At 30.8% G+C, this 115,275-nt stretch overlaps 1 protein-coding gene across 3 annotated transcripts; it reads left to right on the top strand.

The window, feature by feature from the left end:
• Nucleotides 1-16,860: 16,860 nt before the first annotated feature.
• Nucleotides 16,861-101,224, top strand: LOC129916347 (AF4/FMR2 family member lilli). 3 transcript variants are annotated; one of them, XM_055996219.1, is made up of 15 exons: nucleotides 16,861-17,201; nucleotides 82,980-83,791; nucleotides 89,081-89,186; nucleotides 89,640-90,390; nucleotides 90,479-90,509; nucleotides 90,577-90,645; nucleotides 92,153-93,703; nucleotides 93,772-93,967; nucleotides 96,745-98,343; nucleotides 98,413-98,723; nucleotides 98,791-98,982; nucleotides 99,077-99,157; nucleotides 99,223-99,388; nucleotides 99,459-99,609; nucleotides 101,029-101,224. In XM_055996219.1, the coding sequence occupies exons 3-15, from the start codon at nucleotides 89,082-89,084 to the stop codon at nucleotides 101,160-101,162; spliced, it is 5,337 nt and encodes a 1,778-aa protein (XP_055852194.1). In that variant the 5' UTR covers nucleotides 16,861-17,201; nucleotides 82,980-83,791; nucleotide 89,081; the 3' UTR covers nucleotides 101,163-101,224. The 3 variants fall into 3 exon arrangements, with proteins under 3 accessions (XP_055852194.1, XP_055852193.1, XP_055852195.1); XM_055996218.1 differs by lacking the exon at nucleotides 82,980-83,791; XM_055996220.1 differs by lacking the exons at nucleotides 16,861-17,201; nucleotides 82,980-83,791 and adding an exon at nucleotides 87,881-88,455.
• Nucleotides 101,225-115,275: the final 14,051 nt, after the last annotated feature.

Below are 115,275 nucleotides of genomic sequence, written 5' to 3'. Positions count from 1 at the left end.
GAAAATTAAGGAGGGCTTGGAAATCTTGACTAAATTTTTCACAAAAATCAGGATATGGTTTAAAAAAAATTTATTTTGCAATATGTAATTTGAAAAATCATGAAAATAAAATGAACGACTGGGTCGCACGTACTTGCTCTTGCAGTTCAAAGCTCTTATGTAAGTTTACTTGTAGATTTTAAGAGCTGCCTCTATATAAATTTTAAAGAAATTTAGTTGATGTTGGAGATGTTGCAGTTTTATTGCAATTGAATATTACGTCTGCAAAGCTTAATCAAAATCGTTATAGCCGTTTTCGAGTTATGGGAGGTACACTTTCTAAGAAAGATATAAACAAAAAAAAACAACTTTCAGAATTCCATAAAAATCATCAGTACCAAATTTGAAGAAAATCCATCCACCCGTTTAGGCTGTGGAAATGTGTACAGATGGACGCATGGACGGAGTTGCGAGACCCACTTTTATGGAATTCTCCATCATCGCAATGTTGGTTTTGATTAAAACCTTAAATTTTTTTTCGAGACGAAACCATAACTTGCCCTATAGAGCAAGTAAAAAGGGCTTTTGGGATAGTCAGGTGATAAGTTGGAAACACGGAGAAAACCAGTAAAGTTTATTGATTTTTTCAGTTTAATATACGCACAAAAGCTCTAAAAAGTTTCGATTCACCCGAAGGGAATTTAAATTTTCAGCTAAACAAGTTTCTTGTTCAGCACCAATATTTAAGTAAGATAAGAGCTGTCGAACACTTCGCAAATTACCTGAAAAAAAAGTTGAAAATAAAGGAAAATGTCCGAACGTGAACAACTTTTCGCTCGGAACTCACAATAGGGGAAAAGTAAAATTGTATTTTTCCGGGTGGAATCTTGTTCACTTGAAACTCACGATAGGGCTGATTACTATGATAGAGAATGCGAAAAAAGTGGGTCTCGAAAGTCCGTCTGCCAGGATGTCTGTATAAGGAGTTACAGCCTAAACGGATGGGCCGATTTACTTCAAACTTGGTATGTGGCAGTTTTTAGTTCCTTTACAGAGCGGTTTTTGGAATTAACTTTTTTGGACCAAAAATAACGGTACCTGTCATATACCAATTTTGGAAATTTTAATTTTCTCAAAAACGGCTTCTAGGATTTTGATATAAAAATTTAAGTATTGGTTCTTAGACAAGGTCTATCCTTTTATGAAAAAAGGTTTTTTTTTCAAAAATCGTTATATTAAAAGTTAGTACAGTTTTTTTTCTAATCTGATTTTCAAACAAACGAACTTTTATAGTTTTTATATATAGCTGCGTTCCTTTGGAAATATTTATCTACTTTTTAGTACTTAAAACTACTTTGATCTACTTTGCTATACTGAAAAAGTAGTTCAAAGCAGCTTTAAGTACTAAAAAGTAGATAAATATTTCCAAAGGAACGCAGCTTATATTAAAAATTAAATTTTGATAAAAATAATTTTTGGACTAAAAAAAAAATTTTTAGTTTTTTTTTTTTTTTTTTTTGAAAAATCGAATTTTCGAAAACGAGACATTGAATTTTTTGAAATTTTGGTTTTAGGTGTTGATTAATAGTTTTTACTAAATGGCATACCAACTTTATTTCAAAACATTTTTTTCAAAAAATTATTTATAAAAAATTAGTTTAAAAAAAAAACGGCTCTAATGATTTTGAATTTTTTTTCTAAGGCCGTGTGTGAATTGCGTTAAATAGTTAACACCATAAACAAAAAATACCAAGACTGGAAACCATAAACAAAAAATACCAAGACTGGAAACTGAGCGGTCTAATGACATTTGACTACAAGCTGCGAGGTGTGGTAAATGTCGTCAATCTATCGTTGTGTTCGTGTTGGATGTGTGGTGAATGTCGTGAATCTATAAATGCGTGTTAACGTCATTTACCAACGTGGTGGCTTTCACATATATTCACAGACAACAATGTACACAAAAGGGTTTTGAGGGGGTAAGACGTACGAAAGTTTCCAGTCTTGGTATTTTTTGTTTGGAATAAAGCCTACTAGTTAAAGCCTACTAGTTATAACGATTTTCCGAAAGGTTCCCGGAAACTGGAGACGGCCGCAAATAGGCAACTCTACCCTACCTTGTTTTCTGTCTATCATGGGTGTGGTCATTCTATCAAAGTCAAAATAAAAAAAATCCAATTTAATTTAAAATTTAAAAAAAACCTTTTTAAAAAAGAAATAAATGGATTAGAAATGAATAAACTTTCCACATAACTCAGGACAATAAAAAATAAGTAACAAAAGAGAAAAACCTCTCCACATAATCTGAAATTTTTTGTTCAGAGCTGCTGCGTATTGAAAAACGAAAAGCATATCGAAATTCTTCGTTCAAGATTTGGTTGTGCTATTTTTATATGAAAAATTTCGTTTCACTTGGAACAAGAGGAACATACCAGAAATGAATGCGGTAGCGGTACCGGTAATTGTATGAAACTAATTCCTCACCTGAACGTTCATGTTCGGTTTTGAATTTTTTTTCTATCCAGTTTATTTTCTGTCTCATCATCTCCTTTAGTATCCACTTTGTTATTTGTTTTCATCTCTCCTATATACAGAGCAGTTTCATCAATACCCTTAATAATTTAATAAATAATAGGGGTATTCATGCAACGGTGTAAAATCTCTTGGTAAACCTAGTAAAATGGTAAATATGGTAAACAAACAGATCCACACCCCAGGTTTACCAGGTTAACCACCGTTTCATGAACACCCCTTATAAATTGAATTGGAGCAAAGATAAAAGATTTTTCCATGTATTTTGACAGATGAATTAATAGGAGTATTCATGCAACTGTGCAAACTCTTGGTTTACCTGGTAAAACGGTAAATGTGGTTAACAAACTTTCAAATCCATACAAAATTTTGACATATTTACGAAAAGAAAAATTTTGAAGACTCCAAAGTCAACAGCGAATATCGTCGGCACAACGCCAAAACCGCGAATCTGCATTTTTGGACATTTTCACTTTAATGCATCATTTTACTTGTTATCGGTCCCTCTATTCACTGCCTCGATCCCAATCCTACATCTGTTGCATTAGAGCCTAAAATATCAATTTCCGTTGCACGAGTTTCCATAAGAATGCATGAGTTTCCAAAACTTTGAAGCCGTTTTCCTCAAAACTACAATTTTGCAGATTCGTGGTTTTGGCTTTGTGTCCACGATATGTTAACGAAAAAATATCATCGGGTATTATAGCAAAGTAAAAATGATAAAAATACAAGTAAAAAAATTAAAGAAAAAACATCAGAAAAAAAGTTTGAAAGCAAAAACAAAACAAATTTAATTTCGTTCAAGATTGCGTTAACGAATTTTTGTATGCAAAATTTCGTTTCGCTTCAGCTGCATACTAATCTTCAAAGCCATAACTACACTGGCCACTTTTTTTTTCAAAAGTACAGAAGTGGAAATATTGTTTTTTTGCTACCGCAATTTGTCGTTAAGTTGTTTTTAGACCTAAAAATAAGCTTTATCCATCATTTTTGTAATTTCTCCATTCGGGAAATCATCAAAATCTGTGTGAAAATTTTCACTTTTTCAGTTTTTAGGTCAATGTAATTAAAGCTTAAAGCCTGGTACGCTACTCGCGCTAAATTTTAGCTCCCATACAAATTATCGAAAATTTTTAGCCGAGATAAAATTTATTCCATACAAGTTATCGATAACTTGTATGGGAATTTTATCTCAGCTAAAATTTAGCGCGAGCAGCGTACCAGGCTTAAGAATAGTTTTTTTGTTAGACTGGCAATTTTGTATACTAGGGGTATTCATTTAATGGTGTAAACTCTTGGTAAACATGGTAATAGCCTTTTCACACCAAGCCAAAAACGCGGTTTTTGCGAAAAAACCTAAAAACCTATATCAAAAACACAAGTTTTTCCATACATTTTCCATAAACCACAAGTTTTCGTAAAACACAAGTTTTTGATTAAACTCGCCAAAAACCTGAAAATGAAAACATTCAACTCCAAACGAAATAACCAAACAAACCTTTTGAAGAATTCAGCACAAATTCAGCAGACAAAAAAAAAATGAGAGCAGACAAAAAAAAAAAAGAACTGACAGAATCAGCTGTTTTACAAATGCAGTTTGTTGATTTTTGCAACTGGTAAGAAATATTTTTGTATTCATTAACAAAATATTCTGTATAATTAATCAAATTTCTTTTCATTAATTGTAGAAAATGGCAGAGCAGAAAAAAAAACAAAAAAAAAGATGTCCAAACGATCTTCTTCATCAAAAATCTCTTCTCAACTTTACTAATTAAGCTATCTGGATGCTACTTCGAAGTCGTTTTTTTTCCTTGTATTTGGTGTCTCAAAGAGGAAGAAACTTTGCAAAACTTTTATATATTCCTCTGTTTTATGTTAATGAATTAAAATTATTTATTTAAATTGTCAGAGTTCCTTTTATTTGATTAATTTTGTGAGCTCAAGCTGATTTAAGCAATAAAAATTAAATCCCATCGAAAACTTGACATTTGGATGTCAAAATATTTTAAACGTCAAACAAAAACCTGTAAACTTGTAGTGTGAACGCTTTTCAGGTTTTTGAAAACTTTTTGCCATAAACCGCGTTTTTGGGTTTGGTGTGAAAAGGCTATAAAATGGTAAATACAATAAACAAACAGGTCTACACCAATATAAAATTTTGATACATTTTAAATTTTAAAGCAAACTACCCTAGCAAATAGAACACAGAATTACTCTCTATTCCCAAATCAAACAAACCTAAACTTCAAAATAAAATGAAAAAAAAAAAAAAAATCCCAGGCGAAAAACTCCGAATTCCACCATTTGCACATAAAAACAGCAACAAATACATCTCGCACATATATGGCAATGACCGCCAATATATCCACCATATTCCTGGCGAAATCGGAAAAAAAAACAAAATTTCCCTTCTTATACATACACCCTTTATCTCATTCACACTCATTATTAGCTATATACAAAAATATTTGCATCAATTCGCCTCATAAATCTACACATCTCTTTCGCACACTTCGCATCACCACACCAACCATATCGGATTGGGCCAAGGCAAGGCGAGAAATATATGTCAAAAGAAGAAAACCGAAAAAAGAGTAGAAAATGGCGAACTTTGCGTGTTGGGTTGATTTTCATTTTTGGAAACTTTTCTAAAAATTTCTCCCAGAAAATAAAACAATAAAAAACCCGAAAATATCATAAATTGTTCCGTTAACCGATGGTCTATTAGTTTTCGAGTGAATTTCTATCAATTTCCTCTAAATAAAGGTGCAAAACTTGAAACTAAAAAAAAAAATATAAGATATAAAATCAACCAGAGAGAAAAAAAAAGTTCCAATTTTTTTCCCTTCGATATTATTTCTTCTGTTCGACGTCGTTTCTTCTTCGTTTCTCTCGATTCCTTCTCGCCGCGGCGCTGAATTCGGTTCATAGGCCACCAAAGACGAGGTGGAGACATAAGGGAATGAAAAAAGAAAATAAAGTAAAACGCGACTGACGGACGGACGAACGAATGGAATTGAATAAAAAAAAAAATAATGTGAAGAAAAATTAACTCTGCTGTGTGTAAAGTAATTTTTCTTAATTTTTTTTTTCGTTTTTAACGCAGGGAAATTTAATTAACAATTTCGCTAAGATTTTTTCGTCGAATTGAGTTTTTTCTTATGAATTTCTTGAGACCTTCTCTTTACCCCTACCTGCCCCTTAACCACTTAAAAAACCTGCGGTACATCTGACAAAAACAATGTTAATTTGTAATTAATTGCCTTATTTTGTTTTTTTTTTTTTTCTTAAATTTCCCTTTATCAAGTGGATATAAGAGAGATATAACTGGAAGAAGAGTGAAGAAAGGAAAAGGTAATGAAAATAAAAAAAAAACTAGAAAATTTCGTGCGAATTTTTTTTTTTTTTATGTTCAATAAATTTTCTCTTATTTTGTTTTTCTCATCGTGTCGTTGTCGTCGTCGCCTGACGAAAAATGATGCAAAAAGAAATTATACGAAAAAAAAAATAAAAAATGTGTCATAAGAGTGTGAAGATATGAAGTACATAATAAAAAATAAAGTGAAAACAATTTTTTAACTTTTTTGGTTAGAATATTTGTTTTAAAAAGGAATTTCCAATAAATCTTATTCATTGATTAGAATTTCTTTGGAAAAAAAATTTTTTATTTACCGAAATCGAAGTGGAAAAATAATGTGTGTGCAATGGTGAAAAGGAAAAAATCATTAAAAATCATTTGTTGCCAAAATATTGTATGAGTTAGAGCAAGATAGATATTTGGGATATTTTATTTTGTTCCCCATTTGCTGTATTCTTCACACTCTCATCTTCATTGGGGAGTTTTTTTTTTTTTTTGTATTTGTATTTTGTGCAATAAAATGTCAAATTTTTGAAAAAAGTGATGATTTTAATAAAATAAAAAAAATTATTTTAGACAAAATTGTTTTTTTTTTTTTTTTAGTGTTTTTTATTAAAGAAGTGTTAACAAATAAATTACATTTGTTTAAGAGAAAATGTGAAAGAAGTCATGATCATGATGATGTCGATGTGAAGAAAAAAGTTTCCAATAGATAGATGTTTGTGTCTCTTTTACACTTGATAGATTAGATGTGAAATGAAATTTCGCCCAATTGACAGTGAATGATAAAAGTTTTCGGACGTGTTTTAAGTTATTCTTTTTTTCCTCATCAATTTTCATTGAGTGATAAAAAGTAATTCCTTATTTTTTCTATAAACAGGGATTAGCAAGGAAATCGATACAGTTTTTATTTTGCAGTTAAAATATTTAATTGAACTGAACGACATACATATTATGTGATTTTGTGAATTAAAATATTCTTATAAGATTTGAAATGTTTTCATATACAACAACAGTGATAAGGCGCATGACTGGATCATAAATCGAAAATGACTTCAATCTCTGCAACCGATGTGATGAACTACATTTAATATTGTTCATGCGTACACAGTCTAAGTTTTTCAACTTTTTGTAACAGTAAAGTACATATTTAAGTATTTTATTAAACAGCTGACCGCTGTTTTGTTGTTGTTTTTAATTGCAATAGAACATAAAGAAAAAAAGAAATAAATCAGCGTCTTAAAAGTCAAATTCTCTGCTTTTATGAATATGAAATTTGTCTTTATAAACAAGAAATAACTCTCGACTGAAAAGGTAAAGTATCTTATGTCAATTTTGATGATAAGTCAACATAAGATAATTTAAGATTTCACAATAATAAAAAAAGTCTTAACCCAATATAATCTTAAGTCTACTTAAGAATTTGAATATGTGTCTTTTGAACATAAGATGAAATTGTTTTTATGCATAAAAAAGCAAAGGGGTGAGATAGAAAGATGCCGATAAGACAGAAATGTAGGCCTTTAAGATGGCACTGAGGTTCAACAAAAAAAACGCGAAACATCCTAAGTCGACTTAAGATACTTAACCTTTTCAGTCGAGAACTATTGAAAAAAAAAAAAAAAAAAAACAGCAACTGTGTGCATTATTATTTTTGTTTTCTCTCTATGACTTTTTTTATATTTATATTTGCAATTGCGCTTCGTTGCTTTAAGAAACAATAGAACGAGAACAAACAACAACATTCTCGCATTGTAACTTCATTTAATATTAAAATGATCAAAAGAAGAATATAACGTCAACATCTTTTATATAAGTAGCCATTAAAAATTAAAAAAATTGTCAAATTTAATGAGCCTATAATTTTTTACGATAAGTAATTAACAATAATAATGAACCTTTTAACGAGTTTTGGTCAAAGAAATGTTTGCCTCAAATTCTCAACAAGGAAACTGTTTGTTCTTCCTCAAAGCTCTCTCTTTTTTGTAACAAAAAACTACAAAGTTTAACATGAATTTGGTTTAGCCCCAAATTAATTAACTCTCCATTATATTTAAAGTCGTCATTAAAAATGAGAGATACGTCAAATCACATGCAAAACTAAAATTTCCTGTTTTAAATGACGACTTTAAATTTAATGAATAGTAAATAAATTAGGCCTAATTTTTATTATGAACAGTACGCAAACCAACCTAAGATTGACAATTCATTCATCTTAACGTTTGTACTCTTTTCTCGCTCTTTTATATTTTCTTCTAGTCTTATTTTTCTGTTTGTCTCTTATTTGTAAGTCTAGTAAAACATAGATGAACCATATTTAGAGCGCATTGGTCGACTCGGAAGTTTTTTTTTTCTAAATCGCCAACTTAACTGAAGCCACCTGTGCGATAACATGAGACAATTTTCAACTATGTCTCCACCTCTGTGCCACGTAGTTTTGGTTATACCTAGTTCTTCTGTTCTATCTATTCTTTTTCTTTCTCTGATGAATTAATGTCTTGTTTTGTATCAGCCGATGGACCAAGTTAATCAGTATTTAAGCAGAAAACCACAGTTTTTAAGGGAAAAATTGGAGCTAGATGTTACGTTATAATAACCTTTTTACAAAATCACAAAACTGAGTTACGCAGCTTTGGGGAACTTGCCACTAAATTTTAAAGCAAAAACAATAGTTTCATCATGACTCTCAGTAAGCATATGGGGCAGTTCAAATCAGTTAGCAGTGTTTGGAAGAATTTCAAACCCAAAAAAATAAGGTTCATGGAGTAGCGTGAACTTTTCCCGGATTGTAGTGAAAAATCTTTGAAGAAAAATTACAAATTGAGCTCGTTATTAAGCTATTAGAGCTATTTGGTGTTGTTTCTAATTAAAGGTCGAGAAACCATTATTTTCGAGAAGAAAAACTGGGATTCAAGTCCCAGAAAAACACTTTAAAGCTAGTGAAAATATTCGGAAGATGACTCGAAAATGTCTTTGTTTAATTCTACCGTCACGTTCACTCACAGCAATATGCGTCACGTGTATGCAAATCTGCTTTATTACTTTTCATATATTTTCTCACTCTCTCGGTAATAGTACCTTACTCCATTTAAAAACATAAAAAAAGAACAAATTTAGCTGAGCCAAATTATATTCATGAATTTCAGCTGAGTTGTACGCAGTGAAAAAATCATATTTTCCTTTCCAATTGTACATTTTTTATCTGTCACAATTTTGCACACGGAAAAAAGTGAAGAAAAATGGAGACAAAAAATTTCAGTTAAAATTAAGCTCGATTAAAATTCAAAATCTTGGTTCGGTCTGTTTTGCATGCCAGGTTATTTCAAATTTTTTTGTATTTTTTGCTTGTACCTATAATTTTTGTAAAATTTACGTTTACGAACTCACCAAGATTAAATTGTAATTTTAATTACAATGGAATTTAAATTGCGAGTATTGAAGAAGATACTGCGCATGCAAGACCAGCAAAACTCACAATTATTTTTGAAATATTAGCCTTGTACAAGGTGAGAATATTCAAAGCTTCTTTTAATTTCAATGTTCTGTAAAATAAATTGTAAAAATAAATAATACATAACATATATAATGTATATTTGATCAATTCGCTATATCTTACTTAAATACTTTTATGCGTTTTAGGCATCAAAACTTCATTCAAGATTATCGCAGTATCCCGACGGGCATTTTTCATAAAATTTCAGTTTAAGTTTACTACTTGTCAGCTTTGCATTGAAAAATCACTTTTGTTTTCAAATCATATAATTTAAATGGTGCAGGGAAATAATTCCACGGGAATCTGCTCCACATGGGAATTTATTCCACCTTATGTGGGAATCTGTTCCACTTTTTGAAGTGGAATAAATTCCCACCACGACTGAGAATTTATTACACTTTTAATTGGGAAATAACTTCACCTTCAATTTTGGTGATTTATTTCTTGTCATTTTGGAGAATGATTTTACTTTATGTTTGTATTGTATGTGCCATCTGGAAAAAAGCTGCGTTTTTGCGGAAATGGATAGTACCTTCAGTTTATAAACCATTTTCATGGCATACAAAATAGTAGAGTCCTTCCAATTCGATCTGGGAAAATATAATATATTTCTATTGTAAGTTTCAGAAACATAGCTTTGTCTTGGATTGTGTCAACTGGTACATATTAACTACTTACATGCTCTTCATACAAAAACTGATCAAAAACTTTAAAAAACAGCAGTGTCGCTAATAAGTAGGTAGTCTAAAGTCGACTTTGATTTTTTATGTTTTAAATCAAAATAAGACATAGCAAAACAATAATTTACGGAAAAGAGGAAGAAGCAGTCCCAATCTTTGACGTTCCTTTGATATTCGTATCACAATTCACTTTACTTATTTAATTCTTTTGAATTTGTTTTTACCTTCAAAAAACACTAAAAAGTGCCGATACGATAATCATCCGCAAATGACTTCGTACTCGGTGAAAATTGACCCCAGCGCGTGCGGTATCTGGGGGGGGGGGGGGGGGTTTTAGTTCGCGTGATTTGAAAAAAATATCTTACAAACAAAGCGGACAAATAATGATAACGTAATGATCAAAAACATATCAACCCTTCTTGTAATAATTGGTTGAAAGCGAAGCGGAAAAAAATTTGTTGACATGAGAATCTACTCAAATTTCACAACCGAAACGCGAAGCGGAAAATTTTGACCACGGGAGAATCAATTTTGAGGTGTGAAAATAAAAATTCGCGCGAATCTCATAATAATGAAAAGTATGAACAAATCTCATAATAAAAGTAAAATGTCAAATTTATGTGTTCGAAAATGATTTCCAATAAGAACAGACAAAAATTTACTCGTAACCTTGAAAAACAAAATAATAACAGAATGCAGAATTTTTAAATACTTGTCCAAATCATCCAAATTTTGCTTTAAAATTCTTTAGAATGAATTGTATATTGCTTGACCTAAATTGACAGTATCATTTCAAATAACAAAATCTACAACCTGTTTCTTCGACATGAATGTAAATGCAAACTTCCAATTCAGATTGAATCCTCTTTCAGTTTCCATAACTCAAATCATTCACTTCACACAGTCTTAACATTTTTCCACCTAGTCAATCAAACAAAATATCCACCATAAACCCAACTTGTCAAATACAATTCATCTCTTAAGAACCTTCATGATACCTGCAAAAGCTTAACTTTTCACCACAACTGTTTGTTGTTTTTTTTTTTTTTCTTAGGGATATTATATATTCTTTCAACATCTGGCAGACATTCAATTACTACTGACTGGCCAAAAGGCGGAATTAAATGAAAAAAAAAAAATTCATATAAAAAAAAATAAAATCAAACAGATCCAGCGAATGAAATATATTACCAAATGCGATTTGTGTGTTAAATAAAAAAAGATAACCGCAGTATATGCTGCTTATAAAAAAGCAAAGCAACAGCGACAAACGTGTGACCGAGTCAGAACTACTGTACTCTGTGTTTACTTGGGGTTTTTCCTTGAGCTAACTTTGCTCTATTACACCACACGAATACAATCAACAAATACAATATACAGACAGTACACATTTACACATCGCAGCGAATTTCATTGCAAAGTATGAACAAAGAAAAGGAAATTTTATCGTTTGCTAGACTGAATTGGGTGTTTTTTTCTTTTATTTTTTTTATTCATCCCACCTCTTCGTTGAGGTTTTTGTTTTATTTTTTTTTTTTATAATTTTTTGCAAAGTCAGAGAGATGAGATGTTGAGAGAAGAAAAATAGAAAAAAAAACGCAACAAGCAAAAGAGGAGAGTACACGGGACGACAGGCGACAGGATATAGCATAGGCATACAACATAAAACACACAGTGGTGAGGAAGAAAAACTTCCCCTTTCGCTCTGTCATTATGAAAATGTGCCCCTTGTTGCTCCTTTGCACATTGCCTCCTTTCGTCTTTTCCAACTTCTCATGATGCCGATATCATGCCTTGCCTTTTGCCTCTCTCTATGCCCCAGAGTCAGAGACACAGAGAGGAGGATTTAGGAACTTGTTCATCGTCCTCGTTGTTACATTTCATCCCTTTTTATTAAGTAGGATCCTTGGTTCTTATCCCTTATTTAACTACTGTGCTTTATATCTATTCTTTGTTTGTTGTTGGTGGCCTGGCAATGGATGTCTTTTTTTTTTTTTTTTTTTTCTTTTTTTTGGCTCCTTTGGTGCGCGCCAATCGGTGATTGTTGGTTATTCCTCTTTACTTTTTCTATCCGCTGTATCCTGTGTATAAAATATATAAATATGTGTAGGTACCTATAATATATACATTTAGCTGAGTGTCCTTTTTGAAATTGATTTCTTATCCATATTGTTTTTTTTTTTTTCTACTTGTTATTTTTTTTATATTTTATTCATTTTATTTAATGAGCTGTAATGATGATCATGGTTTAAATAATAAAAAAAAAATAAAATTGTAAAAACAAATCCTGCCAACTTTGACAGATTTAAATTACACGAAAATCGAACTCGGTTGAAAAAATAGGTCGAACTGTCATCTATCTAGTTGTGCTTGTCAATTATTATGCTTGATGATGATGATGTTGATGACGATGATGATGAAGATGTCCTTTCTGCGAGAAAAATCCGATATAAATCCGATAAGAGTGTTGGGTGTTTTTTTTTTTTTTTTATCCTACCTACCCAACCTACTCATAACAAAGACGACGAAGGTATTCATGGGAAATTGGAGACGGAATAATGTCAAGTGGTTTTTGTTGAGGTTTTACCTATTATAATTAAGTTGGGTGATGGTTTGGTGGGTTGGGGGAGGATAGGAATCTCTCTATTCCGTACTGCACCTTTGAACTGTGAGAACGATTTTTATAACCACACATGGTTTGAGGATGAAAATAAGTTTTTGTAAAAAAAATCAATTAAAAAAAAAAACAAACAAACCTAATGTAGGTAGAGGAAGGTAGGTGACATTTTATCACTCTCTACCCACTTTACTTACAAAAAGGTCGTGTGAAATCGAATTGCTTGTTGATTGAAGTGAGGGTTTAATTTTTTTTTGAAAATCTTGTAAATGACAATTCAACTGGGAATTAATGTATGGTTTTGGTTAGGGAGGTTTTTATTTGAAGGGTGAAATTTGGTAGGCACATAAATGGCATTTAGGTAGGTAGGTAACCTATGAAATGGATTTTTAATGCTTTAAAGGCTTATTATTAGGTCAATTATTTTAAATCTTATTAAATTGTTTGTCATTGAGGGTTCAATTGGGTGAAAATAATAAATTGGTACCTAAATACCTGTATTGTTATTTATCTAAATTACAAAAAAAAGCTTATGATCTTAGCTTCCTATCTACCTAATTATTCCTTTTTACCGTTAATATTTTGGGAAGGATGAAGTTCTTTAACTTTTATCACTTTTAATAGAGACAAGTTAAAGTGGGTGGAATCTACCAACAAAAAATTCTTTCTTATATCTTTCTATTCCTTCTAACTAGTGCCGTGCAATATGCATTTAAAAAACCTTAGGTCTTACAGGCATATATGTAGTTAAAATTATTATTAGGTATTATTATACCTAATTGGGCGTGGCATTAAGTAAAAAAAACTCGAATGGATAAACAAACAGAATTTATTGAATACTTTAGAAAATTAAAAAAAAAAAACAAACAAACAAACACACCTAATGTCTACGTGTAAAATTAATATGGCCACCCAAATGTCAAGTTTACACGCCAAAAGAATGGTAAAGCACGATAGCTCGAATTCAGAATCAGGAGCAGGTAAAATTCGAAAACGGGAAAAATTAGATTTCGAATGTAAATCAGAACAGCCCTAATAATGTACATAATGAAACCTGGAAAGGAATTTCCAAAAAAAAAACAACTTAACTAATCTTAAGCAAACTTTAGACAACGATCCAACACACAGTCATATTGTCACTTAGCATGAAAGACACATCCTCTCCATCATATCTTCAAATTTTATCAAAGGTCGGGAACTCCCCCCAAAAACTCAAACAGAACATCACCAAACCTTTTTTCAAGTCAAAAATCGTTAGGTTAGATGAATTTTTACTAAAACTTTTACTAAAACTTTAACTATAACCACAAAAAGGAATCAATAACCAATGGGAAAAGTAGATTGGATTGACGAGAACACAGAAGAAATAGAATGCAAATCTAGTTACTATCCAAAACTGGAAAAAACATTTCAGCACTATCAAGTTTATAGAACGGACATAAATTATTATGGACTCAAGAATATTTTCCGGTGTTATCTTGTGGATTGCTAGCTAAATTTGAAAAAATAATGAACAAGCGAACCTATCCTGATATAAAACGAAACAATTTACCACGTTTTTTGGCAAAAGAAGACTCCGTGTTGTCTGATATAATTTTTCAACTAGATGAAGACCCCACCAAAACCTTTAAAATTGTCAAATATTGCTTCGAAAATCAGAAATTTAAGACAGTTGCGTAGTCAGCATAAGGCCCTGACCCATTTTGGCTGAAAATCTGTTGAAATTTTTGAAGAAATCGTAAGCGCAGTAAAAAAACACAAGTCTAAAAGCGATGAGCTTTGAGCTTTCCATTAAGCTGAAATACGACCGAATTTTAAAATTATTTCTTCACAGATTGATAGGTCCTATCTCGAGGCATTGTTAAAAGTGGTTAAAAGTGGTAAAAATTAATTCTAGTACACTCAATATATTGAAACAAAAGCCTTTTTCCAAAACGAGCAGAATTGGTCAAGTCCAAATACCAATATGATACTCTCCATTTTTGGACAATGAAGCATTTTTTAAAATTTTAATCAGGAAAATTAATGGTGGCATAATATAGAAAAATAATAAAATAAAAACGATTTAATTTATGTAAAGAACACTAAGTTTTAAACAACTTTTTCAAAAAAGGCAAAACATTTGACCACTTTTGCTCGTCACTGTATATTTAAAATACTGGACAAAAATGTGATCTGCTCCAAAATATTTTCTAGTTTACTACATTTAAAACCCTATGAGAATTAAAATTCTAAGGATTGGAAATTTCCCTGATATTGAGCACGCTCCTTTAACACTTTTAAAACACTTTTGCGACACACCCTTTTATAGTCAAATTAAATTCAAAAATAGTCAATAAATGTAAAACATTGCTTCAGGGCTTAAGCGATAATATAAAAATCAACTTACAATCGGTATCGGGGCGTTATAAAATTCCACGCTGCTGAACTGGTAAGGAAGGGAGAGTTCTTCCCCTTTCATTTCATAGTAAAAAAAATTCTATGTCCCCTTGAGAGTCATAAAGGATAGAATATGCGAAAGTTACTTATCAAAATCTAATCTTAGATAGAAAAGTATGGGAAACTGGAACATATCAATGAATAATATGGCATAATTATATGATGATTTGTGGTTCAATATTTCCACTATCTCATCAAAATTTCACGCAGATAACCGACTAGGGATTAACTGTGGCTAGCATTTATTTTTTTTTTAATGTTTTGTTGCCATTTAGATTCACTTTAAAAATTTTTATTTTTAATTTATTTACACTAAATAAAAATAATCATTAAAATTAATTGAATCTTTCAACTTGAATTTACATATTCATATATTTTTTGAAGCCTCTTAAGATAAAACAAAAGCATTTTAACAATGTTCAATTTCGTTTAGTGAAAGTGAAATAACTTTAAAATCAAAATCATTTCACTTTCTTCCACAGATTAAACTTAGTTTTTTTCTTTCTTTTTTGGGAACTTTTACTTTTCATAAAGGTGTTGATGATGAGTCTGAACTTTAACATATGTATGTATATATAAATGAAGTTTAAGTCATTTATTTTAAATACCTGATGAAAACAAGTTTACAATTAATTGATATTTTTTTTTAATTTCCTACTCATGGGAAAACTAATATTGATAAAAATCAAATTGTATTCTAGTTGACAAAAATTGAAAACAAAAATAAAATCCCCCAAAACAACAAAAATTAAAAAAAAAAAATCATCTTGCAGATAGACAGTAAGAAAGAGAGAGAGCGTAAGCTAAGAAAGATATGGAGGGCTCGTTTTCATTTTACTTGATTTGGGTTTAGTTTTTCTTATCGTGATATAATATTTTTCTAAGGGAATACTTATCGATGAATAAACTTGCCTAAGGCTTATGAAATAGTTAAAATAGTTTATCATTGATATTTTGTTGTTGGTGTGGTTGTAAGATGAACCTTCTATTTCGTTTAAAAATAAATGAAATCTTTATGTTTTATGAAAGTATCTTATGACATTAGTCACGTTCGCCAATTGTGTATAAGGTTCATTGTACCTAACAAAGATGGCTCCGAAAGAAGGTTCTAAAACATTTGTTGTCGAAGAATCAAAAATGTATAAGTTTACAAAAAAAAAAAAAATTCTATAAACCACAACAAACGATTATGTATTCTGTTTATCCTTAGCATTTATCCTTAGTCGTTTGTTGTAGTTTACAGTGCAAAATTTTAGTGGGCTAAGTACTAATTTATCAATAAAACACGGCTTAAGTATGTACTCATCCAAGATATCGAAAGTACAAAGGTACCAACGTTCGCGATTTCGTTGGGTTAACAACACACATGTTTTTCAGTCAATTTTAGTCCTGGAGTTAGTTCAGCTTCAGAGTAATCTCACTAAATTGACGTGAATTCGAAGACACGTTGAAATAAAATTTATATCAATCTATCTAAGTTGAAGGAAGAACAAAATTTGAAAAAAAAAAAAATATTCATGACTTCTTTCATTTTTTCTCCTGCAAAGTAAAAAAAAATAAAATTAAAAAAAAATATTAAACAAAATTTTCTAATAAATACAAATATTTCTTCAACAGTATCTTAACTTTCTTTCAATCAAATTAATTAAAATTAATTTGATTAATTAAAATTAATTTAATCAATACAAAAAAAAAACAATAGTGAATAAAACTTAAATTAAAAACAAAAAATATTTAAATCAAAAATATAAATAAAAATTCAAATCAAATAAATAAAAAAAAAAAAAAACAAAACAAATAATAAAATTACTTAAAAAAAAAATAATATTTTACAAAAAAAAATATCAAAATAAATAACACCAAATAAAATTGTTTAGTGTTTGTAAACAAACACAAAAACATCAACAACTTCAAAAACAAAACAAACAAAAATTAAAACATTTCTTCAAAAAAAAAAAGCATACAAAAAAAATAATCTTATGATTTCTTCAAAGAAACAACCTTCAACCACAAAAACATCAAGAAATGATTCACAATGAGAGACTTTAGTAAGAAGCTTACTAAACCCAATGAAATGGATATGAAGAAAATACCAAAACCACGGTAAGTTTTTTTTTCCTTAATTTCAAATTAAAAGAAATAACTTTTTTTTTTTTGGTATTTTTTACTTTTATTTTCTTTTTCTATTTAATTATTTTTTTTTTTGTATCTATTTTTTTATATATATATTTTCCTTATGTTTAAACTTCTCCCTCTGCTCTGGAGATTTTTCGCTTTGAGAAATTTGATAGCCAAACCTAAATGGATAATGTCCTACTTTTGAGGACTCTTCACTTCACACAGACGACGGCTTTTAATGTAGGTATATAGAAATGTTTGTAAAGGAATTTTCTTTTCCCTCTTTCCTCTCTGTCTGTGGCATAACATGTCTAATATAGGATTTTCTTTGGCCCTCTCTCTCTCTCTCTCGCTCAGTCACACTCATTCGGCGTTGCTTTGGGTTTGCCTTTGCCTTTACTCTGTGTTTTTCTCGCTTGAAATGAAGGACAAACTTTGATACTAATTTAGTAGTTTGGCTTCATTGCGTTTTTGGAAAATTTAAAAATTTATTATAAAAATCTGAAGAGAAAGAGGGAGATAGAGAGAGAGAGAGTGAGATGGAGAGAATGAATTTTCTTCCTTGACACACAAGAATTGGATATGGTTATAGGGACACATTCAGCCAAAGGACAACTCTACGACGACGACAAACGACAATGTAGAAGAAATTACACAGAGTATAGAAAGGGTATAAGGATTCTCTACTCTACATATAAAGATACCACGCCAACTACTGTGCCTGCCTTGGTTGTGCAAGCATAGAGTGCAAGGCATGAATGATTAAGACTCAATTTATATTGCGGTAGGACGAGAGAGAATTTTACTTCCTTTATTTTTTTTTATTCTTTTCACTCATCCTGACTCTACCTTACCTAACCTATATCTACATTCTACTACAATATGGATGGATGACATGGGATGGGCCAACAATTGAAATTACATGTCACCTAACAGACTTTGTATATAAATATCTACGACAAAGTGTATGTTCTATTTTATAAAGGACACAATATTGGAAATTTTAAGTTTTGCAAAATGAACCGAGAGAGAAAAAGAGAGGGATTCTTTTCTTTTTTTTTTTTTTGAAAAGATTACGAACTTTTAAATTGTCTTTTACGATGAGAACACACAATTTTTGTGGCAAGAATAATTAAAAGCCAACTCCTTTTTATGTTGTCTCGGTTTAATGTGAGAGGCAAAATTATATTTGTTAGCTTATTATTATTATTGTGTGTATACAACACACACTTTTGGCAGAACAATCCAATTATCAAAATTAACACACAAACTATCCTATTTGTCTTGTCTGCTGTACACAAAGTTTGTCTCCTGTATTCAGAAAAAAAAAAACAAAACGAACGAATGTCGTTAGTTATAGAAATGAGAACTAAAGAACTTATTGCAACTTTTAGTGTTTGTTTCAGTTTTTTGTTATAGGTTTTTTTAAGTTTGTTTTTCTTAGAATGTGGGTTTTAATTGGGCGCCACTTTTTCTAGATAATTTATTCATACAAATTGTTTTGAATATGTTTTTGTTGTTTCTGTGCTTTTACACAAGCTTAAAATTTAATAACAGGTTGTACCAAAATTTTTGTGTTTCGTTTAATATTTTTTTTTTTTTTATCGTGTTTGGACTTCAATTGGGCGCCATTTTTAACGGAATTTTTGTAAAATAACTGAATATTTGCAAAAAAAAACATTGCGTTCTTGTAATTATTATTCTAAATTAAAACTGAATACCGAGCATTTAACATTGATAAGCACTCTGTTTGCTTATCTCTTATCATTATCTCATTGTACATATTAAATTCTATTAGAATTCTTATCTCAAATTTAAACCTCAAACAAAATGAAAACAAAACAAAAATAAAATATCAAATATAGATTGATTGAAAAAAAAAAAAAAAAAAATATTCTGGAAATTGAGGACAATTTTATTTTCCTGTAAAAGTATTCTTAAATCTTTGAAGTGAGTCTATTTTATTTGAACTACTTATAAAAGAACTTTCATGCTTATTAAAAATTATTTCCTACAAAACAATAAATTCGCAAAAGACTGCGAATAAAAAAAAAAAACACAATTTAAATAGCGTTTCACGCAATCAACCTTCAAGCTTTTTCGAGTTTTATATTGTACAGTTGACACTCACCAAAAGTTTTTTTCAAGAGTTTCAAAATGTTCTTTATGATTTTTGTTTCTACATAACTCTTATTTGACTAGGATAAATGTCAACCCGCAAAATTTGACCTAACAAAAAGAAAAAAAAAAAAAAAAACATTTCGAAACACAATTAACCTTTTTTTTGTGGAAAAAAAGAGAAACAAAAAAAAAAAAACACAGACAGGTTACTTTAACCTAAAAAACTTACGACCTTGAGTCATTTAATTCTCTCACCACTTAAATGATAATTTTTGTTTGTACCTTTTTAATTTTTTTTTTTCATTTGGTTGGAAACAATTATTATTGAGTTCAACAACAATTACACCAACAAACAAAAAAAGTATTTGGTAACACAGCTTTGGTGGTGCGTTTAATATTTTATTTAATTATTTGTTGATTTGTTTGATAAGGCAAAAAGTGTATTTTATTCCAAACCAACACAAAGTTAAACCGCAACATAATTAAACAAATAAAAAAAAATATTATGTATATTTATTATACGAAGTAGGAAGACAAATTTGCAAGTGAAACCTCAATAATTTGTAAAGTAAAGTTGTTAATGATATTTTTTTAATCTTTCTTATTTCTTTAATTGATTGTTTTTTCTTTTGAATTTGTTCTTTTTGTGTTTAAATAGTTTTATCACTATACAATAAATTCCTCTTAAAAGCCAATGAAAAAACTGTAAATGAAGTTCCTTCTTCATAGAGATTCCATTAGCTCACTTACAGAAGACTTACCGAAGCTTTTAAAAACTTATTTCAACACTTTTGAAGAAAGATTTATAGAAACTTAACATAAACTACAATCTGTGAGGCTTTAAATTAAAAATTTAGATGTTACTGGTCCTTCCAATTTCTATAATCTCGCTTACGAAAGTCTTATAGAAGCTTAGCAAGCCATCTTTACACACTTTAACATAACTTTAAAGATTTGTTTAAGAAGTTATGTAAAATTGATTATAAGGAAATATTCATAGAATTTTTATGGAAACAACAATCTGTTCTACTTCAAATTAAAAAGTTTTAAAGAAATCTTTTCGAAGTTACTGGCCCTTTCTATATCTATAAGCTCGTTCACGAAAGTCTTATAAAAGCTAGTTAAGACTTTTTTACACAACTTTTTTCTTATAAGTTTAAAGAGTAGTTGACGAAGTAATGACTTCCATATGATAGTTGGTTCTGTAGAAAGCTATTTATAGTAGCCTTACGGAAGCTTTAACAAGCGAGATTTCATGTTCATAGTGTAAAAGTGTCCATTGTGAAATTGGCTATAAACATTTGTTTGTTTATCTTACTTATTATTTTCAAAATAAAGCACTTTTTAAAATGCAACAGATTTTCCAGACTATTTGATACTGCAGTTCATTTTTTTTGTTTGTTGTTTCAATTTTTTTTTTTTTAATATCTTCCTTTAATTGAATTTGTTTCCTCACTTGCGCGAATATAACCGAGCAATTTTTATCAAAAGACAGAGTGAAGCAGGAGGTAAGAAATGGGAGCGAAAAAGAAAAACATAACAAAAAAAATAAAGAATAAATAAAAAAATAAAACACATTAAAAAGAGACACTCCAAATAAAAAAAATATAATCAAGGCAAAAAAGAAGAAGGAGGTGTGGTGGTGAACTGCTGGAAGTCGTTGGGTATTAGTTCACCGTTTTAATTCTTTTTTTTTTTTTTCATGATTTGCTGGCGCGTAGATTTGAGAAATTAATTTTGTCCGAGGAAAATTACCCGTTTTATTTTTTTTTTCTTGTTGAGTTTATGTACAAGATATTTGTTCAGAGATGAGGTTGAAAAATGTTTCATTAAGTTTGTTTTGACAGGCTGCCTTGGTAAGATGGGTGGAAGAAGAAAAAAAGAAAATACCAAAAGTAAAAAAAAAAACTAGAAAGAGAAATCTTTATTTATTTCAATATAATAATGATGAAAGGAATAGGTAGTAGGTACCTAATACTTCACTTATGGGTTTTGTACTTTGTACACGAAATAACCTCGGAAGTGGGTCAACACAAAGTTGACTTATTTTTTTAATTCTTTTTTTTTTTTTTTTTATTGTGTCACAATGTCTGAGTGTGTGTGTTGAAGGTCTGTTGAACAAGGAATTTCATTTGATCAAATTTCTTAATTAAAATGTCATGGAGAGTGTATATATACTCAAAAGAACATATTCTAGCTTCAGGATAATTATTATTATATTTATAATAAGTGTTTGTATATACGAGTGTATTTTTTTCTGCACCAAAAGATTTTAATGGAACAGTGTGGATTTATTATGTTCTGTTCTTTCGCATTATCTTTCCATAAATCTGAAAAACACAAAACAATGGTTATATAAAAAAAGCATTTAGAAAACGAAAACATTTTTTATTTTTTTGTCATTTTTAAGAGAAAAAGTGGCGCCCAATTGAAACCCTATTCAAAGAATTCTTGAGACGTTCTTCAAAGAGGTTCTTCGTTTGGTAGGTATACGATGGGCGATTAAGAAAATCCTTAAGAAAATACATGGACATTTATTTACGAACTTTTTTAGCTTCTTTTTAACAGTTGATGTAGCTTTCCAAGTGCTTTGGGTGGTACAGTCGTAGCTTGGTTATAAGCTGGAAGAATTATTAATCCAAAATTGCACAACATTCCGAACATAGCATTTGTCCTCGCGATTCGGCTATTGATGTCTCATTCGATTCCACTTTCGCTAAAGATAAAATTTCTAAACTCCCTGTTGACGCTTTAAAAACCTTCAATCATGATCCTGATCCGATGTGGAATAAATATAGATCAATGGATCAATGGAACTGCTCAACTTTTGTTGACCCAAACGTATACGACCGAAATCGTTAAATATTGAAGTATGTTGCGAATTGAAGACCTTTGAACGTCTTGGCTGATGTTCACATCATGAAACAAATTGTCTGCACGACACGTGTGATATTGTTGAAAGGTCAATAAATATTCATCTAACAGATGTCACTAATCTTTATTATTATTAGTCACGAAAAGATTTTTTACAACTCATTCAAGTTTTTCAGACAACAAAAAAGTTACGTATACGCTACAGTGAACATTTTAAAAACAGCTTCAATTGAATTCTAAACATTGATTGCTACACGATTGTCTGACTTTTTATTTTATTCGTAGAACACCTAATTAGTACCCTGACTTTAAATCAGGGTAGAACATTATTTTTTTTTTTCAAATATAGTGGAGTACTAAATTTTATTTGGGGTAGTTAACTAGCACTTAATGAGCACTGAAACATGTTCTTTACTCTACTTCTTTAAAAAAAAAAAACAATTTGGTCCTTATTGCAACTAAAAACGATTGCAGTTTATTGCTATTCCACATATCGTCGGCCTCATAAGGAAACCTCGTAACTCCCAAACTTCAAAATATTACAGGAGAGACGAAAAAGTAGAGAAACAACAGAGTAGTTATGAGTTAAGTGCTGTGCAAAATTTGAATTTAAGTCTATTTAGAGTTTTCTGAATGACTTCAAATTTTCTGGGTTGCTCCGCTGACATATTTGCTAAAAAATGACATTCAAAAGTCATTTTCGAAAAAAAGGTGGAGTTACAAGGTTTCTTTATGAGGCCGACGATATGCGTTTTTAAGTTTTTCTTTCAATTGTTCAACAAGCTATCCTTTTCTAAAAAAAAATTATACTGCCTTAATTTACAATAACGTTCACACATATTATTGAGATGGACACGAAAAACCAGATGAGAGGTCTCATAGCAGTTAGTAACAATTTTGAAATCACTGCCTTTTAGAAGTGTTTTCGCGAGAAGCAAAAACCAATCTGATTGTTGAACTCTGTTTGTATTAATGTTCCATACAATCAAATAGTTGTAAAGTTTTTATCCTAAACAATGTTTACTTAAAAAAAAAAAAAATATTGGCGAATTAATTCCCAAATATGTATTTTCTCTCAAAAATATCATATCATCGCTCTCACTTGCAAAAAAGCTTCACTTTCCGAACGATATAATTTGGTTGTCATTAAATTAAGAACCTTTGCATATTTTAAACAAAAATGTTATTTTATCAAAATTGTTAAATGTCACATTTTATGTTCTGTCTGTGAGTCTCTTTCTCTCCCTCTTAATCATTTTTTAGAACATCAGTGTTATGCTAACTAAATCGATTCTTCTACACTTATCAAGACTTCAGTTAATTTATTCCATTGCCAAGTTACAAAAAGCTTAACATTGGTAACCTACACACAACTCACTTTATTACTTTATACACAACAGACAGAACAAAAAAAAAAAAAGTATCCCTTTTCTCTCTATTTTATATAATAAAGGACGACATCCTTTGTATCTGCATAGGTAAAATATGTCTTATGTGTGTGTCTACATTGGTACGATATAGCGACGGTGACGACGAACGCCAACAACTTTACTTTCAAACCATAAACTTTTGTGTGAATTCTAACTCTCTTCTCTCGTTGAAAATGGAAATTTTATCATACAACATCCAGAGGTCTAGAGAAGATAGATAAATTGAGAAGAGTGCGAATTCGAGGACGACAACGATGAACGGAACGAAACGAAGAAATTTATATACAACCTCTCTATACCTACATAGTTAGACAGTACACAAATAATTTAATTAAATATTCCACCCATGTCACAAATGCATACAAGTGTTGCTTTGCTGGCTGCTGTGTTTTGCTTCGTTGTGGATGCTTTATTTCTTATTTATATGTATGTTTTTTTTTGCCTTTTTTTTTCTCATTCTGACGTTTTGGCATTTTAGTTTTATAGTTACGTTACGTACGAGAACGAATGTACGTACCTATACAATGCTGGCCACCCCTTAGTGTTGCATCTTAATTTTGTTGTTTTGCATTTGAAATTTAGCAAATTTTAGTTCACTCTTCGCGTCGTCTCGATCTCGACTCCCGACTCGACTCGAGACACGCAGAAAGACAAAACTGAATATGGCCTTTGATTTGGTCGTTGACAGCCGACACACTTCTTTAAGTGGTTCGTTGTTGCGACTTGTGAGTGTTTTTTTTTTTTTGTATATTTAGGAGTCTCTTGAAGACATCTTAAGATCTCAAGTCTTGAAAGGATTGAAAGAGAAAGAACTTGTATTGAAGAAACGTAAATTAGCGTTTCATCGTCTTCATTTTTTTTTTTCCATTTTCTATGAGATGATAATTTTGTGTTTCTCGACACTGTTTTTTTTTTTTTTTACTTTTCATTCCAATGAACGCCACTCAATAACTCAATTAGCAATTCAATAAATATCAACATCCCAACATGAAATATAAGGTTATGTTTTTAACTTTGTTATCGTTTCATTCGTATACAATTTTTATTTTTATTCTCGAATCATGTGTCGCTGCTCGTGCTCATTTGCATTCAGAAAATACATGACACTTGGTGCATAACTGAACGAATATGAATCACGGATACATGGTTTTGTATGAAAAGAATCAAAAAACGAAAAAAAAAAAAAACCTACAGTGAACATGTAGAATATCCTTTTAGATATTGACACTTCTGACGTTTGACATTTATAGTTATGTAAATACAACAACAAAAATTGAAGACCTTTTTTGACGGAATCGTACAGCAGTTACGGTTTTTTTTGTGTGTTTTTTTTTATTAATATACAACATAATGTTTTCTCGTCGAACCTTTTTGATTTCATTTGTTTTTTTTTTTTTTTGTTTTCAAAAAAAAAACTCAAACAGATCTAATATTGACAGCAAGAATAACATTTGTGAATACATCACAAAAGGGTTAAGGGCGGAGAAATCAGAAATTACAATATTCTTCAGAGTTCTTAATTTTAGGAGACTCAAGTTTGTAACGTCAAAATAATCAAAATCGGACAGTTAAAGTGACAGCTGTCAATGAGCAACCATGACATCTTAACTAGGTGTGTTTGATTAAAATTTTCTACAAGACGATGTTCATATTGGCCTAACTCCGCCGTTTCATTTTGACATTTCTGTATTGCTTTTTCACTTGCACTTCATGGTGAGAAGGAAATAGACAAAAAAGCGGCAGGAAATATTAAACTCATTTACAATCTTTGGACTCACATCTGAGTCGGCGGAGTGAGGTCAATCAAAAATTAAAAACATTAATACTCACAATGTCATTTTTACGGTCTGTTTAAGTTCTTTTTGAAAAAAAAAATATGAAATCTTTCAAATCTAAAGAGTGGGAATGAAATCCTTTCAGAGAAAAATTGTGCAAAAGTACCCAAACCAGGACCAAAATGTCTGGTACTTTTTTATGTCAAAAAAATGTAAACATCAAGAAAAAAAGGAACAATCAAAATTTGCCGGAAAGGGCGTGGTACTTTTCATCTAAAACTGTGCACTACCTCATTGTCCCTAAACTTAAATGAATGTTGCAAAGTCAGCGGTTAAGCTTAATGTCGGTAATGTAGTTCAGATGTTTAAATATAAATTGTCTCTATTTTGGGCACTTGAGTATCATTTACTTTCCATTTGAAAATGTGCACTACATTATCTTCCCTTAACTTAAGAGACAGTTTCAATGTCAGCTATTGAGGTTAAAGACGGTAAGGCAGTTCACATGCTTTAATAAAAATTGACCCTTAAGTTTTCTCTCAAGTGTAACGTTCCATTCAATAATTTGCACTACCTCATAGTCCATATATGTACATAATAGAACGTTTAACTGTTAGCGCTTAAGTTTAAGGATGGTAAGGTAGTTCATGTATTGGGAATTAAAGTGTCACTGACCCTTAGTTTTATACGAGAACTAATTTAAAACAAGTAAGTCAAGTACAATAACCTCTATGTGGATAAAAATGACTATGGGAAATTCTTATCCAATTGCCAGTTTTAATTTCGATTACAATCATTTTTTTGTATCCACACTGTAAGGTTCTGTTCACACTTCAGTTTTTTTTTTTTCTATTTTTAACTGCATCAAACTTGAATGCATAAGTCGAAAGTGTCATCGTGGTTAAAGAAAACGATTTATATTCTGTCTAGTTAAATGTAGAAAACGAGTCATGAATGACAGCGCCGCCGTTCATTTTGATCTAATCTACTTTTTGCTCTCTCTAATTGGATGGTTAGTAAAATAAATTTATCGCCACTAAAAATAATTGCAAACAGAGAAAATCTAGTAGATACCAAAGTGAATTTGAGAAAAATAAATTTTGCCTTTTGCATAAAATTAAAACTGATGTTAATTTTTTTTTATTATTTGTTTTATTGATGAGTTGATATCTACATTTCAATATATGCATAGAGAAAGTAACGCTCGTGTTAAATCTTATTGAAAACCACAGCTTAAACTGCTATTTTTTTCCTTTTTACCTCTTCTACCATCCTCCACCATCGCCCGCATGCAAACCACAAACACAGCGCACATCAATTAATGGTAATTAATTCCAGTTCACCGAAAACTGTAAAACATACAAAAACGTTATAAAGATTTAATTACAAAAATCAGATTGTCAATCAGTAAAAACGCATTGAATAGACGCAAAATAATAGTATTGAACAAGAATCGTGTCAGGAATTAACAAAAAAATATTGCTTCAATCTGCTTATTCACGCATATAATAATCTCACATTCATATACATGCATGCATGCATGTTTATATGTTCATATGCGATAGATGATGATTCATTTAGTGTAGATTTAGTTGGTTTCGTTCAAATTTTCTCATTGTTTTTGCTCGTAAATTCAACTTTTTTTCTCTTATTTTTTTTTTTTTTATCAATTCACCTTTTTTTTTATTTATATTTTTCATCATGTGTATGTATACAAGTACGTATGTCATCTGTCTACCTTCACCTGGTTTGTTAAATACCGTCATTCATATCTACCATTGGTATTTCCTTTTATTATGTACGTTTTTTTCACTCTGCACGTGCCTCGCCGTGTGTAATAAAATGTTTTGTCCCAAATAACACCTGATTCGGTCATAACGGTGTATAGTGGTTATTGTGGTTAGTTTGACAGTATGGTTTGGGGGTTAAACGAAGGTGTGGTGAATTATGGGGAGTTAAAAATTATTTTTAGGCAACAAAAATGGGGTATGTTCGTTGAGTGATTACATTTTGCAGACAACACATCAATGTGTTGTGTGTGTGTATATGTGTTTAATCAGCTGGAATATGCCTATACCACTAATTCTGTTTTTTTTTTCCATCATTTTTGCTTTGTGCTCTGCCGGTCCGGTAGGTATGTTCGTTTCAACTACTATATCGTGTGTGGATCATGAGTGAGTTGTTGCCTTGTTGGTTAAATGATTATAATGATGATGAACAAGCTATTCCCAATGGCTGATAATGGCAATTCTACCCTTTCCACATCGTTGGAATGGTTTTTTTTTTTCTTTTTTGACGGGTGAGAGACCTCTATCGATGCTCAATGGTAGTATGGTGTGGTTTAACCTGCACGAATATTCATGTGTGTGGGGTTATTTTGGTGTTGCTATAACGGAAAAAGGTTTGCGAGTTTGATTGTGTTGGGTTTGCTTGGCGGGAGTGATATTTATTTGAAAGCGCACAATGCCAGTGAGAGTGGTATTTATACGTTGTTTTTCCTTCCATTTTTGTTGTTGTTGTTGTTATTATTATTATTAAAAAAAATCTTCTCCTAGGTTATGGGATGTACATGCGATTTTGTTGGTTTTGTTTTACCTCTTCCGTTGCGTTGCGTGTTTCTAAGCTGCGTAACTTCCACCTTGTGTGAATGTAAATCATTGTTTACACCTGTGTTGTTTTTGGATTCAGTTATGAATATATATATTTTTTTTTCTCTCATAGCTAGACACCAACAATATAAACAATAGAAAAAAGAAAGAGGGAGAGAGTGAGTAGTGGGTAAACAATTTAAAAAGTATAATTCGCTGTCTGTAGCTGCTGCTGCTACTGCTACTGCTCCATAAGCATAAGGATTTTCCAGCAGATATGGCTACGGGGTTGATTTGCGCTCTCTCTATAATTACAATATGCTTTAGGTTCATAAATAAATACTTTCGTAAGTCTCACGAGGGGTGGAATAAAATTTTGCGCGCGTGTAGATTTTTATACGTACCTATACAAAAATTGATAGGTTTTATCGTATCAAAATGATTTCACGCGGTAGGTAAACTAATAATTGATTACTTTTTGAATTATAATTTCAAAAGTACATAGAAAATGAGTCTCTTGATAATAAATATTGTGGCTGTAAGAGGCCTACAATGAACTTTTTAATAAGCTTAAGTTTAAATACCTAGCATGAATTGAAATTAAAAAAAAAAGTATTTACAAAAAAAATTGTTTCGGTTAAAAGTTAAAATCAACTAAAAATCTGTCTGTCTGAACATATATTAAAGTAATTTTTGGGTATTTTAGGGGACTTTAAAATTTTCAGTACTAAATTCGTTTTTCGAATATATTTTCTAAACGACGATTTTTGGTATATGTAAAAGACCTCGATGTTGACAAACACCAGAATTTTGAATTTTGGAAAAAAGTAATTTTTGGGGATTTTAGTGGCCTTTAAAATTTTCAGTACAAAATTTGTTTTTTGAATACCTTAATGTAAAATGTAAAGAACTCGAGATTGACAAACGACAGAAACAAAGACCTCGAGGAGGACATTGGGCAACCGGCAAAAGTTGAATTTTTTAAATAAAGTAATTTTTGGAGATTTAGAGGACTTTGAAATTGTCAGTACGTAAACTGTGGCGTATGCGTAACTTTTGTTGGGAATTTTTAAATCTCCTAAATTTTGAATATCTCCTAAACGGAGTGTGGTCAAACGATGAATTAAATATTTGTAAAGAACTCAAGGTGGACAATCAACAGCAGTTTGAAATTTAGAAACAAAATTGATATTTGGAGATTTTAGGGGATTTTCAATTTTTCAGTGCAAATTTTTTTTTTTTTTTGAATTTTACCTAAACAGAGGGTGGAAAAACGATAATATTTGGTATGTATGTAGAACTCGAGGTAGACAATTGCAATCACCTTTATTACGTCTATCTCAAAATTTCAGCATTTTAGACGATTTTTTCAGTATTCAGAATTTCTATAAAAATGGCATTTACTCTAAATTTTCATAAACAAACATTTTGGGTGGACAAACGAATTAGGTAGACAAGTTTGGTTCAACAATTTTGAGGTCGCAGTTCTTGCTTTACGGAACTGCTGTCAAACCCTGCCAAGTGAATAAGATATGTTAAAAAGTGTTTTTTTTTTTCTAAAAATTCTAAAAATATGAAGTTTCATTTAAGTAAATAAGAATTATCTTAACGCTGCGAGTTAATTTTTTGGGATTTGGTCCAGTACAATTGTTCAGAAAATCCTGTTCTCGGAAACGATAATGAACTCCTCAAAACACACTGAACATTTATCTTTTTTATGATTTTTATTTTGCATGTTTAACCTACATACTTGTTTATTTTACACTTTTCTGTCTACTCTCAAAATAGTAGAGTTAACCTACAAAACAGCTTTATGTCAGCTCATAGTCGTTTTATTTTGACAACAAATCACTATCTTCATTCTAAACTAAGCTTTAACCAAATGACGTTTCAAAATGTATGTATTTACAAAGCGACATCTGCCGTCATAATTATAAAATCAAATTCATCTTCATTTGACATGTATAAGTGTATGATTACATCAGAAAATACATATAAAAATCATGATTATGCAAAAAAAAAAATTATAAACAACATGCACTTAAATTGCAAAAACAAAAAAGGGTTTCCCCTGCCCACACTTTGAACTCACATTAATCACACACAACAAACAAACAAATCAACCCACATTGAAATTTATAGCATCATTCTCTCTATGTTCGCCATTGTCGTCGTCGTTCAAAAACAATACAAAAACATAAAAATGAAAACAGCAACAAAACACAAAAAAAAAAAAAAATCTAAAACGAATAAATAAAAATGTGATTACAACTTGTTCTCTATTACTTATTAAAATATATAACAACACAATACAAGATGACAAGAGGTGCTAACCGCGTTGCCGACAAAATGAAAACATACCAAAATATGTATACTATAAGAAACAGTTGTGGGGGGTAATAGGGAGGACAAATCACCCAATAAGACAAAAAAGAATGAAAGACCAGGGGCAAACACAAAGAGAATGAAAACGGGGAGAACCGAATACAGGGAGAATATTAAATTGAAGTTGGTGCGATGTGCCCTAGTAATTTCTATCTAAAGTATACAAATCGATCGATCGACGACGACAACAACAACGACGACTATGAGATGGCTACGACACGAAGTCAGCAGCAACGTCAGATACCTACAAGCAAACCCGTCGTTTTGTAATCTTTTGACAGTCCACCGAAACGACTTTTCAACTGACAGAACGAGAGACGACGATGACGACGGTGACGACCCTCCCCCTTTTTTCCACTTAACCTATCGAATGTCAGAAGAAAGAGAGAGTTCGGTGGTGGACCGAAAAACGTAGAATACAGAATAGAACGAACGAATATCAAGCAAACAAAAAAAAAATAATAAAAATTCACAAACGGCAATGGAAGAAGAAACATGGAACGCCGCCGTTGGAGTGCCTTGTCGTCTCACCGTTGTCGTTTGTCGACAAACTTTATTCAAGTCACGTGCCCTATTGCCGTTGCTACTTGTGATGCTCTTGCTATATCTTGCTCCTACTACTGTCACCGCCGTCGTCGTTACCATCGCGCCCTCTCTACTATCTACTTATTGCTAAATTCTAAGGTGGTTCATGTTAGTGGAGCTGGATTTTTTTCTTTTCTTTTGGATATGTACCTAGTTCTGGTTATGTTATCCATTCTTTAGCTATAGGAGCGTTCTTTGTGTATAAAATATATCTACAAAATTCCTCTCCAAACTCCTCGTCGACTTTTATGTTCTATCATCATCATCTCATAGCTACTTTCACGTCACGCTGATTATCATTGTATTTTGTACTCACTTGAATATAATATGTTTTTATTATTTTCTCTCTTTTTTTTTGTATTCCTACCTACATATATTACGGATATGTCAAAAAAACAAAAGAGATTAAAAACAAAGAAAGAAAAATAAGGGCCAGGCCACACTTCATTTTTCATTTCACTTCTACTTCTTTAGCTTCTATTTTAATTCAAATACTTAGAATATGAAGGTAGAAGGGGAGAACGGGGACCATCAACAACAAATGACAGAAGTAGAAACAGCAAAAATAAAAAAAAAAAAAAAATTTCATTGTTTTCATGCCATCATGATGATAGGGGGTGACAAATAATGGGGCAAAAGTCTCAAGCACAACAACGACGACGACAATATTCAGCAAAACGCTCACTGACTGAGTTGAAATTTATGTAAAATGAAGTTCTAATTTTTGTGCTGGTTGTTTTTTGTTTTGTTTTTTTTTTTTCCCCTGTAAGTTTATTTTTTCTTTGTTTTGTTTTTTTTTTTTTTATTTGTATTATTATTTATTTTTATTGTTAATCGTTTATTGACATTAATTTTCATAGCCATTATCATTTATTGACCTAGCAAAATCGTTTTTTGTGGTGAGTTTCTATATTCACCAGAAATAAATACTTATTTCACCTTTATTTTTTGCCATCTGTCAATTGTCAAGTGAGAAATATTTGTCAAAATCTGGTATTTCGTTGTTTAGAGACAATTTTGTTTCTTTCTTTTTTTCTTTTAATTAAAGAGAATAAAATAATGAGAAATAGAAGCTTTCACTCTTTATATTTTTTGGGGAGAAAACAGAAAAAAAAAACATTTTTGTTTTTACTTTAAGTTTGTATAGGAACTTTGTTGTCTGCGTAGTTTTTTTTAATTTTATTATATCTTTGCGTGTTTATATCTTTTTTTATAGATTTTTTTTGTTGTTGTCTCTTTTTTTTATTTATTTTGTGACTTAATATAAATTGGATTACTAATTGAAAGGACTGATTGAGTGGGATGGGAATATTTTTTGTTTTATATTTTTTTTTAAAGAGGAAAATAAAATGTTCAACACTGAAATTTATAAAACAAACAAAAGAATGATGTGTCAGATGAAATGTAGTTGATATGAATTTTCGAGGACAAGCTATGATGATGATGATGATGCATCATGATTTTTAGGAGGTACCGTTGCTGGGTGAAAATGAAAAGAAAAGAGTGAAATCAAATTTTAAATAACGAATAAACACAAATAGTTTTTTTTAAAAGTTGTTGTCGATGTGAACAAGACTTGGATGTTTGAATCAATATCTAATCGTACCTAATGTAGATAAAATTGGTCGCATAATTTTGCTCTTGTATCCCTGATTACGCAATACCCATTATAGGCGTTTTGCCTTTGTCCAAATAATCGAAAAAAAACGAACCCAAAATCGCGTTTTTTTTCCGCGAAGACGAGGACTTGGGTAACAACTTCAGATTTGTCGTATCCTGTTGTCCTTATCAAGAAACGCTGAAACACTAAACAGACTGGTCCAAAAACATGAACTTTTTCGAGAAGACGAGGGCTTGGGGTAGAGCTGAGGCTTCCATTGCGATAACTGCTTTCAATCACTCTGCTCTTGCACTGAGCAGTGAATAGTTGCGATTGATTTTCAATATAGCTGCTCACTGCTCAGTCCTCAGCCTTACAAAAATTCAAACCATTCTATTTAATTGCGTTCTGTTTTTTCTTTTATTTACAATGATAAACCTGAAGCGATCAAGAAGCTTCTTCAAATCCAAACTAACATTAAAAATGTTTGACACTCTTAGAGATTTCACCACTGGCTTTTATAAGCAAATCTGCTCTCTGTTCTTTGTAACTTCACAGCTCTTTTCAGAAAATGTTCTCAGCTCCTTAAAATTGCATTGTTTTTTTTGTAAGCATTCTGTTCTTCGTATCTAATGATTTGATTAACAGTGAAAAAAGCAAAAATGTAGAGAAAAATTCAACATGATGATGACGAAACAGACAAGTTGTATTTGAATTAACATTGTTTGAGTGCAGGCATTCAAGGAGATATTTTACTGAAAAAATTGAAAATGGTAACTTACTTTTTATTTATTCATCATATTTCAATAAGAAGAAATTAAAAGAGGAATTTGCGACATTAACTGCTATTTAAAGAGTGATTAAATAGCAATCACTACTTTTTATATGCTGCTCTCTGCTATCACTGCTCTTTAAAAATTGCTTGCATTCCAAATTTAAGAATCCCCAATTAGGTACATACCATTTCCCAAAATCTCTTCTTTTCGCCTGAATTATGACGTCTCCTCAATGTATTTTGGGATGAGTGATGCCAAATCAACACATTTTTGTGATATAAAATAACATTTAGGATGAGAAGAATCAAAATCTTTTTCAAATTGGTGTAAATCTTCCGTGAATTTCCATCAAGCTTCAATAATTCTTAAACTCAAAAAAAAAAAAAAAACCTCATGTACCTACTTATGTTTCTTTGCCAATTCACCTATTGTTGTCATTAATTTAATTTGACATTTTCCACAAGTAGGTACCTTCCCAAAAGTCAAAAAGAATAAATACAAAAAAAAAAAAAATACTTTCTCTCTTTACTTTCGCATAATATATTACCCATTCTTCCGTACAGATAATAATAAAAAAAAAAAAAAAAACAAGAAAGGAAAAAAATAACAAAATAAATATTGAAAACATTACCCACTTCCTTTTTTGTACAGACATACGAGTACTACAAGTATATCATTTCATCACATCTCGCACCAAACAGAGGAGCAGCAAAAAAAAAAGCCTTTTTTCCTTGTTAATATCGGAAAATAAAATAAAAAAAAATAAATATATCAATGTTCAATCGAGTGTAAGAACGACAAATCGAGATACAAAGAGTGTGTGCAGAGAAGATGTAGAAGTAGCTTCATAAAAAACAAAAAAAAAAAAACAAAATCGGATTTCCCTCCTTTTCATATCTATAGAGAGCTAGTAGAGGTGTATCATATAGATATTCACCTTCCTCGCTCATACATACATATATGACAAGTGTACAAATCGATTTCTGCAACCATAGTCAGTCAACTGCCAAAACAGTATATCAATACTGACATTGCTACTGTCATTGCCACCATCAACAGAAAGCATCAGCAGCAACAGCAGCAGTAGCAGCAACCTTAGTGACAGATATTGTGCATAGCTAGCATATGCCATCATATAGACTCGTCGCTTTGCGCTGCCATTCCCTCTTCTGTCAACTATAAATAACTGAGTGATTTAAAAAAAATGAGTGAGAGAGAGAGAGAGATGCAATAACAACAACAAAAACAAAAAGTAAAATAAAAAATAATAAAATGTATAAATGTGCAAAGCGTAATTGCCTCCATAACGAGTCAAATATCATTTATTCATGAACGCTTCAACCAAATTCAGATATATCGCAGCGCAGCAGATATTTACCAACGACGCTACTGCTGCCGCTTATATGGTATTGTCACCATCACCTCTCTCGCGCGTAGTACTTTACTTACTCCATATCACAAACGCGCTTCACGTCTGTCAGAATTGTATGCTGCACCATGCACAAGCACATACACCACACATGTCATTTGTCACCACCGAACTCCCGCTATAAGGTACAACAACTACAGTCTGTCCGTCTGTCTGTCTGACAGTTGGTTGTGCTTCGTTTACACATGTAGGTACCATGAATAGGGACAGCGGTGAAGAGTAAACTGTAATAATTAAGTCGTGCCAACAAAATAATACGAAAAAAAAAAAAAAACAACAACACCGATAGTCGTAAATATATGACAGCTGAAGTGTCAATTTTTGCATCTCTTATTTTTGTTTGTTCGGACTTTTACTATACTACCTACCTACTACTGGCATGCAAATTAACCAGAATAAATGCCTTTTTGTCCACTCTCTCTCTATCTCTTCTTTTTGTGGCATACATTTTTTGGTTTTTGGCACTAGCATTTAAATTTAATATTTTCATAATGGGGAATGTTTGTTGTGTGGCTGTGTTCAATAAGTACCTACGTGATTCGTCGAAAGAATGAATTTAATTTAAATTCTTTTAAGTTTAGTGTGTCAGAAAAATTTAAAAAAAAAAAAAAAATACCTACATAAACGAAATAAAAATGTAACAACTCATAGCAAAAGTATTCTTCTTTTTCTATGCTTCTTCGTTTTTCGGCTTCCTCGAATGGTATTTTTTGTTCATCTTTTATTCGACCGCCGAACATCTCACGGGAGCAAAAACATTTTTGCAACTTTGCCAAAAAAATCCGAAAGAATATTTTATACAGACAAAAAAAAAAAAAACAAACAAACAAACAAACCTACTTTTTTTCTTCTCTCGAAATCAAATCACATCAACTTGTTAAGAGGGGGCGAGAAGATAATGACAGACAAATATACAAACAGTTCACAAAAAAAAAAAAAAATGATATAAAATAAAAAAAAAAAATCGTAAAAAATCAAAAAAAAAAAAGAGACAGCAGAACATTCAGGAACGAAAAAGCAGAACGAAGCAACAAAAAAGTAAAAAAAAAAAACTGCAAATATAATAAAAAAAAAGTTCATTTTCCTTTTTATCATCATTTTTATAGGATTTTTGATTTGATTCTTTCGCACAATTGCACACAGAGTCGGATTTTCATTTAGGCAATGTATGCAACTGTGCCTGCCCCCCTTTTAACGAGGACGACCATACTTTGCACACCTCTTGTACGATTTGATTTATAAAAGAAAATAAGTAAATTTCGAATAAAAAGGGATATAATTTCCCCAACACGAGGCACCTGCATGATTTTTATTTTCTGGATATCAATTTTCGTTCTTATGGTGAATATGTATATATGTTAACCTTTTCAATGCTATTTCCGATTGATTCTCTTCTTACTCATATGAACAAAAATGAAATCATTATGAATAATAAAACAATTTTATAATGTGTCTATGATAAACCAATGCATGAAATAAGTTGCGTTGCAGTTTGACAGTAGCCAATTTTTTGGACATCCAAGTCTTCTATAAGTGTATGGCCCAGTTTCACAATTATCACAAAAGTTTAGAGTCCAAACTAACAATTTTGCTTCTATTAAGCTTAAAAGAAGTTATTGCAACACTTAACAGAAGCAAAATAGTTTTTTTTTTAGTTGATAAGGTAGTGCATATTTTCACATGAGAAGACTCTTTGCCACCTCTGTCGGTTAGTACGTTTTAGGTTTAGTTTCGGAAACACTTAAGATTAGGATCCCAACTTACAATTTTACTTCTAAAAAGCTTTACACAAGTTATAGAAACACCTGTAAAACTTAACTAAATTTAATTAATGTTTTGGAGATGATAAAGTAGTGCACATTTTTAAATGAGAAGGCAGCTAAGGCAGTGTGCATTTTCATATAAACTACGTTATTTTGGAGTACTTTGATGTGCTTCGAACTACTTCAAACGTAGAATTGAAGTCCTTGAAAGCAGTAGAGTTAATTTGATGTGCAACTTACGTTAACCACTTAATTGTCCCTTATTCGAAAATGGCCCTAAGTAACATTTCCTTAGTAAAAATGTACACTGCCTTACCACAGTAATACTTAAAGATTAAACTACCCCAATAGCTCTTAAGGTAGACTCTTGAGAAACAGTTTCACAGTGAAGTGATGGTAAGGCATATGAGGTGAAACTTTTGACTACTTAAGTGTCAAGTGGGTCCATACTAGTTTGATCAACACGTTCAACATACGTTCCAAATGAAGTACTAGAATTTTAAGTATTATATTGTAGATAATGGATATAATTTTCGTTTTTTTAAGCTCGTTTTTGAACAATCGGATTTGCTATTTGTTTGCTATCACACTCAAGTACTAAATGAATAAATGCTTAACCGATCAAAGCCCTGTAACAGTCCAACCCATTTTTATTTTCATTCCTAAATCTGCAACCAATTACCAATCCTTCTAATAAAAAGAGTTGGAAGGCATTGTTTATATGCTTTTTTTTTGCTTAATGTTTGGAATCTTTCAAATGAATTTTATTCTGTTCATTAGTTAGTAGTTGTTCTCTAGGAAAGGCCAAGCTAAATATTTGAAAAGATTTATTAAATATTCATGGCATTTTGTTTGTTTTCGCCCTAAGGTAAGGTAAATGTATGCAGATACCTGCTATGCTCATAGATATACAACAACATGACCATCAGTTTTCGTAATGAATATTTTATTTATTTATTTGACAATTAATCCAAGAGTCTGTTGCCCCCAACGGAATTTAATATCAATTTTGGTCGATTTTCTATCCGTCTATGCCAGATAACAAACCATTATATGCATTAAACTAAAAAAAAAAAAATCGTTATAATGTGCAGATAGCAGGCAATGGTAATTATGTCATGGCTTTTGCACATACATATCTATAAATATTATGTAGAGTATAATGTCAGTTGTGTGTATAGATTTTTTTACATCGGTTTGGTGGAGAAATCAACTTGAAAAAAATGTCATGAAAGACACATTTTTATCGTTTTAGTTGACTGTAGATTTTGTTGCGAAGGCAATGCTGCGTTAAGAAATTGCGTGCTATCAACTTATTCGATATAATGAATAAGTATTCATTGTGAAAGAAGACTAATATAATTTATTCTAATAACTAGAAAAGTTATTTTTTTTTTTCGTTATATGAAAAAAAAAAATAAATTGAATAATCATCTAGTACTTTGTTTAATTACTTATATGATCAGATCCTTCAGATTTTTTTGTACTGGCGTGAGAATTATAGTTAAAGGCGCCTATCTGATGACTAAACAAACACTTCGTCGAGAAACGAAGCAAAAAAAAAAAAAAAAATTGAGTCCTCAAGTCGGTAATTAAATTAGAGCTAAGGCTGCTATTGCGATTGCTGTTTTAAATCACTCTCCTCTTTTACTGAGCAGTGAACAGTTGCTATTGCTCTTTAATATAGCTGCTCTCTGCTCAATCCTCAGCCTTATAAAATTCCAAATCATACTAAGTTGCTGGTTTCTTTTTTTTTAAAAAGATTATAAAAAAAAAATTAGCGATCATAATAATTTAGCGAAATAGCAGCTATTAATCGCTGCTTTTTTTATATGCTACTCATTGCTATCACTGCTCTTTAAAAATCGCTCTTTACCACACACACTAAATTAAATAGCTTTTAAACACCTGAAGACCAACTTGTGATTTAAAAGTTTTCGAAATGATATAACATTTCATTAGTTTCGGCTGTAATGTTCCATTTTTGATTGGAAGTAGGTACTAGTTTCGGGTGTGATCTAAAAACTTCAGCTGCGATATAGCAGTTTTTCCTGTGAACTACTAGTTTTATTTTATTTTTATTTTACATATAGGAAGTTTCCAATATTAGACACCTAAGTGCCACTTACCACTATCATCCGCTTAAGTGTCAAGTTTAACGGTAAATTTACTCAAGACAAGACAAGACATGATAAGGTAGTGGTCATTTTGCTTAAGAAGTGTCACCTGGGTCCAGAATAACAAACAACATTTAGGTTAAAGGACCGTAAAGCAACTGAGATTCACTTGTCCAAGTGTCCAATATTGGGCACCTAAGTGCCACTTACTCGACTTTGTTAGTTTCAAATATCAGTCACTAAAGAGGCACTTACCTATATCGTTAACACTAAAGTTTACATATGGTAAGGCAGTTTGAAATTTTGCATATCTACATAGTAAGGGTAAACGAAAACGTTTTCGGTTGTTTGATACTCTTAATTGTGAAATAGGATATTATGCACTACCTTACCATCATTATAAAGGCTGAATTCATAAACGCATTACTGCTTTTGCCTCACAAACTTTTTGTATAGAAAGAAAACACTACCTTACCTACAGAGAATTACGTTTGCACCAACAAATATTTTTGATTAAAATTTTTGATGTGTTATTAAACTCAGCCAAAACTTACCGTCATTGTCATTCTATGTAGTTCCTTAGTGATTTTGTAAACAATTATCCTGGCACATCAATTTCTAGTGCATTCCTTATTCTTATGTAAGAGCTTTAATGTTATAACTTCTTTCTTCTTTAAAAACACTGGCTTAATTTGAATAATTGTTTCCATCCGTAGTAAAAAGATAAGTATGTATCAGTATCAATATTATTATGAAAACTTGGTCCTTCCATAATAATAATAATTATTTCAATAAAATAACAAAATCCAAATTTTCTAACAAGGCCACCAACATTTTCAAAAATTAGCAAACAACACGAAGGAACTTTTTGAATCCTATTACAAAATTCATTGCCATTCATCCTTAATTTATTATATTCTTCTCCTTATACAAAATCCATTCAACCTTCACCCTATATATCCTTTAGCTGGCAAACAATAAAATCAGAGAAGAAGACAAAAAAAAAAAAAACAAACACACACACATACATACACTTCCTATAAACATAACAAGCTATAATATACAATCGATTTTTAATTTGAAAAACCAACCAGAAACACAGCTTACAAAAATAATAAAAAAAAAAAATAAAATAAAATAAAATAAAAAAAAAAATCATCACACACCAGCTTGTTTGTTTCCATATTGAACGTGAACCCTATACTTTGCCTCCCTTTAAGCTGCAAGCTATCACCATCCAGAATCATGCTTGGATGGTTGGTTAAATCTACCCCTTTATTTTTATTATATAGCTTCTCGTTAGAATATACCTACACCTAAAGCTATAAGCCCTTCATATGTAGGTACCTCTACCTACCCTTCAATGCATTTTTCAATTTCAATTTTTTTTTAAATTTTTTATTTTTAATTCTAAATCGAATGTCACGGTGGCATACTACACACTTGGGAAGCATAAAAGCGCGAATAGTTTGCTTTAGAAAATTAACCAACAAAAAAAAAAAAAAATCACAACACAACGAATAAACAAACAAAACAAAAACACAAAAGAAGGTGGTGGTGGTGAAAGAAATAGGGGAGGTAGGGGTGCTTTTCTGAAGAAGAACCGAAAGACCGACAGACATGTAGGAAGGAACAAGCTTAGATAATATATATACAGAAAAAAAAAATTAAATGAGTAGAAATAAAAAAATGCAAAGAAAGAAAGAAAAAAAAACCGTAAGTATAGCGATGGAACTATGTTGGGAAGCTTCGCGGATTGAAAATAGGTTGGATGAATGACCGCATGGCGCGCTACAATAGAGCAAAAAAAAAAACTATAAAAAACTGAAAAAAAAAAGTAGAAACTAGTGGCAGAAATTGTGAAACACCTAGAAGAACGAGAGTACCATAGGACGGAAGGGAGCAATATATGTGCCCAGTCGGGAATGTAGTGAACGAACAACGAACGACTATAATACGAAGTCGGTCGCTGAACAATAGGCACCACACAACATGGCATACAAAACACTGACACTTAAATCACGCTTTTTTAGTACTCCTGTCTCCTCTTCTGTCTTATTAGAAGACAAAGCGCTAGCTACTATAGGCAGAAACAACAACAAAAAACTAAAATTGTATATATATATATATAAAATATCATTTGCATTTTTGTTCTTCTACTCTTCCGCCGGGGGAATATCTTTTCATTGCTATTCACCACGCATTTGGTGATTTAAATGTTCGACCTTTTATTTTCTCCGTGCTTCTTTAATTTTTTTTTTTGTATTTTCGTTTGTTTTTGTTTCTCTACTGTGAACGACTGACTTTTTTCCTTGGGCACTAAACCTACTAGTACTAGTAGCTATGGCTCTGCTGATGTTTTGGCTTGCTGAATATCTGCCTTTTGCTTCTGTCTGTGTTTCAACTATGAAAGCTAGAGATACCTAGGTACTTTATGGCTTTTTCACTTTTCGCTTTCTTTTTTTTTTTCATATTCTCTTTTTTTTATATTTTAATTGTGCAGGCTCTTCTTTTTTTTATTTTTATTATTACTATTCTTTTCGTTTTTTTTTTGCATTAATGCTGTCGAGCGTATGCTAATTAATCTGTGGATAAATGAAGAATTAAAAGTGGACATGGCAAATAGAAGAGAGAGAGGAACGACAAAATACAAAATGCAACAGACACACAAAATAGATGATGAGAATACTGGGGGGTAAATAAGAGAGTTGACTAGAGAGAGAAAGAGAGAGAAGAAGAAGATTGGCTATAAAATTATAATGCCGGAACAAATTTGTAATTTGGGAAGTTTTAGTGATTAAAGATTGTGTGGTTCTTGTTTTTTTTTTTTATGCTTTATTCGTTAAAAGGTTTTTTTGTTGCTTTTTGTTGTTGGTACTTTTAATGGTGACATTAAAATTTGTTAAGATGAAAGAGAGAAGTAACAAAAAAAAAAAAGAGAGTCTAATATCAATTTCTTTTTAATTTTAACACTTTTTTTTTTCAATTTAAGGTTAGTTTGGTTTTTTTTATTTTCATTTTAATTCTTTGGTAGAAAGGATCACATTGCATTGTGTTAGTGAATATATGTCTCATTATACACGTATTAAATTTCGTAGAATATGATGACAGTTGCTGTCATCAAGAAGTTAAAAAACTTGAGACAAAGAATGTTTTCAATGGAATTCGATATACCTAGTTGAACATTTTTATGTTGAGGTTAGTTTAAATGGGAACAAATTTTTGTCTGATTTTTCGTTGGAAATTATTTTCAATTGAGATTTTGTGTTGTTATTTTAAATGACAAACAGGATTTGATAATGGAGACTTTCACAAAAATGTGGGTGCATATGACAGAATGAAATAGAAACAATACAAACAAAAAAAACTCTATTGTGAATTGGTTTTTAATAGAAATAAAATGTGATTGGTAATTGATATTATGTTTGTAGGTACTTAACTAAGGTATTGTGATTGATGATATGACATTTGAATGAATATGAAATGACAATTTGCCAGTTGTGTAAATCTTATATAATAAATCAAACTTGTCAATTTTATGTCAACAAATATTGACATTTGGAGATTAAAAATGAAAAACTTATTAGGTAACAGTTGGTTTCATTTAAATGACATTTTAAGTTCATAAACTGTTTGAATTAGACGGAATTCTCAGTTTCAACTTATCGAACTTTAAATAGTTGGAACAATTCCAAAAAGGTTTTTCCTTGAAAAATTGTTGATAAAGTAAATGACTGGATTAAGTTTCACGGTAAACATTTAAGTTAAAGGATGGTACTGTGAAACTGGTCCTAACTCTTATAGGTGATTTCAAATTTTGTACTAAGAAAGTAAGAGTAGGCCCAGTTTCTCAAGTCAACATTTAAGCTGATTGAATGATAAGTCAGTGCACGGTTTTTGAAAGTACCTATAAGAGTTAGGACCAGTTTTACAGTAAACACTTTATAAATTTAAGGAAAGTAAGTAAGGTAACTCTTTTTTGAAAGATTGTTAGTACAATTCTACTTTGCGCTCTGGCCGGCATCTAAAAAAGGTAGTCCTTTAGGTCCGCTTTTATTTGTTTTTTAGCCGTTAAAGATGTTGATGATGATATCATTTTTTCTCACTGTGACTTAGTAGTGTCAATTTGATTCACATCGGACTTAGTCTTCTGACTTGATTTTAACAAGAAATCCAAATAAGTCGTTTTTTCCCACCATAAAGTGCGTGTGAAAAAACAACAGAAATACTTCAAAATGAGTTGGAGGAGCACTGAGTCAAATGTGAACACCACCTAAAACATTAATATGGGAGAAAAAGAAATGGCAATCGCAAAAATATTATTGTTGAATTCTTCATTAATTTTAGTCTTACGCTTCCTATGAGAAAATCAAATCCAAACCGAAACTATCGTTGCCTTATTTTGAGAAATATCAACGCAAATGACAGCTTAATCGATAAGCAATTTTTCATTTAGTTTTGATATCCCTGTCATTTCTGTTGAAATTTCTCAATACCCGCATTGAACTTCGATTACAGCTACACCTTAAATAAACAAGTATTCACAATAAGCAAAAAGCTTACAAATAACAAGGCACCTGCTACATTAACAAAAGCGACTTACTGTTTTTGAAATATCCTGGTGGTTTAAACAATAAGCGAATAATTAAATACCTCAATAAATCATCAATTCTGAAATAAAAAAAAAAAAAACAAAAAAGTTAAACTCATTCACAATAGCAAATCAGAATAACACAAAAACCAAAGTAACAAAAGCAAAGCGGCGTACCTTATACTAAATGAGTTATAAAGGACACAAAATAAAGTCCATAATTCATGACGTCAAATACAATGAACAGAATTTTTCTTCCAAAAAAAATAAAAAAAAAAATGTAAACAAACAAACCCAAGCGACTGTTGCTTTTTCATTATTATTTAAATAGATCACTTCCTGATGAAAATCCTTTTTATGTTTCCTCTTTTAGGGCTCCTTCATTCATATAAAACGGCTTTTATAAAATTAAACCTCATGGGAAGTCCTTTTCATTTCTTTTATCTTTATAAAACAAGAACCATCTGAACTGAAGTGAATCGAAATTTTGACATTTCTATATAATACAAAAGCATTGAAGCCTTGATAAATTCTCAAAATAGTTTGCATGTTAATCGGGTTGTTTTTTTTTTTTTTTTTCTAGGAGAACCATTATAATATATGTATGAACTCGTCACGGTTTTTATACACAACAAATACTCATAGTTGTTTGGCTCCTCCAATAACAATACAAAACCCTTTTGTTATACCCCCTAAGTGAGTTTCAACTTTCACCCTATCAATAAATTTAGTCTCGTATCTCGTATTCGTATCCTTTCGCGTATATTCATTTATCGCAAACCCGCCCCCATTTTAGCCCTTATAGAATAGCCTTGCAAGACATGTCCTTCGATATTCGTTTAAACTTGAATAAATCACCATCTTGTATATTTTCTACAAAACTTCCCGTCAACCTTCTCTCTTTCTCTGTGTGTGAAACACCTCTTTGGGAACCCCCTATATTCCCTTATTTTGCTTTTCATATTCTTCTTCTGTTCGTTTTGTGTACTCTATAAAACGACGACGATGTACCTAGTGTAAGTAGGGGGTAAGGAGTGAAAATGGGTGGTTTATTTTATAGTTGGAAAAAAGTGGTACTGCTAAAATGTAGGTGGAAGTATAGACAGAAGCAAGAGCACCGAACAACAACAACTATACCAACTGTGTATACGGGGAATGTCGGATAAGTATCGGAAACTGTAAATAAATAAAATGGATATAAAATATTGTTCGAGTGGCCATTGTATGGGGTCGTAAATCGATTGCTAGTGGAGTTTTATTTATCATTTTTCTTTTTTCTTTTTTCTTGCTTCATTTTTTCTTATTTTGTTCAGCTTTTTTTTTTTTCTTTGGAACTTTCCTCCCTTGTTCGTCACATGTGAGTGAGAAATGGAATTTTTTTTATATTATTTGTTCGTCGTTTCTTTTCTATACATATTTTTGCGCGCTACCTACTTAACTAGGATGATGGAAAAAAAAAAGTTTAGCATTGGAAAAAGTATGGGTTTAAATAATGTACCTTGCAAGGATGAAGTAGGGTACCTATATACAGTAAAACCAAGCAAATTAAAACATTAAATTTAGCTTTACACTATATTTTATCTATCTAGACTGTTATCAACTATTGTGATCTTGTCACATGTTCAACTGTCAGTATTGTTTTTGTTAAAACTAAGCTGTTTCCACCTTAAAATAATTCAAATTATAAAATAATGACAATTAAAACGTAGCCTTATGTCAAATCATAAATCTATTACATACGAACCAATTCACCACATTCATCTGTCAAAAATGTGGTGAATAATGTTTCACATGATAGACTAGACACCATTAATATTATTTTTTTTTTTTTTAATGACACTTCTTTTGGAAAGAATATTTTAAGTGGTGTTCCAATCAACAGCTTTTACTGTATTTTAAGGGTGGGCCTAGGTTAGGTACAGGGTGTTTTGTGGTGGGTATAAGAGTGTTGTTGTGTATCCATGAAAATTACAATCTATTCTTTTTTATTTCTTAATGTTTCCTCGTGTGTCTCCTTCCGTATAGTTTCCTTCTTATCAACGTCACTTGACCTGATTTTTTTTTTTTTGTATTTTATTTTGTAGAAAAAAAATTGTATGTACATATATATAAAAAAAACTTTTTTGTCTTGGCAAATGCTAAGATGAGAAGAATAGAATATGAATGGGGATGAAGATGTGCAGATGGAGATGAAGATGGCGAAGGCGGGTGGAGGAAGAAAATGAGTTTGAGTAATGTGTGAATGACACGTTCTTCATAGATGTTGTCATTTTTAGTTCGTTTCCATTTAATTCTTATTATTATTATATTTTAAACAATAGGAATTGTTTGAAGGGGTAGTTGGGAATTGTGTACATATAGTTTTAGCTATCTAAGTGGAAATGGGGGCGGGAGATGCTTCTTTTTTCGTTTTTTTTTTTTTTTTTTTTTTTTGTAAGAAATGTGAGATGTGGGTCTTTTTTTTATGTAGGGTTTTTTGTGTGCCTACATTTTAGAATGGGTAATATGGTAATGATTTAGTGTGGTATATTCTTGTGGTAAGTGTGTCAACATTGCCAGAGTTTAACATTAGATTGTATTTTTTTTTTGTTTTTGAATATGTAAATGAGGTAATAAAATAAATAATCAACTTTTCAAGGACACACACACATTTTTTTGTTTTGGGTAAAGCTAACAAGTTCGTCTGGGTTTGTAGATCTTTTATCATTAAAATGATTGAATGATAAATCAACAGGCTATAACCATTTAAACTATAATAAGTTCAATGTATGCTCAACAAATTGAGAAAGACATGTATATTAAGTGGTAACTAAGTGACTACTAAGAAACTGAAGCTTTTCTAAATGTCTTGTGGTTAAAGTTAAAGGTGATGGCTTTTAAGTTTAAGTGCCCAAACGCGGAGTTAATTCTTTTCAAATTTCCTGCCAAACATTGATTTACATTTTTTGATGTACCTTGAATTAATGAATTTATCTAATAAACTTATTGTTGATCCTTAACTTCCTTTTGAATTCCTTTCCATGATGATCTCTAGTACAAATTATTCGTATCAGGGATTGGTTAAGTTGAAAAGTACTTTCGAAATTGTAGTGACAGTGGGAGAAAACCTGTTGTCCAAGAACAAGCTTACTTATTTCAACAACCAAATCATAAAACAACCAATTTATAAAAAAAAGTAAACCTCAACAAAAATTAAAATTTGTTTACAAAAAAAAAAAAAATTGCAAACACAAAAATAACTTAACACATCCTTAAATACTTATAACATATTATCTACTAAATCACAATTAAAAATAGTTATTCTAAGAATATCTTCAATTTTGCAACATTTTATTTACAACAATTCACAATAATGCGAACTAATGACATTATTCTAACGTCAAAAACACCTGCTTTTACAAATGTTTACACAGAAATCAAGAGAAAACAAAAACAAAACAAAGCAAAAAAAAAAAATTGAAAAACTTTTATCGCCTTGCTAAGCGCTATGCCAATATTGATTGTTATATCTTTAATCATTTTCAAGATAACAAAATAGAATTGAGAATTGAAGAAAAAAAAGTGTACACTTTTAGCAATTTTATAAAACAAAAAAAAAGCTATACATATGTTTGTAATTAAAATTGAGTTAAATTGTCTTAATTGATAAGAGCGATAGAAGCCTAAACTATCAAACGAAAATATCTTGCTTATCAGAGATTACAAAAAAAAATCAAGAAAATTCACAATGAACAACAGATACAATAACGAAGATGTTGTATAGATACTCTGTGTGTATACAGAAGTACCAAACGCGGTGATTTTTTTTTTATATATTTATTATTCAACGAAGAGAATAAATGTGTATTAGAGAGAAATAGAAACCAATTATAATGACGACGAACGACCGATGATGTTGAAGCAAGCTCTCGACTCGGAGTTGATTTATGAAAAAGAAAAAGAAAAAAAAAAAACACAGAAAAACACATTATTTCAAAGCGAAATATGGCGAAATGATAATAATAATAATAAAAAGTATATTATTGGTTTAGCTAACGGTATAATGAGAAAATGATAAGTAGTGTGTTGATGTTCAGACATCACAGATATTTATTATGAAAGATTGAATAGTAATTTTGTTGTATACAAATTATTTCTATTTCTATTTTTTTAAAATTTTTTTTTTTTATTTATTATGTATACACACGATTGTGAAGTATAACAGTTAATCAATCAAGGGTAACACCACGTGATTATAATTTAAAAATGTATTCATGGAGAACGGATTGTAGACATTTGTATGACAAGCTTACTTTGACGGTTATTATCTACATACATGCCTTCACATACACAAACGCGTGTAGTTTTAAGAATATATTTTCAAAAAAGAAGAAAGAAAACAAATATTTTCGTAACCTTTGAACTTTGGTGTGACGTTTGAGATGGTTGAAAAAAAAAAAAAATATTGGAAGATATTTTCTTATAATCGGAAACAAAAGTTTTAATTTCCTCGTGCTTTGGCATTTTCGTTTATCCACGAAGTTAAATCTCCTACTGGGAATCTTTTCCGCATTGATTTTTTTTTTGACAGCAGTAACATTATGAAGTGAGTTGAATGTCAAATGGTTTGGTACATGCAGTAAATAGTATGCTTATCAAAGTAAAATATTGTGAAACACTGACTCTATTTCACATTTAATTTTCATTTATTTCTGATAATGTAACGATACGTAATAGCGTAAGGTAAACTTTTTACTAAGACAAGACATATCAGAACTTGATATAACTTTTCCTATTTGTATTAAACTGTTATTCAGAATTTTGAACAATCTGGAACGCTTTCTATTTATTTGGTTGTTTTCGGAATTAAAATTAATGAATAATAATAGTATTGAGTTAAAACTTAAATAGCAACGATTCGCTTCCCGGAATCTACTCGATACGAATCGAATGTCGATTAAAAAAATCCATCGGATGGACAAGAATATCGTCCAAAACCACTTTGACATATATCGAAAATGCCATTGTTTACATTATTTAGAAATGAGAGGCTGAAATCCCAAAAGCCAATTTCATAGTCGAGTAAGTTTAACTAAAGTTCCTAGTTTTCTAGCTAATAATGTTTGGGTGGTAGTGATTAAACGTTGAATTCATAAACGAATCACTTCTTTTGCATCACAAATTTTTTTTTAATGACATGAAAACACTACCTTATCTGCAAAGCATCAGCTTTTTACATAGATATTGTCACATAAATTTTCAAGAAGTGGGAAATTATCGGCAGTTACTCGATTGTTAAACCGGCCCTAAAAGACAATTTTTTTCTATGTAAAAAACACACTACCTTACCGTCCCATTTTTTTAATTGTTGACTATGAAACTGAGTGATACTTCGTGTATAAAATGTACACTGTATTTAAGTGTTGATTAGGCTAGGGTTATTTACATTAGGTATAGTCCCCTAGCAATCACTTTAAAAGTGAAAAGATTTCATCATTTTTGTTGTTTTCATTGTTTTTTTTTTCCGACAAAAAATGGTAATGGCAACCAAAAATTAAATGAGTCTTACGGTGAAAGAGTGTTTTTTTTATTAAATAAAACAAAAATACCTCCAAATTAAATTTTCATTAAACATTTTTACATTTTCCTTGATCGAAAAAACACCCTGTCATCCAAAGATTCATTTTATATTTGGTTCCGATGACATATCCAACGTTTATTTTTAAGTTCTTAGACGTACTTAGGCTTTTTGCGACTTTGATCCTTATGCCAAAAAAATCCTTCATTCAAAAATCTGATGCAAACAGGTTCCATTTTGCCGGTGAAGTAGTGCTTTGAGTCAGAAAAAAGCAGTGCTTCATTTATGAATTTACTTAGGATTTTTTGCGTGAAAAAGTTCCGCTACTAATTAACTCATTAACTTAACCCCCTAGTGTTTGATAGAAAAATGTGATATCCATATAGTTTTGTACATCGATTTTTGCCAAATGATACACTCAATAAATAAAAAAGACTTGAGTACCTTATATTAGTTCTGTTTAATGAAGAAAAACTGGAACAGAAAAGATCAGAATAGCACACATTCTTGAAAACTGTCACAACAAAAAAGATCAGAAAAGTACACCTTCCTATTTTATAGGGTCGACTTTTGCCGTCAGTTTTGAAACTTAAAATAAAAATAATTTTTTTTGTTATTACTTTTCATTCAAATAAATTATAATTAATCAGAATATTTGTTCACATTTTGAATTTTTCTTCATATTAAGAAGATTCTAAACAAATTTTCATTATTTTGAATTTATTTAAAACATTTTTGTAAGAATAAAACAAATCAGTTGCTGTTTGACACTTCTCACTCGTTTGCTCTACCTCAAAAGTAGGAGCAGAAAAACTTGAACTAATCTGTGCTGGAAAACTTCATGGAACACAAAATGACAGTTTGTAGAACAGTTTAGAGCAAGGTTTTTCTTCATGAAACACACAAACCTGTACTTTTCGGATCTTTTCTGTGCGGATCAGATTCATTAAACAGACCTATTGGAAACTAAAGTGTCATTTCAAATGTTAAAAGCTGACAAACTTTTTAATCTTTAAATTTAAGTGAAAATGGTCCGTTTAAAAAAAAAGTGGTACCAAGCCTTGAAAAATTCTGTGTTGCCACACATTTATTGCATGTACTTTTCATGTTTTGCGATAAAAAAAAAACTCTTAGCAATGGCTAAGTTCAAGTTGAAGAACTGTTTACAAATCATGACATTATTATTATAAATAATAAAAATTCTTTCAAAAATTGCTTCAATTTAATATTTAACAAAACAATTTAAGAAATAAACCAACCACATCATAACTCAATTAAATTACTCATAAAATAAAAAAAAAAAACTTCAAGATCACAAAAAAAAACATCATACTCACTCTTGTGAAACCAAATGAAATGAAAAACAAAAAAAAACAAAATAAGAAAACAAACAAAAATTGCTTAGCGAATGCATACAATTATTAGCTCTAGGTATCTCTCTCCTAAACCATAAAGCAAAAAAAATTATTAACAAAACAAATGAATAAAAAACAAAAAAAAAAAAAAACTTAAAGAAATGCGAAAGAAAAACAACAACAAAAACAAACAATATTAGAAATTTATTGCGATTCTGTCCTTGAGCAACGCAAAAAATTGCCTGCAGTGAAAAAAAAGTTAGTAAATTTACTAAGAAATTTTTTTTTCTTCAATTTTTTTCTATTCGTGTTGTTATTGTGAATGAATAAACATCTATTCAACTTTGAACCGATGAAGGAAAAAAAAATCAACACACAATAAATGATCTTATAAAAATAAATGATAGCAAAATTTCAGTTTCCTTTTCCAATCAAATAAAATCGAAAGTGTCTGAAAAATTGTTCTTTGCCCTCACAAAACACAAACAACACCCAAAAGAAGAAAAAAAAAAAACATGAGTTTGATACTTAAAAGCGTGCGTGTTATTATTAAAACGAATTAGAAATTATTTCATTGAGCATTATATTAACATGATGTAGATAATCATGCCGATAACACAAAAAAGAAAAAAAAAACACCAAAAAAAGAAACACCAACCGAAAACAACATCATCAAAATCGGTGCAAAAGAGAGAGATACAAAAAAAAAAAAAAAGAAAAACAACGATTATAATTTACATAATATATTTAGTCGCCTCGTCGCACTATGGGACCAAACGATGTAAATCATCTCAAAATTCCATAACTTTTTTGTTTCTCAATATTTTTTTTTGAAATTTGGCACAAATATACTACAATGTATATGCTTCAACATGGATTGAAAATCAGAACTAAAAAAATTATGTATGTATTTATTATAACATTTTCAAAAACAGAAATTATGAAAAAAAGCTCAAATTCATCAATTAATGGCTTAATTCATATACAAAATTATATTTTAAGTCGTCGTAATTTGTGTTAAATATAAGTGAAGTTATCATATATATAATATATTGTCAAGAAAGAAAAAATTAAAAGATAATAAATTTTAAAAAAGCATACAAATGAAAGATAATATACAATTCATTGTAGGTAGAATTTATTTTATAAGTAAGAAAAGGAAGAAAAAATGTGAAAGGGATAAGTATCCAAAAACGTAGAGACTAAATTAACCACTTTCGTAATAAAATCAAAATTATTGTGTATTTTATAAAACTCAAACAACAAAAAAGGGTTAAAGAGGAAAATGTATTAAAACGAAATGGAATATGAAAATAATTTATATTTTATAGAGAAGACTTTTTAAATAAAACAAAAGCTTGAGATAAGAATTAAAACAGCGTAAAAAAATAAAAGTTTGAAAAAATGGGATGAAATAAAATAAAATCAAATCTGCAGATTTTGATTTGCGGCATAAAATGGGACTTGAAATCCGTTCAGAATGTCAAGCTTGTTGGGAATTCCCTTTATAGGGGATCCCAAAAGTAATAATTTAAAATACATACATATCTCAAATTCTTACCATTTTCGATTAAATGCACTTCTTGTGAAATTTCGAAAAATTCCTACTTTGAAACAGTATTTTACTTCCCCTGTTCATAACTGATTTTTGTTTTAACAAACGTTCACTAAGACATTGGTAAATAAGAATCAATTACACTGGTCAACAAGGTTTTTGTTACAGAAACCAAGGTATACTTTTCTATAGGATTTTGGTATGCTGAGCTCAAATCCGAAGTCAAAAAAATTCTATCACATCACGTTTTTGAGATAATCCCGTTAGAAAATCGAAAATGCCGCTTTCTTACCAGTTTTCGAGATTATTTCTTAGCTTTTGGTTATTTGTTTTAAATAAATTTGTAACGGTTTCTTATAGAACTAAATGTTGTCTTTCTAAATCCGTTTACATCTTTTAAAAATCTCTTATCTTCTTTGAGAAATCTGAAATTGAAATCAACGTGTTTGGTATATCTCATATTTATTTGCTTTTCATAGTAAATCTCGAAACGTTTTTTGCCAATCGCTTTCAAATTTTGACACAACGTTTCATTTACATTCCAGTAAGTTCTTATCTTGTTTTTAACAAGAAAAAAAAAATTAAATTTTTCTCACAAGTAATTATTTAGTATAAGTATCTGACACGGTCACGCTTTGATGTATCTCACTGCGATTCACCACCTTCGCAAATATAAAAATTTGCAAGATTTTAAATGGAACGTTGTGTCAAAATTTGAAAGCGATTGGCAAAGAACTTTTCGAGATTCGCTATTAAAAGTAAATAAACATGAGATATACCAAACACGTTGATTTCAATTTCAGATTTCTCAAAGAAGATAAGAGATTTTTAAAAGATTTAAACGGACTTAGAAAGACAACATTTAGTTCTATTAGAAATCGTTACAAATTTATTTAAAACAAATAACCAAAAGCTAAGAAATAATCTCGAAAACTGGTAAGAAAGCGGCATTTTCGATTTTCTAACGGGATTATCTCAAAAACGTGATGTGATAGAATTTTTTTGACTTCGGATTTGAGCTCAGCATACCAAAATCCTATAGAAAAGTATACCTTGGTTTCTGTAACAAAAAAAAAGTTTAATTTTGTTGACTAGTGTTATTTAATCAAAACATTATTTATTTTGTTCGTCATATCGCTACAAATTGGTTAGCAGTTTTAATGAAACTCAATTTCTTACTTTTATTTTAGAGCAACACCCTAAAAAATAAATTGTACATTTTGTAACTGGTTTATCATTTTTATAACTTGCCTAGTTATCACAGTTTTCAAAAAAAGTATAAAAAATTCGGAAATTGAAGTTAAGATGAAAGATACTATAATTTGAATTCAACAAAACAAGGTTTTTCGGAGTAAAAAAAAAAACAATAAAAAACATAGTGTAATGTTTTATTCCGGGTTCACAATAAAACTTATCTAATTTCCACTTATATTTCCGTTCAAATAAGAACACACTTTATTTCAACTCAATTTACTTTTATTATTCGCTCAAACAAATATCACTTTATTTACTACTAACAATTCGCAACACTTTATTTCACTTTGTACTGTACTCTTTCACTTTCAAGATTAAACTGTATCCGGTCGGTGTTTACGCTGCCCTTTAATTTCGAGATTCGAGAATGTCTTCGAAGGTTCTCGTCTTTGCTTCTCGAAACTTCCTTTCCAAGAGGGGGCGCTTCATACTTCCAGTCTAGTTGGATATTTTGGGATGTGTTCAGAGAGTAGGTAGTTTCTTGATTATTAAAGGCCCGTTCACATTTCTACCTTTGCAGTAGTAGGTAGTGTGTTCAGACTTTTATCTTAAAAGTAGTTCAGTAATTCATCGTTACAATAGGCTTTTGTTTAAACTAATTTATAGCAAAATAATTTTTTTTTATTTGTCAATTGTTCCTAATTGTCAATTATTGTTTTAGGGACAGATTTGTAAAAAAACAAAAATAAATTATGAACAGGGGAGTCAAAATACTGTTTTAAAGTAGGAATTTTTCGAAATTTCACAAGAAGTGCATTTAATCGAAAACCGTAAATATTTGGGATAGACAAGTTACCAAATTTTAAGAGCCCTTTAAATAGCCTATCAGAATATTTCATTTGAATCATTAATTTTGAGACACCCTGTAGATGACAGAAAAAAAAAGATTTTCAAACATTATTTTAAAATTTTTATTTTATACATTTTTGACCGTAAATCAAAATGGCGCAAATATGCGCAAAATTTTATTTTTATTCCTTAATTTTGAGTAAAATGAGATACTAAATTCATTCATAACTCGACATCGGCAGTCGTCGGCAAAGGAGAAATCTACAATTGAAAATTAAAATTGGCCAAATTACTTCCCATTAATTGTTATTTTTTTTAAACAATCAATTTAAAGTACATTCAAAAACAAATAACGGATTTATAAAGTAGAGATTCTGACCTTTTTATTGATATACAACACTTATAAGGTTTCTTCACAAACTTCTGAGAAAACTAAGTTTAAACTGTTAAATAAAATAGGACGAAAAACAATAAAAATTGAAATGTAAGGTTCGAGACTCATTTTAAGTACTTTTATAAAAAATATATTAAAAACAATGTATGCTATCATAATTGCGCACATTTCTATTATGCTAAACAATCATTACTTTTTTGAAATGATCACATTTGTTAAAACCAATTTTGAGATGGTTTTGGTCGTTTGGTCCCATTGTGCGTCGGATTCGTAATCACAAATAATTGCTTATTGTAATTGCGTCGCAAAATAAAAAAAAAAAAAAAAAAATAACAGTACAGTGTTTAAGTAAATTGTTCACAATAGCAAACGGCTGCTGTGGTGAAACAATATGAATATGGCGGGCTGTATTTTAAATGGAGGAAGACGGTATAACAAACCATAACAACAAAAACCAAATTCAATTTCTTGAAATCTGTTAAAATGAATTATTAGAAAAGTCAGAAAACGAATAAATTTTGAGAATATGCGAGAGAGTAAGAAAAAAAAAGGGTGGGTGGTTTAGAAAAAAAAAAGGAAAACGAAAGCAGATTTTACACAACAACAACAACGACGACGACATTGCCGACGTCTTTAAGACTATACGATGCTTAAGGCGACGACACATTATTACAAATTTGTTTTATAAATTTGGAGAGAATATAAATGAAAATCTCATTTTAAGAACACGTTGGTACACCTGTGCTGTGTTGATGGTGGAGGTGGTGCTGTTGTTGTTGGGGTGTTGATGTTGATATTCTTTTGTGTGATATGTGATAAAAGTTCAAAGACGATAAATTTACATCAACGTAAGGATGTGTGGTGAGATGGAGGTTCACATGGCTGTCATTGGAAATCAGCAGGAAGTTTTTGTAAGGAAATCTTGTGCTTTATATGGTTTTTTTTTTTTTTTGTATATAGAAACCACAGATGTAATTATAGACAAGAGCTATTTATACGGAGGAGTGTGCTATTAATCTGAATAAGTTCAATGTCAAATATTTACGGGATCAAAATTTTGAAAATTTAAAAAATCCGAAATAGCTTTATAAATTTCAATTGAAAAAAAAAAAAAAAAAAAAAAATGTATATGTATGTGGGTGGAAAGGAAACAGAGCTTTGTTCTCTGAATATAATAAATTACCTACAATTTGGAATTACATTGGGTTATTTTTAGGACAATAGATGTTTTAAGATAAGAATATCTTTAAAGGTTAGTTGCGCAGTGTTGTAGGAGTTGGTGGCATTTATGTGGCCAATGTTAGAAGCTCTTTAAAAAACTAAGAGTTGACCGTTGAGTTACTAAGTTCATAAGGTTACAGGTTAAAAAATGGCCCCCCATTTTTGACGGTTTAAATTATTAAGATCAAATGAATTGAAAAAAATGTCTTGTTTTATGGAATTGATGTCGTTGTAAACATTATTTAGAAATTAAAAGCTGAAATCCGAAAAGTCAATTTAGCAGTCCAGTAAGTGCAACTAAAGTGTCCAATTTACTGGGAGATTTTCATAGTCAACAGTGTAGGAATGGTAAGGTAGTGTTTATATTTTTTTTGGAAATTTAACTTAAGTTCTTAATATCCTCTATCAATTAAGTGCCAGTTACTCGACTTTTAAACCGTGACATTTTCTTTCATACATAAATACACCACCTTACCGTCTCGAATGCCAGAGCGTATTACCGCCGCCGCCAAGAACTGAACAGTATCGATTAGGTACAAAATATCGAAATTAGGATATCGGCACAGTAGATTGATGAATATTAGTCCGGCAATAGCATTGACGTAATGTTAACAAATTCAAGACTACCTTACCTACACATCATAAGCTATTTGCCACAGGGCTACACAGATATTTTTTGATTAAAGAAAATGTTGCATTTATGATGCATTGACTGTCCGCATGCTATTGGATATCTTTCAGAAGATTAAGACCAAGTTTCACAGTCAACACTAGAGTTTAGGAATCGTAAGGCTAGTGTTTATTGGTAAGGCAGTGTCACTGAAGTATCCATTAATATCTACTTAAATGTGACACTCCCGACCGTTAAACTGGGCCTTGTCATTTAAAGTATTGCCATAATTTCTTGGCTAGCGTAATCATTGCGGTTAACAAAGTTTGCCAATGGATTAAGGTGAAAAAATCAAACAGTGGAATCACCTCGGATTTCAATAGTTTAAGGAATCCGTACGTTTACATCAGAATTGTTTTGTACAGTTTGGAAATATTCTGCTCTAAGTTACAAACCCTCTCAATAATATTGAATGCATGACATATTCTTACAAAGTATATAAATCTTGACTTGTAATTTATTAACAATAGCTACCTTATCCACTTTTTAAAACTCTCTTTCAAAAGACTAGAAGCTAATAGGTGCATGATGTAATGATTAAAACCCTTACATAATCTTCTTCCCCCAAATTTATTTGATGATACAATTTGCATGCAATAAGGATAACTACACAACAAAACACACACTCACAATCGATCATCATTACAAGCCTACGTGATATAAATATTGATAAAAATGTTGTACTTAAATCCTAAGAACTACCTACAAGGAGATATTTGTATCTAGTAGGCTTAGACTATTTTCTCACAATTAGAATGCTTTTAAAGAACTTTGAATGAATGCAAAAACCCCTTATTTTTGTTTTTGGGAAGTTCACATTTTTTCACATTTCATAAACGAGTTCCCTTTTCTCAACAACAACACTTGTGACACACAGAGAGCATATTTGAAACAGATGTCTTTACTTTATACTGAAAAGTCTATATAATTGCCAACCACAAAAACCACATAACTCAATCGATATACCTGCTCTGAAAGTAAAACAACCTTCATCTACATACCTATGTATATATCGTTTTATATGTATAGAAGATTCTTTGAAACGAAAACCCAACTTTCGTTTGCATCAAAGGGAACTTGAAATAAATGTATGTATTTGTGTATGTGTGTTTGTGTGTGTATGTACCTAAATAAAGTTTGCATTTGTAGGAATGTGTCTATACCCATGAATGAATGGTGAAGGAAGGTGTAATAAAATACCTACAGGGTTTATTTATTTTTAATGATTTTGGGAAAAAGAGGAGGTAAAACTATGCTTTTCAAAACTATGGGGGTTAGTCGGCAAAAGGATAAAACATAAATGATGTACTCGTCCGTCGGTCGTATGGAAAATCAAAGCAAACAAGATGAAAATGAGTAAAGATATTTGGAATAAATTTTTGTATGAGAATGAGTGGTTGTGTGTGAATAAGAATTTAGGGTGGATAAAATTCTTGGATTTTAAGAATGACAAACAAACAAAAATTTAACAATGATTCTGTTGAAATTATAAGCAAAATAACTTTGAATTTAACAAATTAACTTATTTAATTTAATAACAGGAATTTAAAGCTCAAAGTCAATAGCAAAATTTACGAAGGGTAAAGTAGTTCTCATTTTTACATGGGAAGTGTTACTTAAGTTTTCAATTACAGCCACTTGAGTGCCGATTACTCAACTGCAGGCCAGGTACACAATAAAATAAGTGAGATTTGTCAATATTGGATACTAAAGTGTTTCTGTCTATGTTAAAGCATGCACTGCCTTACCATTCCTCAACCATCTATTGACTTTGAAACTGGACCTAACAAATTACCTTATTCAATTTTACTACAGAAGTTCAATGCTTACGGACGGTAAGGCAGTTCTCATTTTTTTGTATGGGAAAACTTAAGTTTCTAATATCAGCCACTGTAATCTCACTCACTCGTCGAGAAAGTGACATTTGAGTGGCCAATATTGGAATATTAAGTAAAACTTTTTATGCTAAAATGTGCACAGCCTAACCATTTCTAAACTTAAGTGCTAACTGTTTTACTTTTTTGTTTTACTAAGTTTGATGAACTTTACCGAAGGTTTTTCGGGTGCTGAACTTGAATACCTACAAAGTCAAAAATTTTCTATCGGCTCGCGTTTTCGAGATATTCTCGTTACAAAATCAAAATAATCAATTTTTTGCTACTTTGTAAGCATTTTCCTAGATAACATTGGATTTGTTTCAGGAACAAATTAATACTTTTCTTAAGGTTTTGCGTGTGTTCAACACGATTCCAAAATCAGAATTTTTCAGTCAGCTCGTATTTTCAAGATATTCCAGTTATAAAATCTCGATAATCGATTTCTTGCTAAGTACTTTTAAAGCATTTTCTTAGCGTACAGTGGTTTGCTTTCAGGAACAAAACAATATTTTTCAAATGTTTTTTTTTGTGGTTTGCTGAACTTGAATCCGAAACCAAAACTGTTCTATCAGCTCGAGTTTTCGAGATATTCCCGTTATAATATCTGAATAATCGAATTGTTTTCTACATTTTAAGTAGGTACCTGTATCACCCAAACTAGAACTGCTAGAAAAAAAAAACTGAGGGCAGATTTGAATTCAGCGATTAAATAAAAAAATATTAAAAATCTGTTATAAATATTCATAAAAAATAAAAAAGTTGCAATTTTGTTGACCAGTGTAAAATGACAGATTTATTCTATAATTCTTTTACAAGAACAAAACAACTGAAAAAGTTGTCGGTAAGGTAGTATAGTGAATCATACAAAACATCAGCAACGCAAGAAAGTACCATAGAATAGTTATAAATACGAGTTTCTATTAAGCGTCATGGGATATGGCAAGCGAATTATCTCACTTCTGATACCATGTAGATGTATGTATCATATTTCAAATGTAGAGTTACAAGGTTTAGATCCAATTAGAAATATATATCTACTAAATTTTGTGAACCTCATTTACAAACAAGTTGCCTTAAATATTTTCCATCAGTTTTTTTATTTCTTTAAACAAAAAAAATATATTATATTAATTCATCTGTATTACAAAGCTTAAGCTTAACGCAGAACAATTCGTTTGAATATTTAACAGCGCAGCCAATCATATTAAACTGCAAATAACCAAAAAACTATGAACCCAAATCTCCCATTAAAAAAAAAACCCTCAATTCCACCGTCATTAAGCGCAACCAAACAAAGGTTTTAAACTTTAAAATACCAAATCAATTCATAAAGAATTTTTTTATTCCAAAACAAATACAAAAAAAAACGCATATTTTTTTCTGTGGCCAATTTTATTGGAGAACAAATCTTTTATGAATAAAATCCATTCCAAAAAAAATACACACACACTTACACACATAAACTATACTACTGACCAAAACGTTTATACCTACAAATTCCATGAAATTAATTAAATAATTCGTGGCTTGTGTTCGGTCACAACAACTGGTACCATTATTTGTATCTGTTTTTACCCATTCCTTTCTACACGCTGCTTGTGCACCCGCCTGGCTTTGGCTATCTATATGGCTGGTATTTGGCCCATATAAAACATCACCCGTATAACCGTTCAATTTTATGTTTACATAAATAAATCATCCTTGGCCTAAAGTATATCAATTTTACACCCACATAGACATAATCCCAATTTTCGTGTCTCTCTACTCTACTCGCTGTTATGAAAAACGACCTCCCGAAATCAATATTCAAAGCTTCTATCGAAAATCACCGATTAAATAAAAATTCCACAGTACATTTAGCCTCCTACTTCACCAGTCTTCAACTATTATTATACTATACCCTCTCTCTACTCAAACACAGCAACTACAGACGCCGCAGAGTTTAGCAAGAGAAACAAGAGTCCTCTTTTCGGTTTTGTTCAAAAATTTTAGCACGACAGTCCTTGGATTTCTACTACTATGTATATTCTCCTTTTGCCGCGAGAATATACACATACATATACCACACAGAAGTATGCAATTTTGTGTGTTGCTCAACTTTGGGTGATTCTCGGGTTTGGGTTTTGAGTGAGTGATGGTGATAATAATTATACCCCACAGTCAATTGTAAATGTGTTACGATAACCTACCCCTGGGAGAAAATGAAAAGATTGGGTCAACTCTCTAACGATACGGCTATGACTATGACACCAAACCGACAATCTAACCGACCGACAACGACACCGACGACATAGGGCGGGATTGGTGATGTACGGTGGAATATTTTCAATATAAAATAAGAAAAAAAAAAGTCTTCTGTTAGGGACATTTTTATAGTGCTAAGTAAAATTAACTTCACTCCAGTTGATTCAAAAAACAGTTTTTCATTAGAGAATGAACTTTAAAAGTGACAGGCTATAAAGAGGTTCTTGCAGTGGCTGATATTGTAAAATTAAATGACAACTCCCATGTAAACACGAGCACTACCTTACCATCTCTAAACTTAAGTCTAGCTAAAAAATCTGACCCTTCATGATTTTCAAATATGTATTTGGTCATGTTTTTTTTTTTTTTTAGTTGGGCCTTAAATATACCTACCCTACCGACAGCTGCAAATAATTAAATACCTTCAAGGTAATTTTTTGTAGATAGTGCTGTAAAAGATAAGTTGTATCGAAAATTGGGGTAACACAATTGACCTCATAGGTCGCAGTACATGTTTCCATTATATAATCATCTCAATATTCATCACATTGTTACAGCTCCTTTATGCCGTCGGTATCGTAGGAACATTATAATAATCATATAAATTAGATACACTTGTTAAAGTCTTCGTCCATTTTTGTTTCGGAGCACATTGTTCTTATAGGGCTAATTTCATAGACGATTTAGTGTGATATCGATAGACGATATCGCTTTTCATGCGAAAACTAACACTACCTTACCGCCCCCTTTACTTAAGTGTTAACTGTTAAAATGGTCCTTAATTGCTCCTCACTTAAATTTATTTCGCAGCTATTTGTAAGTTTAAACTGCACTTGCTGAACTCTAGCTACACTTAAAGCCCTAAGCGTCATTGCGAAGGACTCTACAAAAGATCAGAGCTGAATATGTAGTAATAATTTATACCTACAACTTATTATCGTTTTAAACTTTCATATTTCCAATTATGTATATATTTTGTAAAAAAACATTTGAATTATATTCCGAATCGTTCAGTTCTGTTGCCGCTTGGCGTAATAGATCATGCAGTTTCATATAGTTTAAAATGTTTGCATTGCATTTTTTTCAATAAAGCTCCATTCCCATCCTAAGCAGTTCTGCTAAGTTCGAATTTCTCCTTATTTCTGTAGAAAGAAATATTACTTTCATTTAAACTTTTATTTTAAAAGTGAACTACATAAATATTGGGCATTTAAGCCCGTATGCAACTTTTTTTTTCTTATTTTTAATGCATTAAAAATGCATACAGAGTATTACGACTTGTTTCAAATGAAAAGTTACACTACAGAGTTTACACAAAAAGCCAAAAATGTCAACAAAAAAAAATTCTAAAAGCTTGATAAAAGTCATTGCCATTTTTTTCTGACATTCGTACATTGAAACTTTTTTTTTAAATATTTTAAGCTTGTTTCAACTTTTTTTTTTATAAAAAATGCTTGTATTTTACATTTTTGATTGAATAAGTGACAAATCTGTCACTTTCTTGTGTGTTTGTTCTTTTTCCAATATTACACTTGAGAGGACGCTATGAAAAGTGTTAACTGCCTTACCGTCTCTCAATTATTTTAGTCTGACTTTTTACAAGTGAACTAAATACAAATTTGACATTTCGAAATACATATACGTATTGTTCATTATGTTTCTACCTTTAACACCAAGATTTGAAGATGAGTAAATGGCACTTATTTGGGTGATCTGAAAACTTAACGGTCAGTTTCAATCGTGGTCAATATTAATGTTTTTTTTGTGTTAAAGTGTGAACTGCCTTACCGTCTCTAGATAAAAGTGTGAACTTGAAACTAGGCCCAAGATTTAAGACTACGACTACAATCTGTTTTAAAATTGATCAAGGCAACTTCTGAACGCAGTGGATTTATGGAGACTTTTCATGACACAATCTTATAGAAATCATTGATTTTGCTCCATTTTTTAATGAAAACATATCACTGTTTATTCACACAAGGTGTATTTAAGGGATGACATCAGAAAAAAAAACTCCTAACTCTGTCCTCCCCATCAGGAGGCTACTGGTGTGCGTCCATATCGCCGGTCGTCTTCGTCGTCGGTGATAGTGGTTCTTCGTGTGGTGACAAGTGTTCGAAAAAAAGAAAACTAGGTATAGGATGAAGAAAAAATGATTTATTATTCCGTTTTTTCTCGTTTGTTCATTCTTTCGGGGTTTTCCCGTTTTTTTTTTATGTCCCTTATACAAAACGACAAGCGCGTGCTTTACTCTATCGTCATCGCTACTGCCATTTACACGCACTACTGCTCCTCACGTCCTAGTTCCCTTCTTCTTATTTGCTTTTTTCTGTTGCTCAAAGTTATTAAAAGTTGTTGACCTTTTGCACAAAATGTCTCAGTATAGCTGTCAGACTTATTATTCTTGCAAAAAGATTACTTTACATAAAAGATAGCATACAAATTAAGTTTTTTTTTTTTTTGCTTGCTTGATTCACTCGATTTTCCAGTCCCTTTTTATTTTGTGTATTTCTTAAGCTTTCGTCATTTGTTTTCATATTTCGTTCGCCCTTCACCCATTGAGCCTCTTCTCTCTCTCTCTCTCTCTCTCTCTCGTCATCGTTGTTATCGTCGTCGTTCGTCTTTGACGTTCAACAACGTCAACTTGACAGTTCTAGCTCATTAAACTAATGGCTTTCAATGGTTTAGGTTTTGGATGAAAAGCTATGCTATTCGTATCGTAAGTGTGTAGTATATGAATGTGAAGTTATGCGCTGTTCCCACTTCTGAAGTTTTCTTCTTTTTTCTTCTTGTTTGTGTTGTTGTTGGTGTTTTTTTTTTTTGTGAATATAGTGTGGACTCATTTTGTGTTGTTAGGTTTGTGTACTTCCTGTTCTTGGGGGTATTTACTGCTATTTTATGTATGTTAAATGGGCAGTGAAATGTCACCGCGCGTATAGTTGACATTTGATGACGATACGACGACGACGACTATAGTTACGGCTATGACAACGAAGACGTTACATTCATGTTACGCGTGTATTTCTCGTGCACAGAATGTCTCTTCGGTATTTTGTATTCTGATGAGTTTATTTAATACCGATCAGGTACACGATAAGCATGTGGTAGAGAGGTATTATAGGTATGCATGGATATAATTTTATTGAGTCGTTTAAATTGGTGTCATTAAAATTGCGTATGAATAATTTAGAGTTTGTCATTATAGCGAGTAAGCATACTGGCTTACATGAATTCCTCTCTCTCTCTTTCTCTTTCTAAGATAAAATTCATTCGTATTATAGTGAATGGTATTTTATTGCGAGGCGTAAAAATAGTAAGATGAAACTTTTACAATCATTTATCTTAACTTAGAAACAATGTGCCCATGAAGCGTATAAGCGTAAACAAAGGTTAGTTCTTCAAAAAAATAAAAACAAACAAATATAGCTGCTTTCTAGGGAGTGCGACAAATACCCATTAAGGTCGTGTCGTTTGCCTTTGTATATCTATTTCTGGCAGTCGGCAGTTTGGCACCCATATCATCAGGACTGAACTTTTCCTTTTTTTGCAAAATACCCAAGTGGGGAATATTGATGAATAGTATAGTTTTTACCACAGCTTAACACTTAATGGCTTAAAAGATTTATGCCTTTTATAACACTACTCGTAAAACAAATTGGAGGTTAGTCGATAGTAGATATTGTTTCTATAGAGTTGGTGTATATAGAATGAAATTACCAGCCCTATTCTGCTGTTCCCGTGAATCTCAGATCCGATTCACACATTCAGTTCACTTTAACTCTACCTTGCCATTCTGCTATCCATCGGGTAAACTGCATTATCATCCCTCAATTTGACGTCGAGGTGAACGTCAAATTAAAAAAAAAATGGCGACGAAGTAAATTGAAAGGAAAAAAAAATTTTTTGTTTGTGTTTATTTGCATAGAAAAAATAAAAGCAGCCGATTAAATGTTAAGAAATAATTAAAAATTTATGAAAAGTGGCATTTTGCTTAATTTCAACGATGGTGAATTTATTTTTACAAACAAAAGTGACAGATCCGCAACATTTTTTATGCGGATTGCAAATGTATGGAGCAAGTTCATTCACGTGATTAGTGGAATACTGAACAACATTACCGATATTACCGACGTGAGTTTGGATTCCCCCCCGATGAATAGCAGAATCGTAATTGGTGAATATTTAGCGATTTTTCCCCCCGATGGATAGCAGAATAGGGCTGTACTTCTCGTAAATACAATTTACGACACCAAAATCATAAGCAAGATAAATTTCCGTATAGATATAGATTTTCAAAAAAATGACTTTTAAAAGGTCCTCCGAACCATATGTATTAAAGTCGTATATATTTGTGTATTGATAGAAGTTTACCGAACATGGGGTCTAATGGGATGATGGAGATTTATTTTTAAAGCAAAACAGTGTTTTTGTTACTTAGGGAGGTTGTAGGTAGTCGGTAATGTAGAAATAGGTAATTTTCGATTAGATGAGAATTCGTTTGTTTGTAAGGAAGTTAACCTTTTTTCATTGTATATATATTCTTATAGTACTCTCATGAAGTAGAATTTTCTGTTTTGCGTCGCCACCGCTGGGATCGCTAGTTTATTTTATGTTTGAACCTTATGCAGAAAATTGAAGTGCAGATCTACCAAAAGATGTCGCTAAAGTATTTTCATGGATTGATAGTACCTACTATAGAAATATATATACAATGCTTTTTTTTTATTTAAGTTTCCAATATTGACCACTTAAATGTCACTAACTCAACTGCCAAACTGACCACTACATTTGAATAGCCAATATTGGAAGCTTATGGGACACTTCCAACTTTAAAAATTGAACTGCCTTACCGACCTTTCATTCCCGTCACTGAATCCGTCACGTGCGGTACGTCGAAAATTTTTAACTGACAGCCCGATAAAATACACACCTTCTTATGAAAAAACCGACGGATCTGCCGGAATTCGACGGATTTAGCGGAAAAAGTAGCCCCAATTTCAACTTTTCCATCCGCCAGATTCTCTGACATCAGTTTCAAAAATAGATCAGTTTAATTTTCGTTTTCTGAGTGCATACAATAGAATTTCGAGAAAACATCGAACAAACCTAGAAATTAGAAGTGAGCTGTCATAAAGCAATCCGTCATCCAAGGCTTTCTATGGGTAAACAGACAGAATCACAGTCCCATTTACCGAAACTACTCCATGACTGATTTTCATTTTTGACGCTTATTAAGTCAAACCGTTGCGTATTAAGTATAAACGTGTGGCGCCTCTAGTCCTTAAAGTTAGAATTAAACATCAAGTAGCGGCCTCAGAGCCACCTAGTTTTTAGAATAGTTATAAATACACTTATGTTAGTATTTTCTTGTGTGCAAAAAATAATGGTGGCCATGACCACACAAATAACAAAAACAAATGTTAAATGACGGATCGATTTGGCAGTCATTTGCGTTGAAATTCCTCAAAATTTGTAAAAGGAATAGTTTTTTTTCACTTCTTGACGTTTAATTCAAAATTTGAACACCTATAACGCATTTGAACCGTAATATTGAATGAAAATAAACTATGTTATCGACGATCTTTCACTTCTACACTGTTGGATTCTCTAATTGAAAATCTGGCAGAAAAAATTCTTGCTCCCGCTGAAGATCATTAACGCAATTGGAAATCACGAATTATTATTGCAATGAAATGTTTGCATCAAAAAATAATTCTGATGCAAGGGTGATGATTTGAAGGTAAGGTAGTGTTTTCGTGTCATACAAAAATTGTGATGCAAAAGCATTGAATGAATTCAGCCATTATTCCATTGTTTAAAAAACCTTTTCCGCTTAAGGTGCAAACACAATTTTTTTTTAATGTTTTAACACGTAACAGCATTCATTCTATTTCTTTGATGCATTTGCATATTTGAAGCCCACATTCATTTAACTGTCAAAAACAAAGACATCATAAATCAATAATTATAAAGGCAGATAAAAATCTCCCTTTGAAAAGTATCGATTTCACCCCTTTCAATTGCAATTATCTTTATTGCAATGGCAGGACATTCGTTTATTGTCTCATTGCGTGATAGTTCTACCTATTTTTTTTTAGTTTTTTATTCCGACTTCTTTATAAAAATGTATAAACATATCTAAGCTGTCACATTATATCATTTTTCATGTCAAAAATTTATCTCTGGTTTGCCTTATCACGTCAAAAATAAATTTTTATTACTCTATCATTTAATTCTTGTTTAAGTGAAAACCTTTTTTTTTATAAGTATATATATCACACAACTAAACACTGTACTCAAATGCGCCACTTAACTTTTGCATCACAGTCACTCCACATAAAATTTTAATTACCCCCTTCTCACTGTCCGAAAGTCAAAAAGTCATAAAAAAATAACCCAAACCCAAATAAAAACAAACAAAAAGAAACTTCAGAAACAATTAATAACTTGTGCACTTCACTTTTATAATATTACAAAAAAAAAAGAGCACAAAATTATGTAAAACTCATCGTTCTCCCTAATTATTTCAATTCTCGTTAAAAAAAAAAAACATACAACCTCGAATTCAATTTTTTTTTTGTTAAATAAAAATCGGAGAAAAAAAATTATTTCACATAATCCGCAAATGGAATGGAAAAATGTACGAATATGTGAAATCAGGTAGCATAAATTTGTGTGCGAAAACAAAAAAAAAGATACACTGTGGTCGAAAAAAATTCGAACGTGTTAGAATTTATAATTCTTTATCATTGCTAATTGCCACTTATAACTTGTCAATTGCCACTTATAATTTAGGTACCACTTATCACTTAAAAATTTGTCAAGTTTTCTTGTGCTACAGAATCACCCGGTGAAAAAGTAAAATATTGTCGATAATGCAGTTTTCTTTGTATTTTTTTTTTAAAGAAAAATTCGACTCATTTGAACATATTCATTTGTCATTTTTAAACTGTTATCAGAAATTCAACCAATTTTAAATCAAATACCTTGAATAGGTACGTTCCAGGGTTTTCTTAGAAACATTGACAGTGTTTATATACATACATGGCCCATTGCATGTCAACAATGATACAATCGTCAAGGGTGGTAATTTCAGTGAATTGCTTTGGTGGCTTTGTAAATAGACGCTTTGGGTTGTATTGGAGGATTTTCTTGGAAACAGTTTAATCATCACCAGTTTAATTATTCAAAATGTCCCATTGAATATCAATAAGGGCATAAATCGAAGGTTAGTTCCGGTTAATGTGCAATATGGTTTTGTAATCGGGCAGATTCACTTCTTAAAATTCATGCGAATCAAAATAGAGTAAATTCCGCAATTCATTGCGGCTACGCTTAAAGACAAGTACATAATTTGAAATTTTTGAAAATTTTGGAGATAGCATTTTGTATGACCTTATCAAACAGAGCCTATCAGGAAGTGCTTCTGAAAATTCAAACCAAATGTACGATATTTGATATAAAGATTATTTCAAACTATAGCGGTAAACATTTGGCGCCACAACAAAAGTCAAAGTTAGTTAACATGGAATCGTATTACGGTTTCAGATGAAGCTAACCTATTATAGTGATTATAATAGCGAACCAATTGTTTTTTTTTTTGGGTTCTGTTTGTTTACTTCATTGAAATAAAATTTAATATAGAGAACTAAATTTCAAGTGGTCAGACCAGCTTTGAGATGTTTTTGTTTAACAGTTTCAATCGAAGAGCAGACCCATATAGTGCGCAAATTGTGACCAATCGTTTTTGGTTCTGTTTGTTTACTATATTGAAATAACATTTTAATAAGAGAACTCAATTTCAAGTCTTTAGATAAGCTTTGAGATGATTTTGTTTCACAATTTAAATTGAATTGGAAACATATTGTGAACAAAATAGTGAACTGTTGTTTTTAATTTTTAGTTCTGTTTGCTTACTTCATTGATATAAAATTCATTTCGAGAGTGGTCAAACTAAATTTGAGATATTTTCGTTAAACAGTTTCACATGAAGCCGACTCAGATTTTGAACGAAATAGCTACGTGTTGTTTTTTGGTTCTGTTCGTCTACTCTATTGAAATAAAATTTTATTTATAGCACTCATTTTAAGTTTTGACACCAGGTGTTTTGTATAACAGTTTCATAAGAAGCGGACTCATGTGGTGAAAAAATAGAATAGCAAGTTGGTTCTGTTTGTTTACTTTATTAAAAATGAAAACTTGAAATGATTTAAAATTCAGTTATGTTTTTCAACACACCACTGTATATTTAGTGGAATTTTCAAAGATTGCAAATGAAAAACTGAAAAAAAAAAAAAAAATAAACGTCGAAACACCAATAATTTAGCTTTTTGTTGTATGAACTTCTCTGCGGGCATTGCTTCTCCTCTATCTTGCTGCCGCGACTGCTATTGCACGTTAACATTTCCCATTTGATTATACATATACTCAATAATGTAGCTATACCAGAATGGAGAGACCATCAGAGACCAATGCCACACGCCAACATTGTCATGGCGCATAGGAAAAAGCTATCTGCTGCTGCTGCTCTTTTGCTCTAGCACTCTAGCAGCAGCGTGTCTGCTGGTATCTCGTATATAGCGCGCTCGTCAATTCGGAACTATACGTTTCGTTTCGTCGTATTTTCGGACTTTCCGCTTGAGATGGGATTTATTCTCTATAGCTGAATACCGATTCATAGTCGAAGTTATACGTAGGTACCTTCTCTATATATCCACATCCCTACATACCCTCTCTCATTGCATCTTTATTCTGTGGTGGATATAGGTATAGGATATTCTTCTATACTCTACTGGGCAATTGTGGAAAATTAAAAAAAAAAAAAAAAAAAAAAAATAGAAAAACGAGAAAATAAAAACACGAAACGAATGACGACGACTGGCAACGACGTTGTTGGTTCGTTCGTTTTAGCCATCCATGATTGGCGTTAAACGTGGTAGCTAGTGCTTGTATACATATTGAATTCGCCGCCGAGCCGGGTCTGAAAACGAAGAAGTACTATACTTTGTCTTTTTGGGGGGAAGACTCTTCTACGTTTTCTGGGTTGACTCTGACTTGTGTGTGCTTCGTGTTGTTTTCTATTAATGGTAATGTTTTTTTTTTTTTGCATCTTTTTTTATATAGGAAAACTCTTGTTTGGTTTTTTTTTTTTTTGTTTTTATTACTTTTTTTTCTGTTTTCTTTAATGTTCTCTGAGTAAAATGACGGGACTTACGCGCAAAGAGGGAAATTGTTGAAGGTATAGGTATAAGAATGAGTAAGTGGGGATGATAATATATGTATACAGGAAAATAGGGGATGGTTATGATAAAGGTCTTTTTATGCTTCTTCCGGTTGCGTGTGAATCAAGAGGGTTTATTTGTTTTATTAAGGAAATGTTGATATTTAGTCAGACAGAAGAAGAAGATAACTTTTAAACACGTTTTAATGTGTTATTTTTTTTTGTTGTTGTTTGTTTTTATTGTTGATGGAAATTGATGAATTTTGAAAAGTACAGTGCGCAAATTAATTGCCAACTGCGAGCAAAAGAATTTTTATAGACGTCGTCGTTATGCAAGTTAATGACATATCTATTCTAAGGGGCTCCTTTTAATTAGCCGATCTGAGAAGTTTATAAAACTCAAATGCATAGACATAGGGCTGCAATTGAGTTGTCATAAATTAGACATCATCTATCATTAGATTTTGACATTTGTGAAGCTGTCACTAAGCTTTCAATTCTCATATCTGTGCTATTCAAATTGTACTTTTTTATTTACCTCCTGTCAAACTGACATCACCTGTTTTTTTTTTTTTAAGCAAACTATTAACTTTAAAAGAATATGTGATAGTGTTAAACACTTTATACTCATCCACTTTTAAATAAAAATAAAGCCGTCAATATATTTACCAAAAAAAAACGTAAATTGAATAAAAATTACCAACATCAATTTCTAGTTTTGTTGCGGTTCATAAATTTTCCTATACCACCCTCTGTGCAAAGAATGTATTTTATGTTGTTTCAAACAGCGCAAGATATATTTTTTTTTTGTTGTGAAATTCCAAATATATAATCCTGTGATGTGCAAAAAAAATCTACTCAAATGTCAATTGAAGAACCCTACTGAGATGGCAACAGAAAAATAACATCACAAGCAAGTAACATACATAAGCACTCACAATTTGAAATTATATTTTGAGTGGAAATGTCACCGTCTATGACGCAATCAAAATATTTGCTGACGTTTGGATGAATTTTTTTTTTGTATTCGTTTTACTTTTGTCTAGACCGAGTACAATATGAATGAAATACGTGGAATTATCTCATGTCAATTATATTGGTAAATTACAATTTGTATTCTTTAATGATAAAAAGCTTTGAATTTAAATACGTAGGTAGGTATGTAAAATCAAATATGAATGATTCTTTTGTATACCTCAATGTATACATCAAAGGAATATAAAAGGTAATAACCCTATTCAGGAATTTCCTTTCCATACTTTTATTTTTCACTAATATAGGTGAAAGAGTAGATGTCAAACAAAAGGTCTAGGGTAGGTACTTTATTTTTGACATTTTCAACAAAATTTGATTGAATATTAAATTCGATCTTATTGAATATAATACTGAGGGCTGGAATGAACTAAATAAATCTAAATGCCAAACTCTGTCCAAGGCTAAACTGAGCTAAACTAACTAAGGATTAACTCTGCATTGAAATACTAGCTCTAAGTGATCTTAATTTAAGAATGCGTATCGCCTCATAGTAGCCGATTTAAAGGTGATAAGATCAGTAAATTTTGGACTACTCAGGACGAATAAATGTGCACTACTTTACCTTTCATGTTATCTATTGTTTAATATTCAACACTTAAGTGAAAGTATGATAAGGCAGTTCATAGACAGTTACTTAGACAGTTTCACTAAGTTTTCAATATTGGTCACTTTAGTGTCACTTATTCGACTAAAACTGGATCCCAGGCTCCACAACAAAATCTGTGTTTGTTTCACAAGCATTTGAGGGACTTCTTTCACCTTGATTGTTGACTGATATAATTGACATTTCAGTTATAAGATGATAAGGTAGTTCACATTTTCACACATACAAATCAAAATCGCAGTTAAATGCACAGACGGTAAGGTAGTGTCTGGTTTAATAATGAAATTGTGACTTTTCGGTATTGTCTGCTTAGATTAGTATTCCACTATGAAACTGGCTCTCAATTTCTTGTTAGTACTGCATACTGATTTCCAATTTTTTTAGTTCAAAGGCTCACAAAAGCTATTACTTTTTCAAAGCGTCCATTAAATAATTAACTTCCTTGCTACAACACATTAGCTTAATCAGATTTGTATGTGATACACATTAGTTTTAATAATAAGATTTTAGTCATTTACCTACGCACTTGAAAAAAAAAACTAACGGAAAAAACGTCAACAAAATTAATAAAAATTATTTGCTTGAAGACACGACTAATTCCAAAACAATTTTTTCAACATATCCGTCGATGAAAGCAACAACTAATCATTTTCTATTGGATGTACTTTAGCGCCACCTAGTTCTCAGAGCAATAAAATCGTTGTTTTTTGTTTTCTTTACATTGGGGATTGGTGGAGTTAAAATCGGTGATCAAAATTTATACTGAGTTGCTAAGGCGGAAGAAATTAGCTCCGCGTTATTGTGAGAAATATCAACAGACGAGACGTCAAGCTACCCAACATTTTGTTTTTTTTTTGTTTGTTTGTTTGTCATTTTCAGAAATATAAAAAATTAAACAAAACTATTTTCAAACTTTGATGGGTAGGAGGCACTAGTTTCTTCCTCCTCAGTTCAAATGCTGAACACTACGGTGCCACAAGTAAAGCTAATTGTTTAGTAAAAAAAAATGGCGACCACGCAATTAAAAAATGGCGGATACCTTTGTCATCTCACACTTCTTGACATTTAATTCCCATTTTAACCACCGGAAGCGCATTTTAACTTTACCAATCTCCAAAAGCGGACATTCTTATCATACCGAACTCGCAAAAAAAATTAAAATATCTGAAATATCAAAGTATGAGTGATAATAAAAATGTTATTTAGTATAATCTGACAAGTGACAGCTATCCATATCTGATTGTTTGCAACCTATAAATCTGAAGAAAATCATCCATAATTGTTTAAAAATTTCTATTTGTTTCTAAAATGAGTTAAATACTTCAATTTATTGAATTACCATATACTTCATTCCGAAATTTAGCATAATTTCATGCCTTATTAAGACGTCACATAGTTGTTCTAACATCAACTAATAAACCCTATTAACATTGAACACACCTCTCTCTCGCTCTCTTTCTCTCGCTCTCTATACATTGTATGAATTAATTAATAAAAATCTTCTCATATCATAAAAACACTAATGTGATCTGACTTTATAATTAACTCACCTTCGTTGATGAAGGCTATTATACCTCTATACATAACCTATGCCTCTTCTTTAACCCCTCATAAAAAAAATTCTATTTTTATACTTTTATAATTGAAAAAATTATTTTCGAAAACACTTTCGCGCGCGCTCTCAAAGAAATTCTCAACATTCTCTAACAAAAAAAAAAAAAAAAAAAAAAAAAAAAAAAAAAAAAAAATAAAAAAAGAAACAACAAAAAAATACACCACACCGCCTGTTACTATATTTTTGTTTGTTTGCTTGTACTCGTATTTATCTGTCAAAAAAATTCACCTAATTGATGGGTACACAGAGAGAAAAAGAGAGTGTGTGTTTGTATATAGTTTTATGTTGTGTAGTGTAACGTTAACGTTACAGGTTATTTTAATTCCCTCTATCTCGCCCACTTTACTACTCTTTCTCTTTTGACGAACATAATAATACAAAGCGAGGAAAAATATGCCAACTACTACTACTCAAGTGTGAAAACAGAACTGTAAACTGTAAGGACTGACACTTTTTTTTTTTTTTTTATTTTTGAAATTTATATATAAAAACAAAACAAAACCAAAAACCAAAAAAGCATGCGGAAAAATTGCACTTTGGTGTGAATGGCTTCTTTAAATTCACATTAAATGAAATCTACGCCATCGAGTGAATGATTTATGAGCTACACACAAGAAGTGAACCCAAAGCAGAGAGAGAGAGAGAGAGAGGAAGCGGAAAGAGGCATAGAGGGCGTCAGAGTCGGCAGAAGGCAAAAGATTGATGGTGAATTGCACTAATTATTGTGTTGAAAGTGCACGCAGGTTTTTTTGTTTTGTTTTTGTTGTTGTTGTAGTTTTGGTTGATGTTGAACGGGACGACACAACGAGAAACGAATATGGTTGAATATAAAGTGTGGTGCTCCGAGATGTGATGCCGACAAATATGAGGGAATTTATATTTTTTTTTTCTGAAAAAGTAGTATAGGAAAGGAACACTATGTGGACTATCATGATAATGTTAATGATGATCACCATCATCATGGCAGGCGGACAACAAACGATGCAGACGACCGACGACGACGATGATGATGACGACGACAACAACGTGACTTGCACAAGAGAGTCTCAGAGTCAGAGAAGGATAGGGAACACGAGTGGTTTTCATGTTAATTAATCGTGGAATTTCGAATTATAATGGAAGCAGTTGAACAGGAAATAGGTTTTGGTTTGATATGACAATTTATATAGTGTGTGCGAGATGCAGCAATCTACCCACCTAGTGGCCAGAACTATACAATTTCATGTCAGTTTTTGACTTTTTCGTCATCATTTTGCGAGAGAGAGAGCAATTAAAATTAATTGAATAGGTAGTGCGGATCAAGTATATACACAATGTCCTTCAGTATTATATAGTAATCTGGGAAGGTGATTTCAGATGAACTTTCATTGAAATATCTGTGCGAAAGTTCTGACTTTGAGAGTACTTGAACTACATTTTTAAAAAAAATTTTTTGAGGAATAAAATCAATATAGTTTTCCTTATGAGGAGTTTAGGGGGACTGGACGAAGAGGTGGCTTACTTGGTTTCTTTCGTTTTTTTTTTTTTTTATAATCGGAGAAAGATTGCAGCAAGATGTAAATGAGATAAAAATTTAAATTTATCCTCAAATTTGTTATTTGTTTCCATAAAAGAACAGAACTTGTAATACTGAGATCTCATAACTAGATTAAGCTTAAAGAATCTAAATAAGCCCATTTTCACAGCCAATAATTTAACTTGAGAGACGGCAATGCAGTGTACATTTTACAAAGGTAAATTTACTTGAGTTTCAAATATTGGCTGTTTAAGAGCAAGTTTAGAGATGATAAGGAAGTGCACCTTTTTACATGGGAAGTGGCACTTAAGTTTCCAATTTAAAACTCCTGAGTTTCTTATAAATATAGAACAAACACAATTCAGAAGTTCCGATTACTCGTAATTCTTTTTTCGCAATTCCTTATTTTGAATTTTCGAAATACTCGTATCCGACTTTGGGAGTTTATTTAAAAATACTTTAAAGATATGTGCGTGCTTTAAACATTTCAAAATTTCTTCATCAGTCTAAAGTGTCGGTTATGCAGATTACATTTTTCAAAATGAGTCCCACTTTAGTTTCCAATATTGGGTACTTAAGGGGCAATCAACACTTTAAAGATGATAAGGTAAGGTAGTGCCTTCATAAAAATAGAACAAATCCAATTCAAAAGTTTCCAGTACTTATTCGTAATTTTTTTTTTTGCAATTCACAATTTTGAATTTTCAAAATTTTCACCCCAAAGTCAGACTTATGTTAAAAAAAAACATTCGATGTGTCCGTATTTCGAATATTTGAAATTTGTTCATCAGCTCATCATTAGTTTGGAATGTCGGTTATGTTGCGTAATTTTTTCAAAAGAAGTGCCATTTAAGTTTCGAAAACTGGATGCTTACAAGGACCAGTCAACACTTTAAACGGGCAATTGAGTGAAAATAAAGAATAAATCTAGTTCAAAAGTTTTCGATTTCTCAAACTTCTTATTTTGAATTTCGAAATACTTGTTTTTTTCGGAATTTATCTTACTAAAAATATTTGAAACTCTCTGTTTCGAATTTTCGAAATCCCGCTATTTAAGATTTTCTAAATTTTCGAAAAAAAATGATTATTTTAATACTCGCGAGGTTAACTAATTTAACAGTCCAATTCTCCCCTTCTATTCGCTTTGTAAGAGTCACAAAAAGTCTCAAGTTGTGATGTCCTATCGAACTCGCCACAACTCACAATAATCATAACAATAATAAATTCTTTTTGTGACTCTCATAACTTGTGACTGTGGAGGAGAATCAAGAGGTAAATCCGCTTTATGCCAATTTGTATATTTTTCATACTAAATTTAACACATGAATATTTAAAAAACCATAACATTTTATTTAAAACTAATCTTTTCAAATTAAGCTTTGTTCTTTGAAAAATGTATATTATATGTACATCAATGGGATAATTGTATGTTGAACCTTTTCTGATGCTCGTGTGCCCTTTAAAAACATTTTCCCATCTAATCTTTTACGCCTTCTCTTAACACTTTCGCCACTAAAAAAAAAAACAAAAGATTTTTAAGGCGTTAGCTCCAATATCAATTTAAATTTGTATCCTCTTTAGTTTTCTCACTTCTAAATTTTCAAAGTAAAAAAAAACAAAAAAAAAACTTCACTCCACTCCAGGGACTGTTTGTTTGTTCTTTTTGCAAAACATTGAAAAGGCACAAAAATATAGAAAAAAAAAAAAACAAACAACTCCACCCTTGACCTTATTTATAGGCTCCCGCGAGACTATCTAATGGACATTCAAAGAAAGGTTATATGTATACTATGTTTATAAAAAGGACACAATACTATTGAAATGACCTTTTTATCAAAACATTAACCACCGAGAAATAGAAAGAGAATGTTTTTATAGACATACCTACTTTGCATTGCAAAAGTCTGCAGTTATTTTTATAATGGACACTTTGTTTTTTTTTTTTTTTTTTTGGAAAAATCATATAATATTATGTTGTTAAATATCCTTTGGGATTATGAAAATAAACAAAAAATTATAAAATGTTGTATGCTAATATAAAGGCTTTAACTTTTAGAGAAATATTTAAAAAAAAATCTTGAAAATACTAACCTTCGATTAAGAAAACAAAATAGAATTTAAATAAAAAATCCTTTTAACAATGCACGTTGACAAAATAGAAGCAGTTTTTGAAGTTTTCGAGACCTTTTAACAAAATAAACCATAATAAAGTTTAAAAAAAATTGCTCTTAAGGGCAAAAGCACGATCATTAAGCAACTACATTAAGATAGGCTCGTGTTTCTTGCCGAAATCTTCACTAATTAAGTATTGTCTGGCAGCATGTTGTTCATCTTCTTGTGACTTTTTTTGAATTTCGACCAGCTACATGTCACGGTTTACTGCATTTGTCGCTTAGATATAAATAGCTGTGCACTTTTCTGCAAAGCTTTATGTCGCCCTCCTGAATGTTGCATGTCGATTTTCAGATTCATGTTGCCTGGATCTTTGCCGCCAAGCTACATGACATTAACCTGCGACTAGCTACATGTCATCTTACTGCACCAAGCAAGAAGTCGTCTATCTTCATGTCTACGTACATACATGTCACCTTTTTGCATGTCACCTTTCTGCATGTCACATTTCTTTATGTTGTTTATTTACATGTTGCTAAGGTACAATATCCTATAACTGTAACATACTCAGCTACATGTCATCTTATTATACATATTTCGCCTAGTTGCGAGATTTCGTTTAGTTATATTTCACCTTTCCACATGTTTAATGTTTCTCTGCTGCATGTGAGTCTTTTCCATGTGGAATAGCTGAACATGTAAGCAAATCATATGTTTCCAGCTACATGTAGCTTTGCTGCACGTTGAATCAATATTTATTGTGTAGCTATGCACTTGTATTGTTTTTACATTTAACGATTATCTTTTGCTCTCAACATCTCTTTGCACTACTTTTGCGAAATCTCTCCTTCAAAAAAAAAAAAAATAATACATATAAACAAATTCTATTCATTTGTCAATTTCAAATAACGTAAGCTTGCAGATAAAAACAAAAGCAAAAAACCCTGGCCTACATTTTCATCACTTACGAGCGTATATCTTACAGTTACAAAATCTGTGTAAAATTCATATAAAAAAGAGGATTTAAATACACCCTATAGCAACAATACATCAAAAACAAAAACGTCAACGACAACAACAACAACAACTATTACAAGTTACAACTACAAATAAGTATACACGAAAAGATGACGACAACATAACATAGCTCTCCGATCAGCTCGAAATTCATTGACAATTACACGAGTAATACTCTCAATTTTGTTGGGTTCAAACATCTATATCAATTTGCCCCCATCGGCTAAAAGCTTTTTGACTATCTCTTCTCAAAAATAAAAAACAAAAAAACAACAACAGAGAAACTCCTACCCTAATTGTAGGAAGGTATAGGTAGGAGGTAGATACACTAGTGATTGTGGTGTAAGCTGTATCTTTTTGAAACTCTTTCACTATAAACATCTGTAGATATAAAACAAGACAAGACATTAGACAAAACAAGGAAACACAAAAAAATCAACAACAAAAAAAAAAAAGAAACAAAACGAAACAATGCACAAAAAAACAGGGAAAGTGAATTTGAGATTACATCATTCCCTTCTAGTCCTCACTTTTAAAAACGATTTATATACATTTCACCCGCATCTTTTGGAGCATATCCAATCTGAAACACCACAAGCAACAGCCGCAGGTGGGAAAATATAATAAAAAAAAAAAAAAAAACAAGTAAAAAAAAGAAGACAAAACAAAAAAGAATTTCAACAACAAAAAAATGAAAAACTACTCGAAAACAAAAGAAAGAAACAGCAGCAGCAGTAGAATACAAAACAAAAACAAAAAAATAAACAAAAAAAAAAAGAATATGTATAAAACTAATCTCTTCCCATCATCTCATTTGGACATATAACCTTAATTCTCTTGAAGTTATATTTTTCAAAAATGCAGAAAAACACAAGAACAAAATTCAAATTCACCATATATCAAAAAAAAAAATATCTCAGAAGTGGGATACAAAAAGGGTGAATGCCAAAAGGATTCCGATCCGAGAGGCGAGTCCTGATGACACGCGAGGGAGTGTGAGTGGTACACAGAGTAGGTACACACAAACAAAAAAACACACTAACAACCATCTCTCTCTCAACAAAAAAAAGCACTACGCCAAAACAAAATTTAAAAAAAAAGGCGGTAAAAATAGAAGAAAAAAAAAAAAGAATGGCAAAGGCAAAAGCAACAAAAAAAAAAAAAACAAAAAAAAAAAATAAGCCACCAAAAGAAAATGATGGGTAAAGGAAGAAAAAGAGACTAAAAACAAAGTTTTAATTTTGCGTTTGTCGGTGAAGTGGATCCACCAAATGAGTAAATGTGTGTATCTTCTCTTTTCTCTCTCTGGTTGACGGGTCGGCATAGTAGTTGGGGTGGTAGACAGTGTGCCTGTGCTTGGTATCCTTCGATGAAAGGATGAACCCACTCAAACAAACCACCCACTCTCGCTCACTCACCTACCCACTCACTTACTCACTCACTCACTCACTCGTTCGCTCACCAAAGCCCATATAGACCCTCTCCATCTCCATAGACAATATGAAATAAAATTAAAGGAAAAAAGCAACAAATCTGTTTTAGACTAACAACGAGAAGAGAGAAGGGCATAAAACGGGAGGACGATGACTACAACACATGATAAGGATGATGATGAGAAGAGAACTACCCGCCGACTTCTAGGATTCTTTCGAAGTCCTTCAGTTTTCACAGTCTTTCTCATTTATGTTCTCAACCCCTATTTTATTCTCTCCCACCACCCCACATCCAACAATAACAAAAAAAAAAATTAGAGCTGTGTTATACACTGAATAGAGTTAAAAACATGTGAGAGATACACATAGTCAGAGTCACATGTAGGTGGGTTAAAAAAGGGGATTTTTGTGTTTTTACTATCGAGTTCAGTTTTGTTTTTGCCTTCTTCGTTTGAATAGAAATGGATGGATAGAAAATATGTATAGGAGACGGAAAGATGACAGGCGTCAGGCAGGGCTCCCCTCTAGGGGGCAAATAGTTCAACTTGAAGTAAAGTTTTTAAGTCCTTTTCGGCTTCCTGTGTGTGTTGTTGTTGTATCGCGTTTGGATGTCGTGTAAGCGAATGTGTGTTTTATGGCAAAGCATTTGAGCATTATGAATAGTGAATGAGTATCTTTTTTTTTTCTATTTCTATAGAGGCTAGGATATAGGTTCTTAGGTCTCTTCTATTTTAACCCCTTTATTTTTTTATTTTTTTTTTTTTTTGCATTCCCAGAGGAGAGACCGTGAGTGGTATAGTATTTCCTTTTAAGTTTTTCTTTTTTTCTTCCTAGTTCTATGGGCGTGGAAAAATATTATTTTCCAAGTATATTTTTTTTTATGGCACTTTAAAACAACTTGATTAAATCATAACCGATGTTACAAAAACACACCGTGTGTTTGGTGGTTGTGTATGGTATTATGGAATTTCCTCTAGTTTTTTTTTTCGCCATGTTTTTGTTATAGCACAGGTGAAATGGTATATATGCTTGCTTAGTCGCGTAGGTAGGTTTATTATAGCGAACACTGCGAGCGTGTGTGTTTTAGGAAATGTCAATCCAAATATAGTGGAGGTAATAAATGTTTCATCTTCAGGTGTTTATTAATGTCAGATTATTCACTTAGAGAAGTGGAAAGCAATACTTGTGGGAAACAAAACTCAAATTTTGTCAAAGCTGGTATGAATATTTTGTTATGTGTGTCAGCTTGTTGGATTATTTTTGTTTTTTTGGAGGTAATTTTGATTTTTATCATATTTTCATTATTCCTTGGGGTCACATAACGGATTACAATATGTAAGATGGAGAATTATAAAAATTTATGTGTCTCGGTGGTATTGAAAGGGTAAAATAATTTTGATAATAAACAATTTTGATGTCAGAACCCATGAGTGTCTGCTAGTCTAGTCGTTGTCTTTCTTTAGGTGAGTGTCGGTAAGGTAGGGTGAATGTTTTTACAGGAAATTTCACTTAAGTTTCCAATATTAGCTAAATTCTCGCTAATACGTTAAAAATCATTATTCAAAATCAGTGAGCTAAATTGCAGTTAAAAAAAACTGGGTCTGAGAGGATTTAAAAAAAAGGAAATGAACAAAACAATACAAGAGTAAATGTGGTTCTGATTAATATGTTTTATTTCTAACTTATCTAAAGGAATGTATATGGAAGTGACTTTTAAGTTCCTAACATCTGGCACTTTAGTGACACTTAAGAGTACTTGACTCCAAATCTAGTTCGAAATATGAGTGGTAATGCAGTGCACATATTAATTGAAGTCGTGAGACCTGAGAGCTCAATATTTGTCTTTTAACAGTCAGTTATACAGATGAGTGAGTGGCGCTTACTTACCATTATTGAACATTTAATCACACTTCTTTTGTAAAAAAAAATATACACTGCCTTACCGCCCCTTACAATGGTTGATTACAAGTTACTCCAGCTCAAAACTTCCATTTTTAGATTATTACGTGGCGTTACTAGAAACAGTCTTTAAAAATTTTAACAGAGTATTTTAAAATAGTCAGAAAATCATTCACAAATAATATTAAAGAAAAAGAATAGGACATAAATGGCTTCCTTGAGGAACTCCAGAATTAACCGTAAATCTTGTTGAATCAAAACTTTTAAAACACTATAAAACGCATTAAATCCAATTTTATTTATTTTTTGAAATAAAATTTGGTGGGGGATTTTATCGTTTGCCTTCTTAAAATCAAAAACAACGCAAGATTTTGTTAGTTTCGTTAAGACGGTTAATGATTTATCTTTTATTTTCATAAAAAAAAACTGACCTATCAAAAGTTGTTAGACCAATCGAAAAATTGCACAAAGTACTAATTATCTATTTAATCAATAGAATCAAAACCAAAAGTAATAAACTTTGCCAAGTAATTCTCTTAAGCACGCCATAAACATTTTGCCTTTTTTCTTCTTTCATTTCTTCCTCTATTTAACATGTAACTACTCATCATTTTATATATACCAATTTATTCTTATTCTATTTTTTTCTTTCGTAAATAATGATTCAATTTATTATTTTCCACGTCGCTAATCATATAATTTAAATGTTAATACATCAACCTTTATATTTTATTGCCAGTTACTCTTCATGTTTTTTTTTTTTTTTTTTTGTTCCTTTCTATACCTACCTGAGTAAAATAGGGTAATTTATTATATTATGGGAAATTCCTCAAAATTTAGGTATACCTATTTGTATTTCTAAATCCTTAAAATATATTTCTATTTTGTATAACCTCAAAAATTAAATCTAATGTAATATATTAATTTTTATTGCATTTTTTGTCTACTGTACCATGGAAATAAAGTAAAATCGACTTTAAAGTAACAACAACAACAAAAACAAAAAAAAAACATCCCCCAGGGCAAATAATTCATACATACACATACAGATACACAGATAGGTATTCGTATGTGGGTTTATCTATCTATACACCCTAAGAAGCATTTAGCAAATTACCAAAAACAAGGGTGAACGATGACTTGGAAATGGATTGTCCTTTGTTTTCCCTCACATTTTTTTTTTTACTTTATTTGTTGTAATTTTTATTAGCTTTTCATTTCCTGTGGACCAGACAGAATGTCTTGGTTTATAGAATTATTTTTTTTTGTCGTTCATACATACCCCCCACGAAAATGTTCGCCATTTGTCTTTTATCCTTTTGTTTTAATTTTTCAAAAAATAAAAATAAAAACAGCAAAAAAAAAGAATAAAACTTTTGAGTAAACATACAGTCAAAGCTTATGCAAAGAAAACTTAAACAAACAATTGATTAAGTTTAAGAAAAACCAACTTGCATCTTTACCAAACATATTTATACATATAAAACTATTTCAGTTCCGTATAAACAAACGTAGGGAATACTCTTTCAACAACCCACCAACCAGCCAGCCACCACCTGATACCCAAAACCCTTAACTCCTGTTCTCGCTCTAATTGACCGAAAAGACTTCCGACTTTTTTCTTCGACTTCTTCTCTTCATCCTTTAGAATTTTTCTATTATCCTCCCCATCTTGTAAACTCGTTTCTATCCCATCTCCCTATATCCCCATAAAAAAACCCATTCCTCAATTTTTTTTCTGCTCTTTGAAGTTTTAGTATTTGTTTGTGGTTTTCGTCCCTACTCTACTGCAAGTTTGGTGTTCGTGAGAATCAAGACGCGCGTCCTTGGAATTTGATTACACACAAATAACGGGGAGAAAGAACCTTAAGTTTACACACAGTTTGAAAGTTTGTTTGACTGTTTTTTTTTTTTTAACTCATCGTCCTTTTCTCGATTTGCTTTGACTGTGTTTTTATTTTTTTTTTTTTCGTATTTTCAAATTCCTGCAACAAGAGGTTGAATGTTGTGCTGCCGTTTCTGCTGCTGCTGCGTTTGGTTATCTAATCGTTTTTCTCCTTACTGCATATTCCCCCAAGAGTAAAAACCCATAAACTACCAAAGGATTGCAGTTCTATATAATATCACTATCTACAAAGAAAATTCTTATTTATTTTCTATTTTTTCTTTTTACATTCTGTGAATCCTGAAAATAGAAAAACTTTTATTTAATTAAAAAGGAATGAAAAATCTCCAGGGTGGATTTATTTTTATATTTTTATTTTTATTTTTTTTTTATTATATTTATTATACATTTTTTTTCTCTCTATGTATCTTGAACAAAACTTATCTCTATTTTGTGTATTTCTTATTTTAATTGCAGGTACTACAAACTTTAATTTGAAATAATTAATTGCGAAAAAATAAAACAAATAGAGAGAACAATAACAATGAAACAAGTGCATAATTATCAAACATAAAAAAAAAAAAAATAGTGGCCTAAAAGTGCAACCTTATAGGTAGCACATTAATTTTTTTTTCAATTTTGTTTCTATGTGAATACAAGGGTTTACCTCAAAAACCACTACCATCCCATTACCACAACCGCCCCTTTGTTGTTATGTGGGTGTGGGTTGGCGTGCTTAATTTTGGAAAACAAAAGAAAAAAACAAAAATGATTTTTTGTAAACTCTGACCAAACTTTATTTCTATTCCGAAAGGAAGTTAAACAAAACAACTATAACAACAGAAAAAAAAAAGAAAAAAATCCTTACACATCACAAAAAAATAACAAAAGCAAAAATAAACAAAAAGAAAAAAAAAAATAAAAGAATGGAGAGAAATTTTATATTTTGTTCGTGTATTTCTCCCTTACTTCTTTGAATTCCTAACACACAACCTAAAAACACAAAAACTTCAATAAAATTTGCAAAAAAAAGGATACAAATCAAATTAGTTTCTTTTTCAAGAACAAGGACATTTTTGTTGCACACAAAAAAAATTAATTTTTCAAGAAGCTTATTTAACCGTTATTTGTGTGGTGTGTGTGGTGTTTTGACTGACGACAGAAACACTCCTCCTTCATGCAGCTGGAACTACATATAGATCGTATATTTTTTGTTTTGTTTTTCACGCATAAATGCACACCACAGGTAGTAGGTTGATAGAAAAACAGCAATAATAATCAACAGACAAGTAAGTAAAAACACAGTTTGTTGGGTTGGATTGTGTTTTTGTGTCGTCCTTGTCCTTGTTTGTGCGCTGTTTTTTTTTTTTTGTGTTCTAAATATACCTACATTACACAATGCATATCTATAAATACATATATGTTTATATGTATATTTATATATATTTTTTTAAAAAATGTGTTCTCTGTCTTCTTATCCTCTCCATTTGTATGTATTTATGTTTTTTTTGTTGTTATTCATTTATGCATAATCACCTCTCGTCCTGTTTCGTCATTCATTTTTGCATACATCATAAATATTTTTTTGTGTTGTTTAATATAATTTTTTATTTTTACATCACAGACTTTATGTTACCTTATTTTGGAATCATTCATATATATTTATATGTTTATTATTTTATAGACAAATTTATTAAAGGCAAGGTTATGAGTACCTTACATCTTTCATTCATATTTTGTATTTGTTTACCAACCTTAGATTATTATTAAATGATTTCTCAGTTTGGGGTGATTGTTTGAATAATCCTTAAAAACTTAATCCCTTTTCAACATTATGTTTATATACATATTTAGTTTCAGTTAACCTTGTGGCTTTGCATTGGGCGCCAGTTTGTGTTGACACTAATTATGTTAGAAAGTTTTAGTAAATTACGAAACTTATTGGCCTGTTTGTACTAAGATGCCACTCGATAATTGGCTTCATGCATTTAGTTAATCTAATTTAAAATTTAACTTTGAAAATTGTTCATTAAACCCCTTTGGTCTCTGCTTCGGACTCGGCCGTGAATTCTAGGTTTTTTCCGTTCTTGCAAATTAATTATACACACATAAGAATGGTTGAGATTTGTTAGTCACTAGGCCTTTCTCCTTCATGGGGTTTTTGCGAAGCTTTATTTCTCAAATACGATTTTTCGAAATATCGTTTGATTTTAATCAGTTTTGAAAAATTTTTTTTTTGAAAACATTTTCTTAGTTAAAACGAAGTTCTGTATGCAGAAAAAACTTATTTTGGGAAAGGGTTCAAAATATCGTATGCAAAAAAAAATTTTTGAAAACCAACTTATTATAAATAACAACCACAAAAAAAAAAAATAAAAAGATAATCACAATCATCCTTTAAGCATTCTCAGTATCAGTGAACATTTCTTTACCTAGCTCTTATAGCATCATAAAAACAAAGTAATTAGTCAGCTTTATTTTAGGGAGAGAAAATGATTTCAAATAAGAGAGAAAGAGACGGAAAATGTCTGACTTATAGGTTTCAAGTACACTTTAGTCCTTAGAAGGAAATTAATTCGTGTTTCAAGTTTGACCAGTGCAGAAGTACATATGTACCAGTAATTTTTTTTCTAAAAGAAGCGGATAATAATCTTATAAGTTTTAAGTTCTTTTCAATGTGAAATATAATATTAATAAATACACTCAAATACAATAGTGAACCTTTTTAAACTTTTCAATCGCATTTTATAATAAAAGGTATGTTTTATTATTGATGTGTAGTTGTAAAAGTAAATATTTCCTCCTTCTTCATAAACAATGATTAATGTCAAAAATGAATCATAATGTCCAGCTTGAAGGTTTTAAGTTTTAAATAAGCTCTTTATTCTCTTCAATTTGATCACAAAAACATAAATTTAGAGCAAAACTTTCCTATAGAAAATGGAATAGGGTAACTAGTTTTCACACTTGAACTAAATTTGAGAAGGAAAATATATTCGGTTTCCACTTTTTTCTTCAGTTTAATTTTGCTGATTTTCAAACAAAATTAGATAACATACTACACAAGCATAAAAACCAATTTCTTTTCAATCAAAGCAATTATTAATGCCACATATTAAATTATACACTTGTTAAAATTGTATCCTGATTTTCTAAACTCTATAGAATGAAAGAATTTTATCTCAGTATGAACTAAATAGGGCTTTTAAGCAAATCAAGGATTAGCATTAGGATTAAAAACTGCACTTTTCAATTTTTATAACCCAATTTATATTAGGTACTCCGAAACTGAGAGAGAAACAATTTTCCCTTAATGCAACAAAAATCTGAATCTGAAATCTCAAAACCTTATGCAATCTCTGTTTTTCTTCATTTAGCCCTGTTCCATTGGATGTGGTAGTTTACTCATGAGTAGATCTATTACTACAATCAACACATCGCTCAATTACTTGAATACTGTCATAAATCACAACAACGTATTTTGAGTTATTAATGCAGAAGTTATTAGAATAAAACTGACGAAGAATGAGCACTAGTTTTTTTTTAGAAACTAATTTTTGCATACAAAATTAGATCGATATATACAGGGTGTCCCAAAAGTAATGGATCAAACGAAATATGCTGATAGGCCAACTTAAGGGCTCTCAGAATTTGGTAACTTGTTCATCCCAAATCCTTACGGTTTTCGATTTAATGCAGTTTTTGTGAAATTTCGAAAAATCCCGACTTGGCAACAGTATTTTGCTTCCTCTGCCCATAATTGATTTTTGTTTTTTACAATTCTTTCACTAAAACATTGCCTAATAACAAGAAATAACTAATTAATCAAAATATTTTTTATTTCATACGCCATTTTGTTGCAAATTAATTAACAGTTTCATGTTTTATAAAAACTCAATTTCTTACTTTTATTTCAGAGCAGCATCCCGAAAAAAATTTGTATGGTGTGATACTGGTTTATTATTTTAAAAACTTGCCGTGTTATTGCAGTTTTCAAAAATGTATAAAAATTTCCAAAGTTGAAATTAGAACGAAAGATATTACAATTTAAATGCAAAAAAACAGGGCTTTTCAGAGAAAAATAACAAACAAAAATAAACACATTTCTCGACTGTTGTTTGTTTATTTCTTTTTGAATAAAAGTCTCGATTTTTGTTTGTTATTTTTCTCTGAAAAGCCCTGTTTTGTTGCATTTAAATTGTAATATCTTTCGTTCTAATTTCAACTTTGGAAATTTTTATACATTTTTGAAAACTGCAATAACACGGCAAGTTTTTAAAATAATAAACCAGTATCACACCATACAAATTTTTTTCGGGATGCTGCTCTGAAATAAAAGTAAGAAATTGAGTTTTTATAAAACATGAAACTGTTAATTAATTTGCAACAAAATGGCGTATGAAATAAAAAATATTTTGATTAATTAGTTATTTCTTGTTATTAGGCAATGTTTTAGTGAAAGAATTGTAAAAAACAAAAATCAATTATGGGCAGAGGAAGCAAAATACTGTTGCCAAGTCGGGATTTTTCGAAATTTCACAAAAACTGCATTAAATCGAAAACCGTAAGGATTTGGGATGAACAAGTTACCAAATTCTGAGAGCCCTTAAGTTGGCCTATCAGCATATTTCATTTGATCCATTAGTTTTGGGACACCCTGTATGTACTTATGTCGTTTTCTATTGACTTTTGAGATTTTTGTGTAAAATTCTCAGATTTTCCACTGCAAATAGAATATGAAATCTAGTTTTGTAATTGTGTGCGAAATCTGTGCGTATAAGAAAAATAAAACAACAACAAATGTTCAGACAAATGTCAAACAGAGGAGTGTGTGTGAAAGTGCATGTGTTTGTATGCGTGAATCTTGATAAAAATCCAGAATCAGATTCTTGAATCTCAGATTCATTTTTTTGACATTTTTTTGAATCTCAAGACGCAAATAGATCATGAAATCTGAGATTTGTCCACTATTTCCCCTCTTCACCCCCCCTTTCAGCTGTCAAATTCACAAATCTCATTCTGAGATTCGTCAATAGAAAACGACATTAATTTAAAACTTGTTTCCTGAAAAAAAAAAACACTTTTTTTTTTAGTTATGACAGTGTTCAAGTAAATGAGCAACATGATCTGCTCAAGGAGATGGGAATGTGTAGTTGTTGTACTAGATTTCTACTCATGAGTAGTCTTCCACGTCCAATGGAACATGACTCATATAAACAAAACAAACTACCGCATTGTGAGTGTCATGGCGGTCTGGTTTTGATTTTGTTTTTATTTTTATTTATTGCTCAGAATACATGAAAAAGTGTTTGAAAAACAGTACAAAATGTTATGAAATTTATCCTTTCTTTATTTTTTTCTCAATCGGTTTTGTTGTTTACATTTTTTGACATTAAAAAAGTAGACAAAAATTTTGTCCTAAAAGCGTTTGCGTACTTTTGCACAATTTTTTTTTCTCTGAGAAGATTTCATCCGCACTCTTTAAAATTTGACAGATTTCATACAGGGCTATTGTATACAAATTTATAAACATTTGTGACAAAATCCATATAAAAGGAAGAAACGCTTTTGTCTCATTTCTCATTATACCCTGTATTCTCATTCAAAGTTTTATTCGTTCAAAATTTAAAACTACTGAATAAATTTTTACTGACATCAAAACACACCCTTAAGTTTCTAATTAACCTTAAAACTACCTTACCTGTAAATCTACTTTATCGATAAAATCATTTGACATCTCTGTGACAGCTGACACCTTCAGCTACTGTCGGCCATTATTATTTTTTTCCCGCTCGCAAAACGTAAACAAGTATTTTTTTTATCTCTGTTAACATTTTAGTTTTTTATTCCGAATAAATTGTTTATAGTTCAAAATTTGGTGAAAATTTGTTACAATATAATAAATACAATTGTAACAAATGCAAAAATAGAAATGTCAATGCATTAAATTCTGGTAAATGTTTGTTTACTTGTTTTTTTTTTTTTATGGCGAAAAAAAAAATACTTATTTTAGAAATAGAAAAATAAAACAATAACTGTAAAGTATTCACCATTTATCAAAGACTAATAAAATGTGCAAATTACTAAAATCCTCAATTTTTGTCGGAAAATCTTAAAAAAGAAAAATTAAATCTAAAAGTGATTGTCAAACCTTTCATTTTTCTATTCATTGTCCTGCACTAAGTTAATACAGGCTCTACAATAGTCCATCATGTCAATGTCTCTCTTTTTCATAACAATTCACAAATTGTCATTTGTATATAATACACATCCACTTTCACATTGTTAAAGTCCTGCAATCCTATAATTGCATTATTTATATGTTTTCATTCCAACAATTTTCTTCATACTGCAATTAAATAATTATTTTCTCATTTTTATGTATGCAAAGCTTCTAATGCCACACACCTGCTTTTTTCTATTATCTTCCATTATTTTTGTTTTATTTTTTTTTTTTAATTTCCATTTATTATGAAATTAGCATTTTTATGTTGCATGTTGAAAACAATAATCGCTCTATTCTCTCTCAAAACATTCGTCACTATAAAATTTTGTATTTTTTTATATTTTATTTGCAGAATGGAGGACTACGACCGCCGGGAACGTAGAGAACGAGATAAGTTGGCTCGCCAACAAGTTCAACACTCCGATCGGCAGCAAGGACTCTTTCGGGAACCGATTAGGGTAAGTTTCATTTTTTGTAACTCGGCTATTCCATTTCAATTTTTAGGCGCTTGTTATAGAGTATATCTTGTTGAGGAAGCAATCTTTTTTCTTAAAACTTGTTGGGTCTCAAGGGCTAATGATAAAGTTGATGTTCCAGAAGTTTCAGAAAAAACTAATCAAATGTAGATTAATTATACACAGACAAAGACGGTAACGGAGAAAACGAGTACGCTTCCTCTCCGTTACCGTCTTTATCTGGGAATAATTTGGCTACGTTTTATTGGTTTTTGTTGAAACTTCTAGAACATCATCTTTTTCATGAGCTCTTGAGACCCACAAAGTTTCAAGACAAAATATTGCTTCCTCAACAACATAATACTCGAAACAAGCATCAATATGTCCTCTCCGTTACTTTGGAATTGTCCAACTCTCAAAAGCAATCAAATAAATTTTTTATTTTTGCTTCTCTAGGTTGATCCATCTGAAGGTGATCATATAATCACAAGTAAATTGGGTGATTTTTCAATGGCCAAGCCATTGATTGAACAAAAAGGTTTTATTGGAATAACATCTGGCCGAAGGCCGCCTCCAATGCAACCACCGCCACCTCAACCAATGCCACCACAATCGAGTAGCAGTAATAACAATCGCCTGCCACTACCACCGCCCTCACATAGCTATCAACAGCAGCAACAACAACAACAAACGCATCCACCGCAATCGCGTTTGCCATATATGAAACAAGCTGATAACAAACCACCTTACAATGGTCGTGGTGGCTATCCTGGTCAGCCGGTTAAAAATGATATTCGATCGAGTAGCGGTATGGCCCCACCTAGAGGACCACCACCACAATCTTCATCTTCCTCCTCGTCGTCGTCTTCTTCGTTGTCATCATCTAATCTCTTACCACCACCAGCTACTTCGATAATGCCGAATGGTAGACAAGGTGGTAGTAGTAGTAGTAAAATGGGACATCATTCGTCATCATTACACAATGGCCATTTCTCACAGCCATCGATACCAAATATGCACAAGATAACCCAAGAAAAGGATATCAATTCGATACTTAGCGAAATGATGACTTCGGTGACGCCACACACGGAAATTAGTGCAACGCCGAGAATACAAATTGAAAATTACGATTTGAATGGACCGAATAGGCACAAGTATTCTTTGGCTCCGCCGATGCCTAAACCGCCAAAGGAATCACCGATTAAACGTAAGTTTATTTGAATTTTCATCCTTTTTTGAATTCTTATATATTTTGTTTTCTGTCTCTCTTTTCTCTCATTTTTGAAAATCGATAGCCAAAGAAAAAATTTCGGTGCCAAATTCAACGTAAGTTAGATTTTTTTCTTCTAAACTTGGTACAAATACTTATATCAGTTTTTTTTTTATCTTACAGAATCCTGGACCATGATTTGGAACTTTCAGAGAGTGACGATGAACGTAAAAAACAGACTTCTGTTGACCAGTAAGTTCCTTCCTATCTCTCTTATTAATAGGGATCAAATTTCCATGCAAATGCATATTTTTTTGGGAATACCTTGGAAGCATGGCAATGAATACACAAATAAGGAGATTTCCTTTAAAATGGCATTCAATCATATTTTACTATAAACGCATAATGTACTTAGGGCTCAGTAACTATCAGTAAAATCTTTCCGAAAAATTTTGTTTAGCTATTTTGAAGATTTTAAACTTTTATTGTGAGCAAAATATTGATGAAATAAGTTGAAAGCATATTTTGACTAATTTTTTCAAAACGAAACAATGTACTTGAAGCTAAATTTAATTCATAAATCTATTTTGAAGGTTTTACTGAACAGCGAATTGCCAAATGCCAAAAAAATCCATTTCGTTTTACTGATGGCGTTCCATTTCTTTACTGATCCGGTGGCACAAAAAGTGACTGAACGTCAATTGGAAAAAAGTCAAAAACTTAAGCAAATACTGTGCAAATTTGACGAACCAACGTTGTCCAAACTCATAAAAAAATGAACTCCAACACGATCAAATGATAAATTGGACTATTTAACAGTAAAGGAGGACGGGCATTTTGGACGTTTCGCGGCCATTAATGAAATTGGTATCAAATGAATGAACTGTGAAAATCTTTTTCTATGGGCGTTTCGCTGTATTGCATTAAGAATGTTCGATAATTCGTTATTAGTATTGTTAATGCATCGTGCAATGTGTAAAGGACAAATTAAATTATATTTTTATCATAAAATATGATATTCTGTCATTTTCCCTGAGCCTAAAGACATGAATCTGGAATATCCGACCAATAGAACTCATATAAGCTTTTTAAACCAACAGTATCGAGTCTTATATTGAGAGTTTTCAAATGTTTCAAACTAACAAAAAAACTCACAAAAATGACTCAAAAATGTTGTTTTAGAAAGGCCATGATTTGGTTTCTTGTGGTGGAAATTCAAGATAAGGGTCTTCAAACTCAGGAAAAATGGCAAAGCATCAGCATTCTGCATTTAAAATGCACGTAAAGGTTCCAATATTGACAAAATCTATAAAAAGTATTACATGCAAAAATGCATTTTATTCATTTGTTGGGTACGTCACATTGAAAAAACTTCTGCACGTTTTAACTGCATTCATAAATGACAAAATCATTCTTGGCCGCGCAACGTCCACGTTCTATACAAATTTGCCCATTCTCCTTTTGACCAATTTTATTTATGTTTTTTAAAGCAAAAATTAATAATTCCAAAAAGTTAGATCTTTGAACTCGCAAATGGTTTAGTATATAAATTTAACATAAAAGTAACGTAAAATGTTTTCATAATTTTAAAATAATATTGATATTTTATAAAATTATGTGGTTTCAAATGCATTTTAAGTGCATATTTTCTATTTTTAAAAGCATATTTTTAGCGCATATTTTTCATTTTTAAGTGCATGAAAATAATATTTCTACGTCACTAACAATCCTTTGTTTACATATTTCTTACTTTTTTTAGGACCTCTGCAAATTCTAGTGAAAGCTCTGAAACCAATTCTAGTGAATCGGGTAGCGAAGAATCGAATGGTACCAAAGTTGAACCAGCCCCACCGCCACCGCCTCCTTCGAATCAGTACAATTGGAATTTAAGTCGTTTCTTTAATAAACAACAAGCAGCGACACAGGCACAAAATGATGCATCACCGCATAGTGGTGGCGTTGGAGGTGTTGTTGGAGGTGTAATGCCAACAACGCATCAGATTCCTGAGCCGAGTATCAAAAATGAACCATCAATGCCAGTCGATGATGATCATTTGGGATCGGCATCGATATCACCATTGCGAGAGCCACCGATTTTGGCCCATCATATAGCACAGCAACCATTGTCGCCGATTATGAATCATCATCTGCCTGCCATTGGTGAAATAAAAAAGGAGAGTGATTCATTATTTTCGATGCCAGGTAGTAAATTGCTTCCATCAGCGACGACGACGGCGGCAGTTGTTGATGAATTTGTGACAATCCAACCGGGACAAATAAAGAATGAATCATTCGAAAAGAGTCCCTCATCGAGTCCTATTCAAGATGAGAAGCAGTTATATGCCGTGGAGTCGGATCAATCGTCGGCGATATTTGAAGCTGCCGCTGAATATGAAGGCATCAAACCGTTATCGGGACTGAGTGATAGCAGTAGTTGTGAAACGGTTCCGGAAGCGGAAAAAGTGATGGTGCCGCCTGTTTTGGCTCCTCCATCACCACTGCCGCCTGTTATTCCAGCACCGGTTATTGTTCCGGTGGTGCCAAAGCCCTCACCAAAGTTGAAAAACTCTTCCCCTCCCACTGCCGGTAAAAAGAGGCGGAAAAGACTGCCCAAAGATAAAAAGCAATCTGGCATGGATTGCTCGAGCGATGAAGAAGACGGCGAATACTCAAATATTGTATCGCCAGCCAAATCTGCCGGTGATGGGCCCGAAAAGAAAGGTCGTGGTCGACCGAGAAAAAATACTCCTAGTGGTAATATCAGTTCGGCGTCCTCTACCAAAGGTCCCACGCTGACAGCCAAAAAGGAAGTTGGACAAGGTGCTATCAAAAAGACCACAGCCAGAAGACGAATGTCTCGACAGAATTCTGTACAAAAACTTAATATCAAAAGTCGAGAGACCATCGATACCTCCGATCCAAGTTCGTCAGATGACGAAGATAAGGGCGGTGGTGGTGGTGCAGGTGGTGGTGGCAACAGCAGCTCTGGCATAAGTGGCAAAGGCAGCAGCAGCCGAGGTCGGGTGCTTCCAACAAAAGCAGCGAAAAAGGCAAATGTGATGCCTGTGATGTCAGCGGCAGCAAGTCGACCTGTAGCAATAATACCACCAGTGTTGAAACACGATGTGGTTGTGCCTGTAGCTCCGGTGCTCTCAAATCGAAGAATAGTAAAGCAAATAAATAAACGAGCACCAGTGGAGAAATCATCATCGGACGAAGATGATGATGACAAGAGTGATGGGAAAAGTGACGACGATGATAAGGACTCATCATCGACCACTTCATCATCATCAGATACTTCCATTGATGAGTAAGTTATTGATTTTTGCTTTTTGTTTTATTTTGGAAATGAATTTTTGTTTTTTAAATTAATTGCAGTCGATTATCACCAACACGTATTGCAAATGAAAATACAACACACAGCATGGGTGCTTCTGGACCAGGTGGCAGTAATAGTTCTCACCGGCATCAATACTCACCAATTAAAAAGCCATCCAGCAAGAGTAAAGTTTCATTGTCCTCATGCAGCGATGATCATTCCGACAGCGAAAGTGAAAAATCAAGAAGAGATAAGGTGAGTTTTTTTTTTGTTCTTTTTCTTTTTGTTTGGAGTTTATTTAAATTTTATTTTAAAAAGTATTTCCTGGAAAAAAGAAAAGAATTGTTACGCAAATCCTCTCAGGATATACCTTCTGGGAAGTTTTTTTTTTTTCTTATTTAACGAAAGGCTACTCTTTTCAAATAGTATCGAATTTTTCTTGGAAAACACAAATAAATTGAAAATGGGAATTGGAGTCCATCATAATGGTTTAAATTTAATCCCTTTGATCAGTCAAACATGAGCAAAAAATGTTTTAATTAGTTAACCCTAAAGTAACCTTTGTGTAAATGAATTAATTTTATAATAATGCTTATCCTTTCGATGAATGACTGCGTAGTATTTTATTTTTTTGATTCCTTGGAAATACATCAAAGCATTTTCGAGTTTATTATTTTTTTTTTTAGGCTTTGTTATCTAATTATTACAAAAACACTTCTTTAATTTTTTATGGAAACTAATTTCAAAAGAATTAATTTATCTACAAAAAAAATGAAAAGTTTTTTTTCACTAAATTTATAACAAGAGATAATCCACAGTGTCTTTTTAGTCAACAGTACCTATTTTTTTTATGGATTTTCAAAAAGGCTTATCAAGTTGTTGTTTTTTCACCAAAGTTAATGTCACAGAGTCACTATTTCAATTTAACACGCTGATTCTTGTTATTAGATTTGCAGTATTGTTTAGTCGGTGAGATACATTTGAAAGTTTTCTTCTCCAATCGCCATCGTCAAAGTAAAAGTGGGATGATAAATTTCTTGTATAGGGACAATTAAGTTGCTCGAGCGAAGGCTTTGCTGTTCAATTGAGCGTTTGGCAAGAGTATTTCTTCGTTTGATTTGAGCACTACTGTTGTTGTCTGTGTTTATAGAAGAGTCTAGACGAAGTTCTCTTCTACCTCAAGGTTATGGCGGTCCGTGGTGACATTTTGTCGAATAAGTCGATGTTGAGTGTCCTTTTTTGAGGACTACATATACATTCTTGTTTTTGATATCACGCTTTGTTCTTCGGATTATGTCAACATCGTTGGCTAACGCAAGCAATTGGACGGAATTTTGAAAGTGTTGGCGCTAGAGTTAGAGTTCGGCCTTGAAATCGATAAACAGGTGATAGGAAACAATAATTTGGAAGAGAGTCTATGCTACGGCACCAATAAACAATAGTGGGATAGTTATGAAGCGTTTCACTTGTTTTCTGCTGTAAGACCTTATTTTTCAATTACTTTCTCTTATCATAGAAAGCGTGTTTTTTTGGCAAAGCTATCCGTAGCAGGATTACCCAAATATCAACACTGAACAAAAATTTATATGCACGCACCAGAGAAAGGAAACATAAACTTATACACTTCATCAAAATTCTATGCGCAGCTTGGTTTAACTTCTATTCCTATCAGGAGCTGCGTATTGTTTTTGTAATGCATATAAACGCCAACTGCGGATAGCAAGCAAAAAAAAGGAACGCAGCTAGAAACAGCAATTACTAGGAGTTATCCTATACTAATTTCATCGAAAGTTTCATATTTTCTTTTAGAGGCACAATCTATGGACTTCCATTTTATATTGATTTTACATTCCGATTCGAACCTTTCCGTTTTCTACATTATTCCCTCTCTGCCTCAAAGTTAATACATTTGAAAAATTATTCACTTATGAAGTACTTCTAGATATACAGTGCTGTGCAAAACATATGCAACTGTTTTTGTATGGAAGGAGGTGTTGTATGGCCTGTAATTTTTTTACATGATTGTCAAATGAATGACTTCAAATTGTCGTTGTATCCTTATTAAGTTTTAATAACTTAACACTTTCGTTTGAACTAAATAATGGTTGTTTTCCTATAAAGGTGCTACTTTGTCCGTTGGTCCAACATGTTTTTTGACATACAAAGTTGCATATTTATGTTTTGCACAGACAAATTTAATGATTTTTTGTTATTTTATTTTTAAAACCCATTGAAGAATTATTTTTTTTTTTTTTTATAAAAAGTTGAGAGATACAAAGTATACCCCTACAGCGTTCTCCCTCATAAATTGCATATTTGTTTTATGAGCAGAAACATGCAGAAAATAAATACGAAATAGTAAGTTAAAACAGTTGCATATGTTTTGCACAGCACTGTAGTAGTAGCGGTATGAAGTCGTAATAACGTTGAACCGGTGTGCTTTTACATGCTTCATATTATATGATGTGCTTTCCTACTCCGAAGAATGATTCGAAACCCATAAGAGATACTGAGGTTCCTTCCTTTCTCAGGCCTTAGTCTGTATTTCGTTCCGAAAGTCAATTCTTTTCGAAGGTGCTTTCCGTTCCGCTTTTGAATTGGTACTCAGTAAAATTTATGAAATGGAAAAAAAGTACCTAAGAGTAAGGGGCCAGTTATAGCTATCATTGGTTTTCATCATGGAAACCAATCATTGGAATTTTCATGACAGGTCGTTTATAGCAATTATTGAAAATTTCTGTCATTGAAAATTTCAGTTTTCCTGGTTGAAATCCACCCGATAAATTTTATCTGACAGAAATGTATCAGTGAAACTGTGTGAAATTGAAATACAAATCGGTGGAACGATTCGTTTCATTTTTGATGTTATGAATCAGCTGTTCAGGGAAATGAATTTCCGTCCGTGAAAAAGAAAAACACATTTATAGCAAAAAATAACTATTCAATTTAACTTTTTTTTCTCAAAAAAATTCTGTGTGTGATTCCCATTGGGAAATATTCTTATAATAATAAAATTTCTTTTTTTATTTTAGAAAATCCGTGATAAAACAAAAAGTGATAAAAACAAAAGTGATACCTTAAGAAAACTCTTCAATTTGAAAGATGGCGGAGCCAAAAACAAAGGCCAAGTCCTCATTGTTGATCAATCGGAAGAATTACAAAATCAAGCCAAGGAACAACAGCTCCACCATCACCAACAACAACAACAACAGCAGCAACAACAACCAATGTTGCATACAGCAACAACACCAAATGCAGCAATAATACCATCAGCAGCTGCTGCACAAGCAATTACACCAATAACACCAACAGCAAATACAACAACTACAACTCATCATCATGAGAAACTCTTATCACCAATAGCCTTTAAAAGTAATATTAGTAATAGTACTGAAAACCTTATACAGCAGCAATCAATTCTAAATTATAACACAAATAATAATAACAATAATGGAAGCAACAACAACAACAACAGCAGCAACAGTCATATTCTTAATAATTCTAGTTCTTTATTAAATAATAATAATAATTCTAATCACAGTAACAATAGCAATACAATACCATCATCATCGCAGATGGTAGAACAACCGCGTTTAAAATCACCCAGGATAATGACCCCCACTCAAGCAATGACACCGGGATCAGGGGGATCAGGAATCCTAGCAAAGACACCTGATCGCAGTTCGGTAGAGAGAAAAATGAGCACGAGAATCACAACACCAACACGAACGCCCACGCGAACACCAACTCGAACGCCGACACGCACTCCAACGCCTACAACGCAACTCGCCACTATCACCTCGCCGCATTTATCTCCAGCAGGTGTTGTATATGGTCCTCCAGTAATTCCACATCACACGCTGATATGCAAAATTGATTTGGCTCGTTTGCCGCGCTACAATCCCGAATGGAAGAAGAACCCCTACCGATTGTATGGACTGAGTCCTCGCATTAGTAGTCCTGTAGCAGGCGATGCTATACTAGCCGCTGACCTGGCAGCCAGCAATCGACAAAAGTCAGCATCGAGAAGTGGTTCCTCAACGCCGACGGCTCTATTGGGTTCAGGAGCAACAGTAACAGGAGTTCTTTCGGGATCAAAAAGCGCCTCAAATGGTGGACTATTTGAAAATGAGAAGCCTATTGATGTATCTGCAGATCGCGGTGGTGGTGGAACACCACCAAAGCCTGGTGACTACTCTGAAAAACTTCTGCATCATCCAAATAACGGTTATGTTGTAGGACGGGTGCCTCCAACGACAACCGCAACTACAACAACTGGTGACATCAAGCACGAAAACATCAAGTACGAGCAGGACGAGTACAATGCAAAGTACAATCTAAAGCTTGCCGGTGTCAAGCAGGAGCAACAAATCAAAAATGAATTTAAGCCTGGCAATGGGAGTGTCCTTGCCACTGGAAATGGTGCTGACGATGCATTGATGATTGGTGCCTCGGCCAATTCGGCAATGGAAGAGAAACAACGACCGATATCGCCTTCTTCATTGAGCAATAGCAGTAGCAAAGATGAGTATATTTCTGGTGCCAGTAAACCACGCAGGAAACGTAGTTCCAGTTCGAGTTCTAGTCCCTTTAAGGAAAAGAAACGAAAGAAGGATAAAGATATGGCACAGGTAAGTTTCTTATTTACGTAAAAAATCTTTCTTTTAGTAAATTGTGTTTTTTTTTTTTTTATTTTGTAGAAGGATATGCTCGAACAACTTCCACCAACCAATCACGATCGGTTAATGGAAAAACCTGCATCCGCATCTGCACCTTCTTCATACAGCTTACCTCCCTTACAACAACAACAATTATTACTACCACCAGCAGTGACGTCACCAACGACGACATCAACAGTGGCACCTCCACCTGCCCTATTTCCGCCTCTCCAAAATAACACAAATGTCCCGCCATTATTACCACCCCAACAGCCAACAGCAACGGCAGGTGCGGTCAAGGTTTATCGATCATACTTTGAGCGCAATGATGATGTTATGGGAGAAGGTCATTGGTAAGGACAACAAAAACACTGTTTCAAATTATTTTTTTCAAACAAAAATCTTTTGTCCTCTTTGTAGTGATGCCAAACTTCTTGATGAAGCTGTCCGGAGGAAACATGCCGCCGACAGGGAAACCAACTCTTTCGATCAAGTTACATTGTATCTTGAAGCGGCGTTATACTTTCTCTTATCCGGTGCCGAAATGGAACAGGATAAACGTACAGAGAAGGCTGCCTGGACCATGTACAAGGATACTCTAGCCTTAATTAAGTGAGTATGAACTAAAAGAAAGAGAAAACAACCAACGGAAAAAATCGCTTTAGAAGTACTATAACCCAATTTTTTGTCTTTCTTTTTATTTTAGATTTATTTCGACTAAAATTCGAAGTCAGCAAACTGCGCCTAATGGTCAAGCTGACAACCATAATAAAGTTGCAATATTAAGGTAAGAAGAGACATTTTCTCAAAAATTCTTTCTCTTCAATTATTTTTTTTTTTATTTTAACTTAGCCTTCGATGCCAATCTTTGATCTCGCTAAAGCTTTACAAAATGAAACGTATCGATTGTTGTGAAGTGCTTAAAATAAGCAATGATTTCTTTGCCAAAGGTAGTACGGAAATTGTTAATGGAAATACACCATCATCAATATCACCTACAAATTCAGTGTGCTCACAGGTAATTCAACAAAAATTAATACGAATTTTTTCTCATAATGTTAATTTGTGTTTTTTCTTTGTTTATATAGGGTTCTGGATCAAATACACCACCAGCTCAAATGGTACCATTGAATGTGCATATCGCTCTTCAAAAGCAAACACAATTTTTCAACTATTTCATAAGCTGTCACGATTTATGGGACCAGGCAGATATGTTGGTTAAAAAAGGAAATCATACTGGTAAGTGTTAAAATTTATTTATCTTATTTAATATTTGTCAGTTTTAAACTTATCGAAAAAGCTCAAAACGAATTATTTCTCCTTTTGTAAAATTCCAACAATTTTTTCCTTCAAACACATACACTGAAAATTTCTTGAAAGTTGTTCATACTGGTTCTGAAAACAGCTTGTGTTAGGTTGCTGTCCAGAACTTGTCTATTTTGTCAATATTCTCTACGAACTAGTTGAACACGTTTTTTTAACAGTAGCTTGGCGCCTCTTTAGTAAAATTTAAACTAATCTCTAGCATCTATTTTATGGAGTAGAATACCACTTTTTTTTATCTTTTGAAATAAACAAAAATTTTTTTTTGCTGAATCTTAACCTTGCGTTATTCAATAAATGTTCGAGGTGCTACCTGGCTTCAATATAAAAACTCGTTCTACTGATGCACATTAGGTCTGGTTTTTGTTGATTCTCAATTTTGAAAGTCAGCTTCAATTTTTGAGACGGATTCAAGCTCACAAAATGTATTTTATGGATTAGCAGCAACTAGTTGTCGTATCTGTGTTTTTTTGGAAACTTCTCTTGCGATTTCAAGTTTATAGAATTTTTTGATTTTTCTTTAATCATCTGGTATCGCAAGTTAAAAATTTACTCTTAAATGTTGGGTAGGAAAGTTTTGCAATTATAGCGTGTTGGTTTTTAGGTGTAAACAAGAAGTCTTCGTAACTACTTTCAGTATTTTGTCTGTTCCCCGCTGTTCACACAGCAATGGAAAGTTATTACGGCCTCATAATAAATGAATGTTTAGACTTACAGTATTATCTCTAAAACCACTTTGGATTATCCCTGTTGCCTTGGGACGACCAGCTAAATTTTACCTCACGTTATATTTTTCTCTATGATGTTATGATGTATTGCTTATAATGATGTTTTGATATCTTCGATTACTTTATGTCGTAGCACATAAATTACAAGCCGAAGTCACCTGAATCAATTTCTAGATCTTCTTCTCCACCCGATCCATCTTCTTCTAAAAACGATAAACCAAATTCTTTTGAATTCTTTGAGAAAGTTAGAACCATTATATTTATATTGATAATTTATCTGTCACTCTAATTTTTAGATCCCTATTGCCTTAGCTTTTTTTATCTCCTCACATTTTCACACAGTTGCAAATGAAAAGTAATGTGCTTTATTTTAAATATTTATTGTTCAGAAAATGGTAGTCAATAAATATTCCCGAATAGATTATTCGGGGATGATTTATAGATAACAATTGATTTATTTATTTTTAAAGTTAGCTTAATCCTTTTTAAAAAAATCATTCCTCATCTAATGATCTGAACTTTTAAATATTGAGTAATATAACTTATTTATTACATTATGAATAAGACAATAAAATAGTCAAAACTAACATGTTTTTTTAATTTTCAGATTTCTTTATTGCTCTCGACCACGATTATGGTCCCTTAACTTTACACAGCACAATTTATGACGTTTTTAAGTACGTCCAAGCTGGACTGAAAAAACTTAAAGAGATGAAGGTTGAACCCGTCAAATATAATTAGTTAAAAACTATATAACAACAAAATGAAACAAAAAAATTAATAAACAATTAGTTTAGCTGTGTAGTTTTTAGTTTCACAATCCACCAACATCATCATCAGAATTATTATAATATTGTTAATAAAATTTAAAAAAAAATTGATTCGATTTTTTTTCTATAAATATATATAAATATTTAAATAAGTTTTTTTTTATATAGATATACATTCATATACATATATTATATAAAAAATCTTATTGTTTATGTTTTAAAAAGAGATTTTTTTTAAATGAAAATAGTTTTAATATGTTTTTTATTCAAACCAACCTATTAAAAAAAAAAAAAAGGAAAACGAAACTGCTGAACATAGAAGTCGTGTTCAGTTAAAATATTATGTAAAAATAAAACAAAATTATTTAAATTAAAAAAATTGAAACTAAATGTTTTCACAAATCTATAAAAAACTTGTAATCACAATTTTAGTTTTTATTTTAAGTAGCTAAATATTAAAACAAAACAAAAAAATAAAAAACAACACAAAACTATAACGTAAACAGAAATTAAATTAAAACAAAACAAAAAAAAAAAAATCATTTTAGTGGGTAAAATATATTATTATTAATAATTATTATAATTATTCATTACTGTGTATAGCTCTATGGTTAAAAACAAAATAAAAACAATTACAAAATTTTATCCAACGATACGGAAAAATAAAATCAAATTAAATTAAAAAAGAAAAACAAAATAAATTAAACAATTTAAGATAATAAAATAAATTTAAAATAAATTAAAACAAAAAAATATATTACTTATTAATTTAAATCAAAAAAATCAAACAAAATTATTATTAATTATTTAGTTATACAAAGATAAAAAGAAACAAACAAACACACACACATACACCTTTAGGGAAAATAAGATAACAGAAAAAAAATATTGTTTTTTATTTAAAAAAAAAAAAAGAAAGATGATGATATAGAACAACATTTTTGTATAATTGAGATTTTTTAAAATACTATTTGTATAAATTTTTTGATTATTGTTTAGTTTGAATTATTATTTTTTATATACGTATGATAATACGTATAAAAAATTGTATATTATTGTAATTGTATAACTCATTACTTATTGATTAAGTTTAGAATTTAAATTTAAAAATAAAAGAAAAAATTTTTTAAAATAAGACGAAAAACAAAAAGATTAAAAGAGAAACAACAACACACAGAACTTGTAGATGAAAACCAAAAAAGGAAAACATTTTTTTTTATTTAAATAAAAAAAAAAAAAAACTAAAACAAGAAATCACAAAAAAACAAAATAATATAAATTTTATCAGAAAGCATACACATTTACTAAAAACTAAAAACAAACAAACAAAGCAAAAAACAAAATAATAAAACTCCGGCAATATTATTATTAAAACAAAATAGAATTAACTACTAAAATACAGTCTTAATATTAAGTGCGCTTTAATGAGAGCATTTGGGGGAGAGAGCATGGAATTTTTTTTATATACATACATATATATCTTGTTAACTTAAATGGTGTACATAACTTTGAATGGAAATATCGGATGGATTTTTAACTACTTTTTTTTTTTTAGATATTTTTAAAGCAAATGAAAAAAACTATTAATCAAAAAAGAAATACATAATTCAAAATAGATAAAATATTTTTTTTAAAACGAACACACAAAGTCTTTTTTGTTTTCATCAAAATTCACTTCCAGTAAATGACATAATATTAAATGTAAAAATTCAGCAAGATTAGAAATTTTACTTACCATTTTTGTAGCGAAATACTTTCGGTTCGACGATTTTTAGAATATTTATTGGCGTTTGCTTTTTACAATAATATCAATTTTACCATTTTTCTCTGTAATCATATAGGAGTAACCCGTAGCGTAATGGTTAGTGCGAATGAGTGTTAAGCCGGAGGTTCTGTGCAAAAAAATCTAGTCTTTTGCACCATGACTTTAAGTGAGGAGTTGACGAAGTCTCTAAGTGTATCACGTTTGTTTGGACTCGTTCAGGTAACATTATGAACTCGATTTTGAGTCAACGTCATTTTAAGACGAGTACAATGCAGATGATGAACACGAGGAAGAGTGTTCAAGGTCGCACAAGAATTTTCCTCGATTTATTTTTTCCTTCGGAGTTTACCAAATTAACTTCTATAGAATAAAAATCCTATGAAATCAAAACTCCCCCGAAAAATTAATTGAAGATACCTGTTTTGAGTATCATATGAAGGGCCCAGAGGAAAAACAGCATAAGTCCATTCCAACTCATTTCGAGAAAAACGCATTTAAAAATTTTGTTCTCCATACAACTTGGTACTAAAAGCACAAATTTAATTTATTTTTTCAGCAATTTAAATTTGTTTTATAAAAGTAAGGATCCCATTAGATAGTGCTCAGTACATACTACAAGACCTCATCATTAGTTTATTTTTGACAAAAAGTGGACATGTGCCGTTTTTCCCTGGACCCTTCATATATTATCGCAAGTTAAAAAGAAGGTAAACATTTTTTGAGGAAATGCGAAATAACAAATGTTTTGCACGTCCACATAAAGAATCACGAATCGTTAAAAACTCGGCGTTATGGTTAAATTGCGATAACATACGATAATACTTTTTGAAAATCCATTCTTGTTTACAATGACGACTGGGGCCCCATTTTGTAAAACGATTATGGTTGAACCTACTTCGTTCTTGTTTAAATGCGATTACGTATTACGATAATCATTTTATTTCAACGATACTTGTTAATCTTTACGACTTCCATTTCCCTATCATTTTCGTTTAACTGTAGTAATATTGTTACGTCTGCTGTGAGAATGCATGTCTCTCAAAAAAATACTTTTTTCGGTTTAGTTTGACCAAACGACTTTCTCGTTTTACATAATCGCCACTATCTTTTACTTGCCGCACGTTACGTATTACGTAATAGATCCTCTGTTTTTTTATGGTCGTAGGAGTACAACTATTTATAGTTTTGGGTAAGATGTAATTTGTGTTAGTTCTTGGGTTAGTTTTGTTGTTTAAAAAAGAAATATTAATTCATTTTCGTAATTCACAATCAATTATGTCGCAACTACGAGTATCATTTTTTTTAGCTGTCGTTTTTTTCAGTTTTTCAATTCGGAGATGAATAAGAAATCAGTTTACCAATTTTTGGAACTGGAATAGCGTTTCATATTCCGCTTTATTATTTTGGGTAAGTAGCTAAATTCTTTGATTTGTTGTCTTTCATTTTTTGCGCCTGGCATTGGTGCAGCGAATTTAGTGCTTGACTGTTAACCCAGAGGTGTGGTTTCGAGCCCCACCTTGGGAAGCAGTCTTTAATTTATTCCCCAGATACTGCTGGACGCCACCCGCATGCGATAATAACCATCTTGTTTTCAATTCACTGCACCAACAAAAAATCCTTTCTATCCTTCTAACTAGTCTTACAGGCATATTTTTAAAATTATTATTATTATAACATTTATGATACTTTTTCATTACCATCGGAACTGCCTGGTTCGGAATTTGTGGTAAAAAAAAATCAAAGATGACCAAACAGGTTAATTTTATTAAAAAATTAATTCAAACGTGAAGAGTTAAGTAAAGTTTCCAAAAGAAATAAATATCACATAAATGAAATTAAAATACTCGCTTTGAATTCCAGTTAAATTTTCAAGATTTTTTTAAATGCATCAGAATAATTTTCGTATTTTAATGTAAAATAATCTATTGTGAATATAAGCAGTGTTTTCCCGAGAATTATGTAAAGTAAAGATATTTACGAAAATGTTTCAAAGCCATTCTGATTTCAGCCCCGTGTCTTTAGGGGTGGTGTGGTAGTTTACTCATATGTAGATGATCTTGTAGATTTACTACTAGAACTACTCATGCTCTTCTGCCTTAGTAGATGGGAATCGCATTGATTTTGTTGAAAGTGCGTTCCATTGAAAATCGCTAGTAAACTACTAGTAGTACTTTGCTCTTTTTGTATGGATGTTCCAAAGTTTCAAATTGTTCCAAATCATTTTGCTAACTCATGTTTACTGAAAGAAAAAAAAAAAAGAAGTTATCCGAGTAAGTTTTTGTTGTTGGAAACACGGCTGTTGTCTTTGTAGAAAAAACGGATTTTTTGTCAACTGAAAAATAAGAATTGAATTCATATTCTTGCTCTGATTTAAAGGAATGTTTCGAACATGAACTTTTAAATAAGACTTGATATTTTATTTGAAAATGATGTGAGCTTATACAAGCAGATAATATATATAATGATAGTTATGTGAATCCTGACCCCCTGCGAGGTATAATTTGGTGCAATTTTCATTTTTTCGTTGAAAGAGAACCAACTTCGAAAGGGACGCAGAGCAAGTGAATTTGTAGAGAATATTTCTCCCGATGGATAGCAGAAAAGGGCTGATACTTCTAGAATTTGACTGAGTCCAATGATTTGTTGTACTTATAATCACTTAGGCACTAGAACTAAATAGCATTTATTTCTCATTCTTCCAAAAGTGTGTTTTGCTTCAATTTACTCACCATTTTTTTTTTTTTATTAAATCATAGACTGATTCAAACATTTGCATAAATTTATTAATTTGTTATTGGCTTTTAAGTTAAAATAAATTTCAATCGACCAAAAAAGCTTGAGAAGAAATTTTTATAAGAAAAAAAAAACTCAAATTCCTTCCCCATCCCTCATAACGTACCATTGTTAACATTAAACAAAAAATAATTACAAAAAACAACAATATTTATTTTAATCAAAGTGAAATTTTAAAATTTACACGAAAAATAAACAATTACTGAAAATCAACAAAATAAATGTAAAAAAAAAATAGAAAATAACCAAGAAACTATTTTGTAAATATTAATTAAAAAAAAACAACAAAAACATATTCTATATATAAACATAATATATAAGTAAACAAAACAACAAAAAACATAGAAAATAACTTAAACACAAAATTACAAAAAAAAAAAATAAAACCAAGAAAAAAAAAATATTTTAATACTACAACAATATTATAAACTTAAGGTACTAAGAGAACAAACAAAACATTAAAAAAATAAACAACAAAAAACTTATAGCAAAACTAAAATGAAATAAAGTAAATTAATAAGAAAAAAAGAAATACATGAAAACAAAAGAAAAAGTTGTTAAATTAAGTAAAAAAAAAACAAAAGTATATATCTATATATACATATAAATGATTATTCTATTATACAATTTTATATTATACATAAATTATACATAAAAGATAAAAAAATTAAAAACTTAAGAAACGAAAGGAAACCAACAAAGATTAAACAAAAAACAAAAATGAAATAAAAATCCAATCAAATCCTGTTTTTTTTTATATTAAACACAATTTGTTTTCTTAAATAAAAATTATAATTAAATTATGTTGATTTTTTTTTAGTTTTAATTTTGTTGTTTCTCTAGGTTTATAAACTTTATTTAATTTTTTTATATACATTTTAAAATATAAAAAAAAATAAAAAAAAAAAAAACATAAACAAACATATGCCTTTAATTTTAGTCAAACAAAAAAATAAATAAAATTTGTTATATATTGTATGATTAGTTAATGTTATTATTCCTCTTTTTTTATTATACTATTATTATTATTATCTCTATTGTTAATAAAAGAAAATTGTTTTTAATTTTGTTTATATATTTTTTCTTTTCTTTCCTTTTGTATACATTAACTAAATAGATAAAGAAGAAAGAAAACAAAAATTCTGTTTCACAATACTTTTTGTTTTTAATTTTAAATACAAAAAACAACAAAAATAAAATTCTTTCTTTCTGGTAAGGAAAAAATAACTAAAAAAAATATTTATAATAATTATCCTACTATTTTTTATGTAAAGCTATTCTATTTGTTTATAAACATACAACTTATATACATATACGTAAAATATTTTGTTCGTATCTACTACTATCTAATTGCACTACAATTTTCATTTAGAATAATTTTAAAATTTGTTTTCTTTTTTTTTTTTTTTTGTTTTCTTAACTATTTTCTCTTTTTGTAATATTTTTATTTTTTGTTTTTATAAATTTATTTTATTTTTAAGTAAGTTAAATGTTTGAGAAAAAAAATGAAATATATCTTATCATTATTAATGAGAAAAAATTGAACAAAATGAGTTTTAATTGAAAAAAAAAAAATGATAAATAAAATACACAAAGTATCATTTTGAATTTAATTTGTTTCGGTGATTTGTTACGAGTGCCGAAAAAAACTGTCACGAAATCTATCGTAATGGAAAATTTCATTGATCTTTCGTGGCAAATGGATATATTGCCAATTTATTTTATTTTCATTCGTAACTGTGTGTCAGCAAGTTTTCCATATAGAAAAACCCACTGATTAAGAATTTACAAAAAAAAAAAATTGTTCACATAATTGCCAAACACACGCACACGGTGTGTGTAAAAGTGCGTGTGTAAATAGGTGTAAATCTCGTTAAAAATCGAGATTTAGGAAATTTGATCCCAGATCAAAAATTAATGATCTCTTTTGGCAAATAGAATATGAAATGCCAGTATTTCCCGGTATTTTTTGACAGAAGATCAAAAATAATTGATTTTTTGTGGTAAATGGAAATCACACTAGTTTTATATTCTAATCTGATGTGTATCGGATCATGTTGACAATGAAAATTGCTAGTAAAGTATTCATGAATAATTCAATACCTCTAATGGAACACGGCTAATGAGTTCTCGAATCGTATTTGAAACGAATGTGAAGTGAGAAAATGAAACAAAAGTACAGGGGCCCTATTTTGTATTACGAAACGAAAGGAAAAACAACGATACCCAGGACAACGATAGTCACGACTCACGACATAGAGCGATTAAATAAAACGATAATGCATGGTTGAAAATATTGCCAGATAAAAATGAAAAAAACAATTTTTTTTCAAGCGCATCCAACTTCACGCCTATTCATAGCTGTCAAAAAATTGATAAAAAACAACATCTTGAGTGGGAAAATAAAATTGGCTTTGAAGTTTGGCATATTTTTTTTCTAAGCAAGCCAAACAAGAACGAAAGTCAAACGATAGGCAAATGACAGTCGTAAGCATTAACGAGTATCGTTGAAATAAAACGATTATCGTAATACCTAATCGCATTTTAACGAGAACGAAGTAGTTTCAACGATAATCGTTTTACAAAATAGGGCCCCAGAGGGAAAATACTTTTTTCTCACTAACGCAATTTGTTTGTAAAAAGGAGCATACAAATTGTTTTATAGAACAAAAAAAAAAAATCATGTGTGCAATTCACACGCGGTAGAAGTGAAACCTTAAAAAATATTTTTTCTTAAAAAAAAAAAAAAAAAATACAATATCTAATTTTTTTTTGTTTTATCACCTTTAAATCCATTTTTATGACAACTTAAAATATGTAAATTTTATAACATCCGATAACAATAAGCTCGAAATATTTACATATATCGACCATGTCTATACAACATCTACAAAAAGAACTAGAATTGTTTGAACCCAATCAGTTTTCTCAAAAAAAGCAAAAAAAAAAATCATTTTTTTTTCTCTTCTAACACCATTAAATCCATTTTTTTAAATGACAACCTATAATAAATTTTATATCATCAATTTTATTATTTCATCTTTTAAATGACGCTTGAATCATATTTCCATGATGCCTAAAAAAGAAGTAAGAATTTTTTAAAGTCAACCATGTCGAAATTTCATACTGTGATTACGGTACTTCCTACACTGGTGACTGGTCATCGGCAACAGATCTCCACAGGTGTTTTGATGAATTTTTTCAAGTTTTTCAATTTAAGATTGTGTAACTTGTAGACCACGTACCGTTATGTGTGATATATCAAATGAAAGGTAATATTAATATTATCGGCATGCGCATTAACGTTAAATCAAATTTGTATGTGCTCTTGATTAAAAGATATAACGTGTTTAGAAAAAGATTCTATTTTCACGGTTATCTTAGGATTTTGAATATGAAGTTGATTGAAATTTTGTCCAATTATAGTTTATTGTATTACCTATCTACAGTATAAATTTCATTCATCTATCTATTAAAACAAAAGAGTTATAATCAATTGATTCTTCGTGTCGCTTTTTCGTTTCATCTTGTTTCAAATCACTACGATACTAAAGAAGTTTTCACTTCAAAAATAAGCTTTTTGCATCGTTTTTGTAACTTATTCATTTGGGGAAATCATCAAGTTATAACTGCAACGGCCACATTTTGCAAAAAGTGGGAAATTTACGAGAGTAAATTTTTTTTCTTTCAAAATTTATTTTGGAACCAAAAAATAAGCTTTCTGCATCATTGTTTTTCATTTTGGGATCGGAAAACTCTCACAAAATGAATTTGAAAGAAAGAAAGAAGGTGTAAGATTGTTAAAAATCGATATTTAAATTATTTATTTATTTATTTATACAGACTAACATAGGAATCTTAAATTGCTAAGTACTAATTTTAGAGAGCACAGGCTGCAAGGGCTTTCGGCTCGTTATTATTAACAAATTTATAATAATTTAAAATCAAGACTTGTTATTGTTCTTTGAATAGTATCTAAATTTTGAACGTTAATGTTTTTGAGAATTTCGTAAACATTGTCATCATTGTTGGGTAGGGAGCGGTTGATGTGGGCTAGGAGGTGGTTGATATCTAATGTTTCCGTACATCTGGGGCATGTTGATAGAGTAAAATTAATTTGAAGTTTTTTATTCACAAAACGAGAATGGCATTTTCCAACCAAATTGGATCGAAGTAGTGAAATCAATATGAAAACTGTTTATTCAGTTCATTCGAAAAACAAAGTCAGCCAAAGTTGTAAAATTGTTTACCCTTATTTGTCAAAAATAGAAAATAAAATCTTGAAAAGGCTTAAAACAGCTAAGCACAATAGACATCTTTGTATATATATAAATGATTTTTTCAATTAGTGGAGTAACTAAAGCTCAAAAATTAGCAATATTAGGGAACCCGGCCGAACAGCTTAGATTTTGATGATCTTTTTTTTCAAACGTCGGTAATTAAAAATACTTTAAAGTCTATAGATTAAAAATTGCCGGTGTTGCCGTTTTGATTTTTTAAATTTAATTGAAGATTTTTGTGAACAAAAACAAATTTTTTTCAAAAATTTTTCTTAAATTTCATAAATTAATTGATGCCAAAAGATTGTCTAGGAAATTCAAGGAAAAAAAAATATATGGGAGTGAGGGACAATCTTCCATAGTTCAAGCGATAGATGCAATTTTCTTATTTATTGACTTCAAACACAAAAAAAAATATTTGAACACAACGGCAACACCTACAATATTCAAATATACATTTTTTAAAAGCTTGAATCTTAGTCATATATGTAAAATTAAAATTAAGTTAATTGAATGAACGGCTTTTGAAAGAGTGGTAATTGAACTCAGATTTTTGAAAAAAAAAAATTAGGTATATAATAAAAAAAAATTATTGAAAAAATTTTAACATGTCGTTTCTTAAACTTGGTCGTAATACAAAATGCATTTATTTTCAAATTTTTTTGGCCGCATTTATTATGATTTCAAATTATAAAAGGAAATGTCAATATGTATTACGGTTTATGAAAAAAATTAAAAAGTATTTCATTTTCGAAGAACTTTTTTTAATAAAAGTTTTGAAAAAAAATGTAACTTATTTATTTTTAAAGTTCAACATCTAAACATAAAATAATTTTTTATTCATTTAATAACCCCTTACTGTTGAAAGTTAAATAGCAAAAGTTTAAAGTTCCTATTTACCACGCAGTCTTTGAGAAAATTAATTATTCAATGCAAAAATTCAGTTTTAATAGAAAAAAAAACCATTGAAATTGAAGTAATTTTTAATTTTTTTTTTTTCAAAAGTGTGAAATATTTTACCTTTTTTGCTTCGAAATTCAACTGATAATATTTATTTCCAAAATTTTTTTTTAAATAAATTCATATTTTATTAGAAAAAGTTTGGAAAAAAGTCATTTTAAATTTTTCTAATAACATTTTTTTTTTTAAATTCTGAGTTTGAGAACCATTTTTTCAAAAAGCCTTGATTAAATTAAGTGGATTTAAATTTAAGAGATAAGAATGAGCTTCTGGCTTTTAAAAATGTATATTAAAATATTGTAGGTGTTGCCGTTGTTTTCAAAATATTTTTTTTTGTGTTTGAGGTCAGAATGTTAGAAAATTGCATCTATCGCTTAAACGATTAAAGATTGTCCCTTACTGCCTTTTATATGTATATTTTCCTTAAATTACCTAGAGAATCTTTTGCTATCATTTGTTTTATGAAATTTAAGCAAAAAAAATGGCTTTGTTAAAAAAAAATAATTTTAATTTAAAAAAACAATACGGCAACACCGGCAATTTTTAATCTATAGACTTTAAAGTATTTTTAATTATTACCTACGTTTGAAAAAAAAAATCACCAAAATCAGAGCTGTTCGGCCGGGTTCCCTTATAATTTGCTTTAGTTACTCTACTATAAATATGTTTTAAAAAGAAATTAATAAACTTTTTATCTGGCAGTGCCTTAAAAAAACAAAACTGACATCTACAACATGTTGCATATTTCTAGGAGCACATCAATAAAAACCACTCAATCAAGATCAACCCTTGTATATAAATTTTCATAGTACTCTCACGAACGCAAAATTTACTAGCGCCATCCCAATGTCTGGGAAGGAATCATTTTTCTAGCAGTTTTGCTGAAATCTGCACAGAGAGAAGGAAAGGAAAAAGAAGGAAAAATAAAGAAAGAAAAAAAGAGGGAGTGGCTTATAATTTTTTGGTGGAGAAAATAAGGAATAAGAAAATAATGATTAAGAAAATAGAGAATAAGAAAATAAAGAATAAGAAAATAAAGAATAAGAAAATAAAAAATAAAACGTCAGCTGTTTTTTGTTATGAAAAGTAGATGGAAAAAAATAACCAACTGTTTGTTGGTATTGCTAAGGTAAGTGTGTATACTGGAGGTATAGGAATATTTTTTTTTGTCGTTTCGTAAGGTAAGTCTGGGAATATTTTTTTTTGTCGTGCCATATGAGGCAGGGGATGCAAAAATATAAACTTGCTGTCATTGTTGCCGCTGATGATAAAATAATGTTTTCATTATTGGAATGTGACATTATTATGCCAAAATTGTTGGACATTGTAATGACGAATTGGTTTGTATTTAAGTTATCTGGTAGTGAAAAAATGAAACTAAAATATCATTTTATATATAAAAATACATATTATAGTAACTATTTTAAAAGTAATTTTGCATGTTCAAAAAAATATTCAATTATGATTTTAATAAGATTTTTCGAAATAAAGATTTTAAAAACATGTTGTATTTGTTTTAATTTTACACAAGAAGAAATATGGTTATATTTCAAAAGTAATAAAAGGTTTTACTCCTTAATATTACAGTATATTTTCGTTTTTCAGAAGGACATAATTTATAAATTATGCATTATTATGCATAAAAACATTCAATGTTAATTCTGTTTTATAAGTTTAGATATATATTTCGTTTCAATATGTATATTTTTTGCTTATTGAACAAAATTTATCACAAATTTAAAATTTCTTCAAAACTTTTTGAAAAGAAAACCTAAAATAAAATTAACAATGTGGTAATCATATGCGAAAAAGTGCAATTTTAACGGTATTTTCCGTTGAAATAAGGAGAATTTTTCTATTTATTTACGTTCCTACGTAGGCTTATACATTGACACATAAGAAAAAAAGTTTTGGCGGCTTTTTTTGAGGATAAGGGCAGAAGAGATTTTAGAATCAGAAAATCTTTGATTTTTAACTGATTCAGTTGTGCTGTGGTGTGTTGTAATTGTTGATTTTGTTGTTGTAATTGTAATAGTGACAGTGACTAGTGCAACGATTGGCAATTAGTTTTTTTCAAAACTAAAGGCATACCTAACAACTATTTTGGGCTATTGATTGGAGCATTTTTTGATTTAATTGGAAAATTCCAGTGAGTTATTGCTAGACAGATTTTATTAGTTTTTTTCAAAACTGTAGAATCATTAGGGTGTTTCTTTTTATTTTTTATATTTTTATTGCTATATTTTTTTTAAATTGCTTGCTTATTTATAGGTACTTCCTATTTTTGCTTTTTTATCTAATTTTATCTTATTTTTAAACTATATTATTGAATTCTATTAGGTACTAACTTATAAATTTATATTACTAATTACTTACTTATTTAATAACTTACTTGCTTATTTTTACTTACTAACTATTACTTACTTTTATTATTAACTAACTTATAACTAAATAAACAAATATTTTAAGCATCACATAAACACCTACTTTTTTATTCACTATAATACTTACTTATTCATATACTTACTTATCATATACATAATAACCACATTATAATCACATAATAACTTACTTTTTATCTTACTTACTTACTTACTTATTTATATATATCTTAACAACTATCAAATAATAACCTACTTTTTTAATTACTAACTTGCTTGCTTACTTACTTATTTATATATATCTTAACAACTATTCAACTATTTTAATAACCACATAATAATCACAAAATAACCTATTTTTTTCTTACTTACTTACTTAATTATTCATATAAATCTTAACAAGTATTTTAATCACATAATCAAATAATAACCTACTTTTTTACTTACTTACTCACTTGCTTACTAACTTACTTATTTATACATATCTTAACTATTTTAATAACCACATACTAATAAAAAAATAACCTATTTTTTTCTAACTTACTTACTTATTCATATAAATCTTAACAACTATTTTAATCACATAATAATCACTTACTAACATAATACTCACTTACTTGCTTACTTACTTACTTATTTATATAAATCTTAATAACTATTTTAATCACATTATAATCAAATAATAACCTACTTTTTTACTTACTTACTCACTTACTTGCTTGCTTACTTACTTATTTATATAAATCTTAATAACTATTTTAATCACATAATAATCACTTACTAACATAATACTCACTTACTTGCTTACTTACTTACTTATTTATATAAATCTTAATAACTATTTTAATCACATTATAATCAAATAATAACCTACTTTTTTACTTACTTACTCACTTACTTGCTTGCTTACTTACTTATTTATATAAATCTTAATAACTATTTTAATCACATAATAATCACTTACTAACATAATACTCACTTACTTGCTTACTTACTTACTTATTTATATAAATCTTAATAACTATTTTAATCACATTATAATCAAATAATAACCTACTTTTTTACTTACTTACTCACTTACTTGCTTGCTTACTTACTTATTTATATAAATCTTAATAACTATTTTAATCACATAATAATCACTTACTAACATAATACTCACTTACTTGCTTACTTACTTACTTATTTATATAAATCTTAATAACTATTTTAATCACATTATAATCAAATAATAACCTACTTTTTTACTTACTTACTCACTTACTTGCTTGCTTACTTACTTATTTATATAAATCTTAATAACTATTTTAATCACATAATAATCACTTACTAACATAATACTCACTTACTTGCTTACTTACTTACTTATTTATATAAATCTTAATAACTATTTTAATCACATTATAATCAAATAATAACCTACTTTTTTACTTACTTACTCACTTACTTGCTTGCTTACTTACTTATTTATATAAATCTTAATAACTATTTTAATCACATAATAATCACTTACTAACATAATACTCACTTACTTGCTTGCTTACTTACTTATTTATATAAATCTTAATAACTATTTTAATCACATAATAATAACCTTCTATTTTACTTACTCACTTGCTTGCTTACTTACTTATTTATATATATCTTATATATTATATTTACTAACTTACGTAAACATGGTTCGTTGCTGTTACGTAAGGTGCCCCGAAATCAAGAGGCATGATAAGAACATTTCTTTCTTCAAAGTGCCTACTGATGAAAGAAGGCTAATTTGGCTAAGGCATGGGGGGGTTTCTAACACACAGGAACCTCCATATGAATATTTTATGTGTGATCTGCACTTCCTTCCGGAAGATATAAATGATCTTGTGTCGCGAAAACTACCTAAGAGGTATGCCGTGCCAC

The sequence above is a fragment of the Episyrphus balteatus genome, chromosome 3 (assembly GCF_945859705.1).
Source record: "Episyrphus balteatus chromosome 3, idEpiBalt1.1, whole genome shotgun sequence".
Classification (NCBI taxonomy): Eukaryota; Metazoa; Arthropoda; class Insecta; order Diptera; family Syrphidae; genus Episyrphus; species Episyrphus balteatus.
The sequence above is the reverse complement of the archived record's forward strand: the minus strand, read 5'-3'. Positions and strand labels throughout refer to the sequence as shown.

Coding starts and splice junctions, on each gene's coding strand:
- LOC129916347 (XM_055996218.1), top strand. CDS start 17,134: ATGAGAGACTTTAGTAAGAAGCTTACTAAACCCAATGAAATGGATATG. Junction 17,202..89,080: donor AAGAAAATACCAAAACCACG/GTAAGTTTTTTT, acceptor TTTTATTTGCAG/AATGGAGGACTACGACCGCC. Junction 99,389..99,458: donor CAAATTCAGTGTGCTCACAG/GTAATTCAACAA, acceptor TTGTTTATATAG/GGTTCTGGATCAAATACACC.